Below are 144,179 nucleotides of genomic sequence, written 5' to 3' on the forward strand. Positions count from 1 at the left end.
CAGTGGACCCGGAAAGCAGGCCACACCTACAGAAGAGGTTCCAAAAGTTTTTGAAACCCACCACTGGTCCTTGGATATGATTATTCTACACTATCATGCTCATATTTATAAAACTCAGTGCCTCTGTGAAAGGTAAGGATGATTACTGCGTTTGTGGTGCAATCAGAACATTGCGTGTGTTGAAGTTGTTTTAACGCAAACCAAAGATGCCTTTTAAAAAACAAGTTTACATCATATTCTTATGCATGCCAGTGTTGTGTGTGAGGTAATTTAAGGTGGTTCTGACACGTGTCGTCGGCATCTTCATATCCGGTCACATGGGCGGCAAGCCACTCCGATCCGGTCACATGGGTGGCAAGCCACTCCCACAAAGGAGGCCACACCCACAGAGTAGGTTCAAACAATTTTTGAAACCCACCACTGCCTGAAGGGTGTGCGGATTGGACTATGGGATGGGGTTACCAAAGGGAGGGGGTTGGGTCACATATGGATATCTATGATTACGCGCGCTTTTGCCTCAGATCTTGCTTTGCTTAGCTGCTATCTACTCATAACCAGTAAAAGTACTCTTAATTCTGCAAAATGGAGTTGAGTGGTTTCTTTCTTGGTTACTGAGGGAAGCAGCCCTGACATGAACACTGCCTCTTCTATGGTTTATTTAAGTCGAAGTACCTAGCCCCTGAAGGACCTTTAAAGTGCATGACGCCATGCCCTCCCCTCAGCTGCCCTTGAAGGCCAATACAAGGACCTGTATTGAGGGCCCAGATTGGTGGAGACAATTTGCTGATACTGCAAACCGCTTAGAGGGGGCTGTAAAGCTCTATGAAGCAGTATATAGCAATAGCAGTTAGACTTATATACCGCTTCATAGGGCTTTCAGCCCTCTCTAAGCGGTTTACAGAGTCAGCATATTGCCCCCACAGTCTGGGTCCTCATTACACCCACCTCGGAAGGATGGAAGGCTGAGTCAACCTTGAGCCAGTGAGATTTGAACTGCCGAACTGCAGCTAACAGTCAGCTGAAGTAGCCTGCAGTACTGCACTCTAACCACTGCGCCATCTCGGCTCATATAAGTCCAAATGCTATTGCTACAGTAAAATGTCCTATCCAGAGACAATGTTCCTGTGACTTTGGACACAAAAACAACACAGCATGTACTCCTCTGCTCCCTTTATTACAGAGACATTCATATTAATTAGCATTATTTCAACATTTATGTGTGAGCCCAGAGTACACAGATCTCCCATTCAGGAGTAAACCTGCCTGCTGCTTGCAGATACTAATCCTACTACAACATACTTTTTTTTTTTACATACAGCAGTTTTCAAAATCCATCCGATGATGACCTGTGCCTCAAACTAGTTTTAATGAGCATCTCTAGTTTATTATTTAAGAGAACCGAGCACCGTAATAGATTTGGTTAGCCTTATACCAACTTTTAGGCTCTCCTTATCCATTTAATGCTTTTATCCTTTCCTTTTGGTGGTAGTTTTTTTTTTTAATTTGCGGCTTTTAGCACTTTCGAAGCATAATTTTATGCTTTTTAGCCTCGTGTAACTTTGTTTGGATTTTTTTTTTTTTTAGTTTTTAAAAATTATTGTTTGTATCCCGTCCTCCTTATGATGGACTGTGACCATAATAAAGATTTCGTTTGTTTTGACCACAGTTAGAGCTGGTTTTTAATTTTATTTTATTACCATATACTTCAGAGAGGAATACAACGATTTTCTCCAGCAGCAGAATGAATCTCAAGATTATACAGAGGAAAAGAATGAAAGTAGAATATGGCCATTTCTATTCCAATACTGCATTTTAATCTTTTTTAGGCCCATCTATAGAAATCGGTAACTTGGGAAGTTTATTATTATTATTATTATTATTATTATTATTATTATTATTATTATTATTATTATTATTTATTTGTCTTGTATGCCGCCCACTCCCAGAGGACTCCGGGCGGCTCACAAAAGACAAGGGAAAGGGGGGAACAAGACAAAGACAACATATTAAAAACAAAACCAACATTCACAATTTCTATGGAGGTAGATGCTTCTCAGCTCCCCCCAGCCTGCTGGAGCAGCCAGGACTTGGTGGCTTTGCGGAAGGCCGGGAGGGTAGTAAGGGTCCAGATCTCCATGGGGAGGTCATTCCAGAGGGCTGGAGCTACAACAGAGAAGGCCCTCCCCCGGGGAGTCGCCAGCCGACATTGGCTGGCAGATGGAATCCGGAGGAGACCCAACCTGTGCGATCTAATTGGTCTGAGAGAGGTCATCGGCAGGAGGCGGTCTCCCATAAAACAAGGTGTATATTAATGTGGATGGCTTTCACCTATTAGTAGTTGTAACTCCTATATTTCCATTGTATTCTAGGTCAGTGTTGCTCAAGCCCCTTTAAGATGTGTAGACTTCTCCAGAATTGTGGGAGTTGAAATCCACACATCATAAAAGTGCCCAGGCTGAGAAACACTATTCTGTTTAGTCTTGGGATACATAACTTTGGCAAAATATGCAGCCCTCCAGCAAACCACAGCTCCTGAAGATGCTGGCACTGATTTGCAATTTGGATGCAAAATTACATCAAGAATATTTCTCTTCTATCTAACGTCTATCTGAAAGGGATAAAGCAGAGGTGAGTTCCTACCAGTTCACACCTATTCGGTAGAACCGGTTCGTCAAATCTACCGAACCGGTTAGAAGAGGTTCCACCAGTGGACCCGGAAAGCAGGCCACACCTACAGAAGAGGTTCCAAAAATTTTTGAAACCCACCACTGACACACACACACACACCCCTACACACACAGACAGACTCACACAGAGAGAGAAAGAGAAAGAAAGGAAGAAAGGAAGAAAGGAAGAAAGGAAGAAAGGAAGAAAGGAAGAAAGGAAGAAAGAAAAAAAGAAAAAAAGAAAAAAAGAAAAAAAGAAAAAAAGAAAAAAAGAAAAAAAAAAAGAAAAAAAGAAAAAAAGAAAAAAAGAAAAAAAGAAAAAAAGAAAAAAAGAAAAAAAGAAAAAAAGAAAAAAAGAAAAAAAGAAAAAAAGAAAAAAAGAAAAAAAGAAAAAAAGAAAAAAAGAAAAAAAGAAAAAAAGAAAAAAGAAAAAAGAAAAAAAGAAAAAAAGAAAAAAAGAAAAAAAGAAAAAAAGAAAAAAAGAAAAAAAGAAAAAAGAAAAAAAGAAAAAAAGAAAAAAAAGAAAAAGTGAGAGAGAGATGAAAGAAAAAAAGGAAAAAGGGACAGAAAGACAAAAGGAAGGAGAGAGAGAGAGAGAGAGAGAGAACACATGGCTGGCAAGCCACTCCCACCAGGTCACATGGCCAGCAAGCCACACCCCCAAAGGAGGCCACACCCACAGAGTAGGTTCGAAATTTTTTTGAAACCCACCACTGGGATAAAGAAACTAGAGAAAACCAAGCTGGTTTAGAATTGGCCATAGTTGCACATTCCCTTAATCCAGTTATGGTGTGGTGTGGTGGTGGTGGTGATGGGTGTGTGTGTGTGTGTGTGTATTACTGGGAGGGATGAGCAAGGAATGCCAGGAGTCCAAGTGTTATTTAAGTCCAGGAGGGTCATCCAAGGTGTGAAAGCACTCCCAGCTGCCAGTTAAAACAAGCAGGCATATAATTTGTGCTAAAGAACAGTAGAAAGGAAGAATTGTGAGGTTTTTTGCTAGAGAAATGTGAAGACAGCCTATTCTTGGTTGACTGCATTGCTATATAATAGGGCAGAAATCCACATGTTTGCATGTTAAAGATTCCAGATGTAATTCCTTACATGTCCAGCTAAGACACTTAGGGAAGGCTTTATTGTGTTGGAGGATTTGGGGGCGGGGGGGTGGGGTGGGGTGGGCAGGGAATAATAAAGCAAGTATTGTAAAGCATAATGGCCTGACCACATCCAGTTTGTTTTTGTCAAGTATGAGATCTGGATGTATTTTAAAATTCAAATTCAAATTAAGGTCAATAGGAGTGGTATCTGTGAGCAATGTCACAAAGAAATCGCCTTATAATAATAAGAAAGTGCCATCTGCTGGCAAGAAAATGCAATGTGGAAATGTGAAATGGAATGCGTTTTATATTTATGCAAGAGGCCTTTTGAACTCTTATAATTGCATTGCACAAGGTAGACAGTATGAAAGCAAGAAGTTACAACTCGCTTTGCATGGTGGAAAACCTAAATATTGCTGAACTATAAGACCCTACGTCCTTAACCATTAATTATGTAAACGGAAGGGTCTGAATTGTAATTTAGCAACATTTGGAAGGCCAGAAGTTTACCCAGGGTTATTATAAAATATATCCCATGAACTGGTAGCTTCCCTTATACTCTCATATGGTATCATTTAAACAAATTGTGAGTAATCCAACCAAGTTAAAATGTTTGTTTGGACTTTATTCCTCCCCTGTTTGGCTTTGATTTCCTTGCAAAAGCAAAGCAAAGCAGAGCAAAGATTGCTGTGGCCATGTGTTCATACCGATGTTAATTTCCCAATCTTGCTAAAATCCCAGGGAAGCAGGCTTCCAACTAACATTCCCATCACCATAACCATACTGAGGACAGATTCATATATTTTAATGATGGCTGGATGATGTTATGTTACAATTGAGGAAGATACACACCTACACTTTTGGACCTTCCATATGGCCCTGCATCCAATTTTTTTACTTCTTAGTACTCTAGATAAGGCAAGCTTGGCTAAGTGCTTTCTACTCGATAGCAGGTTTTTTCCCAACCTGGTGCTGTCCAAATGAGTTGGAATTATGATTTTCAGAATTTTCAGTCTCTACATGGGATAGCAATTCTTGGCGTTGCTAACACATTTGTGGGCACCAAGTTGACGGAACTGTAATATAGAACTCAGCTACTGCAAGAATCACTGATGAGAATTGTTCAATTTCAAACTTCCCAATATTTTTTGGGGGGTGAGGTTGTTAATTTTTCTCAGTTATGGGTTTTGACTTATTGGGAATCCGTATGTTATTGTGGTTAGTAGAAATTTTAGGCTTTAAGGAAGATGACTACGGGTTTCCTTTAAGTGTCTTATTTAAATAAAATAGCTCCCCTCTTTTATTTTTCAAACCAATTCTAGTAATTCCCAGAGCGCTCAGAACAAAGTGGCAAGTAAAAAATAGGTCAGCTCTTGATTTGAAATTGTAGATGAACATGTATTTGCAGTGTTCCTAAGATTTGTTTCCTTAGAGTAAAGTTGGCAGGTATGAGAGGAAGTTAAAGATTTATTTTTGGTGCTACTTACCAGATGTCATACTTGTTCTTCTGAGACAGTTGCTTTCATCCTCAACAGTATCAGTTCTAGTAGCAATGAAAACATGATTTCCATTCCATTTTAAGCAGCATAACACACCCTGTTCGCATGCCATTAAAAGTGGGGAGTTGAATTGTTTGAGAGGTTGCAAGCAGAGAATTAGCTGTCATTTGAAAACTAAACATATTTATACCAGCTTTCTTGACTTTGGAAGACTCATTAAGGCATCATTTATTCCCAAGATGAACGCTGTCCTTATCTGTTGTTTCATAGGTTATATTTTCGGTATGACCGACAGGCTAAGTTCTCTGGGTAAATTAATTAAGTAATCTGAATAGAAGAAAGAAAAGAGTAAAAGCTACTATCCCACTGCACTGTAGCCATTAAAACCTTTCAATATGAGGGAAGAATGAAGGCTTGGGTTGGCCTTCCCTCGGAAGGCCATTCCATCGCTTGGGGCCCCAGAATTTAAACGCTTCCGTCCTTAACATTATGTGGTATGGAGCAGTGGTGGGTTTCAAATTTTTTTCGAACCTACTCTGTGGGTGTGGCCTCCTTTTTGGGAGTGGCTTGCTGGCCATGTGACCTGGTGGGAGTGGCTTGCTGGCCATGTGCTCTCTCTTTCTCTTTCTCTCTCTTTCTCTCTTTCTCTTTTTCCTTCCTTTTGTCTCTCTGTCCCTTTTTCCTTTTTTTCTTTCATCTCTCTCACTTTTTCTTTTTTTCTTTTTTATTTATTTCTTCCTTTCTTTCTCTTTCTCTCTCTCTGTGAATCTCTCTCTCTCTCCGTGTGTGTGTGTCCGTGTGTGTGTGTGTGTGTGTGGTGGGTTTCAAAATTTTTTGGAACCTCTTCTGTAGTTGTGGCGTGCTTTCTGGTGGAACCTCTTCTAACCGGTTTGGTAGATTTGACGAACCGGTTCTACCGAACTGGTAGGAACCCACCTCTGGTATGGAGTAACTGGAAAAGGGCCATCAAGAATAAACAGAATACCTGGGCAGGTGAATATGAGATGAGATATTTCTCCATGATGTCCTGGCTCTGAAACATTCAAGGCTTCACATTTCCAAAACTGATGCCTGTGAGGGAGAAAAAAAGCATAAAATTGGCAGCCAGTGTAACTGACAAAGGACTCACACCCCAGGGATCAGAGCATGCCAGTCTCTGTTAATAACCTAGCAGCTTCGCTTTGTACAAAGTTTTTGAGTCACCTTCAAAGCTGGTAGAATGCATTGCTGTAATCCAACCAGAAAGTTACCAGAATATATATAACCGATGCTATATTAACCCTGCCCGGGAAACTTTGCAGTTAGAATATTAGCCTAAGGATATGAAGCCCAAGATATTTAATTGCCTGAGGCAAAGTATAAAAGGCTGCCATTTTGTTCTCCCATTCCATAGCAACAGAACAGTATTCATCTGAAAGCCGTTTCAAGAGTGCGGTAGCATGAAACGTAGCCTGCCAGCACTTGCCAGTTAAAGGACTACCTCAGTCTTTCTAGTGTCAGGGCTAGCCTTCAGAAGAAAGAGGTGAAGAGAGAGAGGTTCTCTTCTCTGGACATCTGAACACAAAGGCTGGGTGGTGATCTGTCCAAAATCCTTTAGCAAATTCTGCATTAATGACAGCTGACCTGACATGTTTTCCAGTTTTTAGAACTTGGAGGGAAGCCCATATGGAAAGTCTAAAGCTATAGGTATGTAACTTCCTCAGTTGTGACCGAGCATCATATAGCATCATCCATACATCATTAAATTAATATAAATCTGTCTCCAGTATGCTCATATTGAAGGAAAGATGGCTAGACAAATGTAGATGGGTTCACCGACAAATGCGCGCTCGACAAAAGCGCGCCGACAAAACCGCGGCGAGAAATCTCACCCACAGAAGCACGCCGATAAATGCGTGCTGACGAAAGCACCCCATCAAGGAACAACGCGAAAACAACATAATAATACTGCCAATTACCTCCACCCGACCAATTAGATCCCATAGATTAGGCCTCCTCCGAGTCCCATCTGCCGGTCATTGCCGGTCAATGTCGACTGGCAACTATGCGGAGGAGAGCCTTCTCGGTGGCAGCTCCGACCCTATGGAACGATCTCCCCGTGGAGATTCGTACCCTCACCACCCTCCAGACCTTCCGCACAGCCCTTAAAATCTGGCTATCCCGTCAGGCCTGGGGCTAAAGACTGTAACCCACCCGAATAGTATGAATGTTGTGCTTTTAATGAAGTACTGTCTTATGTGTTAATTGTTTGTTTCCCCCCCCCCTTCGAGTTGTAAGCCGCCCTGAGTCCCCCCAGGGAAAAGGGCGGCATATAAATAAATTACTCTATACTCTATACTCTATAACCCTAACCCTAACCCTAACCCTTACCTTAACCCTAATCGTGCTTTTGTCGGCGTGCATTTATCGGCGTGCTTCTGTGGGCGCGATTTTGACCTTGCTCTTTTCTTGCCGCGGTTTTGTTGGCGCGGTTTTGTCGGGCGCGCATTTGACGGATCACGATGTAGATGATGCTAGAGGTCACAAGTGATGAAATGATCTTAGGCTCTTGCAATCACCAAGATTGAGGGAACCTAAAAAGCAGGCAAGTGTGGGGGAGAAGCCTATTGATAGCCAAATAAAGTACTGAAAGAATACTAGCTCTTTGTGAACTTCAGGCAGGTGGTATTCCTTCCCATAGACATCCCATTTGTCTCTGAAGAATGAGAAATTTGGATTAAATACGCCTTTAGCTGGATCCCTTATAGGTCTTCTTTTGTTCTTATATAGGTACCAGAAGCATCGAAAAAATGCTTTTCAAGTTATAGGTTGGAGGTTCTCTCAGTTTAAACATTTTTGAGGCCTTTTCACTGAAATAAGATTCTCAGGGATTTTCAAATGCTATTAAGATTTATTCCGAAAACATATTTGTTTACTTCATTGACTATAAAATTCTTATTATCTACCTGATATATTGTCAAGTGTTGGTTTACTCTGAAGCAGGGAATCAGAGAGGAAAGGCTCAGCAGAATAGAGAAACAGAGACCAGGGCTTAGCTAGTTCAGAACTCCGCAATAGCGTATTTCTTCAGTGTCAACCAGAGCGTAATCCAAGAACATCTGAAATAATAATATAAAATAAAGTATATTTACCTTGCCACTGAGGATCATTATGGAGTTAGGCCAGTCGGGAAAAGATGGAGCTTATGTTTAAGTCTGTAATTCTATTCCATCACACATACCTTGACTTCCCTTAGTGTTTTTTCTTCTTCGGGATTTAAGTCTGCCTTTCTTGAAACAGGCTTGAACAGTAGGAGAAAGACCTGATAATTTGTCAATCAAAACAAAACTCCTTACAGCTTGAAGAAAGTAAGGATCTCAAGAGTGATGTTGTAGCTAAGGGATCTACAATATCTTTAGATCGTAGAAATCCTGCTGATCTCAAACTGAAATTCCATGAGGCCTCTGAATAATAGTGATCACAAAATCACCCTAGATTCAGCTGAATAGTAATGAGAAGATCCCCTCTGTCTTGTCAGAAAGTGAACGAGTCCATTAAAAAAAATGCTTTCATTGACATATGCTGTACAATCAGAGGTGGGTTCCTACCAGTTTGCACCTATTCGGTAGAACCGGTTCGTCAAATCTACCGAACCGGTTAGAAGAGGTTCCACCAGTGGACCCGGAAAGCAGGCCACACCTACAGAAGAAGTTCCAAAATTTGTTGAAACCCACCACTGGTCCTTGGATATGATTATTCTACACTATCATGCTCATATTTATAAAACTCAGTGCCTCTGTGAAAGGTAAGGATGACTACTGCGTTTGTGGTGCAATCAGAACATTGCGTGTGTTGAAGTTGTTTTAACGCAAACCAAAGATGCCTTTTAAAAAACAAGTTTGCATCATATTCTTATGCATGCCAGTGCTGTGTGTGAGGTAATTTAAGGTGGTTCTGACAAGTGTCATCGGCATCTTCATATCCGGTCACATGGGCGGCAAGCCACTCCCATCCGGTCACATGGGCGGCAAGCCACTCCCATCCAGTCACATGGGCAGCAAGCCACTCCCACAAAGGAGGCCACACCCACAGAGTAGGTTCGAACAATTTTTGAAACCCACCACTGTGTACAATCTTCTAACTTCCTTTTTCACATTTTAAAATTAAAGATGCATACACAAATGAGAACCTGAAACCAAACTGCCCAGTCTCCTGCACTATCTATTTCTAAAAATTGCATTTTGTGAGATTGCCCACAACATGCTTTTAAAATGCCAGATGCATTCACCAACCTAAACCACTGCCGTAGGTGGCTATTAATCTCTATGTCTTGAAGAATTCTTCACTTTAAGGACCACCTGCAGCTGCTTTTTAGGTTGATGAATGCATTTACCATTTTGGAAGCATAGCGTAATATGGGTAATCTCACAAACTGCAGTTCTTAGAAATATTACAGTCTCTTGGTTTTATTAATGTACAATAAAAGTGGGGAATGAACAGATTTGGTACAAAGTAAGTGGTATAAAAACAGATCAGGGAAATAACAGATAAGGGGCATGCACTTATAAGCAGTGAATGCCATCTGCCACAGGGAGACTCACTATGCAATTATTAGAGCCAGCATGATTTTCCCAAAGAAACAGAATCTCTTGACCTTTTGCACAGTATTAGTATTTTGCCCTGAGACTTATAGATTTAATGTCCTTTTTGGACTAGAAACAAAAAAACAAAAAAAACCCACCACTGTATCAGAAAAAAAGATATTTTTCCAAGGTCTGGGCTAATGGTGTTTTAAATGACAGTGAATATTTATTCATTTTTTATTTATTAAGAAAATGTATATGGCTGTCAAACTCCGTGGCATGACAAAACCGCGCTCGACTAAAGCGCACCCGATTAAACCACGTCGCTGATGTCATCAACAGGGCGACAACAGCAAGCGTGGAGAAAGAAGGGCGCTTTAAATAGCGCTTTGAAAGCAAGCCGATTCAAGTTAAGGGTTAGGGTTAGGTTTAGGGTTAGGTTAAGGGTTAGGGTTAGGTTAAGGGTTAGGATTAGGTTTAGCGTTAGGTTAAGAGTTAGGTTTAGGGTTAGGTTAAGGGTTAGGTTTAGCGTTAGGTTTAGGATTAGGTTTAGGGGGTTAGGTTTAGGGGTTAATTTTAGGTTTAGCGTTTACAGCGTGCTTTTTTCTCCGCGCTGTTGTCGCGCTGTGATGATGTCAGCTACGCGGTTTCGTCGAGCGCCCTTTAGTCGAACACGGTTTTGTGGTGGAACCGTCAAACTCACACTGATTCCAGGCAGCTTACAGAAATAAAACCCCAACACAAAACATAATAAATCCCCACAATATTATTGTGTAGTGTGTGGATCATTGATCACTGTACTGTTTGTATAGGTTTTTATGTTTTTTATTATAATTTATTTCATGGCTAGAAATCACACAAAGTTTATGAAAGGGTAATCTGCAATACTAATTTGTTTATTTCCAATGTTTCTAGCCCACCCAATTCCCAAAGACTTTGAGCAGTAGGCAGGCTAATAATAATACAGTATTCTCAGAGGAAGAGCAGCTTTTGAAACAATTAATAGGAAAAGGCCTAAATTCTAGGTATTTGTCAAAATGAAACTTCATGAATGACTAATACCTAATCAATTTGGCAGCAGTATGTAAAGCAGCTTCGGAATCTTATTCTGATGGCTGATTCGTCCAGGAAGATGTGAGACCATTAGTCTATGAGGATCATCTCCCTCCCTTTCTGAAAATTAATGCTCCTGTTTGAAAGCAGTTCATTAAAGCATAGAAAATTTGAATTTAAGTGTGAAGGACAGTGCAGAAATATTCTCTACACATCCTATGCTTGAGCCTTTCAGATTAGAAAATTAAAATAGTGGAAGATGTCAGTTGTGTGGTAACGTGGATTCTGTGTTTTATCTTATTTTTAAAGTCAGACCTGTCAGGAATTATTTAAACTAATGCAGACAAGGGAGGATTCAGTTTATATGTGTCAGGAACTTGTGAGGGAATACAGTAAAAATAAAAGGCTATTAATATATTAGTCTCTGGTGGAGATAATATTAATGCCATTGGAGCATGTACCTCTTTGGGACATATAGTTATGGGCAAATCTAAATTGGTCTTATTCTTTTTTAATTAGTGCAACAGCTGCTTCTAATTGATAAAGTTTCATTCTAAAGGACTTTAAGGAACCGTAGGTAACGTAATTGCTTACTTCATAAGCTGGTCAAACAACTATCAAATAAACCAAACTCAGGATACCAATTCAGGGGCTTATAGGAAAATTATAATGCTGGAGATTTAGTCCAGAACTTGAGGAACAGAGATATTAATAAGGATATGTTGGACATCAGAATATCCAAATTAAAACACTATTGTTCTAGGTTAAAACTTCCCAACTTTAGTATGTTGGCTGGGGAATTCTGGGAGTTGTAGTGCCAGAGCTGGAAAACCTTGATTTAGGTGCTTCAAGGCATAAGGTATTCACCAATATTAAGGTGACCAGATTTTAACATTGTTAAAGAGGGACACCATTGGGGGGGTTGATTAATTGTTTTTTTTAAAAATGGGACTTTTTAAAAACGCCGTGGGACGCGGGACAAATTGTTCAAAATCGGGACTGTCCCGCCAAAAGTGGGACGTCTGGTCACCTTAACCAATATATGACTCTTGCAGTCTTGACTTTAAGAACTACTTTAAGGACTGGCCAGTGTTGCAGAATTCTGTGATTGCAGAATCCAGAGTTATGGTCTCAAAATTAGTTTCATTAAATTAAACTTCCAGCTCCTGCTTTTGCTCTGAAACAGACATATCTCACTTGAAACCTTCACAATTGTAGTTTCCTTCCCATACATAGGTGATCTTTCTTTCATGCAATTTGATATGGAATATGCAGAACTCCCAATACTCATTCATCCAGGCATGGTCCAAACCAGGGGTGGGTTTCAGGCGGTTCGCGGTGGTCCCCGTGAACCGGTTGGTTGGCGAACCCGGAAGTAAGTAACTTCCAGGAACGCCGAAGGATCCACCCGCCCGCCCGCGTTTCTTACCCAGTTTTGATGAGTTCTGCGCTTCCACGCATGTGCAGAATGCATAGAGCACCTGCGCGATCCTCCAGGAGCAGCTGGAGCATCGCACAGGCGCTAGCACGCATGTGTGCACTGCGCGCGTGCACGAGGACGCCGCCGGCCCCGTTCCAACCGAACTGGTTGGAATGGGGCGAGAAACCCACCCCTGGTCCAAACCCATCCGTGCTTAATGTCAGGAAGTGAAGGAAAAGTTAGAAAGAATGGATAAACCTGGTGAATCCTGAAGTCCACCTTCAGCCCTGGAAACTCACTAACCCCAGGCCAATCATAATCTCTCAGGCTCACACAAGGAGGAAAGGTGGGATATAAATCTAACAAATACATAAATAAAATTTGAAATGGTTGCTGCACATTTAATTAAATTAAACGGTTTCAACAGAAGTGTGTTTATATTAATAGAACATTGGAATATCCTACAATATTCCCTATGTTAATGTGTTTGGGGGCAACTTTAAAATTAAGGTCCTAAAAATGACCAATCAATTCTATATTTTTACATCTAGTACTTCCTATTTCAAGAAACTATGAATACATTTTGATGTATAGAAAGATGCAGCAGCATTGAGGTGATCTATGGAAATCAACAGTGCATTTCTTTGAATGTTTCAAAGCTCCCATAAGAAAGTTCCCATATTTTTATAAAGTCATAGGGACTAGAGCCTTTAGTAGTCATAATAACAAGCATCGACACTTGCAAGATGTTGATACTGTTATGAGGAAGGCTCTACTTTATGCTATAATTTCACCAGAAGTCTTATTCTCTACCTTTTTCCATTGAATCAACATGATCCAAATGTGGAAGTGGTAAAATGGTTTGTCATTTCAAAGAAATTGAATCACTAAATGGGAACATGGAACATTTAAACTGACCACTTCTACATTTAGTTTGGGCTAAAAAAGCAATAGTGGATGAAACATAATTCCAAATGGAATACATACAAAGATTGAAAATTGTTCATGCTTATGGTTATCGTATTTAAATGTTATCATCTACTTTCAGCATGAAATGTTTTTTAAAAAGTATTATCTACATAAAAATGTAGGAACAGAATTTCTAGGGAAACCATGCACATAAGAAACATGGCTGGATTATACCACCATTTACAACAGGGGTGTCAAACTTGATTTCATTGAGGGCTGCATCTGTTGTCTTTGACCTCAGGGGATCAGGGTGGGAGTGGCTGGGTGGGCACGGCTGGGGTGGGCGTGGCTAGCTCAACATCACTCGTGTGGGTGGCACCTGGGGTGGCCAAGTGCTAAGGTAGGATTTCCTTCAGATCCTCCCTCACTCTCATTATAATCTTCCTTCCTCCCCTCCCTCCCTCCCCTTCTTTTTCTTTCCCTCTTCATTCTTTCTTCCCCTTTTTCATTATTTTTCCTTCCTTGCTCTCTTCCCATCTTCCCTTCTTTTTCTTTGTCTTTCCTCTTTCCCTTTCTCCTTTCCTGTCCCTTCTTGCATGTTCAAATGCAAAAGGAGAAACATTTCTCCTTTTGTTTTGCTTTTAGTTTGTTATTATTAGCACTGCCAATAAAAACAGAACTCAGGGGGGAGCAGGTGCAGCCCCCCCCCCGTCCCATTTTTGGCCACAACAGCAGTGGTGGGATTCAGCTAGTTCGCACCTATTAGGAAGAATCGACTGGTAACTTTCTAAGCAGTTTGGAGAACCGATTGTTGGAAGAAATCTTTTGTTTTTTCTCACTTTACAGGGCTAATCCTGTAAGGAAGGCAGGAAGGAAACATTCTGGGGTTGTTTCTAGCCTAATCTTTATTGCCCTGCTTACAAAAACTGCCTCTCCAGTTAACCCTTATTACCATTGTAACAACTAAGGTGAAGTGCCCATCGACCTGAGTGATATTGACTTGGCCACACCCACATGATCACATGACCACCGAGCCCCGTCTACCCAGCTGGTCATTAGGGCAGAGAACTGGTTGGTAAATTATTTGAATCCCACCACTGCACAACAGCCTCCTGTTCTCCCCCCACCCCGCGAGCTGTTTTTGCGGGCTAGTCCTTTGGTGTTTCCAGGGCAGCCTGATGGGCCAGATCTAAGCACCCTATGGGCCAGATCTGGCCTTGTACACCTTGAGTTTGATACCCTCATTTACAACATATTTTCATTTCTATTTATTCAGTTGATTATGCATCGTTTTTTGGGAGTCCACTTTGTTTGAAGAAAGAAAATTCAGAACGAATTCTTTGTAAGTTTTGTTGAGAATTTTAGTTTTACATATCAATTATTGTACATAATGTATTGTGAGATTACAAAATGTTTTAATGAAACATGTTCACATTTACCACACGAGAAAGGTTTAATTTATGCTAGTTGTTGCATGGTATAATGTACACAAAATGGCATAAATATCTGTCGCTTAAATTTTTACTGACTATACTATTTATTTATATGAAGAACCAGACACTAACTTAAATAGACATCAGTAGAAGTCTAATATGTTCGATTCGTAGATAATACATTTTTTTGTATTAGCTCTTTGGATGTTATGGGATGTGATACCATGTGATCTGAAAATTAAATAAGATGTGGATACTTTTACAATAACCAAATGCCATCTTGCATATCTATAAACTACTGTAGAATGAAACAGTATTAGATATCAGTGGCTGGAAAATGTAATGTCCTACTTCCTCATCTGAGAATAAAATTACAAGCAATACATCTTTGATTCTGTGAATGTTATTACCATGAATGGTATCCTGGCAATTGGCACGCTGGAGTGGGAATGTTTTCTGTTGACATCATAGCAAGTGAGTATTCAAAAGACATAGGACTAATTATTGCAACTATATGACTGCAACAGCTTCTGACTTGTGTCTGAATCCAACCAATGATGTTAAATATTACCTTTAATCTCTAAATGCCTTAGAATCTAACACCTAAACATCGCTTTCTCCAATACAAATTATCTTCAACTTATAATTGGTCACTTAGTGTTAGGACCTCCCAAGAAAAAGTTATGACCCAGTTCCAAAGTTCTGACAGTTGCCCTCCCCCCCCCAGGTGGTCAGCAAATGGCCGCATTTACAGTGATGTGAGTTATAGTCCTGCTTTAGACACAAAGCCATCTGATTCACTTTGGGCCAGCCACTCGCTCTGAGCCCTAGAAAGGAGACAATGGCAAGCCACTTTGGAAAAACCTTTTCAAGAAAATGTCTATGGAGATTCTCACTCATCCAAGTCATAGTTGTCCAAAAAATGGTTTTTCAAGAGGCAATTGGACTTTCTGGTTTTTCTTTGAAGACATTTCGTTTCTCATCCAAAAAGCTTCTTCAGCTTGTTGGAAGAAATGACTTTCTGGGTTCAGTTCCAAGTGGGGAAAAAAGACACCGGAAACATGGAGGTTGCTTGCAAAGATGGTTTAATGGTGGACAGGATCACATGGCTTGAGTTCCTGTTAAGAAAAGGGGGATCACATGCTTCCACATGTTGGATAAAGGAGAGAGTGACATGCTGAAAGTTCCTGGTTTTATGCCCTCTCTGGCCTTTGGTCTTGATCTTGTATTCTGTATTCAGACTCCCATGGGCCATGCAGAGGCAACTCTGTAGGCTGACTTGAGTCCAAGTTTGGTTGAGCATTACTTCTTCCCAGGTGCCCTGTGGTGAGATGGGTAAAGGGCCAATACTATCATGTCTTAATCTCATCACCCTGGAGCTGAAGGGGGGAGGTCTTTGTTAGGTAGAATAGACTGGCCCAGGCTTTTTAAATGGCCCATTGACAAGAGGTTGGGGCTGTTAAGAGCGAGTTTGCTTCCTGCCTAAAAACATGTTTCTCCATTTCTGATCCAGGGAAATATAATATTCTGCCTTTTCAATATTTTCCAGGCTATTTCATTTTTCTAGGGGGGGGGGGATTAACTTCCTACAAGCTCTTTCCAAGAAAATCGCAGGGACTTGTTCGGGCAGTTTCCAGGAGTCAAAATTGATTTGGGAGCCGAGGTGGCGCAGTGGTTAAATGCAGCACTGCAGGCTACTTCAGCTGACTGCAGTTTAGCAGTTCGGGTGTTCAAATCTCACCGGCTCAAAGGTTGACTCAGCCTTCCATCCTTCCAAGGTGGGTAAAATGAGGACCCGGATTGTTGTTGGGGGCAATATGCTGACTCTGTAAACCGCTTAGAGAGGGCTGAAAGCCCTATGAAGAGGTATATAAGTCTAACTATTGCTATTGCTAACTATTGCTATTCAAAGGCACCTAAAATATATTCTCAGGCATCACATTGCTTGCACAAGGGACCTAATACATTGAATTTTTTTATAAGAGTAAAAACTCAAAGAGACATTTACTCCACATTGAAATGAAAGACAACAAAGCATCAGGAACCACATTGTTTAATTTGTGATGTGGATGGTGTGTGTGTGTGTGATTTTCTATCCCTTTATTCTTAATATTTGTGTACAAAAAAAATGCACCCACCATTCTACACCATTAATACAGTGTTTTTCAACCACTGTACCACATAGTGTAAGGTGTGCCGTGGGAAAAACACTTTATATATAGTCAATATAGGCACAGAGTTAAATTTTTTTAACATTTTCTAATGATGGTGTGCCTCGTGATTTTTTTCATGAAAAAAGTGTGCCTTTGCACAAAAAAGGTTGAAAAACACTGCATTAATATACCGCCTTCCTAAAACTTTTTAAGGGAAAACCTCATGGAAGATGGGGGCAGATCAGCATTCAGCTAAGTCAACGACCCCAAGCTTAACTATCCAAGAACAGAAGAACCAAGACATGTTCATGGATCCAACTGCCTGGTTCTAACTCAGCCAGTGGAAAGAATAAAGGCGAGCGAGGGGAACTGGGAAGCCTCCCTCCAACCCTTCCAGGGGAAAGGAACATTTTTTTTCCCTGGGAGCTGAGAGGCTCCCGCACATGCGTCCTGCCGGCCAAAGTAGGGCGGAGGATGTGCTTGATGAGGGGGGAATCCAAGGCGAGGCGGCGTGATGTCGTCATGACGCTTCACGCAACTCCCCCCCCATTCCGTCTGACGCACGCCCTGTTCGAGCCCGTGAGTTTTCCGTTATGGTTATTATTATTGTTGTTATTTTCAACGGGGGCGGGGGAGTGGGGTGGGGGGGGGGAAACAGGGAGAGGGGCGTTGGGGAGAGGGGGGGGGGCGAAGGCGGAGGGAGGGAACCTCGCGCGGGGAGCCAGGACCGAGAAGAGGTTGGAATGGAATGCGCGCGCGAAAGGGAGGAGGCAGAGCGGGGAGAAGAGCGAGGGGGGGGGTCTTGACTCCATCCTGTCGCATCAGAGAACATGGCGGCTGCCGCTGGTGCGGCAAAGGGGCTCGACCAGGCCGGGCTTGGGCCGTTGGAGGTAAGTAGCCGAGAGCCGGGCGGTGGGGGGGAGGAAACGGCGCCTTGGCAGGGGTAGCTTGAGAAACTAGGCCGGCCTTTTGAAGACTTCGGGGTGTGGAAAGGCGAGGGAGTCCCCCGGGGCCCCGGTTTGCTTTCCTCCACAAATCTGCTTACGGGTCGGACTGGGCCGGGCACAAAGAGCCGCTGCGCTGAGGAAGGTTTTTTGTTCGGCGGTCACATGAAACGGCGTAGCCAGTGAACGCGGAGTTGGGAGACGCCGCTGGCCCCCCCCCGAAAAGGAGCCTCGGCTGGAGTTCGAGAGGGAAGCCCCGAGCAGGAATTGACTTAGGCGACCCGAAGAAGGCCGCGGAGGGAATGAGGTCACCCTGGCAGCGCCTGGTTTGGGGGGGGGGGGAGAGGAATATCGTTCATGTAAAGCAGGATACTGTAGTGGGGAAGAAGTCCCGGGCCATCGTTGGCCTCCAGCTCCCCTCCCGGGAGATAGCCTGATCTCTTTGATATTATTTCATAATTATTGTTAACATTAAACCTGAGCCGGCGTTACCTGAGTGTTGAAGCTGAAGCATACACTTCACAGCCATGCTTTTTTTTTTTTTTAAAGAAACAAGCAAACTTCATATTGGCATCAGACCTTTCGACCCTCTGTAGGTTTTCTCGGGACACTGTGGCCATTCTTGCTGCCCTAGGGTGCCCACTAGCCAATTTTAAGAAGTTCAGGTGATCCTGAAATGGTCTTAACTTATTGGACGGAAGGTATGGATGGAATGTACTTTGTCCTCCTCCTGTTCCCTTTCCTCTGGTTTCTGAACTTTCTGTTGCACCAGTGTTCTCCACTGAAGACCCAGGCAAGGCGGTGTGTGATTTTGGCTTGCTCTCCAGTTTCCAAAGCAGGGTACTGTAGTACAGTGTTTCTCAACCTTAGCCACTTGAAGTCCTGTGAACTTCAACTCCCAGAATTCCCCAGCCAGCTATGCTGGCTGGGGGATTCTGGGAGTTGAAGTCCACAGGACTTCAAGTTGGCCAAGGTTGAAAAACACTGCTGTAGTACATTTATTTTAATGCATGGAAAAAGTAAATAATACCTATAATCTGATGTAGGAGTAAATAATACAGAGGAGAACTGTACTTTTCAAATCATGGAAGAAGACAATTTACTGGGTACTAATAGACACACACACACACAAACACATATACATACACATGTGCATTGTTGTCCTTCTAAATTTTGGTAATTTATATTTTATGTACTTTTTCTTTACAGTATCATTGATGAGGTAACTTACAGTGTAGGGATCCAGGCAAACATTTAAATTTGGATGGGTACACTAATGTTTGGAATTCTTTACTGTCTATTTTCTCCTTGATAGATGAAAGATTCAAAATGTGAAAATATGGGGCAGAGGAATTCTGCTGCTATAGCATAGGTAAGATTTCAACCGACCATACATTGCCTGATATGAAAACTATTCTCAACAGAGCAAATACTCCTAAATAAAACAATTTGATTTTTAGGACATTGTAACATTTTTTTAGACCAATAGACAGTATTAATGGCTCTAAAGAGATTTGGTTTTAGGAGTTAAGTTTATTCTGGATGTTTTCATGGATCTGAGAGCATTTGGTGTAGCTATCTTCAAATATTTATAAGAATAACTAGAAAGGAGCAACCAAACCTAGGGCAAAGAGATGTAATTGTGGCTCACTTGTGGTTTATACTATTTTGCAAGTAGATAATTTTAGAATATTATCATGATTTTCTTGTAAAAATATTTTAAAAGAAAAGAGAAGAAAATACATAGAATATAGATATTATATGGAACAATCTGCAGAGTAGTATGATAAACTATTCCATTGGGGAAAAACACATTAATTCTTATATATCACCTCAGATTGAAATCAAGATAAAGATAGTTTCACAACATTTTAACATTTTAGCACTTTCAAAACTGTTATATTTAACTGTTATTAAAGTCAAACTTTAGATTAGCTGAGAAATCCATACAATATAAATAAAAATCACAGTTAAAACATCAAGAACTCTTTTTTTAAGACGATTGAAACCTTGGGTGTGATGGCAAGCAATGTACATATTTGTTCTACATTAACAGTTTCCAGGTTAAATTGAAATTAGTAAACTTCTCATGTACAACTATGGAAATTATCACTCATCCAGGTCATGGTTGTCCCAAAGGTGCTTTTTCAAGAGGCAACTGGACTTTCTGGTTTTTCTTTGAAGATGTTTCACTTCTCATCCAAGAAGGTCTCTGCCGAAGAAACTTCTTGGATGAGAAGTGAAATGTCTTCAAAGAAAAACCAGAAAGTCCAGTTGCCTCTTGAAAAAGCAACTTTGAGATTCTCATGTAGGAGTATTTTGGACATTGATGTATATTTCTAGAGATTAAACTGTCATTCTTCTAATCAGAGTATTGCATATCATTTCCAGGAAGATGCATACATTATCTTGGTAGCAGTTACAGTATGCCAGCTCAGTGTGTGTAATGATTTCCTTAGGATGGCTATGAAATGGTTGCCATTCCTCTTTTTTTTTACAATGTTCTTTTACCTGGAGTCTTAAGTTCCTGTAAGACCTGGAATCAGTACACAGAATATTTTCTAAGATTGTAGTGCACAATATACATTATTATATATTTAACAGATTCATTTGAGCTTAACTGGTAAAAGTGATTTGAGTAGGCTTCATGTCTTGATGTCAACTGAAATAAATGGGAGGTGTTCATGAGCAGCATAGGTAGAGTATGTGACACTTAAGATAAAACATAGATGGACTGCAGGGTCATTACTATAAACAGTTAAACCAGTCTGTATAGTTGGAGTTGTCTCCAGTTACATTTGTTTTCATGTAGCTCTCCAAAATATAATAGGAATTTGAAATTTGACCTATCTCACTCAGTTACATAGTTTACTGAATATTCCAAGGCAATCATTCTCTCAGTTGACTCTCTCTTAGAGTTATGTGAGGATAAAATGAGATCAAGCATTTATTTTGCCCTGAACTCTATGGAAGAGCTATACAAATATGATGTCCAACGTTCATGAACAGATATCCCATTACTTGCATTTTCTTTGTATATACTCTGTGTCTTGTCTTAGAGAGTCCCTCAGCTTGAAAAATTTCCTGGGAGAAATACAGAGGAACAATATGCCACTGTTGGCATATTGTTGGCTTCAAATGATGAAGGGAGCTTCTATTAATGTCAGTATTGACGATGTCCCTGAAATGCAACTGAAGTAATTCAAACATTATTAATTATAAGATATTGCTAAATATATATCCTCCTGTGTATAATAGTGCAGTAATCCATATTATAATTTGAAGAATGAAATAGGTTTGCAGTAGAAGGAAGAATTATTTAAGATTCAGCATATTTAAAATATTTTATGTTTTAATATACTTATATCCCTAATATTATATATTCTTTGAAATACAGACACAAGTCTCTGTTTTATTATTCTGTGTGAATCACTTCAGCAAAAGTAAATAAAAGGTTCTGTGGAGGATGAGTGGGTATGTATTCAGCACTTGCTGGCAATTCCATAAACCAACTGCAATTTTTCCTTATGTAATTGTAGAGGACAGGGAAAAGGTGTGGCTATTTTGAAAAGTTTCTGACGGATTCTGTGTGAATGGTCCTGTGTGTTTCAATTCTTTTTTAAAAGCATAGCCCAAATGAAAAAAATTTTTTTTCCTTTACATTTAAGAAATGTGAAACAAAACCTGAACATAAATTTTGCATTCGCACAAAGTTTCTTTAAAACAACAACTAAGTTGTAAGGTTAATTATTTAGTGCAGATCTTCAGATTATTAGGTCTGATCTTGATCATTAGATATTCTGTTTTGAGAATATCTTGCACTTTGCAAATATTTTCTTTATCTGCTGCTTAATGTTATCTGACTTAAGAGGGAGCAAGTTGGATGTGAAAAGGTACATGTTTGAGTTTGAGTTAAGGTTCAAACACCAAAGGCATAAATGTAGAATATAAAACAATGCATTTTCATGCATTAATCTCCAGAGAGACCTCTTTACCTAGCAGAGGGTAGAGAGGAAGACCTATGAACCAGATACTCAATGATGTTTCCTAACTCAGAAAAAAAGTAGTGTTTGAATAGTTGTTACATTCTGTGTTTTTGTGCCTTTACTAATAACTTTTATCATGCTGTATTTTACTTCCTGGAAAAAATGAAAATGGACACCTGTACAAGTCTTCAGAATTGTAGTTTTGTTTAAAAAGAGGGATAGAAGGCCAGTTTGGTGTAGTAGTTAAGTCATCAGGTTATAAACTGGGAGTCAATTCTAGTCTGCCTTGGGCACCAAGCGAGTTGGGCCAATCACATTTCACCTCTAGGAAGGAGGCAGTGGCAAATCATTTATGATACTTGCCAAAAAAGTGCAGGGACTCGTCCAGGTGGTTGCCAGGAGTCAAGCTTGACTCAAACACACATGAAAAAAAAGGATATGCTCTGAAATTTGAATTCAGAACTTTGCTGTTCCTTAAAGTGTGAGAGGCTATTTGTACAGTAACTCAGACTTCTGTCTCTGTACTAATAGTTCTTCAAGGCTAGAAGGAAGAATGAGAGTTCAGTTGATTGTTACAGGAAAGTTGTTGTCTGCAAGGTTGTGATAAGCCGATAGTCGGAATATGTCTACCAAATGTGCATTTGTGTCATCATAGCAGATTTACCGGGGGAAAATGCAGCATTTGAAGTTGTTTGTATACGAATTTCATTTGGTTCAGTAGTTGCCTATACTACCCAAAAAAACACTCTCAGAGACCCTTTTTCACATTGTTCTATGACCTGTTGTGTAAAGAGAAAATAACAATGGTATATGCGCCCGTGGAACTTGCTTAATTGTAGCTAAATGGTGCTAAAGACTTTCACATACATATACATATACATACATACATACATACATACGTGTGTGAATAAACAGTAGAACATACCACTAGTTTAATTTTTAAGTGTTTAGCTGTTTAATGAAAAAATATGCATATTTTCAGGAACCAAGTCCAATTGCAAACTTTTAAATACTTGGGATTTCTTGGGAACAAGTGCAAAATTTAATATTCTTCCCATATAGAAGAAATAAAAGCTAAGGAAGTGGAATCCAAGCTTGGTATCTATATTCCAACAAGTTTCCTATCTGGGAACCATAAGACAGTTCCATCCTTTTTCCATCACCAACTAAAAGATGACATACATTTATATAGACATTTCTGCTTCATGTGTACATATATTTTATTCTTATATAGTTGTGCATGTTTCTACTAGTATTGCAGTTTCTATATGTATTGTAGTTGCCTGCTGTAAACTACTGGAGTAATCAACTGTAGCAATGACTTGTAACAGCTTTCTGAAACTGTAACAGTTTTTTTAACTGTGTATCTGCACTTTAAACCACAAAATGACTTACAAATATCTTCTCTTAGCTTTTGAATATGATAGCATTTTTAAAACAGGCTAAAATGAGAGTTGCATTCTGCTTAAAGAGGCATGTCAGCTCAGATAAAGATATCTGCTATTGATGTTTGTAACTGTTCCTGAATTTACCATTGCTTATTTTTAAATGAGAGCGGTATAATAGTTAAGGGAAGATTTTAGGTTTCCTGGTTCAGTTTTAGTAGATCGAGATATCCCCAAGGTGCTTTTTCAAAAGGCATCTGGACTTCCCTTTTTTTTCTTGAAAAACATTTTGGTTTTCATCCAAGAAGGTTCTTCAATTCTGACTGAAAGATGGAGAATGGAAGGATTTTATTTCATGATTTATATTCTTTGACCTCTCTTTCAAACCAAACAAAGCAAAGTTTACATTTTGGGCAGAGAAGACCACTGGTTTGAAAAAAGAGTCAAAGAGGCCACCTACATTAAGATTGAACAGCCAGTTGCCTTTTGAAAAAGCACCTTTGGGACAACCATGACCTGGATGACTGGGAATCTCCCTAGACAGATAGAGATAAATTTTTGCTTTAGTTTTCCAGAGTGGGTTTGCAGGATGGTCCAGAGATGCTATTATCATAGCTAATTGGCCTCGAGACTGGGTTGAAACTGAAGCCACGCCTCTGGGCTCCTCTCCTCTGACTCCAGTTTCAATCCAGTCTGGCCAAAGAGAGGTTGTAAATTCTTGACTCCTGATCTGATTCAACTTTTTGGGACCATCCTCGACTCACCTTGCTTCCTTCTCACAAGGAGACCCTTCCTTCACTTCCCAGTAAGTCCCTGCTATTAGCTGCGGTTTTTCCAGCTACTCGAGGGTTAAATCTCAGGGCTTGGAGGCTCTGGTGGCTGGGTCGCTGTCCCGGTGGCCATTTTGGCCGGCGACCACGTGGAGCCCTGAGAGGGCAGATCAGCGCCAGTGGGGGCTAAAGGGCTCTGATTTCCAGCCCGACAGTCCAGAAGCCTAAAAGGAGAGCCCGCCTTGCTGCAGCAGCAACAGGAAGCCCCAGGAATGGCAGAGGCAACTGGGAAGCAGCGCGACAGCAGCAGACTCCCTGGAAACCTGCAACAACCCCGAAATGCACCCCAGTAGTGTTTTAAATTTTGGGACACGCGACGAAAGGAGTAAGGACCTTGCCATTCTAGCTGCGGAGGTGGTGGTGAGGAGCGAATCGCAGGAAGCACGAGGAGTAGTCATAAGTAGTTGCATGATGGCAGGTAGATCCCCTTCCCCCCATGTCTCCTGGGGAGGGGACTTCCACCAGGCAGCATCCCACTGCCTTTTCCAGGAGGCTTAAAGCCTCGACTGACACTCGCCCTTCCCGTGCCAGCCAAAGAGACAAAGCTAGGAGGCACAGGGCCTTGGTGAGAACTTTCTCCAGGGCAGAGAGGTTGAGGGCTCTGCAGGGCAGGATCAGTCCCTTCCCCTCCAGGTCCAGGTCATCCCTAGGGAGCCCTTCCAGGCAGGATTCTCCCCCTAAGTCATCAGATTCCTTGAGGGAGTGCATTGGGGGGGGGGGTTGCCCATTCCCCTCTCCTTTCCATGGAGGATTTTGACCAGGTAGATAACCAGCCTGGGTTTCTATCCCTAGAGACTCAGCTGGGAGGTAGAGATCGGTCCAGGCCAACCCTGGCACCTACCCCCAGCCATAGTCAGGTGCCTGAGGAATCCAGCTGGGACTCCTTGGATATGGAGGACCTGCCTGTGGGTCTTCAGAACCTCATTGAAAGAGCCATTGCATCTGGTGTGGCTACAAGCTTGCAGTGCCAGGGGCCTCGCTCTACCTCTCAGGGTGAGGTCACGGTCCCCAGCTCTTTATCAGCCCAGCCACGGGGCTCACACATATGTGCTACTTGATCCCAACTCTAGAGGGTGGTGGTCATGTCCGTTTCAAAGCTGAAGAGTCAGTGTTGTCCGAAGACGTCTCGATGGTCATGTGGCTGGCATGACTAAATGCCAAAGGCACACAGAATGCTGTTACCTTCCCATCAAAGTGGTCTCTATTTTTCTACTTGCATTTTTATATGCTTTTGAATTGCTAGGTTGGCAGAAGCTGGAACAAGTAACAGGAGCTCACTCCTTTATGTGGCAGTAGGGATTTGAACCTCTGAACTGCCGACTTTTCTGATTGACAAGCTCAGCATCTTAGCCACTGAGCCACCGCATAACCACATAACCATTCTAATCAAAACCAAAAATCATTTAATTGTTTTTAGTTTTGAGCAAAAGCTGAACTTCTTTCTCTTAGCTTTTTAATTTTTGTTTCTTTTTGTATTTTTATTTTACAATGAATTGTAATGAAATCTTTTTTAAAAAAATGAAATGTATTTGGAGTGAGATTATTGTATCTTATCAATATTTGAAAATCTAGAATAAGGTGAAGCAAAATTAAGTATGTCAAGATTTGTACTGGACTACAAAAAAGGTTGAATTAGTTTTAAAATAGGAATACATTGGGGTTGTGGGTTTTTTTTTTTTTTTGCAATGATACAGTATGAGATACATACATACTGTATACTTACTGTATAATTGATACATACTGAATAATTGCAAAAAACCCAGTGTATTTATTTTTAAAAATGGATTCAGCCATTTTGTAGTCAGTACAAATATAGATGGAACTTTATTAGACAGAATTCATTTTTAAAATAGGATACAGTATAGGAAAATGGAAATGAGCAGAAGTTTATCATTGCCACCTTCAGGTTTAGAGGGAGAGTGCAGTAAGAAATATAGCCTGGTCAGCGTTTGATAGAATACAGAAATGACCATCCAGCATAATTACTAAACTGGTAGTAATGCTTTTAATTTTATTTATGATCGAAATATGGAATAATTATATTTCTACTTTATTACTTCAAAAAGTATAATTATGTAAAATATTTTAGAATATTTATGATGATAATATGTGTTAAATGCAAAGACTTAATCTACAAGAATTTCTACAATTTACAACTTCTCTACAGGAAGTTGGATAGAAAAGTGTAATTTGTTGTGAAAAATAAGAGATGAATCTTGTTTTATTGGACAACCCTAACATTCGAAATCTACTTGGAACTTTAATATGTTTATCAATGTTTTCAAATTATTGTTAAATGGCAGTGGCAAAAATAAAACTAATGTGAGCCAGTTTGGTCTAGTGATTAAGGCACCAGGCTAGAAACCAGGAGTCTGTGAGTTCTAGTCTTGCCTTAGACATGATAGCCAGCCAGGTGACCTTGAGCCAGTTCACACACAGACAGCCTAACTCAACTCATAGGGTAGTAGTTGTGAAAAGTAGGAGGAGAAAGGTGTGCTGGGTTATTTGTAAAATAATAAAGGCAAGATTTGAATAAATATTGTAAATTTCTATCCATTTCAATATGTATGTATTTGATTATCAATTCTGTTCAAAATTTTAAAACCCAAGAGCATAAAAAAATTAATTAAACTTAGATTAATTGAAAAAATTATTTATATATATATATGTGTGTGTACGTATGTACACGAGGTGCGCAGTGGTTAGGGTGCAGTACTGCAGGCCACTTCAGCTGACTGTTATCTGCAGTTCAGCGGTTCAAATCTCACCGGCTCAAGGTTGACTCAGCCTTCCATCCTTCCGAGGTGGGTGAAATGACCCAGATTGTGGGGGCAATATGCTGACTCCGTAAACCACTTAGAGAGGGCTGAAAGCCCTATGAAGCAGTATATAAGTCTAACTGCTATTGCTATTGCTGTGTTATACGTGTGGGTGTACGTGTACACACACACACATACACACACACACACACAGAAAAAGTCAGTCTCCCATATCAGTTGGGGACATATCCCAGTCACCCATTTCGGCTACGGAGTAGTCTTGATCTTGAATTGCTGTGAGATGAGGCCATGGCAATTCTAAGCAACCGGATTAAATGAAGAGTGGGTATATCTTATAGAAGTGCATGCATGGGCTATTCTCTTTTCCTGTTCTAGCTGTTTGATTATTTGGGAGGGGGCAGGAGGAACTCAGTAGAATGAGCAGCTTTTATTCGGCTCTCAAAGAATGCAAAGCTACAACTAGGATAAATTGGAAGAAGATAGTCTTAGACACTGTGTATCTGCTCAGACACACAATCGGGCACAATCAGGCACAACAAGCTAGTTTGCTTGTTTATATACTTGCTTAGGTTTAAACGCTACTTCAATCCAAAAACTCTAAGCAGGTAACAGTTTACTTTGTTCAATTGTATTTATATACTGCTTCTATCCAGAATCTAAGCAGACAATAATCCCTCACATTATAAGAATTAGATTTAAAATTGCAACTTCAATTTATTCCACATTTAGATCTTACCCTCAGCAAAAGTCAATTTATTACCTTTCATTTAGCACATTCCTGATAGCAACATGCATTTTGGGGAGCCACTTTGTTACCTGGGTATGTTTTAAAAAAAAACACTAATAATTTCCAACTTTAAATCTGATAATCTTTCTTAGTAATGAATTCTGTTTCAAGAAACAAATGTCTCCTGGTGATGTGATCTGATGCCACCTTAAGAAATAGGACCATAATAATGCCTCTTTGTAAATCTCCCAGGTATTCTAGAAGGAACTCTATAATAACAACATAAGGTCATATACATATGACATAATAACATGATACACATATATCACTGTTCCTGTTTTGCCTGTAGAAGTTTCCCTGAACAGACACCTTTCAGATGTGTTAGATATAATTGCAAGGCTCCTCACCCAATATGATCATCATGGTCATGATTGTTGTATATGCTGTAAATTGTAATATGGCACACAAATAGATTCCTACTTGGGGAAGACGATTTATAATTTCAGTCTCTTGCGTAGCTTCAATGCCATATTGTTGTACATGTTATTTCTGAATTATGTTATCAGAAAATTTTCATTCTGGTGCAAAGATATTTGAGCTGCTTGGGTTTTGACTGATTATACTTTATAGTAATAGATATAAATGTGAGGAAAAAATGTTGAAAATCTACCCTGTTTCTCCAAAAATAAGACCTCACTGGATAATAAGCCCAATTGGGTTTTTGAGCATGCGCTAAAATAAGCCCTCCCCGAAAATATTGCAACACAGTAGCAGCCATGAGGTGACCATGCTCGCTTCCTCCTGCACTTCAAAAATAATAAGACCTCCTTGAAAATAAGGCCCAGCACTTATTTCCGGGGTTCAAAAGAAAATAAGAAGACCCTGTCTTATTTTTGGGAAAACATGGTAATTATAAATCAACTTGTAAATACCTTTGGAGGATATGAGACTGGTAGTTCCTTGAAATATATGAAACTGATTTATTAAAATGAATAGAATAGTTAATTGAAATGATCCCCACAAAATACAATTAGACATGAAAAAATTCTCCATAATTGGTGGAGATAGCATCCAGGAATGGGTTAACTCTGTCCAGCATCTAATGCCTCACCCCAACTCCACTGAGCCACCAATTAAGTCAGTGAACTATGGGGGGGGGGGCATTCTCCAGGCAAGGCAGCTGCTGTGTGGCAACCCGCAATGGCGACTTCCATGACAGGGGACTCAGCCTTGGCGACTGAAACCCCTCGCAGCTCCTCCCCTTAGAGCAGACCATCAGCAGGGTCCTCGGGATCAAGGCCTGCTTGCAAGCAGGAGGCCCCAGAACTCGAACCTAAGAGGTGTGCTTCAAAGACCTCCAAAATCACTAAACGGGCTGATGTCGACTCCAAAAGGCCCTGGACAGGGAGTTTGAGAAGGCCCAGAGGGAGGCAGCCAGAAGGCCCTCGGAGTCAGTGTCATTGGAGCAGGGCAGCCCTCATCTTTTGTGGATGCTCAGAAATCTTACCTTAGCCCCGAGCAGGCAGATCTATCCTCCGACAGTGGGGAGAAGCTTCCTTCCCTGGCCCTATCTGATCCTCCAGAGGAACCTGGGGTTTTCTCCGATATTCCGCCAAGTAGGGCTGTATCAATGGGCTACAGAAGCCCCTGTCCAGGAGCCTCCTGCTTGTATGCAACCATAGGTTCCAGGCCTCAGCAACCATCAGGTATCAGTCCACCTCCATACATGGCAGCCATTATTTCCCAGTCTATCAGGTTGGGAAAAGAAGCTGGGCTTCAGCATAGGGCCAGCCCTGGGTCATCTGAGAGATATAGGTCCAGTGATCACAGAGAGCCAAAGCATTCTTGGGAGACCAGACCATCCCAAGATCCCCTTCCCCCAGGCAGCCCTCCCTATTTGGGGAGGAGGAGGAACTCCACAGAGATTCAGACTTGTCTGAGGAAGAGGGTCTGGTTCCTGACCAACTGGCCTTTATAGATCTCTTTAAGCCATCCTTGTTCCGTTCCCTCCTCTTTAAGGCCAGGAAAGCAGCCAATATGGGAACTTCCCAACTTAGACAGGAATCCTTGGCTAGGGAGGGAGAACAAATGGACTCTCTATTTTCCAAATCAGCTGTGGGAAGAAGAGGTGGTTCCCAGTTATTCCTAGACATTGTTCAACAATAGTGGGCTTCCTCGAGATCTGGCCCCTTCCCTAACAATCAGGACAAACATTTTTATAACATTGGTCCTGATTTAGCCAAGGCACTTGAGGTTCCCACTATGGATGCACTTGTTGCAGTCCTGTCATTGACAATGGTGATTACTGGCTCCTCTGAGGAAGCCTTCCGCCCTGAGGACAAGAGGTCCAAGCAGACCCTGGTCAGGTGTCACCAGGCCGCTGCCTGGGCGGTCAGATCCTCCACACCGGCATCCTTCTTTACTAGAGTTTCCTTACTCTGGTTGAAGCAGTTGCAGGGTAGAATTCCCCTCACTGATACCAGAGTCCATCAAGACCTCAATAAATTAAAGGCAGCTATGGAGTTTTCAGCAGACACATCCCTGAACACAGCTTGGTTTGCGTCCAAGTCTATTGCTTTGGCGGTAGCGATCAGGCACCTCCTTTAGCTTATACGGTGGCAGGCGCACTCCAGGCACAAGTGGAGACTAGTGTCTTCCTCCTTTGCTGGGAGTCAGCTTTGCAGGGGCCCTTTAGAACCTCTCCAATCAAGTCTAAGGACAAGCACAAGGTTCTGGCATCACTTTACAGACAATCGGAGACTCACACTTCTCCTTACTACTCCTTACTCATCCTTTTGTAGGATGCCGGATTTAACCTCCCCCTTCCATAACATCAACTCTCCCCCAGACAGGGTCAGCAGTAGGATAAAACCAGCAGAAGCGACTAGAGATTCCCACCCAAGAGATTTTTCAGGGGTGGGGGAGGTCATCCCTTCCAGTAGCAAAAGTGACTGAAGAACCTCTTCCCATTGGGGGCTGATTAGCATTCCTTGCAAACTGATGGGAGGAGATAATCACGGAGGCCTGAATAAGGAAGATGGTGAAATTTGGGCTCTCTCTGGAGTTTCTATCCAATCCCACGAGGTGCTTCTTCAAGTGCCCCATATCTCAGGACCGGGACAAGCGGTTTCTCATAGAATAAGCTATCCAGCATCTTCTGGAGATTCGAGCGATCCAATCTGTTCCTTAGGGGCAACAAGGACAGGGGTTTTACTCCCTCTCGTTCATCGTTCCAAAGACCTCTGGGGGCTGGAGAGCAATTTTCGATCTCAAATGCTTGAACTGTCATATTGTCTACTGGCGGTTCAAGATGCATTCTCTCCAGACATTCTGGAAGATGTCCAGGGGGGATGATTTTCTCATGTCAATAAATCTGATGGAGGCCTATCTCCATGTGCTCATTCACCCCAGCCACAGACAGTTTCTCTGCTTCCCTTACACGGGGAAACATTTCCAGTACATGGTCCTCCCCTTTGGTCTGTCCTCGGCCCCCAGGGTGCTTACTAAGCTGCTAGCAGCATTGCCAGCTCACCTCCTCTCCAGATCAGTTAGAGTCCAGTGCTATCTGGATGACATCCTTCTTCAATCCAGATCAGCAGTCCTAGCAACAAGAGACCTTAATGTCACCATCCAGATCCTGCGAGATCACGGGTTCACTCTGCTGCAGCCTGGCCCCTTAGCAGATCACCGCTGGGAGGGGTGCTGGTCGCCAGGCAGGCCTCCCCCTCCCTCGAAGATCTTGATTGGTGGCCACAAGGAGTTTGGCTTTCTGAGCCATTCCTTGTCTTTATTACAGTGTGGATCTGCAGTGCCCTGAGGACTTTTCCTATTGGCGCCATTTTGTTGCTGCATTCCCTGCCAAGCCGTTGCCTCAGAGACTCATCTCCTATTGGGACTCTACTTACTCCCAGCAACCTTCTGAATACCGAGGTTTGAGCGCTGAGAGTTCACCATGGCCAGCAAGAGTGTGAAGAAGGCCGCAAACCAGCAGCAAGCGCAGCAGACCCAATCCTGTGGCCAAGGGTGCCAGTGCAGCATGCCCCACTAAAGGGAAGCAGCCTAGAACAAAGAGAGGGTCCAAGGCAGGAGAGGCTGGCTGAGAGACACCTAGAAAAGCAGTTTCAAAAGCCTCAAGGCAAACAAGGGCTTCAACAGGATCTCCCTCCACCTGCTGAGATTCCTGCTGCCCCCCCCATTCTAGATCCTCGTCCAGATGAACCCCCATCTGTGGTAGAGGAGGTGATTTTGGGTTCTCCCCCAACCCCTCTAGAGCCTCTCCCAGATCTTTAGCCTCATCCCTAGAGGAGAAGTACTTGGAGGAGGTCGGTTCCCTATTGAAGGAGGAAATCTCTCTTTCTGTGCCTGTCACCAGGGCTTTCCCCCAGGACCAGGATCACACCCCCGAGCTGACCACAGCCACAAAGGAGGGCCATATCTCAAGGGATTGCTGATGGTATCCAGCAATTGGGTCTCTCCCTACCCCTCCCAAGCCGAACCAAAGTCAAGACAAAGGTTCCTGATTCCCCCGCAGCAAACTGGCAGGGTCTCCACTCCTGCCTCTTCAGCCGTTAGTGAAGCATCTGACATAGAGGAGGGTGGTCAAGATGCCCCAGATTTGTCAGAGGATGAGTATCTGACCCACGACGTCCCTGCATTTTGGGGTTTATTCAAGCTCTCCATGTTCCGGGCTATTCTTAACAAGGTTAGGGCCTCTTCTATCTAAATGGGGCTTCCCGCCCAATCAGATAAGAATTCGAACGATCAGGGCAATAAGCCAACAGATGGAATTCAGCATCTAGGTGCAGGACTGTTCAAAGAGACCACTCCCCCACAGGAGCTGGTTCCAGCTCCCCAGTTTTTCCTGGACATTATTCAGCGCAAATGTGCCCAGCTGGGTTCCATGGCAAATCCAAGTGGGGTGGATAAGAAGCTGTATTCTATGGAGACTGCCATGGAGGATATCCTGAAGCTTCCTCAGGTGGACGACCCCGTAGTGTCCCTAACCTCAAATTCATCTCTCCCAGCCGACCTGCTGGAAGGATTTAAGGCTGAGGACAAGAGGGCGGAGAAGACCTGTCACAAAACTCACATGGCCATAATGTGGACCATAAAGGCTTCCTCTTCCTGCTTTGGTAGGGCAGCACTATTTTGGCTGCGCAAATTGCTGTCCACTCTCCCAGCTAGCAACGTTAGGTCACGCCAGGATGTCAACAAAATAATCGTCGTGGTCGAATATTCAGCCAATGCTTCACTTAATGCCACCAAATTCTCAGCCAGGGCCCTTGCCTCCAATGTGACCTTGCGTCGCCTGCTGTGGCTTTGTCACTGGCGGGCGGACATGAAGGCAAAGTGAAAGCTTGCTTTCGCTCCCTTCAAGGGAAGCAAGCTCTTTGGGGAGGCCTTTGACTCCTTTTTAATTGAATCCAAGGATAAGCGCAAGGTCTTGCCGGCCGTTACAAAGAAGCCGGAACAGAAAGGGCAACAGTTCTTTTGTAGCAGCCCTTTCGTAATGCAGATGCCCCTTCTACATTGGGGGGCTACTCTAGACCTTACACCCAGTCACAGGACCACTCCCATGAGAGGTCCTCCTTCATGGACAAGAATAGACAGCAGGGGAATTGCAGGTCATTCCGAGGGGGATATTCCAACCACTCCTTTCGTCGGACTAAGTGACCGGCAATGGTCCCCTCCCATTGTGGGCTGTCTACAATTGTATGTCAACCAATGGGAGGAGACAACGACGGACGCTTGGGTGCTGAACATGGTCCGTTACGAGCTAACCTTAGAGTTCTTTCGATACTTCCACGAAGATTCCTTTGTTGTCCCCTTCCCAAATCACCCCTCAAATGCCAGATGATGCAGGTGGAGATCGGGCATTTGCTAGACATAGCGGCCATAGAGCAGGTACCCTCAGGGCAGGAGGGCAGAGGGTTTTACTCGATCCTCTTCCTGGTTCCCAAGGCATCGGGGGGGGGGGCAATATTGGACCTCAAGAAGCTCGTCATCTATCTAGCGTACAAGCGCTTCAAGATGCAATCGCTACAGACCATCTTGGGTTGCATCAGACAGGGCGATCTCATGACATCGATCGACCTGAAGGAGGCATACCTGCATGTCCCCATTCACCCAGTGCACCGCCAGTTCTTGAGGTTCCAGTACGCAAACCATCATTACCAGTACAAGGCCCTCCCCTTTGACTTCTCATCGGCACCAAGGACATTCACAAAGCTCCTGGCCGTGGTTGCAGCACATCTCCGGTCTTGTCCTGTTCGCCTCGTTTGTTACCTGGACGACATTCTCCTATTGTCATCTGTCCCACAGGCACGTCTGGACCTCAGCCTCACCATTTCCCCCCTTGAACAGCACGGCTTCTCCATGAATCTGGAGAAAAGACACCTGACTCCAACCTCCAGAATTCAGTATCTGGGCACAGTGATTGACTCCACCATTTGCAAGGTTTTCCTCACACAACAGTAAGCGGACAGCATAACCTCCCTTGTGCGATGCATCAGGATGTCCAGGTCAGCTTCCATCGTGTCCGTATCCCAGTTGCTGTGGAAATTAGTCTCATGCATAGGGGTAGTCCCCTGGGCTCGAATGCATGCATGAGAGCTCCAGTGATTCTTATTCCTGGTTCAGCAGCGCAAGGCCAGAAACTCCAAGAGGATGGTCAACGTACCTCCAAGAGTCATCCGATCGCTCAGATAGTGGCAGTTGCTGGCTCTGCATCAAGGTCTCCTCTTCAAGAATCCAGAGCGCCTGGTTGTAACAACAGATGCCAGCCTATATGGCTGGGGCGCCCACTTTCAGACTCAGTTGACGCAGGCAGATGGTAGCCAGCGGAGCTCGCCCACAATATAAATTGGAGCTCAGGGTGGTCAGGCTGGCACTTTGACATTTCCACCAGCAGATATCCGGCGCACATGTCCCAATAATGACAGACAATATTGCCACCAAGGCATACATAAACCATCAGGGCAGCACTCAATCGAAGGCCCTGATGCTGGACGCAGAGGCTATTGGGCATTGGGCCAAATGCCACTTGGGGTTGCTGAAGGCAGATCACATCTCGGGGGAGGAGAACACAACGGCAGACTGGCTGAGCAGAACGACGATCAGCAACTCAGAATGGTGGCTCCATCCATTTCTCTTTCACCAACTGTCCGAGCGATTCGGTCTTCCGAGGATAGACCTGTTTACCAGTCCATTGAACACACAACTCCCCCGGTTTCTCTTGCGCTACCAGTGCCTCGGAGTGGAGGGGACGGATGCCCTGCAATAGCAATAGCAGTTAGACTTATATACCGCTTCATAGGGCTTTCAGCCCTCTCTAAGCGGTTTACAGAGTCAGCATATTGCCCCCAACAACAATCCGGGTCCTCATTTTACCCACCTTGGAAGGATGGAAGGCTGAGTCAACCCTGAGCTGGTAAGATTTGAACAGCCGAACTGCAGAACTGCAGTCAGCTGAAGTAGCCTGCAGTGCTGCATTTAACCACTGTGCCACCTCGGCTCCTTGTCGCTGGTCTCCAGGTCTCCTTTACGCCTTCCCCTCTCTCAACCTCATTCCTCAGGTGATCAAAAAGATTTTGCTGGAGGGGGCCAAGGTGCTGCTGGTCGCGCCCCATTGTCCGAGAAGATCCTGGTTCGCCGACCTCGTCGAGCTTTCCGTGACCAAATGGTAGCGCATTCCTCAGGAGCAGATCTCCCTCAGCCAGGGGGCCATTCAACACCGGGATCCTCAATGGCTACAGTTGGCCATCTGTCACTTGAGGGGGAACTCCTGAGGTGTGACAGTTTCTCGGACATGGTCATCCACACCATTCATGCGTCCAGACGTCCCTCCACGGTGCGCATCTATGGTGCTACTTGGACTGCTTTTTCAGCCTGGTGTCTACCGCGTCAAATTGTCGCAATGACTGCAACTATACCACAAATCCTTGACTTCCCTCAGGACGGATTGGACAAAGGTCTTGCCCCTAACACCCTTCGGAGGCAGACTGCCGCCTTGGCCACCATCTTATCCAGAGACGACTCTACACCGCTCAGCAGACACCCCATGGTTCTCTGCTTCCTGAAGGGAGCTGCCAACGTACGTCCCCCGACAGTCCACTGATACCTGACTTGGGACCTGGCAGTTGTTCTGCAGACATTGACTTCTGCTTCATTCAAACCATTTTGTTCTATCTCTTTACGCCACTTATCGTTTAAGACTGCATTTCTCATTGCAATCACTTTGGCTCGCAGAATCTCTGAATTGGAGGCCCTGTCAATCAAGGAGGACCTTTGTGTTGTGCATCCGGAGAGGGTCATTCTTCGGCTTGACCCCTCTGTCATCCCTTAAAGTCAACACCTTGTTCCACCAGTCACAGGAGGTGATTCTCCCTGATTTCTGCCCACATTCCAGACATCCCAGAGACCGGGTCTGGCACAAACTCGATGTACGACGGGCAATACGCATATATAAGGACAGCCTCTTTTTGCAAGACCGAATCCTTCTTTATTTCTTTCCAGCCCGCCTCAATGGGCAGGAAGGTTTATTCGACTATTGGGCGTTGGCTGCGTGCCTGCATTAAGCTCGCCTACGAACATCAGGCCCGGCTAGTTCTTCCTCGCATCACCGCTCATTCCACAAGGAGTGCCGCGACCTCGGCCACATGGGCAACCCAGGCACCCATCGAAGAGATATGCAGGGCAGTGACTTGGACCTCGCCATCCCCATTTGTTCGTAACTATAAATTGGGCTCTTTTGCAGCAGCGGAGGCCTCCTTTGGAAGGAGGGTCCTACAGCGAGTCTTAGCGGCTCCGGAACAATGGAATGTTTCTGTTTCCCACCCTGGGACTATATAGCTTGGGTATGTCCCATGCTTGGACACTCCAAGCAGCGCCTAGGAGAATGACCATCGGCTTACCTGAATGGTCATTCTCTAGGCACTGCGGGAGTGTCCAACCCCGGCCTGGGGTAATCTGGCGTAGCCAAATCACCTCCCTTGAAGACATCGTTCACCTTCTTCAACATCCTTCTGGACTTCACCTCCTCGTTTTTCAAACTGACCTCCAAAGGGAGCAGGAGGCGTGGCTACACTAAAGATTTAAACTCAGTCCTTGGGCAGCAAGCTGAAGTTAACCCATGCTTGGACACTCCCGTAGCGCCTAGAGAACAACCATTCAGGTAAGCCAACGGTCATTCCCTGGGTAATTGTATCAGCCTGCATTGCAAAATCCTACGATGTGCAGTTGTTATCTCCACCAAGACACACCACATTCCACCAGGAGTGTGGCCACGACCACAGCCTTAATTGAGTTGTCTGTCAGACCGCCACTTGGACCTCTCTGTCTCCATTTATTCGTCATTACAAATTAGACAAATATGTATTGGTGGAGGACACTTTCGGAAGAAGAGTTCTTCAACATATGCACACAGATCAGGGGGTCTTGGCCCAGACAATGGCCCACCCGTAAGGACAAGCCAGGCTTTGGTATGTCCCATTCCTGGATGCTATCTCCACCAATTATGGAGAATGGGCATTGGCCTTTCCTGAGACACCCTTATCTTGGCAGTGGAGATAGCATCTAGCACCACCCTTATTGGTGTCCGGCTCTGGACTAATGAGGAGAGGCTTGGTCAATTAACATATCTGTCCACAGTGCTGCCTTTGTCAAAAGCTGGGAGCAGCTACCAGAGAAGGCGTATCATCACAGATTGTAGACTCAGTCCAATTGGATACTGGGTGGAGTTAATCCATTCCTGGATACTATCTCCACTTCCAAGAGAATGGTGGACGTAGCATCCAGATAAGACCAACGCCCATTCTGTATGCTGCCCAGCTTTCCTACTTGTTAGACTTGTGTGCACACATACATGCACATACACAGAAAATTGTGTGCATACGAAATGTTTACATATTTTTGTACAGATACATCTGTGTGTGTATTGGTCATAAGCTGTATCCAGTTAAAGGCCAAAAAAAATTTAATCTTAAATTAAATTAATAACTACTGATTAAAATTGCTTATAGCAAAGAATGACCCATCTGCACAATTTATGTTCCAATCTGTTGACAAAAAGCCTGTGGACCTGTGGCTGAGCAAATATAAACTTGTACAGTATGCGTTTACTCTGTAGGACCATTCCCTAGGCTTTTACTGTTATCAGGGAGAGACCTTTTCTGTCCAGGTTACAGAATAGAATAAGAATAGTATATTTTATTGGCCAAGTTTGATTGGACATTAGGAATTTGTCTCCGGTTCATAAGTTCTTAATGTACGAATAAACAACAAGGTAATATAATCCAGGTGTCACCAACCTTTTGGACCCCAAGGACCACTACATTCATAATTTTAAATCCCACGGACCACTAATATGAATCCAGTATACCGCTCACTGAAGTGATGGGATGGGGTCCTTCAGGCACTTAGCTTGGCTGCCTGTTTCTGCAATCTTAATCAATTTGGACCAGTTTCCCACAGAAAACAAAACACCAGGATCTCTTTTCTCGCTCTTCTCTGTATTTCTGTATCTCTCTCCTCTCTCTTCCTCTATCTCTTTGACTCTCTCTCTCTGTGTCTCATCTTTCTATATCTCTCTCTCATCTTTCTCTCTTTCTGTCTCTCATTTCTCTCCCCCCTTTTTCTTTGTGTGTCTCTCCTCTCTCATTTCTCTCCTCTCTTTCTCCTTGTCTGTCGCTTTGTGTGTCTCATCTCATTCTGATTCTCCGGTGCTCTCTGGGTCTCGCGGGTGCTTCTTCAGCCTTTATTGGTGCTGGATGCACCTCAGTTGCTCGGGGAGATGCACAACCTGCTCTCTGCCCTGAGACACTGGCCTGACCTGGCTGCAGCCGATGCTCTGCATTGTAATGGGCTCCAGGAGGAGGAGGGGATGTTGTTTCATCCATTGTGAAGTGCGCTAAATTTAACTGCTACATAAGCAGCAGGCAGGCCATGGAGGTACCAACAGCAGCGGCAAAGAGAAATGGCTGTGTCGGGCCAGTGTCTCGGGGCTGAGAGGAAGTCATGTGTCTCCCCGTGCAACTGAAGTGCGTGGAACACCAACAAGGGTTGGAAGAAACAGCCGCAAGAACCAGCAAGAGATGAAGCTTTGCTTCCGCTCTGGAATATGGAGCGAATCTCCATCCCCTGCCCTTCTCTTCTCAGACCAAGGTGAGGAGTGACTGGAAGGGGAAGGTGAGGGGTGGAGTCAGCTGACAGGAAGCCACAGCAGGGGGAACAAAAGAACTGTGGGTTGCCAGCACCCGGTGCTTTAGTACGCCTGCGCCGCTACCCCCTCCTTGCCGTAACAGTACCGTTACCTCTTTCTCGGTGGCAAGGGCTGCACTACTGCTTGCACGTTCACCACCTGCAATGTTGCAAGTTGCATATACCTTCCTCTATGATGGAGATTTCCAGCCCCATCTCAAGCTGCCTGACTGGTCCCATATTTCAGACCTCTAGTCACATGACTGGCCCATTGGTTACCCCGGAATAGTCGTCCACCCGGGTGCGCTGCGGACCACTAATTGGTGAACTGTGATATAATCAGTATACATACGTACAAGCATATAAGCAATATATAGATACAAACAACAAATTAACATACAAACAAGGTAATATATGGGGTATCAATAGGAAAAGGTAGTATAAAAGATGAGAAAGATATTAATACAGTCATCATATGTGGGTAAATATGCTTAGACATAAGAGTATACAATGGTAATTAGGTGTCAGCAGGGTTATGGCACCAGGGGAAAAATTGCAATTGTGTCTAATTGTTTGGACAACTAGATGATGCAATGCTCTATAGCAGTGTCCTGGGGAGATGGATTGAAACAATTTATGTCCAGGATGCAAGGGATCTTTAGATACTTTCTCAGCCCTTTTCTGACCTATGCAATATATAGGCCCTCAGTGGAAAGCAGGTTGGTTGCAATTGTTTTTTCTGCAGTCCTAACCATTGAAGCCTGAACCTGTCCTGTTTAGTTGCTGTACCAAACCACACAGTTGTAGAAGTATAAATGACAGACTCAATAATTCCTCAGTAGAACTATAACAGCAGCTCCTGGGGCAGTCTGAACTTTCTACTGTGACACAAGGAAGGACATTCTTGGTTGTGCCTTTTTAACGATGGTTCTAATGTTAGGCGTCTATTTCAAATCCTGGAAGATTAGAGAATGCAGAAACCTGAAGGTCTCTATTGTTGATACTGTGTGGCCTAATATTGAAAGAGGTGGTGGAATAGGAGGAGGACTCCTAAAATCCAGTTTCATCTCTACAGTTTTACATTGTTCAGCTCCAGATTGTTCTGGCTGCACCACTGGGCCAGTTCAAGCTCCAGTCTGGTGCAGACTCATCACTGTCTTGAATGAGACGGTTGTATCATTTAAAAACTTCAGTATTTTAACCAAGTGATCATTGGAGATGCAGTCATTGGTATAGAGAGAAAAGAGTCCAGGTAGTCCTCAACTTAATAACAGTTCATTTAGTGTTCAAAATTACAACGGCACTGAAAAAAGTGACTTAGGATAGTTTTTCACAGTTACAAGCTTTGCGACATCCCTATAATCATGTGATCAAAATTCAAATGCTTGGCAACTGGTTGCTGTGTCCCAAGATCATGTGATCACCTTTTGCTACCTTATGAGAAGCAAAGTTAATGGAGAAGCCAGAGTCACGTAACAACTGGGTTACTAATTTATCTACTGAGATTCACTTAACAACTGTGGCAAGACAGGTTGTAGAATGGGACAAAACTCACCAAATGTCTTATTTAACAACAAAAATGTTAGGATCGATTGTCGTTAAGTCGAGGACTACCTGTAATGAAGAGAGCACACAGCCCTGGGGGGCACCTGTGCTATTTGAATGGGTGTTTGAGGTGATTTTACCTAGCTTCTGTAAGCCAGAATGGTGGCTAAGACAATGCTAACTTTACTCTCCTTCTTCATGTATACAGCAAGGGCGTCTAAGGTAAATAAAGTAACAGTCGCATTTCTTTTTAAAACTTAAAGAAGGAACACATCAGAAAACTTGAAAGTAAATTGAATCATTAATAGTTTCAATAAAAATTTAGGGACAAGTATTAGCATGACATACTGTATATTTGTTATAAGAAGAAATTAGTAATTAACTGCTTATATAGTTTGGCTCTCAATAATGAATATGGTATAATGGCTTTGAAAAAATATTATAGATAACATTAATTTACTATTATAGGCTTGTCTGAGTTTTGAATCCAGACTTGAAGCTTAAAAACGGACAAAACAAGCATTGGTGAGTAATGAAAAGTTCACTAAATATCTAATATTTAAATATCTATTTTAATTTGAGTGTTAAGGAGTTATTGATTTTGTGGAACTCTAATGGCTCTCCTTCCAAATGAATATGGGAAATAAAAGTGTTTTATTCTCATACCAGCCTGTCTGGGTCTATTTTCCAGTAAGAAAACTTATTACAGAAAGGCCATTGGGCATGTAATTTGGGGAGGAGGTAAAATTAAGAAAGATAGATAGGATCTGCAACACAGTGCACGTCTCTGTCTCTTATACATGCATTTATGTCACATTCCTCTTTTTTAGAAATGGTATTTGGCTTTGAAGTGCTATTTATTGCATGTTTATGACTAGCTTTGATTTCATTTAAATAAAAAAATGTGTTCTACTTTCTACAGTGTGGCTTTATTTCTTCAAATATAACTTTATCTCCTATTATGCTTAAGGGTAAATGAAAAACAGTTTCCTATCCTGCACTTTCCCTGTGCGTTATTATCACTTCAACTATGGTTTATTTAAGTCACACGGCAAAGAAAAAATAGATTTCTCTATGCGAGAATGAATTTGAGTATCTTAATCCTAGAGCATGGGTAATTTATTTATTAATCAAATTTATATAGTTACCCATCTCATGAAAATGACTCTGGACAGTGTACAATAATTAATAATTAAATGTAGTTTAAAAATAAAAATCAACATTAAAAATAGAGATTAATTAAAACTAAAATATATACAAATCCCAAGTAGAGATAGAATGAATACATCCACTTCAGTAGTGGAGCCATCTAAACAAGTCACTGGCATAACCAGCTTTTGAGAGTGATAATGTTTTGTAAAGGAGGGCATTGCTGCTAAACATGGCCTTATTTCTGTGTGAGAATAGATTGCTGAGTGATTCAAATGCTGAAAAACTGTGCTGTGACTAAAGAGTAGCTCCAATTACCATATAATACAATTTTGAGGGGTGGTAATTCTTTTTTCAGTGCCTTCGGTGTTGACGCCTAGCAATTGCCTCAACAAGTCCCTGTGATGTTCATGGCAAGATTTTGGAAGTGGTCTGCCATTGCCTCCTTCCTAAGGTTTAGAGAGAGTGACCCAGCTGGCTTTGTGCTTAAGGTGGGACTCAATATAGTTTGTAACTTGGTATCTTAACCACTGCACAAACTCGCTCTCACAAGACTGTTATTTTACTATTACTGCTTACAGTAATAGTAAGCAGTATACTAGTATTTTAAGACTATTTGAATCCAGAGATGAAAAGATGCTTCAAAGGGGATATGAACATGATCATTGTATCTGTCAAGCCTCTTTAATGAAGCTTCAGTTTTACCCGGATGCACAGCAGTTGCTATATGCAAGAAAAACAGTTGTTTGTGTTAAGAAACCATCAAGATGCTGCAAACAAATTGTGCCATGTCATCACCACAAAGTCATTGTGGTAGCTTTTTAATAAAAATGTATATTTTTCTGGCATCTTTATTGTCAACCGTTAAAGCAAGCATATTCCATTCAATGCAACCTACAACATTTTTTTGCTTCAAATCCATTTTCAATGTAAATTCCTAGATCATTTATTTCAGCATGATAAATAGTGGTAAGTAAAATAATAGCCACAGTGGTTTAAATTAAAAATGTTAAAATTAATATTGAATTAAAAATGATTTTTGTAATGTCTGAATCTTATCCACCTACTTTTAAGTATTTGCATTCCTAATAATTCCATTTATTTCATGATTGATAGTGAACACTTTCAGTCTGCAGAAGTGAGTTTTGATTTTAGTGGTATTGTCTGTTGAACGCAGATTATGACTACCACTTGGTGGCACTACCTGGTTTCAAGTAAAGCAAGGAGTATTTTGGCTCTGGAAACTGAACAGTAATGTATACAAGAAGAATCACTGGAGCTGATGCAAAATAAAAATATGTGTAATTATCTGAATTAAAAGGTGAAGTTTAATTTTTCATTACATTCTTTCTTGGATGTGCATCCATCGATTTTACATAATAACTTGAGGTGCAAACTTTTGGAGTCTGCTGCTTTGGTCATTTATCTCTTCCAGGCAGCTCAGTATAACTTCTGAATTATTTGAGGTGTCCCAGTTCCTTCTTAGGTGAAGTTGTCATGGGAATCAGTAGGTTCCTATTCCCAGAACACTTGACAATCTTACCTTGGTTTTAATAGGGGAGAGTAGAGAATAGATTCCATATCTATACAGCTTTTGACTATCTGTATCTATACAGGTTTTTGTTAAACTTCAGTTTCTTGGAATAAAGGGAATATTTAAGTATCCCTGAGAAATTGAATTTAAAACATAATTTCCCCAAATGATAATCCTTTATTCTTATACTCATCTTCCTTTAAAAAAAATCTCGAGATTGAATTACTTATAGGTTGTTTTAACTGAAATTCTATACTTCAAATTTACTGTATATTTCTTTTTTTGAGATAAATATTGTGCATTTGATAGACTTTTAGAAAGAAACATCAAGAATTGGAAATGGTAGGATTATTTTAAAAGGACTATTTTTACTGTTTTAATGGGAGAAAATTCCTTTTATTTTGAAATCCTTCATGTTTGTCTAATGGGGAAGATAAACTTCAGATATTGTTTGATAGTTACAATATTAGATGATGATTTGAAAATGTGTTACCATATTTTTCAGAGTATAAGACGCAACAAGATTTTGAAGAGGCAAATTAAAAAAAAAGTTTTTGCACTCTGCAGACCTCCCCAAAATGGCCTGTTTTCACAAAAACAGGCCTGTTTTTGTTTTTTTTTCAAAAAAGGGCATGAATAGCCTTTAGGAGGCTTGTAGAGTGCTTCTGGGGAGGGGGGGGAAAAAACAGGCATGCATAGCTTTTAGGAAGCTTATAGAGTGGTCCTGGGAACTGGAGATCAGCCAAGAGGAAAAGGCGTGGCCAAAGCTTTTCACTTCTCTGTGTCTGGCTAAATAGACAGAAGATAACCCATGCTTGGACTCTCCCACAGCGCACATAGAATGAGTGTTCAGGTAAGACAATGGTCTTTCTCCTGTGCGCTGCTTGGAGAGTCCAAGCATGGGACATACCCAAGCAAAATGTCTCAAGGGAGGGGAACTTTCTCTTAGCCTTAGGAAGAAAACAAAGACAAATCATTTCTGAAAAACCTTGCCAACAAAACTGCAGGGACTTGTCCAGGCAGTCTCTGGGAGTCAATGCTGTCTCAAAAATACAAAAAAAATAATACAAAAAAACAAAAACAAAATCTTACTAGAGAAAATATTGATCAAGATATTTCAACAAAATACTGGATTATATAAAGAAGGATCTCCATTAAAAAAAACCCATGTGATTGTGATTTATAAGTAAGTTTTATTTTCCTTCAACATAAGATTACATCAAATCCGATTAAAGTATATGGTATGAATGGTGTATAAATCTTCTGTATTAATGTAATACCGATTTAAAAAAATGTAGTTTCTGTTCTAGATGTTTTTCTGATTAACATAAATAATGGTTGTTAGAGCAACATCTATGGGTATCATCTTAAATTATTGAAATTTATACTAAACGGATCTCTCAGCAATCACAAGTGAAACAAAAATTGCGTATGTAATAAGCAAAAACTTGTTAGCAGCTTTAATGAGTGTTGAATCGCAGCTAGAGAAAACTGCTAGTTATTTACCACTGAAAAGATACTCATTTTAAAGATAGTCATGTGACAAAGGTGCATGCTATGCAAATTCTTAGTACACAAAACAGTAACATTTCACTATTCTAAACTGAGAAGACTATGGGATTAATTTATTTCAGGTAATTGTTTTTCCTTTTTCAGATAGGTAAGGTTTCTTAATAGAACATAATGTGTGTTGTTAATGTTCAAAGAGAATAACCCACTTTGAATAGATTAAAGGTTTGGGTTATTTATTGGGATGTAGATATGGCAACGTCTAGTTTAGTTTAGTTAAGGTTAGGACTATATTTGGATTGGAGACTAGTACATTTTAGAACGTATCAGATTTGGAGTGTGAAAAAAACTTGGACAAAAGAAGAAAGAAGTGGCATATTACTTCTGTATTGTTGCAATGTTGTGTCCATAAAGGCACCAGATGTTAAGCTCAGTTCAAGAGGTGATACCTAAATGTAGCCAATTTTACTGCTCATGAAAAATGAAGCAATAATCCTTTGCTTGGTGCAATTTAACAGATTTCCATTCCTTTCCATCCATAATACTTATGAAGACACTGCCTAAATAATAGCCACAGCGCTTAGACTTACATTCACAGCCATCTCTGAGTGGTTTACAGAGTCAGCATATCGCCCCCAACAATTTGGGTCCTCGTTTTACCAACCTCAGAAGGAAAGAAGGCTGTGTCAACCTTGAACTGCTCAGGATCGAACTATTTTAGTCGGCAGAGTTAGATTGCAATATTGCATTCTAGTCACTGCGCCATTACAGCTCCTAAATTAATAGGGCTGAATTGTGACTCAATGCTGAAATTGGGAGTATTATTTAAATTATTCACACAATTCAGAGAAAGTAGAAATTAATAATAAAGTACCTGGTGATTTAGAGGAGGGAAAGATAAGAATTCAGGGAAAGAAGGTAACCATCTCCATCCAAAAGATTCAGATTTATCATTGTAATAGAGAAATGGTATTGCAATGACAGTGTGTGTATATCAGATATTCTTCTGTACTCTTGTTATTTAATCAGAAGTTAAAAATGGTTGCAATGATCCCAGTTATTTGATGATGGATCTGTTCTTCCTTAAATTCCTTTAACCTTCAGCATGCAGGCTTCTACACGTGAATGGATAGAAGAGCTGTTTATTTTTTTAATAGAATGAAACTGCTGGTAATCTTATTTTATTCTGTCTGCTTCCTTACGTAAACATTCTTCTCTGTGAACGAAGTTTCATGAAGCTCTCCCAAGTATAATGGAAATAAGGGAGAGAGGCTTGTGAGAGAAGAGTGAGATGTGTGAGCCTAGAGAATTCAGCAGTCAGTCTTACTATTTTGTCTAGAGGATTTTTGCAGTTACGAGAATCAGAGAGGATATCTATCTCTATTGATTGAATTGCTGGGGAACTCTCTGGAAAGGTGTGAATGATTTCAGATAAAAAGAAGGAAATTGACCATCGTGTTTTCAAAAGATGTACCATTTCCCTATTTTTTCTTTCTTTCTTTAGAACTAAATCTTAATCTGGCATGTGATAGAGGCTACAGCAGGAGCTTGATGATTCTTGTTAATGTTTTTTAAGCCAACCTTCCATCTGAAATGAGGAAAAATTGTTTCAGAAAAGGGGAGTTATATAGCCTTAGCCAAGCTCTCTTTTACATTCTTAAACTTGAGGTTACTCTGCCAATCATTAGTTTACCCATTAGAAACCCTCACATTAACTATATGTGACTACACCATCTGCCTACCTGCTTTTTATATGGTTCATATTGAAATTTCTTTTTGATTGAAGTTTATTGTCTAGTATTGGTTCCTCATATCATGACTTCTGCTTCCGCGTGGACTTAGATCCACTTAGTCATAACCATCTTGTTCTCTCCATTATCATCCCTAATGAACAACTGCTATATCTTCTTATGTATAATACATATATTAAAGTTATAAAGCATAAGGTAGAATCTTTATATCCTTTCAACATGAAGTTAACCCCCCCCCCCAAAAAAAAGTATTGTGTAAGAAAATGGAGAGAAAGCAATGATCTATTTAGGGTTCTTTTGTTTTATTTGGAAAGAAAAGAAGTAGGTAATTTGCATGACTGTGAGTATGTATACATGTACTTTCATTGCTAATCAGTTATTTTATACCACACAATGCTAGAATCTATTTTTCCTCTGCTCATGACTCCTGAAATCCAATTTATGATAATTTCTAATTGAATCTGACAAATCTTTAACTTTACCTGTATTAGTGGGCATCAGCATAGCATTTAATTTGGTTATATGGTTAAACGAGCTAGCATTTGAATGAGGACACCGTTATAGCGTGTGTAATAATAATACCTTAGAAAAGGTTGTCACTTACGCAGTAAGTATTCAGTGAATATTAACCTACTTGTAATAAATACAATTAATAATGTACATAGAAGAAAAATGATGTGCATTTTATTTTTAAAAATTCTTCATCAAAAGAAAGTGGGCAGCATGGATATGACAGGAAGGTTGAATCTAACCTGAATTATAGAATGACCTAGGAAGTTTGCTCAGAGGGGATTACCGAATAATTATGTTAATATGCAATTATCACCTCATTTCTTTTGTAGTAACTTCAAGATGTAGTGTAGTAAGGGTGTTATAGCAAGTGCTGATAGTTTGCAAAAATAGTGATGTTTGTGATTTCCTAGACAATAAGACTAGCCTAGGGCATTTAAGTGATAATCTGTCATCCTGAAGATGGATCTGACCTTTGTGCTTCATTTCTTAAAGCTTCCATGAAATGGCTATAGGCAGCTCTAACTGCAGAACTCATTAATATTTTCTATAAAAATAAAATCATTTTTAAAAGAACCACTTAAAAAGTTTATTTTCAGTTTTGAAGGGAAAAGGAAAGAATATCTCAAGACGATTCTTTGTAGAGCTGTCTATTTGAACTCATTTGAGCTGCAGTTCAATAGCTATCAGTAAATGAAGATTTAATATATCACTTGGGAAAAGAAGATGTCCCTTCAACCCAAATGGCTGTTAAATCTGATTTTACGTTATTTGTTGTATTATGTGGTTCTTAAAAATAAGATTATTTGCAGAAAAATCTTAATGGGAAAACTCACAATTTAAAAAGTTTGAATGAAATATTTGTCCGTTACATATCAAGAATTTTATGTAAAGATGTAACACTGACGGGCCTTGTGTGGACTTAAAACTTAAGGAGAGCCATATATGAATGGGAGATCACTAGGGACTACTAGACATATAAGCTAAACTGAAAAAAGGCAATGTCAACCCATTGCAATTTCTATATTGTTGCCAAGAAAACTATATTGATTTATCAACACAGTCACCGGTTCCACCACAAAACCGCAGAGGACAAAATCGCGCTCGACGAAAGCGCGCATTTGACATCATCACAGCGCGACGAAAACATCGCACTGTGATCGAAAAATGTAAAAATAAAGCGAAAACCTTACCCTAACCCCCCCAAACCTAACCCTAAATCTAACTCTAAACCTAATCCTTAACCTAACGCTAAACCTAACGCTAACCCTTAACGCTAAACGTAACCCTAACGCTCTAAACCTAACCCTAACCCTTAACCTAACCCTAAACCTAAACCTAACCCTTACCTTTATGTGAATCGGCTTGGTTTAATTTAATTTTTATTTCAATTTTTAATTTTTTTCGTCACGCTGTGATGACGTCAAATGCGCGCTTTCGTTGATCGCTCTTTTGTGGACCGCGGTTTTGACGGGTCACGCAGTCACCAGGAGTTGAGCTTGACTCAGTGCAATTTCATCTATAGTAGACTTTCCCAAAAGTAGAGGTATACCTTCCTAGAGTAGGTGCAGAGCTCAGAGGAGGCATGCATAACCCTTTAATTATCTTGTTGCAATAAATCCACATTTCCCAAAGTTTTACGGTATTATTTTCATTGTTCATTTATGTTCATTTTGGTATTTGGATTTTTAGGACAGGTCTGTATATTAAAATTGTACAAAAAAGTGATATGATGGCAAAATGTTTTAAGAACTGGCCCCTTACCTTGGAGCAAGCTATATTGAAAAAAATGTGACTTACTTCTAAGTAGATACAAAACTAATTTCAAAAAGTAACCTTAATAAGCCAGCTGTATGTCAGTGTTCCATATTTATGTTGTAAGAAATGTCCATCTGGGTTCATTTCCAAGTGGGAAGAAAAGACACTGGGAACATGGAAGCTGTTTGAAAGATGGTTTAATGGTGGACAGGACCCCATGGTTTGAGATCCTGGGCAAAAGAAAAAAGGCACATGGGTGGGCGAAAGAGAGAGAGAGAGAGAGATTTATACCTACTCTTGGGCCCCGCCTTGGAGCTCCTGTGTAAGAAATGTATTCTGATTGGTTGTCAGACTCTCATGGGGCTATGCAGGGGTAACTTTGTAGTGTCTTGAGTCCCAAGCTTGGTTGAATCTTGCTGGGTGATGTAGCCTCCCCAGGTGCCATGTGGTGAGTTCTGTTGCTAGATGGGTAGAGGACTAATCCTACCTTAGTTGGATCTTGGGTGAAGACATTTGCTTATGAATAGATCTAACTCTCTCTTTATCTCTTTAAGGGCTGACATCTGCTGTGGGCTATTAAGAGTGAGTCTGCTTCTTGCCTAAAATAACATATTTTTCCATTTCTCATCCAGGGAAATATAATATTTTGCTTTTTTAACATTTCCTAGAATATTTCATTTTTCTAGGAGTGGGATGGGTGTAACTTCCTACATTTAGAATGTGAAGGAAGTATGATATCATTATGCATATATGATGTCATAACTGGATTTGAATGTATAATTTATAATTCAGTGACTAAAAAAGAGACCATAATTAAATGAATTTTAATACTTATGTCATCTTATTTTAGAAGTATATAAAGAGAAATGCATTTCAAAGTGCTTTAATGGAAGGGAAATAAATTATTTGTTTTAATGTACTTATTTGTCATGTAATGCTTTATCCATTTGTCATCAGTGTTTTGCATTTTTTTTTAAACAGGAAGGAAAAATACTTTCAATGATGGTATAGATGGATGGGTCTTTTACAGTTAATAAAACTTTAAGGAGATATTGTAGCTTGTTTTATATCTCACCTGCACAACTTGATTTTCTTAATGCTACACCTGTATAAAAGGATTATTCAAAGATTAAATTTGAAGATTCAACTCAAGGTTTCTACATTTACTTACCCTTTACCCAATCACATTTGAATCAAAGCATCCGATTAATTTTCTAAATCAGTAATTCAAATTAGGATGGAACTAATTTAAATGCTTTCACTATGTAATTAAATCTTATGGCATTTATTAAATTTCTTAAATATAGCGCTTTTTGTATCCAGATTTTCTAAAGTGTAATCTAAACTATCATGTTGAAAACATGCTAGTTTTACACATAAACTCTGTCTATGTAATTCATTGCTTTGTATTTGTTAGCATTGAACTGAAAAGTACACAAATGCATTGTAGTCTCTTCTATAGTTAATCTTAGAAACTTAAATCTACATTTACTATGGAATAAACAAAGTCAGAATTTTTAATTGTGAGAATGTGCATCTCAATTTTCCAGGGTATTTCAAAGCACTATCAGAAGTGTTGAAATGTCCTGTAAAAGGGATTAAAATGCTGAAATCAACAATTTGAAATGGATGATGTTACATTGTCTCTGTATAAATTAACAATAATTTTGATAAGACTACAGCTTAAAATAGTTTGATATATGGACAGTGAATTTGATACATTAATTAACTGAATATTGAAAAAGTGATGCATAGCTATATTCTTAACTGGTGTTTTTTCTGACCTTTTTATCCAATTGTTTGATCTTCAGAACACTTTATCCAGTTAAATGTCAATTGAACAAGCTTTGTTGTATGTAAGCAAAATTTTACATAGTATTTACAGAATATAATTGAATAATTATCCAATTTAATAATTTTGTCCATTGTATTTTTTCAATTTTGAACTCAAAACAAGTTAATAGTGCAGCTTGATGTCTTCATGTAGAGTTAGGAAATTTTTTCTTGAAGTCATTCTGAAAATGATCATTGTATTTTTGAAGCAAATATAATATTCTTAGTTTATCACCCTGCTGTTCAGGGGGCACCAATAAAATTGTTTTAAATGGGAAGCGTCTGTTCTTTTTTTGAACCCCTAACACCAGAACAGATGGGTGGAACATGGAACATGAAAGGTTTTACCTCAGAGGTGGCAACAGTGAAGCCACTCATTAACACTGAATTTACCACTTCGTTAACAACGTTGCTTCCTGTTGAGAAAAGCTAATATAGTTTCTCAAATTGACTGAGCATATATTTGTCTAGGTCTGTGAATGTCATGAGGCTGGAGAAAATAAAAATATTTTTACAGCATAAGTATCTTAGAAACTGAAATAATTTCTCTACTTGCATTTTGAAGAATAGAAATGTGATGCTTCAGATTTCATTTTTTATTTTACTTGCAATATTTTACTGCTGCCTGAGCTTGTTCTTATTTTTAAATTTCTATGCATATGATTTACTAATTAGAATTCTGATTTGTCATTTTTGTACTGATTACACAATACATAATTTGTTAGGAATTGATGTTTATTCTTTTGTAGACTTAGAAAATTGCAGGGAATTCTAAAAGTGAAAATATTAAGCAATTTTATCTAATGGAGCCGTATCCATTCATCTAATGGATATTTCATACTTGCATATGTATTGCTTTATTTTATATGGAAATTGGATAAGTGTTAGACTAGATTTAAAGCATAGTTCTGGCATTGCTTATGTACTGTTAATATATTGGATTTAAAATCTATTTACAACCTCTCCTAAATTTGGGCACGCACACTGTCATCTCAGCCCAGCTCCATCGCGTTTCTCACCGTTGTTTGCATGGAAACAAACGTTTGTGGGACTAAAAAAAAATTCACTCAATTCCAACTTCTCGTGAAAGAAAAAGATCTTGTGAAGTTTGTTTTGCTTCCCTGCATCCGATAGCAAGAAATGCGACAGAGAAACTCGATGAAGCTGGAAATCAGCTAGGCAAAGAAATGATTGGGGGAAGCGAGGGTCTGGGTGGTAGTGGGTGGGGCAAGCTGTATGACGTGGCGCTTCAATGGCGAAACAAGGAATGGAACGACCTCTCTGCTGCTCCTCCTGCTTGGGGGAAGTGAAGGCATCTGGGCGGTGGTGGTGGGTGGAGAAAGGTCCATGGTGTGGCGCTGCAATAGTGAAAAGGGCAACTGAGTGGCTGCTATGAAGTAAGGAAGAGACCGCTTTCCCTGTCTTCTCCCTGTTCCTCCTCCTCCCCTTGTGCTAGTCCCTCCATTTCCTGTTTCTACATTGCAGCGCAGTGCCCAGGATCCACTTCGATAGCGTGGGTGGATAATTTGCTTGGCCAAACTAACCCCATAGTCTCCCCTACGTTGGGCTCAGCTTCAATAGGCTAGTGGCTCCATTGGCGATGAACAAAACAGTCACGTTATGCCTCTCCTACCACCAAGTGCACTCAGCCGTGTGTGGCCTTTCCTCTACGTTTCTTTCCCTCACGGATTGTGGTGGACAAAAAATCTGGTCTCCATACCGTGGATTCAAAGCATCCCTAACCTTGTCTTTTCCTGCAAGATACAGGCCATGTACCAATAGCTTTGACCTCCCCCATTTCTTGTTTTGATTTTCCTGTCCAAAGGTAATTTTTTTTTTTTTGGCTTGTAACCAAAGATATCTAGGCTTAGATTGTCCTGGACAGGAAATTTTATAGTGATACAGTTTTCTTCCAGATAAATAATTGATGGGTATTTAGTTATGAGGGAGGTAATGTCTCTTTCAATAACAGAAATTAAAACTATTTTATTTTAACAAGAAAAGAAGTAAAGAGTTGAGGTGGTGCAGTGGTTAGAGTGCAGTACTCTAGGCTACTTCAGCTGACTGTTAGGTGCAGTTCAGCAGTTCAAAACTCAACGGCTCAAGGTTGACTCAGCCTTCCATCCTTCCGAGGTGGGTAAAATGAGGACCCAGATTGTTGGGGGCAATATGCTGACTCTGTAAATCGGCTATGAAGCGGTATATAAGTCTAAGTGCTATTGCTATTGTTAAAAATATACAGAGAAAATTGGGATAAGAAAATGAAAAGAAAAACTAAGAAATTTTCCGGAGCGAGGGACAGGAGGTTCCAGTATTGACATGTCCATTGGCCACAAGACTGGGATGAAGCTGAAGACACTCCTCTATGCTCCACCCATTCTTCTTCAGTTCATCTCAGTCCGGCCAAATAGCAAGTCATATTTTAAACCTCTCCTGCAATTTCTATCTCTACTGGAACCTCCTTGCCTCTGCAACCTCTGAATCTAGCTCTCTGCACTATCCTCTAAGTAGCTCTACGTGGTTTTCCTTCCTAACCACCAGGGACTGTTACTTTGCATCCCAGGGATCGGAGAGAGCGCCAATGGTCGCGGCGGCCATTCCGGCTTAGCCAAACACGTGGCCCCAATCCCTGAGGCTTTCCTGTGATCGGAATGCTAGAGGCTAGGGATTCCCAGCCCAGAGTCCCCCCCCCCATCACTCTAATCAACCTTTAACGGCTTTGGTGGCTGGATTTGAGCCGCGGTGAGTGCAGAGCACTGAGAAGAGCGTGAAGAAGCTTTTTTCAAACTGAGTGTGCCGCAGAATGGAGGAGAGCATGCAAAGCTACCCGAGCCGAGGCAACCCTCGGCGGCAGCCCCCAAGCACACCACTCTTGATGTTGAGGCATGGGGTTCCCAGAAGGGGAGAAACCAGCCCTTTAACTGTTTGCAGCGGAAGAGGAAGAGCCAGGAGGCTGCGCAAGGAGAGTGAGTAGTTGTTTCCTTATTTTTTTTATTCCCCCACGTGGCCAAGATGGCGGAGGAAGCGGGGAGGTCTCCTTCACTCCCGTGCTCCCCTTGGGAGGGACCATCAACCAGGCAGATTTCTCCCAAGCATTACAGTTACCCACTGTGGACCCACCTGTGGTGGCCCTGGTGTCTCCTGCATCTCTGGTGGCCAAGGACGTAGCAGACAACCTTAAGGCAGATGACAGGAAGGTGGAGATGACCCTGAGGAAGACATTCCAGTCTGCGGCCTGGGCCATCAAAGCAGCAGCATCGGCCTCTTTCTTCAATCGCACGGCTATCCTGTGGATGGAGAAGATCCAGGAACGCATTCCCCCAGAAGATGTGCGACTGCATCAGGATTTAAACAAGTTAGTGGCAGTGGTGCAGTTTTGGGTTGATGCCACACTAAACGTGATAAAGTTTGCTTCAGGGCTATGGCATCATCCGTGACCTTCCGTTGCCTCCTCTGGCTCGGGGTGGCAGGTGGACAGCAAGTCCAAATGGCAGCTGGCGTTGGCCGACTACATGGGGGCTCCCTCTTCAGGGCAGCCCTGGAACCGCTCCTCATGGAGGATAAAAATAAGAGAAAAGTCTTATCCACCTCGGTGAAGAAGGCGGAGCAAGGCTCAACCCCCGTTTTACCGCAAGCCTTCGTACCATCCCCCGGAACAGGAGGCTCAGCAGAGCAGCTACTTTTTCCCAGGTCAGAGAGGTCATCTGACCGCAACTTCAATAGGGACAGATCCAGCTTCCAGTCTCAGAGTAAGCGGCCCTTTTGACGAGGAGGTGGGCGCCCCTACCACCGGGGCAAATAGGTCGAACCTGACCCCACCCATTGGCGGTCACCTGGCTCTTTTCTCCAAGGCCTGGGCGAGGATTTCCTCTTGACGCCTGGGTAATTAGCACGGTCTCACATGAGCTTTGGCTAGAGTTCCTCTCCATTCCCATTCCCCCAAACCACTTTCTCATATTTCCCCCAGCGCAAAATCTAGACAAGCGCAGGCAGATGCGTCAGGCTATTAAGCATCTGCTTGACATTGCCACGGTAGAACCGGTCCCCTTGGACCAGGAGGGCTGGGGGTTCTATTCAAACCTGTTCCTCATGCCGAAAGCCTTGGGGGTGGAGAGCTATTCTCGACTTGAAGCTCTTGAACCAACATCTTGTTTACCACAAGTTCAAGATGGCCTCGTTAAATCCATTCTAGCAGGCATACGGAAGGGGGACTACATGGCATCTATAGAACTTACGGACACTTTCCTCCAGGGAGGACTTGTGCATGTTCCACAACAACAGGATTGTGTTGAGGTTAGACACAGCCTTCCTTCCTAAAGTGAATTCCATCTTCCACCGTTCCCAGGAACTTGTTCTCCCAGATTTCTGCCCAAATCCGGCTAGGGAATGGGAACAGCAGTGGCACCAGTTGGACGTACGACGGGCCCTCCTTTTTTACTTGAAGTGGACAGCCTCCTTCCAGAGGTCAGAAACACTCCTCCTATCCTTCCAACCTTCATCTCTGGGTAAGAGGGTAACGCATTCCACCATGAGCCGGTGGATCTGCTTAGCCATCTCTCTAGCATACGAATCCTAGAGGTTGCCGATGCTGGCCAGCATCACGGCACACTCGACGAGGATCGCTGCCACCTCGGCGGCTTGGGCCTCCCAGACCCCGATAAACGACATTTGCAGAGCAGCTACATGGGCATCTCCATCGCCGTTTATCCAAAATTATAGATTGGATGCGTTCGCATCGGCTGATGCGGCGTTTGGGTGCAAGGTGTTACAGCAGGTTATTGCAGAGCATGAGTTTCCCGCCCATGGGATTTAGCTTTGGTAGGTCCCATCCACTGGAACGTCCTGTCCCTCGCTCCGGAAAACGGCAGTTGGTTACCTGAACTGCTATTTTTGGGGCTCGGACAGAAGGCTCTAGTTCCCGCCCTGGGTAGTAGGATAGCTGGGGTGGTGGGAGTTCTCTTTTGTGCCTTGTTTTCAGGTCTGGGAGGAGCTCACTTCAATGAACTGGAGATGAAAGGGTGGAGCACAGAGGTGTGTCTTCAGCTTCATCCCAGTCTCGTGGCCAAATGGGCATGTTAATAGCATCCACTAGAGCCTCCTGTCCGAGCCCCGAAAATAGTAGTTCAGGTAAGACCAACTGCCATGATATTACAAAGTTTTTCTTTTTTATTGTTGCTAAACATAATATTTCAAAAGCAGAAAAAAATGAAGGGGCATAAAAGTGCATTTATCACATTTTTCTTAGAACAATTAGTTGAACTCTGCCTTGTTTATCATTATTTTAGGTACTAAAACCTCAGTATTCAGGTTAAATTGTTGTGTTGGCACTTTGCGATAAATAAATGGGTTTTGGGTTGCAGTTTGGGCACTCCGTCTCTAAAAGGTTCGCCATCACTGGACTAGAACCTCCTGATTTTACAAGCTTTTTGCCATAGTTGTTGAGCAAACTTGGCTTTCCCCATTGATTTTACTTTTCAAAAGCCCTCTAAGACAGACATGTCAAGCCCATGGGCCGCATTTGACCCGCAATAGCAATAGCAGTTAGACTTATATACCACTTCATAGGGCTTTCAGCCCTCTCTAAGCGGTTTGCAGAGTCAGCATATTGCCCCCACAGTCTGGGTCCTCATTTCACCCACTTCGGAAGGATGGAAGGTGATATTTGAACCGCTGAACTGTAGATAACAGTCAACTGAAGTGGCCTGCAGTACTGCACCCTAACCACTGCGCCACCTCGGCTCTAGGCTGCAGGGTTAGCCTGCGGAGCCATCCCGGAGACAGCGAGAGACAGGCCCCTGCTGCCCTGGGACCAGCCATGCCCCCAATCAACCACGATGACCAATCCATGCCCCCCAAGAGCAAACAAACGTCTGAGGCAGCCTGTGATGGGCTCAAGTTTGACACCCCTGCTCTAAGAGGACCTCATAAGTGGCAATCATGTGACCCTAGAATGCTGCAACTGTGGTAAAAATACCCTGGTTGCCAAGTGCCTGAACTTAGATCAGTTGCCCACTGGGACATTGTAAGGGTGAGGACCAGTCATAAATCATTTTACTCACGACTGTCATAACTTTGAACAGTTTTTTAACGAATGACTGTAAATCAAGGATTCTCTGTATGTTCTCCAAATATAATTTTAAATTGATATTGAGAATTGAGAATACTCTAGACCAGTGGTTCTCAACCTTCCCAATGCCGCGACCCTTTAATACAGTTCCTCATGTTGTGGTGACCCCCAACCATAAAATTGGTGTCTCGGTTCCTAAGACCATCGAAAATATGTGTTTTCCGATGGTTTTAGGTGACCCCTGTGAAAGGGTCGTTCGATCCCCAAAGGGGTTGCGACCCACAGGTTGATAACCACTGCTCTAGACATTATTTTTTCTCAATAACCTTGTGAACAGTTGTCCTTGGTACATTAGTAATGGAGCAATAACTGGAAGGTTGCAGGTTTTTCACTCTGCATTAGTAATTATTTTTTTTACATGTGTACGGTAGCTCTGAATGGGAAAAATAAATCCATAATCTAACATTGATAGAACATACAGTGTAAATCCTTTATATTCCTTTTAATTTTCTTATCTCCTGATTTTTCCAGTGTGTTCATTGTGCCTACAATATTAAATTGGACAACATTTCTTCACTTACTGCATATGCAGTGACATTTATAATTTAAGAGACTACAACTTAGCATTTAAAATCTCAACTCTTTTTATTACATGCATTTCTCATATACTGTTGCTTGGGGAAAACTTTTATAAGTGGTAAGCACTTTAGCTGATTTTATAGTTTTTTTAAAAAAAATCTAATCTTTCATGTTACATAATGGGTATACAAATATGATTACATACTTGAGTACTGAGATGAATGTAAGGTAGACTGTTGACTAGAAATGATCATCTTACTTTTGTAGAAGTGTTTGTTGAATTTCATCTTTATTTGTAAACTTTATTTTCCCCCCCCACATGTTGTTAAAAGTATTGTTTTGATGAAAATGTGTGGTGTATTCATTATATAAAATGATGCTTTGCTTTTCAACTATGTATATTATAATATGGTGTTTTATTCTGTTAAACATAAAATCTTCCTTGATTTTAATTTGTGGAATGTTTGTAAGAAGACTGAAATTCACTTGAAGAAATACTTCCATACAAAGTGCATACGTAGTACATGAAGCTTTGTTTACATCTCAATGCATTTCTCTTGAACGATTTGTGCATGTCTGCTCTATAATTCTACATTGAATTTGAATTTTGGAACTAGGTACACTTCTGAAATTATTAATCTCTTTGTTAATATGGTAGTATGTTTTTGTATGTGTGATTTTCAGTGACAAGAATATTTTTGAACTATCATGTTTAATCTTAAAACTATTGTTATGCTAATTTGCATTCTAATATGGATCTTTTTAATTTTTTTTACTTTAGATTAAAAGTGCTTAATGGACAGAGAATGTCAGCAGTATGGATGAGGCAGAAATCAACACTGAGATCATTGGTGCTAAAGGACTGCTAGATGACAGTAATTTCATCTCTGAGAAGTGTGGCATTCCCAAATTAGAAGAGAGTGAAACATCATTTCAGAATAATACATTGACTTTGCCTGAAGATCTATCAACAGACAAGTCTGAAAACGCCTTAAGTGGGGGCCAAACATCTATATTTATACATACTGGGGCTCCTGCTGTTTCTAGTGAAAATTTTGTTCTGCCTACAGAAACTTCTGTTAATGGACCACACTCCAGTTTAACTAAGATTTCCATTATGAAACAAAGCAGCATTTCATTAACTAATGCACAAGCTTTGGGCCATCAAACAGATTCTTCATCATCTGTCACAGTGGTACCTGATCTTCAACTTCCTACAAAACCATCGACCCAAAATTCAAGTCCGGTTTTGTTCTTGTTACCTGAAGCAGCACATGCTAAGAACCTATCACATTCCATGAAAAATCTACCTCCCTCTGCTTCAGTTGCTTGTGACGTAGAGCCATCAATAGGAAAAAGCATAAAATCAGATAGCACTTTAGTAAGCCAAGTAGATGTGAGTGAGGATAGCAAAAATTTACTAGGAAAAGATGATGGTAGCAAATCACTAACAGGGATTTCCTCAGCTGCAGGTGACTTCAGATCAGAAAGTGATGTAAGCTGGGATCCACAGAAAGAATACATAGAATTCCTTATGACAAATGAAGAAGCTGTAGAAGAGCCACCAATTCAACCTAAAGTTGGCATACAGAAAAGGAGAAAAAGAAAGATGGACGTTAGCAAAATAACTCGCTATACTGAGGACTGTTTTAACGAATCCAATTATATTCCTGACAATTCTGAATCAGTAGATATTGAGTTTTTGGAGCAGAGTGAGAATGTACAAATAATAGAATCACAAAAATATTCATTAGCCAGAGTAAAGCCTGAATCTACAGATGAGGAATTGGAAGTTGTGGATGCCATCCAGCAACTGATTTATAATCCAAGTAATAAGTGTGCAGATGATATTTCCCCTGTTCACAGTAGCACTTTCCTTTCTAATACTTTATTGAACAAATGTGAACAAGATGACTTGGAATCACCATCTAACTTCATTTCTGATGAGCCATCTTTTTATCCCTGTACAAAGTGCAATGTGAATTTTAGGGAAAAGAAACATCTGCACAGGCACATGATGTATCACTTGGATGGCAACAGACACTTTCGTCATTTAAATGTTTCGAGGCCTTATGCATGTAGGGAATGTGGCCGGACTTTTAGAGATCGCAATTCCCTTCTTAAACATATGATAATTCATCAGGAAAGAAGGCAGAAATTGATGGAGGAAATTCGTGAATTGAAAGAACTTCAGGATGAGGGTAGGAGTGCACGGTTACAGTGTCCACAATGTGTGTTTGGTACCAATTGTCCCAAAACCTTTGTGCAGCATGCTAAAACCCATGAAAAAGATAAAAGATACTACTGTTGTGAAGAATGTAACTTTATGGCTGTGACAGAGAATGAACTTGAATGCCATCGAGGGCTTGCTCATGGGGCAGTAGTGAAATGTGCAATGATCACTACAGACATTACCCAGAGAAAAACACACAAAAAGGCATTAGTGAAAGATTCCTATATGGAGTCCTCAAAAAAGACAGTTGACTATATGTGTAAAATGTGTCCTTTTACTACGTCAGCCCGGAGCATTTTAAAAAAACATGTGGAATATTTGCACCCATCAGCTTGCATGGATCCCTTTGGTAGTCGCCTTAGACTAGATAAAAGAAAAAGGCTCGGTATAGAAGAAGCTCTACATTTTGGTAGCAGGACTAAACATTTAATCAAGCAAGCATCTGCCTTTCCAAAGACTTCGGTTTTAAAACAAGATCTGAAACGACCATTTGGCTCTGCATTCCAGATGAGTCACTTTGCAAAACTCCACAAGAGACCCTCCAGGATACAGAAGGCTCGGAAAAGCGTTGCACAGTCAGCTGTAAGTGTATATAGTCAAAGCTCTGCAGACAGGTTTATTTTGAATAGAAATAGCACTGACCCAAATCCTAAAGATTTACATCATACAGGAAATCTAAAAATGATGCATGTATGTGTCTGTGTTTATATACATACACACACATAGGCATATCTAGGATTGTGAAATATAGTGGTCCCTTTTTTTTTTTTACACTTAAAAGGGGATACTGCAAGATCTGTCAGGTTATTACCTTTATTGTCTTCAAATAATTCTCTTAAGGTTTATTGTGGATTCTCTTAACTGTGATGAAAAAAGACCAAGAGTCTATAAAAATAAGCATGTAACTGTAAAAAAAAAAAATTTTTTTTAATTAAAAGACCCAAAAGGGGAGGATCTGTAGCAGGAGATGATTTGGACAGTTTTCCAGACATTCTACATAAAATGACTGTTGTTGTTTTGCAGAAACTTGCTGGGAAAAAAGACAGCTATGAAACGGACGATGAAAGTTCATGGGATAATGTTGAACTGTGTGATTACACTACACGGTCTGTGGAGGATGGCTCTTACAGTGATATTAATCAGGACCATGTAAACCTGTTCCCTTTATTTAAAGGTAAAATGGAAGAAGAAGGTGGTGGTAAATCGTCTCTTAGATATGAACAAAATGATGGATTTTATTTTGAATATTATGAAGATGGCGAAAGTAACAGTTATCTGCATGATTTCCAAGATCATCATCATTTGGAAAACATAGGTACAACATTGCCAAAGCATAATTCCGTTTTTCACTGGACTGATTTATCACTTGAGAAAAAAAACTGTCCATACTGTCCAGCAACTTTTGAAACTGGTGTTGGATTATCTAATCATGTCCGTGGGCATCTTCACAGAGCTGGGTTAAGTTATGAGGCACGCCATGTTGTCTCACCTGAGCAAATAGCTACAAGTGACAAAATGCAGCATTTCAAAAGAACTGTGACGGGAACTCCAGTGAAGCGAGTTAGAAAAGGTAAGCTTTTTCTTCAGGTTTTCAGCATACAAGAAATATAGACTAACATAAATATTACCTCATGTTATAGTATCCTGACTAGTTTTTTATTTGTTCTCTTATTTGAATGTTTTAATGTGTATGTTTTAAATAAACTACATCCTAATGTCTTGCAAATGGATAAATCACTCATTTTTCTTTGTAGCAATTGAGAAATCTGAAAGTTCTACAGAACACACATGCCAGCTCTGCGGAGGTTGGTTTGACACTAAAATTGGATTATCTAATCATGTGCGAGGACACCTAAAAAGGCTTGGTAAAACCAAATGGGATGCGCATAAATCTCCAATCTGTGTTCTAAATGAAATGATGCAAAATGAAGAAAAATATGAAAAAATCCTTAAGGCATTGAACAGTCGTCGTGTTATTCCCAGACCATTTGTTGCTCAGAAAATTTCATCAGATGATGACTTTTTGTCTCAAAATGTTTTACCTCTTGAAGCATACCGCAATGGCCTAAAGACTGAAGATATATCGGTGTCTGCATCAGAGGAAGAAAGGCTGAATTGCCTCAATGAATGTGATGAAGCAAAATCATTATTGCATGATGAAAAAAAAAACCAGTCACTTACACTGATAGAACTCTTGAAAAATAAACGAATGGGAGAAGAAAGAAATTTTGATATCTCTCCTCAAAAGATTCATAATCAAACCGCAAGAAAGAGGTTTGTTCAAAAATGTGTTCTTCCATTAGATGAAGATGGTCCTTTGATGTATCACCCACAAAAAATGGATTTGACTATGCAGTCAGGTAAGAGATTGTTTTTGTGACTGCTGTTCTATTTGATTATAATTGGAATCACGTCGATACGTATGTTTGTATGTTTGTATTTCTTTATTCCAAAATCAATTCTTATTTAAACTTTTTGTTTGACAAGTTCTTCTCAGGAAAAAAAATACTTTCTTATCCAAAATTACCTATATTTTGAACGTGCAGGCCAAGTTCTGAATAGAAAACAATTTTGCTTTGTAATTGCTGAGGGGTAATTGAAATAGATACATGTGAACATCTTCTTAATTCTTTGTTTTATGTTTAATGTTATGTTTGATATAAAAAGAATGCATGATAATTAATAACATACTTGATAAAATGTATTGGTAGTCAAATAACCCAAAAAAGCTGAGATATTGTTGTTTCTTTATCTGTAGTAAAAAATGTCAGCGTTTCCCATGTTGATATATGCCTGATTGGTTAAATGGATGATGTGTGGTTATATGTGAGCTATTGTTAGATTATATTTGGCATCTTTGGTAGCCATAGCTCTGTTTACCATCAGGGTTCTGATACAGAATCTCTTTTGAATGAAGGTTCTCTAGAAATTCAGTCAGTAATTTCAGTCTTTATTTCAGGGTCCTTAGTATAGTTTTAGAATGCTCTTCTTAAATATGTCTTTCAATCATAATTCTCAGAAATTATGCTGGAGTTCTTTCCCAAGATCTCTGCATAATGTATATTCCAGCTACTATAATATCTTGCTCTATTTTGAGTAATTATTTTGTAATTGCGGCGAAAATGCAGGGTGTTGTTTTATGGGTCTTTCAATAACAGTATGATGCAACAATCAGACTGTCACTGGAAGACATTACACGATCAGTAGATTCATGTGATTTGCTTGTTGTACCACTACAGATTGCAGGTAGTGAAAACAAATGTGTATTAGGCCTGTGCAGATCTTTCAGTGAACAAACTGCCTCTCTGGATTTGTGGCATGAAATTACAAAAAGCTACATTGCTCAAAGGCTGAAGTCAGCAGCTTGACACTCTTGGGGTTTTACGAGCTTGTGGGTACTGTCATATTCTGGTCCAATAGAGTATGTTGGAAGAGTGACGTGAAGAGTCCTGTTGAAGGATCTGCTTATGTCTAATGTTTATATGAATTAAATGCCTCCTCATATAAAACTTGTTGCAATTAAAATGATGTGTCTTAAATGGAAGCATTAAAGTGTTTGATTCTCTACTTGCAGTCTGAAATTATATAGTAAGTCACCAGGTACAGTACATGAGACTGCTGATTATGTTTTTACTTTCACCTAAGTAAGATAACCTAGCTTTACAGGAAAACCTCTATTAACTAACTACAATGGACTGAAAAGATGAGTTAATATGAAATACATGCATAATGGCAATGAATTGCTTTAAAATAGGAGGTAGGAGTTCAATAAAGCCTGTCAATTAGACAATAGTAAGCTAAAAATGAAGTATTTGATATTTGTGTTATGCTGCCTAATACTGATTAGCGCTATTCTCTAGACTTCAATCAAAAATAATAAAAGAAATTGCATTATAACAACTTTTAATTCTAATTAATATAGGATTTGATTGTTACTTTATACTGTTACTTAGTTATTAAAACTTTTGTAACCCTACTTCTGAGCAGTAATGTTTAAAATACATGAGAATTAGTTTTTGTGTTGTGTACATCTAAAAATAAAATCTTAATAGCACCAAAAAATTTTCTAACATACTGAAATGTGAATAATGTGAAAAGAATTATTGACAGTGTTGTCCAAGACTATTTTTTTATATGTGCATGGAAATACAGTTAAACCATTGGTAGTATTTTTTCTGATGTAGTTTGGTATTGCTTCACTGTGTGTTCTTTTCTGTGATAACTGATGTTTGTTGATCATTTATTTAGCACAGATTTTAGCAAAAACTACAAATCATTAACTTTCATTATTGATTGCGCATTCAGAGTAATGAAGATAAAATGCACGGAACAAAATGTTTTGTCTAACAGCTGTGCAATGGTGTGTTTTACCACCTTTTTCTCCAAGCCCTCATCAGCAACCTAATTTAGTATTGAGCCTTTTACAGTCTTGTGGGTAAAACACTTTAATTACCACTTTGTCAACTAGACTTTCTAATTCTCTTTATTGGGAACATTGCAAGCTTTCAAACTTCTTAACAGAACTGTGCCTATTCAAATTGCAGAATTGTATTTTGGAGTTAGGAAAGGAATCTGTGTAATGCAAAAATCAGCAGCAAAGTGATAATAGTTGTTAAATTCAGCAAAGCTTAGGGATTCAAATCATGCATTTCATTTTTCTTACCCAAAAGGATATTTTGTGCCAGATAAGAAAATAATAACCATGAGCTAGATCCTTCCTTGTGAAACAATTGCACTGATGCACTGAACATACTCAAAACAACTTTTAATTCAGGGTTTTTCAAAACGAGTTGAGAGTTTCATTTTTAAAGAGAGAACTGGATTATAGTTTTCTTTTGAATGATAGGTATGCCTATGAAGCTTAGAACGTGTGTGCATTGCAATGCGGCGTTTACAAGTGCTGTTAGCCTGTCCAACCACTTGCGCGCTTATGCACGAAAGAAGAGTGCTGGACTTTTGACTGGGACAGGTATGTTTGTTACAGATGTAAATTCAAGTCTGTCTATCTACATTTTCCTCATCAGACTTGAAAGAATTCATATAATTCAGTTGACATTTAAAATTCTCTGAAGAAATTGAATTTAAAATTATAGCAACGTATAAAAGTATGTTGCTATCCCATTTTTTCATGAATTATTTTATTTTTATTTTTTTATCAAACATTTTCATGTATATGAACAGTTCAAGAGTGAATGCTCTGTTTTCTGGCTAAATGCAAAAGGAGCTGAATTTTTAATTAAAGGAATTTGCCAAGTTTTGATCAAGAAACTTTACCAATTATCACATTTCATTCTTTAAATAAATTAATATCAGAGTAAACACAGGCATTTATGTGGTTTCCACAATTGTCAATACAACATGTTCAATCAAAACTCCATTGCTTTCTCATATTTATTATATATGTATTTATTTAAATGTTGGACAGGCAGGTAAGAGTAACAACACAGTTATATCTGGTGTGTGGATTTGTTTACTTTATACTATGCATTGGATTTTAAATGATGTGGGATTTCCTGTGAACCCAACTATTAGACTGTTACAATGAAAGTAAAAAAAAAATGACAAAGTACAGATAGTCCTCAACTTACAACCACAAGTGGGACCAGAATTTTGATTGCTAAGCAATACAGACATAATACTGGTTGTCATGTGACTCCATCTCTTAGTGACCAAAATCCCAGTAATTTTACCAGTCATTAGTTGAGGACTCATCCCAATTCAAGACATTATGCATTATAAGCTTGGTCCATCCCAGCCCCAAGCCTCAGGTTTAGGTTTAGGTTTGGTTTATTTGTATGCCGCCCTTCTCCAGGAGGGACTCAGGGCGGCGAACAACTCAAAGGGGAAAGGGAACATAAACAACAGTACACATAATTAAAATACATGAAAATCACACAGCCATACCAGTCGAGAGGGGAGGGGAACTCATCAACCCCAGGCCTGCCAGCACAGCCAGGTTTTGACGGCTTTCCGGAAGGCCTGGAGAGAGGTGAGGGTCCAAATCTCCGCGGGGAGTTCATTCCAAAGGGCCGGAGCTGCGACAGAGAAGGCCCTCCCCTCGGGTAGTAGCCAGATGGCATTGGCTGGTGGACGGAACCTGGAGGAGGCCGACCCTGTGTGATCTGATGGGTCTTTGGGAGGTAATTGGCAGCAGGCGGTCTCTCAAGTACCCAGGTCCAATACCATGAAGGGCTTTATAAGTGACGACTAGCACTTTGAAGCGTATCCGGAGACCGATCGGTAGCCAGTGCAGCTCGCGGAGGATAGGTGTAACGTGGGTGTACCGAGGTGTACCCACAATCGCTCGCGCGGCTGCATTCTGGACGAGTTGAAGTCTCCGAATACTCTTCAAAGGCTGCCCCATGTAGAGCGCTCAGTAAGGTAAGGGATTGGTTCCAACTCCCCATCCACCCATCTGTCTCCACCCCATCTCCCTGCCCTTCGTCTTGCAAGGTAGTAAGCAACCCCAGAAACATGGCTGCACAATTGCTTGCCACAGCCTGGAAACTGCCGTTGCCCCAGCTCAGTCCCTGTCATCTTTGCCACTCTGCATTCTGAGATGCCTGCCATCTTGTGTTTTACCACCTCACCTCACTTTCCCCATTTTCTTGCTCCTGATGATGATGATGAGGTGTCTGGGTCTGGCTTCACGCTATAAAAAGGAGTGAGGAGAGGTTGCTTTTTGGCTTTTCTTTCCTTTTTCTCAGCACCTGGCCAACCCCAAGCCTACCCAGTACCCTTTTACATGTGGCAGTTTCTTTGCCAACAACTCCTGGATGGACTGGGATTGGCCCCCCATTGTGAAAAAGAAAAGAAAAGGCTGTTTTCAGCTCCCTGTCCCCCTTTGGAGCCCTAACTTATCCAGGAGTTGTTTGCAAAGAAACGTCCCTTTCAGAGATTCCTGGGTGGGGCAGTTGCTTTTCCCTAAATAAAGAGCCCAATGCAGCCTTTTTAGCCCCTTTTTCAGAGTGAAGCCGGACCCAGACCTACCCTCGAACTCTTTGCAAAGGGATGTTATGACTCAAGGACTGCTTTAGTCTCTTCCCCCTCTAGCCAGCCTCAGACTGGATGCACCTCATTAGCAGTAGGAGCAAGAAGATGGCAAAGGTGAGCTGGGACAACAGGTGGCCAAAAGAGCATAGATGGGGCAGATAAGTAGATGGCTTATCCCATACAGTTGTAAGTGCAGATGGGCTTGCAAGTGGCTATGTTTTGACCACATGATTACAGAGGCAGAGTGTAGGTCATAAGTGCCTTCATTCAGTACCATCATAATTTCAAACAGTCTCTGAACAATTGGTTGTAAGTCAAGGACTATCTGTATTGGAATAAGCAGATGTGTAGTATATGAACACTTTTTTCCATAAGAAAGAGGACCAGCAGTGCCATGTAGAAATTAATAGGGTTGTTCACTGGAAGTTGCTTGGCAAGGAACATAGTTTAAAAACTGCTACTAGTTCCTATCTGTATCCTTGGTCGTAAGAGGATTAGCTGATTGTTGGGAAGTCATAGATACTACTTTGGGAGTAAGATGAAGTTCTTGAAATTCATTATCTCAGCTCTTTTAATTTGGAACATAGTTAACCTTAATTTCATCAATGGATTATCTTCTCTGGGAAAGTCTTAGAGTGCTTTAGACCAGTAGTCCCCAACCCCCGGTCCGCGGACCGGTGCCGGGCCGTGGAGTACCTGGCACCGGGCCGCGGAAGCCGGGTGTTTGCTGTCCCAGGCGGCCCCGCTGCGGGGAAACGGAAGCCCCGAGAACAAAACAGGCGTCAACGCAGAGAACGGGAGCCTCGCAGAAACAGCCCTTCGGGCGCTTCCTCTGCAGCCGGAAGCTTCAGCGGCCAAGGCAGCTCCGCTTGAAGAGGCTCTTCGAAGCTTTTTCCGGCGCCAAGAGGAGGGCTAACCCGCCCTCCCTAGCCAGGGCTCCGGCTTCGCCACATGTGATGCTCGGCGCATCCCCCGCTGCTGCATGGCCTGCGAACCCCGGCAGCTCCGCTTTCCGGCTGCAGCGAAAGCGACAAGGCACCTGCTGAGCGGCCCCAGCCCAGTTGGCAGCGGGCATACGGTCCCAGCCCAGCCAGCCTCATCGCAGCGAGGGGCTCTTGGGGAAGCCGCCTTGCTCGCCCCCCCGACCGGCTAATTTGCAGGGCGAGGCTTCCCCGATGCAGTCCCGGCGACTTCCCTTCGGCTCGTCGGAGCTGCCCCGCGGCCAAGAAGTAGCCGGGAGGGCGGCCGCGGCTCCCCTGGGCGAGGCCTGACCGTGTCTCGGTAGGCGCCCACACGAGCACGGCTCAGCCGGCAGCTGGGCGGGCCTCCGGAAGCGCCGGCGTTCCTCTTCAGTGGGATCGCCAAGAGGCCGAGGGCAGAGCCGCTCCCTTCCTCCCCATGGAGCCCACCGTGGGGAGGGGGCGAGGAGGGAACCGCCGCCCGTCCCGGCAGGTGGGGGCGGCGGTTCACCGGGGAGACGATCCGGAGGTAAGCACGGCTGACGACCACGCCCGCCCACCCACCTCCTTGCGGGCCACTTTGGCCTCGGCGTGCCAGAACTTGGACACCCTGAACAGGCTCATGCACCTTTCCCCCGCACCTCTGAAGGACGGCGACCAATGACCGCCCTCTGGGCTAGTGCCCAGAACCGCTTCGCGGGAGCCCTGTGGGCGGAGGGGGTGGGCAGGCAGGGGCGCAGGGTCGCGAACAACGCCCCCCCACCCCTGCGCGCGCTCAGCGGGCCACGGTAAAATTATCAAAGGCTGACTGGTCCGCGGCGATAAAAAGGTTGGGGACCACTGCTTTAGACGCTTTTGATTTTGTTGATAACAGTATTCTAAATTATTTCCTAAATTGGAAGATGAAGTCACTAATATAATTTCTGCTTGCATCATACTGGCAGTTTTGGAGTAGATACTTGTGCTTTGTTACTATTAGAGTTTAATATTTAATTGAAGTTCTTGAGGGCAAATGACAATTTGAGAGGGGGAAAGATGTTTTTAATATACTGGTGACATTCAGCTCTGTAATGTCAGAGTCGGGAGAAGCAATGCATATTCTGAACTAACAATTAGTTCTGTAAACTAAATTATGGGGTGTAAAACTAATATATAAGTAATATTTACATATATATTATATAAGTAATTTTATATTTATGTATATATTATATATGCAGATTTATATAAGTAATAAAGCTCAGCTAATAAATTGGAGAAGAACCGTAACAAGGTGGAAATACACATAGGTGATTGTGAAAACTAGTAGGGATTCTTTGTTTAAAATGGGATATAACTTTAGCAGGAATATGTGGATCATTTTAGAGAGCTTGTAGAGTTAACTTTCTCAATGGAAACTCAGGATTGTATCAGTGATAAATACTCTATCTGGCTGAATAGGATTGCTTTTTTCTTTTTTTTCTTTTCCCATCTTTTAATGAATGTAGCTCATGTAAAGTATTTAAGTGTGTTACTTGTTTATGTGAGATGACACAGAAATATATTAAATTAATGGATACATTAATAATTGGCAGATTTTGAACAATGATGGTAGTAGCATTGAAGAGTAGGGTTTAAAGACTAATGATAATGCACGTCTTGAGGGGGACTTCATTTCACTGCAATACTTGAGCAAAAAACCCTTTCTAGAGCAGGGTAAAACAGCTGTTAACTGGTTTCCCTCAAAGTTAAAATACTTTTCTCAATTCTCCATTAGTGGATCTCTTCTTTAATTATAATCTTTAGTTTTTTCTGGTTGCCTCTAGTGTCCAACCTTCAAAGTCCTTTTGTAGCGTTTTTCTCTAATCAATTTCTTATACTTAGATTCAAAATCTTCATATATTTTTAATAGGATTTTAAACAACCCTGGAAGGATTCTTATAATTAATTTCAGAATCTTATTTCCCATCCACCTGGCTCCTTAGTACATTTTTAACTTTCCAAAATCAATATTCCAAGAATACTTTTTGCTGTTTTATTTCAAAATGATTTTTTTAGTCCTTGAACTTCACTCAGGATTGAAGGAGAAACCAAGAAAACTTGTCATTCTGAAAGTTCATAATATCCAAAAAGTAGTTAACAAGCAATTTCCAAAAGCGATTAAGAAATAAATGAACCTGATATTGTTTGAAAACTCTGAACTGAGGCTTGGGCAAAGTTAGCCCCCCCTCTGCTCCCAGAACTGTAAAACCTACCAAAGACCCCTGTTTTATGGTCTCCCCAAGGGAAACCTTGTATGGACTCTGTGTGGTGGTCCCAACTCCTTCCCTTTATTTAGAGAACAATTATGAGGCACCAATCTGTTTGCCAGCTCCTCTTTTGCTGTTGTCATCAGTTCCGCTGATAGCAGAGCTATCCTTCCTACAGCATCAATATATTTTGAGACTATTTTATACTTTCAATGTTATCTGCAAATTCAGTTGCAATTTAAGAAAAAAAATTAAATTGATTGTGATGAAAATATAATGCTTTTGGCATCAAAGGTCATAACTGAGTTTTCTGCCTTTTATAATTTCTTCAATTTGTACTACTTTTTGATTTCTTTGCGCATTTTTAACGAAAATACCATGGCCATAAGTCCCTTTGAGCATTTTGTTACTTTGTGCCCCAGTTAAATATTTGTATGCATAAATGACCTTTATTTTATGTTTGACAGTTGCTATAGGAGCTTTTTATATTTTGTGTTTCAGCAGAAGAAGAGCTATCAACTATCAAAGTCATTGATGCTGAATGGAATGTCTTCCCAGGGCTACAATTGCTTCTGGCAAGACACTGACTTTTTTTTTTCTGTCTCTCTGTTTATTTTGTGGCTTGTAAAGAATATCAGTATACCCCTTTTTTTCTTAATGGGTAGTACACCAGTAGCAGATAGAGATGCTACAATTGGATGAGCTTTTAAAATAAGGATTGTCAGTGTCAGTACGAACATTGCACTGTCCCTGGCCAGCTGCTTAGAGAATTGGCCTCTCCAGTCACGATGGCATCACTTTTGCTAGCTTGATGTTGAGAGACTGAAAGTTCTTGCTCTTTTGCTTATAATTTCAGTCTGGGATGGAATGACTGCATACTTCAATTTTCTTAATTCATGCTGACTAAAACTCAATATTAGAACTGTCTTTTTAAGGGGGAAAAGTAGTTCTTATAGATTTCAAGTAAGCTACTTTTTAAAACATGAAATCTGAATGTAATATAAATAAAAAAGATTAAAAGTGGAACTCATGGCCCATTGAAGAATTTGATCAAGCTTACATTTCTTTTTTTTTTTTAAAGGGAGCGGATGATTTTTAAAACAAAATACAGTGCAGTTCTACTTATAATTTCCTACTACAGACAAATAGCTTATAATTAATCACAAATGCTAAATATGAAATGATACCATGTTATATTTCATCACAACTGTTCATAAAATTAAAATATCTACTTCCATGTTATATTTGAGTATACTCAGCAGGATATTGAATTCCAAAATAACTATGATTCTACAAAAGTTTCATTTGGTGGATTTTGGAGCACTTGGTATCCGATATAATTTCTATTTTATCATAGTTGTATTTCTAACACTAACATGCCATAATCTATCTCCAAATTTCTTCTGCTTTGGAAAGTGGTATAACATTAATGATGCTTTGTACTTTTCCTAGGTTCATTTTATCATCATTAGTATAGGATGATTACACCTATATTACATATCCCCAATATTACATAAGAGTATGATATTCATTGTTTATTTAGTGAATCATTAATATTCTGTTGAAGACTATACATGAAAAAGTTTGATAATTCTGAAGCATTTTAAACTAGAATAGAAATGTAGGTACAGAGGGATATTTGTCATTGATATCAATTAATGTCCTTTAGAGTGGGTGCAATGGCCTAGAGGTGGAGCTCTAGTCTCACAATCAGGAAACTGTGAGTTCGATCCTAGGTAGAGGCAGATATTTCTCTGGGCACACTGAGAAGATACCTGCTGAACAAAACTGCATTGGCGACAGGAAGGGCATCCGGCCATTAAAGCACTCTGTTAGTTCCATTCAATTGTGCAGACTCCACCCCGCAAGGGATTATGGATTTGTTAAAAGAAGAAGATGATGATATCAATGTCATTTGTGCTTTAGGACATAGTTCTTGGCACTATGATTCTAGGACTCATAGGATAGATTGAATTTTACATATCATTGCTGGGGAAGTCTCTGATCTTTGATTGACAAATAACTTTGATTTTTTTCTTTCTTTCTAGCATTTCATAAACTTCCAGAATGGTCGGATTTCCAAGATCTGAAATCTCTGACCACAAACAGCTCTAAAACAAGATGTGACGGACTGTGGCCCAGGCAAAAGTGAGGATCTTTTGGATCCCAAGGCTTCCCATTTCTTAAATGCGTACAGCATTTCTGCTAGCTCTCTGATTTCTGCCCTCAAAATCCCTAGAGATTTAGGGATTGTTAGTTTTCTGTAGGAGCTTAACATGCTTTGTCTATTAAATGTCCAAATGTTCTGTCTTTTGGACTATTCTGACACTGAAATAGTCTGTTCTGGGGAATCCAGAAATGTCTGGACCTGAATGATCCGCTTCAGTGTCAGGATACTTTCAGAATAATCCTATTCAGAAATATTTTGTCTAAAATGTTCCATGATGAGCATAACTACTACCTATATCAGTGATGGGCAACCTTTTTGGCGTGGTGTGTCAAAAATCAGCAAAAAATCGAGCATAACTCGCATTGTGTGTCACTTCGACAAAAACATAATTTTGCGCAATTTATAGTTTAAACTACAAAAATATATAATTGCAATATAATTGTATTTAATAAACCAAAAACAAATTATTTAACATAGCTGCTTAGTAACTTCTTTGTTCATCAGTCGATTTCGTATGTTGCCCTTGATATTATTATCAGTATCACTTACCAACGGTCCTGCTTAGCAACCAAAATGTTGGCTCAGAAACTCTGGCATTGAAGCGTGCAAGTCTTAAAGCTGTCAAGTTACAAGAACCTTGCACCCCTAACCCTTTAGGAAAAAAACCCCAGGGGTCTTCAAACCTGACAGCTTTAAGCCTTGTGGACTTCAACTCTTCAACTAAAAGAGAGACTGATAAATATTAAAAAAAATAAAACCAAAAAGCAGCTACTGCAGTGGCTTAGAATTTTACTCAATTACTGTTGAGCCCATGGAAAGTTCTGCAGCCCCAGGAGCAAAGGAAGGGGGACGGAGAGAGAGAGATTGGCTGTTTGGGGTGCTTGAAACCACATGGCCCTCCCCAAAGGAAACCCTCATTTGCAGGATGAGCCTCGACTGGCTCTGCCCAGCGGGGTTACCCCAAGCGCCATTGGGCAGCGACGGATGCTTATCCTTTTTCCTTCGGCTGCTTCAGCTGGGACTTCAGACACCCCAAGGGAGGGACTTTATCGGGCCTCCCCCTCCCCACCCTTTGAATGAAGGTGTGATATGGCTCCTCCATCCCTGCTCTTTAACCCAGCCAGAATTACAGGAGGGCTGCCCCCGTTCTGCTTTCCGGGGTGGATCTTAGCCGAGGGACACCAAGACCCCAGAATGGGTGGGGGGTGGGGGAAGAGCTTCTTGACGGAGGCCACGATCGACTTTTGGAAGTTGTGTTTTCGTAAAATAAGATTAACCTTTGGATGTGTTTGTTCCGCTCGGCCAGCGGCGTTTTCTCCCACTTAATCCCGGTGGATCCTGATATCTGAGCTGGAAAACTGCAACCCCCCGGAAATGATGACGCCCCGCTGAGTAGCTGGGACTTGCAGAAAAAGGCTGCAGAGAGAGAAGTGTTCGATCCGTAATCCGTCTGTGGGGGGCACTGGGGACAGGCCGGGCCCCTTCTTCCCACCTCTATCCCCCCCCCACTCTTGAGGGACAAGCCCTTTCCCCTGTCCCAACGGTGGAATTTGAGGCTACCTCTGCTTTCCCTCTCCCTCCCTCAGTTGTGCAGCAGCGGCAGCGGCAGCTCTCAGCCTGGGCGGCAGCGTCACGCAGGCTGTGGAAGGAGGGGGAGGAGGAGGGAACCAAAGAGAGCTTTTACCGAGTCTGCGCCCCACAGCCAGGACCGTCCTGGCGCCTCAAGCCGCGTTTCTTCCTGCAAAGCCCTTCTGGCGTCAAGCGGAACTCTCGGGTTGCCCGAAGGGCTTTGCAGGAAGAAACGCGGCTTGAGGCGCAAGGACGATCCTGGCTGTGGGGCGCAGACCCGGTAAAAGCCTCTCTTTGGTTGGTTCCCTCCTCCTCCTCCTCCTCCTCCTCCTTCCACAGCCTGCGTGACGCTGCCGCCCAGGCTGAGAGCTGCCGCTGAAACAAGTTTGGGGAGCATGTGCGTGTCACCCGAAATGGCTACGCGTGTCAGCACTGACACGCGTGTCATAGGTTCGCCATCACTGACCTATATTAAAAATTTATCCAGGAAATATTTGCCAAATCCGAAAGCTTTACATATTTCTAGAGTTCCTATAGCTTACTTTGCATGTCTCTTGCAACTGTTTCATTATATCATCACTGAAATGAATTTTTGTCCAAGATGAAAGCAAATGCATTTTACACTTAATTAACACAGTTTCTAATAGAAGATGCATGCACTTTGACAATAATAGTGGCAAGAATTACCTATCGATTACTTCATGAAATTCTGGAGTTTTTAAAGACTTCTGAAAATACATCTGTTCTTGGACTGAACTTGCTGAGATGGTTTCCCCTGGCAGCTGTCTGAAATCTTTTCTACTTGTAGATGATCTTCCAGACAGCGGAATGATTGATGTCCAATTGTTTGAGAATCTTTAAATCCCTTCCTGGATTCATAGGTATCTATAACCTCCTTTCGGAAAACCTCAAAAGAGCTCTTTTGATCTATGCATGGGAATACCACACACTTCTACAACAAAGAGCAAATCAAACTAAATGTCTGTGGTTTAAATAAGACAGTTCTTTCTAGATCCCATCTAGCCATGTTCTATTCATGTACACCTAATCTAATTCTAATTTTAGGTATTTGTAGTAGTGAAAACTGTAAGGATGCACTTATTTTCTTGCAGATGTTTCGTTACCCAAACTAGGTAACATTATTAATTTGGGTAATGAAACATCTGCGCAAAAAACAACCAAGTTCAGATAACACCAAGGACCCCTCATTTGAATCCTGAGCTGCAAATATTGGTACCCTAAGCCATATCTAGTGTTTACCAGGCAAAAGTGCTAGTTTGGGAGATTCCTGTTAAATCAACATAGAACAATAAAATATTACTTTGACCTCTACAAGTGCTCCAATGACAAAATAGGTTTTACTTAAGTTTTTGTTGATTTTATACATTTGTACAAGTCCAAAAGTAGAAAATCAAACCTTTATTTCAGAATAAGGAGAGATTCAAATCAGGAAGTTGTCAAAATATCATTGCAAGTAATCAAATTAATACTTCTAATTAAAAAATAACATGTTAGTAAGATGTAAGCTTATTCTGCTTCATCCTCTTTATAAGGTATTGTGCTGAATAGTAGATATTCATTTCAACACCTATATTTGTTGGTAGAATTTTTTTTCATAATCATTTTAATGCAGTGTTCCCCAATTTTTCCAGGTTTGTGAGTTGGCAGGGGATGGTGGGGAGGGGATGGTTCTTTGTGAGTGGTGGGCAAGCACACATGCAGGCAGCTCCTTTGCACCCGCCGTTCGCGCAAATGGAACGCGCACAAGCTCTGGCCCACCACTTTGGGCGGCTCAGTTCTCAACAGCAGTGGACCATGGACCATCGGTTTGGGACCTCTGTTCTAGTGTTTTATTCTCATAGCATGTAAATCTTTTGCATTTTTCATAGAATAATTCTTAAAATTTATTTACAGCATTTTTAAAGAAATGATGTTTACCTTCATTTGATCTCACTGAACCTTGTGGCTAAAATTCTCAGTTACCCAAGATAATCTTAATATGGATTATTTTAAAATATATTTATGCATTCTTACTGCTTAACAAAATATTTCTTATTCTGGTATAGAAGAAAAAAAATAATTTGCAATAATAATTTTTCCCAAATAAAAATATATTAATAATTCATTGTAGCTACTAATTGTCTACAGCAGATGGCAGCGCCTATCTGTCCTTAGTTGATTTTAAAAGTTAAAGAGGATCAGATTTGGATTGGGGCTACTAAATTGGAAAGTCAAGAATAACATCCCACAAGAAAGCATTGAGAAACCCCTCTAGTACAGATACTGAAAATTCTCCTTCTGGAAATATCTGTGTGATCAGTATGGGTTGAAGTTGACTCAAGGAGTCATTATCTCTAGCAAGTAGTTATAGGAAAGGAAAATATTTTTAATTGTAGCTAGTCCAGAATGCGGCAGAATGGACAGTTACAGACATGCCTTGGTTTGCCCATGTAATACCTCTGTTCCGGGAGCTACAACTACTAGTAGAGTTTCAGATACAACTCAAGGTGCTCATTATCACCTACAAGACCTTTGGTTGCACAGGACTTGAGTATATGAGGGACCTCCTGTCTCTGCTGTAGTGTCTGCCTGTTCTGTTAGATATTACATAATTAGAATGCTTTGGGGTCAGTCAATTAAACTGTGTTATCTGATGGGACCCAGGAAATGGGCCTTTTTTGATTGTAGTGCCTATCCTCTGGAACAATGTCTCACCAGAGATTCATATTGCCCGTAATTGACTCATTTAAAACCAGTTTTTGCCTTGGGCTCATTTGATTGTGAGAATGCTATTATGCTTGAAAAAGTACTTGTTTTGTTCTTTTATGGATGTTCACCATTTTTATTTGTTGTGTGCTTGTTTCCATTTGTTTTTTATACTGTACACTGTCTAGAATCATGGGGTTGAGTGGTCTTGCAGATTTGATAATGATGTTTAATAAATGTTTGACTTCGTTCATGTTTAAAAGAAGTTAATATAACTTTTCAACTAGAATTGCCTTGGGGAAGTCTACAGATGGAAGTATCTTTATTCATTGGCAGAGATGTTGCCCTTTTTTTACTGCAAAAAAGGTATACATATTTTCACGTACAGGTAGTCCTCGACTTACAACCAGTTGCTTAGTGACCACTCAGAGTTATGATGGACCCTGAAAAAGATACTTGTGATCCAGCTTTGAAAATCTCCTAGCCATCGCCCTCTTACCTCAGTTTTTTTTGTTGGAAACCAGCATTTACCTACAGTTTCCAGTAAAACATGCCCTTTATGGATAATGGGTTCAGTTAATGACTGCAGATTCACTTAACAACCATGATGATTGCTCAATGAGTGCTGCAAAAAAATATAAAATCAAGTTGTAAAATTGACCTGCTCAATGATTGGCATTTAAAACCATAATTCTGGTCTTAATTACAGTCATAAGTGAAAGAGTACTAAATATATAAAGCAAAGAGGTTGTGTGGGGCTTAAGAAAACCCTAAAATCCACAAAGGAAATACTTTATTAAGTCAACTGAAAGATTATCAAAGCTTCATGGTTTCCAATTTCTTAAATTTCACCATTAGGTAGAAACATTTAAACTCAGATTTAAATACAATGAGGACTCTTTGAATCTATACAAAATATCTTCTTAAATGCATTGAGAGACAGGTTTCAGATACTGAATCTCCCCACAGCTTGCTCTTTCAGCCCAGTGACAAATACATCAATTTTTTTGGCAAGCAAGAAACAGAATAGAATTCAATATAGAATTTTTTATAGTAACAGACCTGGAGATAATTTAAGATATTTCATGAATTAACAATTAAGTCAAAACTATATAGAATATGCTTATTTAAAGGTGGAAAAGAATCCACCTCCAATAGAGGAATCCCAGAAAAGATCATGTCAAGTCTTGGTTACTGCAACATGGCTCTATTCAGTTCCCATTATGTTGGCTTTTCTAAACTAAATTTCAAAATTGTGTAATGATGTTTCAGCCCATTTGTCAAATACTTACATTTATTCTTCAAGGAATATCTAATGCATTGTTTTATTCTAATTTATCCTGCATAATTTATGTTAGTAAAGTTTGAATAGAATATCACCAATCATTAATGTCTCACCAAGTGAAAATAATATCTCAACAACTCTGCAAGCATAATGAAGTGACAGGGTCTCACTCTCCCTCACTGAAGGTCTGGCTGAAGACTTTCGTGAGACTTCTAAACATCAGCAGAATGGAGTCCATCTGGATTTTGTGGGGGGGACCTCATTCCAGAGGGCAGGCATTGCTACAGAAAATATGAAAGGTAGATATATGGCAGTCAGCATTAATCTTTATTTTGTAAACACAATGTATTAGATTCATATTTATAAGCTTTGCTGATCAAATGCAGATGCGAATTTGTTATCATATTTCCTGATCAGGTGGCAATACCACTTGATAATATGAATTTGAAATCAGATTCTAGTGTTTTGTGTTTGAGCCCTGCATAGACCAAGTGTTGGGAATCATTCCGATTCAGGGCTCGCTTTCTTGTAAGGCCTATAGAAACCTACGTTTTTGCCTTCAGGAGAATGTTTCACATCAGAGTCCCAAAACTATTTTAGCTCTCAGTAATCTGTGTAAAAGAAGCTAGCATTAGAACAGATAACTAGTGTAATCTTAAATCCCTAGAGTATTTGCTTTGGCAGAAATCTAATCATTTGGTGAGAGTTGGGAAGCAGGGTGGAAAATTTGCTTTGGAAGTTGGCTATCTTGGGAAATCAAGTTTAAGAAAAGGTAAGGAATAAATCAGTGCACAGTAGTGGGACTTGCCTCTGTGTTTTTCAAATAGCATTTTAAATGATACCTTAGCCTAGTTTTAATGTATTACCATTGTCATCCCTGAGACAAAATATACATATAGTTATGCTTCTTTACTTTTTTGTCAATGTCTGTCTTTTTAGCAATGTCCAAAAATACTATTTGTATACATAGTATGTTGTCCCTAGGAATCAATATAGTTCATATTTCATTTTGAGAAGAAATTCTGGATGTTCATATATCTGTATACAGATACAGGCCAATACATTTCTGCTTTTTTATATTGTATTTTTTTCCAATAACCTAGAAGGTGGTAGAAAAGACTTAATACTATCAGTCAGCATTCACTTTCCTTTTTCTGTTTCCTTAAGACATCCTTAAGATTTTCAGGTATTTTTGACACACTTGATTCTATCTTATCTACTAATCTGACAAAGTGCCTGAAAGTTAGTATGTAATAGTAAGTACAGATTTTAGTTTGAAATTACAAATGGTTCTGCTCATAGGTGTTTTGGCAGAAAAATCATGGTGTCCTGTGTTAAGACCAGTTTTTGTACCTATTGACCTTTTTTCCTGAAGGTTTGCACATATATGTAGGAATTAGCAAGTAGTATTCTTGATTTGTTTACTGCATTTTAGATGTTGACACCTGGGGTGGAGTTGGAGATGAGGAAAAAAGAGAGAAGAGAATAGGCAAGTTATTTGGAGAGAAAGGAACTTAGATATATTATGCATCTGAATTTAAATACAGTAAATAGCTAAGAGTTTATTTTTCCAAACCAAAAATTTCCTTCCTCCTCTTCCTTTTCTTTTCCATGTGAGGCAATATTCTGCATTATTCTGGTACATTTAATTGAAGAAATATTGAGCAATGACTATAGATGATGGCTGAAGTCTTCGACAACTTCCAAGCTTTTAAACTATAGCCAATATACGAGACTCCTTTTAGCATGAAGAACAGAAAACACTTCAAACTAATATATACAAAAATTCTAGTTATGAATTTTCTCAAAACATACTTTGCATTTAATCATTGATCCTTTTGCATTATGACTGCATGCTGAGAACAAATTATAACATTTCCAATACAGTAAATAACATTTCAAAATTGCCCTGTTCACAAGCAAAGCATGATGTTTGTGTGATCGGTTATAATAGCTTAAAAGTATTAAGTGTTTTTTAGAATTATGTATGTTGAGAAATGAAAGTTTAATAGCAAGTTCAAACATATAATTAGTTGTGCATGAAGCTAGAAAACATACCGCAGCATTATGAAGAACTGTAACATGCATATTTTCTACAGCTTTGTAAAATTATAGAAAGTACAAAAAAATCTTAAATGCATTTTCAGGGGCAATAGTTTTGTCAAGAACAATACATATATACTTATATCTATATATGGACTTTTTTTCTCTCAATAGCCATAGATTGTAAGCAAAAAAAATCAAGATCAAGATCTGGAAGCAAGAAAAAAATTCTACCATTACCTCATGGTGCTGATGAAGTTTACATACTCCGGTGCAGGTATATATATAGACATATAATAAGTTAATTGTTAATAATAGTTTATTGGAGTTTTTATTTAAGTAGATCTATGTTCCGAGTACGTACTTGAGATGAATAACAGTATTAACTAAATGACTTTCACTATTTAATAATACAGATAAAATCTTAACAAAAGACGACTGGAATATGTTTTGAGTCTGTGGCATATTGCCACATGGTTTAAGATACAGACATGTCATTGAAAAACTTATAAAACCAGCAAACCTGAAGTTTTGCAATTTTAAGTTAAAACATTGATGAGAGCCAAAGAGGATATAAAGAATTAATAATGCTGTGAGCAAGTACAGTAGCTAAGTACCACCATATCTGCCAGTATCTTCCAAAATTTTAGTAACTTTGCATCAGTTTTCCGCACCATTATTTAAATTTATTGGGTGGAGCAGTACTTTTCTTATATTGGGTGAAAGCAGAATGTTTTGATCCCTCTGCTATTGTAGATTGCTACAGTGTATCAGGTTCATGTCAAAACAAAACTTTCCAACAAATCAACTAAATCAGTGTTTCTCAACCTTGGCAACTTGAAGATGTCTGGACTTCAAGTCCCAGAAGTTCCCAGCCAGCGAATGCTGGCTGGGGAATTCTGGGAGTTGAAGTCCAGACATCTTCAAGTTGCCAAGGTTGAGAAACACTGAACTAAATCATTGATTTTTAATTCCAATTCAAATGCTAGTTATTAATTCTATAAAGTCCTGTTTCTGAATCTGGCATACTTCAGGAAACTACAACTTTATAATATTTCAGGTTATTGCTTTCTATTGCTCACTTTCTCTTCCATCAACAGTGAATGTTTATCCAACATAGGATAAACCTTTTAGTTTCTCTCAAAAGATGCACTTTTAAAAGCTTTTTATTTCTTACACTGTCAGTGACAACAGGTATGTTGGACTTTCTCATTGGGAGAACAGAAATTTCTGACACGGGCTTTTACTGTCACAATGTCTGTCCTTTGAAAACCTCAAGTTTAGATTTGAGGTTTTGACCCTGGTATCTTTTAGGAAAGCTTTAATGACCTGAATGTTTTCCCAGGCAAGAGGTATGGGAGATTATTTGAACAGATGAGATGCTATCCTTGTTTTTGTTCTTCGTTGCTATTAAATTTTTTTGTATTGCTTATTCTGTTTTTGGAATTTTTATGTTTATGTGATGGCCACTTAGAATTGCTTTTATTAAGATGGGCAGCCATATAAATCAAATGAACAAATGAGTGAAGTGTGTAGTATTATCTTAGGAAAGATAATACTAAGTGATTTATCATTGGAGACAAAGAATAGATGGTGAAGAACACTATATTGCACTACATGTGGTTTAACTTTGTACACTGGTTATTTTCTAGCTAGTTAGTAGAAATACCAAATATTCTGCTAAGTGTGATATTTTTTGATGATCTTAAGGAAAAGAATTGATTTATGGGTACAGCTGCACCTTGGACATTTTAATGTACAGTACCCATACTCCAGTATGCCAGAACCTTCATTTATGAATATTTTATCTTGTTTCAAAGTTTACCTAGATCTATCATGTTTTTGATGTATCCAAAAATGAAATTCTTAGGGAAAAAAGCTTATCACTGCTAATGAGCCATTAACTATGGATTATGTACAGAGATAAAGTTTGGGTATAAAATTATAGCAATTTGTATATCAAGAACAATTTAAATCCAGAATAAAAAATCACTGTATTAATATACATAAAATCCATATTTGGACAATCTGAGCTAAAGCAAACTTTCCTTACGTTACTTTGTGCAATCGCTATACTGGATACAGAGTTGCTTAAAAACATTAATGTACTTTGTTTGGATCATTTAAAAACTATATAGGTTTTGTGGTCTAGTATTTCGAGGACCCTTATCTGTTCAAGAAGATTGGATAAAGCACCTTCAACGCCACATTGTCAACGCAAATCTTCCTCGGACTGGGGCTGGCATGGTGGAAGTGACATCACTGCTTAAAAAACCTGCCTCAATCACTGAAACTTCATTTTCTTTCCTGATGGCTGAAGCAGCTTCATAGAATACGGAAACACTTCATATTGCATTGGATGTACATTTGAAATCCTTTTGTTAATTTTTTTAAAGTTAAATTATCTGTTTATAAAATTTGAAGCAAGAAAATGGGAGTGGGAGGAGAATGACAGTTAACATCCAAACAATTGAGTACTTAACACAGTTACCGTAAGTAGTCTTTATATTTTATATAGGGTGGAAGATGTATTTTTAAAGTTTACTATGTTTTTGGGTCAATTACTGTGTTCACTATTGATACAAACCCATCACATGTAAGAAGATGTTTTTAAATTGTTGCACATGGGATCTTAAGATACGTTTTATGAAATGAAAGCATTCTTTACAGTGTTACCAGAATCAATGCTTTGTTTAAAAAAAAAACTTGCTTAGTAAAATATTTTATTTTGTTTGTATGTATGTAGTGTTTTGTACAATACCAAGAAATGCTAATGCAATTTATTAAATTTAGGGCATTAAAAATCATGTACTTCATAGATCAGGAGACTGTTCCATTCAAATAGGGCAATTAGTACTATTTAGCTGTGTATGTGTTTTTTAATCACACGAGACTTTTTTACTAAAAGTGGAGGGAAACTTGTTAAACAAATTTCTAAAACCTATGTACATAATACTGGAAATTATTTGTGGTAAGGAAAGATTCTTTACTTCACTTGCATTTCTCACTGACAATAAAATGGTGCATCCATGCTACCTCCAACTTTGTCAGCAGTAATGGTATTTACCCTTTCCATTTGTAGCATCACATACTTACTCATGGTTTTTTTTATTGTAGAACATGCTAATGACATTGTTCCTTTATGCTTTGCTTAAAAGTATGTTGCTTATACAAGTCCTTTTGTTGCCTTTTATTTAATACTATAGAAATGTATTAAAAGCATTGCTCACTACATGGCTTAGGTTAAACTAGCCTTTTTGCAGTTGTTTTTAAATAAATCATAATATCATTGGACATAAATAGAAAAGTTTCCACATATGAAGAGAATGTTTACAATTTGAATTTTAGAATTTGTTTTGGGTGTAATTATATGTATGAAAACTGTAACACTATGCTCATGCTAAGGACCTATTTACAGAATTATTAAAATAAATGTGCTGTGAGGATAGAAAAATATGGTGGAAGTGTCTTGATCAAAATTAATATTGGCTGTTGACAAAAATGTCACTTTTCAGCAGATAAGCAAATTCCTCTTTGAAAACTGGTTCTGTAATGCAAGTAATGTTTCCTTTTATTCATGTAGGGTGATTAATACTGTAGTTAAGCCAAGGAAATGCATTGATATTGTTTTGCGTGTAAATAAAATTATAAAACAGTTGAGATGTGAGGAGTATTTTGGTGGAGAATATACATACCTCACAGCCAGTGAAATTGCGTTCCTCATGGTATATCTCCAAACCAAGACTATATCTCTCTAAATAAAAGGTTAAAAGAAAATGTGATATTTGTCTGTAATATGAAGTAATTCTTGTTCTGCATTACGTACATGTTCTGAAGTTGATTAATCTCTTCTAAATACATGCTATAGAAAGTTTTAACGTGAAATATGTTCAAAATATATCATTCGCAGGGGAACTAATATCTGGACAGAATCCACTGTTGTATAAATTGCTTTTTCCCCATATTTTTCTATAGAATTGTATGTCACCAAAAATTCCAGTTTGCCAGAGGAATTTTGAAACCACTGGAATAAAACTCAACCAATGCAGTGCTGTTAAGATGGCAGGAGGAATAAATACTGTTCCATTTAATTTCTTGCAGTGATTAGAATAAATCAACCCTTTCAGCCTGGACAATTTTCAGTCAGGTGACATCAGCTCCCAGAATCCTCAGCAACAGCCAATGTTGAAGTTCACTTCTAGAAGGAATCCAGGTTGGGGAATAACTGTAACAGATCTATCAAAGTGAATATCATGTATTTTAATCAAATTGTGTTTTTTTTTAAAATTTGATAATGGTTTTTAAGACCAGGCAATGAAGATAAGAAGGAAAGTATTTCACATGACTGAGGCATGAAAAATCGCAGTATAGACAAATCGTATATATGGATTAGAGAGAAGTGGGTGGGACAACTACAAAGTTCTTCGTTGTCCATTGTATAAACTACAAAGCAGAAAATTGCTAGTTATGGGTGCTTTAGCAAATTAAATTTTAAATGGAAGAAAATTGTTTTCTCTCTCTCATATTTCAGAAATACCGAATACATTTAAAAGCAACATATGTGCTTCTCTGTATTATCAATCACTATATGCTATATAGTCTATTCAGAGCAACAATTCATATATTTTGTTATGTTACTACAGCAAGGGTGTCAAACTCACCACGTCACATTGCCATCACATGTTGCGATGGGCCGCCATTTTGACACCCCTGTACTACAGATTTGAACTGGTCAGTTCAGTCTGCTTTCCACTTCTGATCAAAAGCTAGAACTGAGAAGAATTAATCAACTGGTTCCCTTGTATCACTATATCAGTTTCTAAAAATGTCAGTATGAATGGTGGCATGGGCTTGTTTTATTTTTGGCTGGACCTACCGTATTTCCCCCAAAATACAACCTGTCCTGAAATTAAAGCCTTGCCACATTTTTCACGTGGGCAAAAATATAAGCCCACCCCCAAAAATGAACCCCCTGGACAACCCCCCGCCTCCGGCCAGGCAGAGCACTGCTTACCGACATAACGGTATAATGAAGGCGCCAAGCCGCAGGAGCCGGGGGGGGGGGGAAGAAAGGCGCTCACATTGCTTGATGCCTTTGGGATACCGCTAGGTTGGGGAGTGGTGTTCTGCCTGGCCGGAGGGGGGAATTGCCCAGCTCTCCCTGCAGCAGCAGCAGCTGCTGCCACGCTCCAAGCATAATCTGTTCTCTGGTTCCAAACTCCCAAACTCGGCTGCTGAGTCTTCCAGCAGCGGCCACTCTAGGAGTGCGCTCTATGGTTGTGGGCTGGCTGCTGGAAGAGAGTCTTCCGGACAGAGAATCTTCCAGCAGCCAGCCCACAACCATAGAGCGCACTCCTAGAGCGGACGCTGCTGGAAGACTTGGCAGCTGAATTTGGGAGTTTGGAACCGGAGAAGACGTTATGCTTGGAGTGCGGCGGCAGCTGCTGCAGGGAGAGCTGGGCCCGGACATGTTGAGGCTAGGAGGCATGCCTGCTGGGGTCGGAACAGGCGCTCGCGCAACCTCCTTCTCCAGCCCGGCAGAGCTCCATGCACTGACCTAGGGGGTATCCCTAATGTGCCAAGCCATGGAAGCAGGGGAGCGGGCAGAACATCACGTGGCTTGGTGCCTTAGGGATACCCCCTAGGTCAGTGAATGGCGCTCTGCCCGGCTGGAGAGGGGGTTTGCCGGGTGGTTGCTTGTGAGCTTGGTCACCTCATGGCTGCTTCGCCCCTGAGGCTGTGCCCGGCTCTTTGGGAGCCAGTTCGCAAGGGAGCCGGCAACCCCAAAACAATAAGACCCTCCTCCCCATAATAAGCCCAAGTCCATATTTTGTAAGTAAAAAAAAAATAAGACCCTGTCGTATTTGGGGGGAAACACGGTAGGTAACTTTTACTCTGGTCCAGTTCTGCCTTTATTTCACTCTAACATTATTGTTGACCACACTATTCTGAGCCAGCTCCAGAATCTCCATTTTATGACGGTTCTCTTCCTTTCTCCAATTCCAGTCAGTGGTGGTTGTGGGGGAGAGATCACTCCCTAAGCCCTCCTGTGTGAGATCGTGCCACAGGGTTCTACACACACAGCCCTCCTTTCCAACATCTACATGAAATCACTTGAGTGACATTATGCATCATTTTGGTGTTTGGTATCATCAGTATGCTGATGGTGTCCTATTCTCTCTCATCACGGGCCCGATAGGTCTGCCCCGGTGCATGTAAGTTGGATAGGGAAGAACCATCTCTGATGTAATCCTAACAGACTGAGTGAATGTAGCAATAGCAATAGCAGTTAGACTTATATACCGCTTCATGGGGCTTTCAGCCCTCTCTAAGCGGTTTACAGAGTCAGCCTATTGCCCCCAACAATCCGGGACCTCATTTTACCCACCTCGAAAGGATGGAAGGCTGAGTCAACCCTGAGCCGGTGAGATTTGAACAGCCAACCTGCTGAACTGCAGTCAGCTGAAGTAGCCTGCAGTGCTGCATTTAACCACTGCGCCACCTTGGCTCTTAATGTAAGTGTCTGAACTGCCCAAATCTGGAGATACACCATCTTTTACTTTGGATGGGGTTGCATTTCTCCTTTCAAGGCCGGTATGAAACTTGGGGGGTCTTCCTGAACTTGCAGCTTCTGCTTGAAGAGCAGATGTTAGCTGTGGCTACGAAGGCCTTTGTACAACTCTGATGTGTACATCTGTACATCTGATGTGGCAGTTATGCCCTTTCCTAGATCAGAGGGCTCTTTGGCTCATCAACTAATCAACTTGTGGCTTGACAACTACAATGCTCTCTGCATGGGGCTGCTCTTGAAAATCACCTAGAAGTTTCAACTACAGGTAGTCTCGACTTATAACAGTTCATTTGGTGACCAAAGTTATAATGGCACTGGAAAAAAGTGACATGACCATTTTTTGCTGTTGCAACCTTTGCAGTATCTCTACGATCATGAGATCAAAATTCACACGCTTGGCAACTGGTTCATACTTACAACCATTGCTATGTCCTGGGGTCATTGTTATCCCCTTTTGCGATCTTCTGAGAAGCAAAGTCAATGGGAAATCCTGATTCTGTTAACCGAGTTAATTAACTTATCGACTGCAGGGATTCATTTAACAGCTGTGGCAAGAAAGGTCGTAAAATGGGACAAAACTCACTTAACAAATGTATCACTTAACAACATAAAGTTTTGGCTCAATTGTGGTTGTAAATCGAGGACTATCTATAGTCCAAACTGGCAGCATAGGAGAGAGACTCTATACTTAATTTTGCTTGTCATCTTTTTTTCCTTCCTTCTTTAATGTTTCTAATTTATCCATTTCTTGTGAGCCGAACAGTTACTTAGAGTTGGGCAGCATACAAGTTTAATTGATGATGGTGATTAGATTTCACTTCATAATTATTCAATGCATTCAATATTTTATATACTGTGGATATTAGAGCTTTTCTTGTCCTAATATGGGTGTGTGTGTGTGTGTGTGTGTGTGTGTGTGTGTGTGTGTGAATACACTAGTATTTCAGGGGAATTTAGTAACATTTTTCAAATGGTTGATTTTTACATTATAGTTTAACTCTCCCAAAGGGGCATAGGTAGTATTTTATCTTTTATCTTCGCAACATAATCACAATCCCATTTTGTCTGTAGGGATTCATTCTTTCCAGCTTATTAGGCCATTCAAAGTAATGACAAATTTGTAGTTCCTAACTTCTAACCTCCTTCATCTGCATCTTTAAAGTGCTCTCAGCATATTGAAAGGTGGAGAATTCATTCCTGTAGACATGCTTGGTAATGCAAAATAATTAGTTATACAGCTAAGTATTTATTTGTACTCTAAAAATAACCTTTGTAAGTGGTAGGTTTTGAGAAAAGAGAATTTCTCTCTGCATTCTCTAGGTAACAATATCTAACAGGTTAATTAATGGAAAATTGATTTACTTCAGTCAAATGACTGGTATTGCTGAGTTTATAAAATGTAGAATTCTGGCCACATTTTAATTCCTGACCTGTGTTCTTGATTAATGTTAAGTGTGCAATTAATTAAATGGCTTTGGTGATGTGCGGTAGGAATGAATCTTGTCCTCCAGATATTATAGAAATATAATTGTCAATAGCCTCAAAGGGTATGGTCATTGATGAGAGATGCTAGGAAATATAATTGTGCATCATCTCGAGACTCAAGACTTTCGTTCTTCTAGTGCCTAAGGATTGCACTGTGTAGAAAGTTCCCATGTGACTAAGTCTTTAATGAACTGATAATATCCATAAATGAATAGATGCTTAATTATAAATGCCCTCATACTAGTGCATGCCTTATTCTAGGCTCATTAAAAACACCTATTTTCTTTCTGGTTCAATTTCATAAACTGAAAGGAATTTATGTTTCTTTTTAAATAAGTCAGTTTATTGTAATATTATTGCTAAAGACTAACTGTAACTTACATTGTATTTGGAAATTCTGAAACTCTTAAGAGACTACAAAGATTCTATTGGCGGTAAATGCATTGTGTGTGCATGTGCACATTTTTATGTTTTAATTTTTACCGTTGGCATTTCTATGGGTGGCCCATTTTTCTTGGTATTTTGGCTAAAAACGTAAGGGTCTGTTTATCTACAGATAGGCCTATGTGCCAATATGTAGGGAATAAGCAGGATTTTAACAAAACCAAGGGAAAAGACGGTTGTTTATACTTTTGGAAAATTCCATCTGCAGATAATTTGAACCCAATTGGGGGTGAGGGTGGAATTTGGCACCTAAAATTCTCAGCTTAGCTACAAGTAGACACTAGTTCCAGTGTAAAGGGAGGTTAAATTTTCCATCAACGCTGTACTGGTAGTCCTTGACTTATGACCATTCGCTTAGCAACTTTTCAAGATTATGAAGAATTTAGAATTGGTACATATGAGCCTTTTTTGATGTTCACACACATCCCCCCCGTGGTCACATGACTACATTTCAGACGCTTATTACATATGGCCTGCATTATAGCCATTTCCTTGCAACTTATAGCAAAACTAGTCCATAGCTAATAATTGGTTTGCTTAACGATCACAGGGTTTGCTTAATGACCTTCACAAGAAAAGTTCATAAAATTGCGACAGGCATGTGGGTGACACAGTTTATGACAATCTGTCATTTTTTTATTCTGGAAAGTGCTCTTGGGTCAATAAGGATAGATGATGCCCAAGGTGAAGCCTCAACAGAAGAAAAAAAATCGAACTGATGCCGGAAATCATGAGAGACAAGACACTTTTAGTAATTTTTGGGGGCCATCCCAAGAATGGTCTTAAAATGTGTTGCAACTTCGATGGTGTTGGCAACTGAGCAATAAATCGACATGAGACACGAACCTTAATCAAGCATTTGCCTCCATGAAATATTCCTTTGGATACATGATGTACTGTAGTTATAAAGCCCACATTGCACCTTTGTTCTGCTTTAATTTGTTTTAATATAGCTTCATTCTTGGCTCCCTCTTCAGGAACTGAGAACAACAGTTAATGTGAGGCAGTGATGGGATTCAAATAATTTAACAACCGGTTCTCTGCCCTAATGACCAGCAGGGTAGGAGGGGGGGCTCAGTGGTCATGTGACTGAGTGGGCGTGGCCAACTCAATGTCATTCACATCGATGGGCGCTTTGCCTTAGCTGTTGCAATGGAATAAGGGTTAACCAGTGAGGCAGTTTCTGTAAGCAGGGCAATAAAGATGAGGCTAGAATCAACACCAGAATGTTTCCTTCCTGCCTTCCTTACAGGATTAGCCCTGTAAAGTGGGAAAAAACGATATTTCTTCCAACAATCGGTTCTCCGAACTGCTTAGAAAATTAACAACCGGTTCTCCCGAATAGGTGCGAACTGGCTGAATCCCACCACTGATGTGAGGTGTGATCTTGGTTACCAGAATATGGACCCAGTGTAAAAGCTTGCTTAGAGCATGCAGAATTGTCTTCGGTTTGCAATATAAATGTGTGATTTTTATAACTCATTTTCTTCATTGCAGTTCAGTGTTACTGGCTAATATATAATTTTGTGTGTTTGTGTGTGTGTATTTTACACACACACACACACACACACACACACACACACACACACACACACACACACACACACACACACACACACACACACACACACACACACATATATATATATATATATATATATATATATATATATAATGTTATTTTTATAGATGAAGTTAATAGGCCACTGAATTGGGTGGGGCTATTTCCACAGGATATGGAAATTTAAGCCCTGCCTTCTGATTAGAATTAGCTTTTTGCTGTCTGATGCATTTTCTAGAGAACAACAGCTTCTATAAGGTAAGCCAAGTGCTCTTTTATAATTAAATGCCAGTTTATTCTTAACTTACATGAAGCTTATTTTTTAGAGAAATTTTGTAATTGAAAGTAAGGCATTATGAAATTAGACATTAAAAATGTCTAATTGATGTTAAGATGTGTGTTTGTTGGGGTGGGTGCATGTGTGAACGTGCCTTCAATCAAGTCAGTATTGATTCCTGGGGACTGCTTGACTATATCATTGCAGTTTTCCGACAAGATTTCAGAAGGGGCTTCTCATTGTCTGCTTCTCAGGGCTGAGAGAGAATGGCTGGCCCAAGGACTAGAACTCACCATCTCCTAGTTTCTATCCTGATGCCTTAACCATTATACCAGACTGGCTCTCTTAAAACAGGAGTCCTTCGGGAGTGGGTGGCATACAAAACTAATAAACAACAACAACATAAGTAGCCATATAAATATACCATGTTTATCAGTTTTATTTTAGAAAACAAATCTATCTTCTGATATAGTGCTGTAGGATATAAACTAAATATAGTTCTTGGATCTGGTTGAAATCCAATTGCCAGTGCAGAATGTCAATTAATTTAAGCAATCACACATGTTTGCAGTTATTGTCACCTTTTATGGATTTGGTGTCAGGAAACTCACATTCAGATGGAGAGACATTTACTTCCTCTTTATACATGTGTAGCAGCCAAGGGAAGTAACAAGACATAGTACTGATTAGCTGTTCAGATGGAAAAAGGACGGAATTAATGGTTTTTTTAAAAAAATGAAATGGTAATGAATGCAATGGCTAGTTGTTTGCATACATATGCATCTAGAAGTATATTATTTAATTACCAATAGGGATTGGAGCTGACATCATATAATGATGACTGACGATCGTCACCTGGAAGGATTTCAATTTCTAACTCCTTTCAAGAGCTAGAGATTTGTTCCTAGGCTTCACCTTTCTTACAAGCCTTATTTCTCAGTTGTCCATATTGTTCACATTTTCTTATATGTTCTGTAGATTGTGGTTAGAGCTGTACTTTTCCCTTGTGGTTCTTGCCTGAAATCTTGCTCTCTTCAATCTACTGCACTTCTGTCCTGCTTTTTTTGGGGGGGTGGGGGAGCAAGGATTTGGCATTTGCTTATTCACTAGAAAAAGAATTTACTTGAACTTTTAGCTTATAAAATGTAGCAAGTGACTCGAGTTTGTATAGTATAACCAGGGGTGGGTTTCTCGCCCCGTTCCAACTGGTTCAGTTGGAACGGGGCCGGCGGCGTCCTCGTGCACACGCGCAGTGCACGCATGCGTACTAGCGTCTGCGTGATGCTCCAGCTGCTCCTGGAGGATCGCGCAGGCGCTGTATGCGTCCTGCGCATGCGTAGAAGCGCAGAACTCATCAAAACCGGGTAAGGACCGCGGGCGGGCGGGCACGCCCTTCGCCGTTCCCGGAAGTTACTTACTTCCTGGTTCGCCGACCAACCGGTTCGCAGGGACCGCCACGAACCGGTTGAAACCCACCCCTGAGTATAACCCAATATTAATCATCACCATTGATATGTGGCACAGTTCAGTTAAATTGTATGATGTGTGGATGGCTTGAAGAGTAGACAGCTAATGCCCATTTTGCAGCATCCACATTCTAATTTCTACAGCTTTTTCTCTTGGTGAGCTAAGTTGACAAAATGGAGCAATTAACTGGGTTTTGGGGTTTCCATTATTGGCTGGTGAGGTTGAGATAGCTTAACTCTATGCAAGGCTGATTGCCTTTTGGGCTCTGGAGGAAGATTGGAAAGTTGACTGGATCAATGAATGCTCCTTTTCTTTTCTTTTTTCTTTTTTAAAACTTTTTAGTTTGTTTATGCAAACTTCACATCTTTGCAACACGTTACACTTCTTTTACATATTTCTTGTGATTCTTTTGTCTGTATATATAAGTCTTGTATAGCTATAACGTTATACATATGTGCATTTATATTATTTCATCCATCTTTTTTCTTCATTCTATATATAACATTTCTATATATTCTATATATAACAACCTGTATTACATTTGAATCGTTTTGCCCCTTTTCAATGATACACTAGCTATCCTTCTCCTAGGCGCTGCTTGGAGTGTCCAAGCATGGGTTAACTTCAGCTTGCTGCCCAAGGACTGAGTTCAAATTTTGTGTAGCCACGCCTCCTGCTCCCCCACAGAGGCTCAGTTTTAAAAACTCAGTTGCCCTAAAAGGATGCAGTTGGGAAGCTCCAGTCCTTGAACAGCAAGTTGGACTCTCCAAGCAGTTAGTGTAGCCTTTTTTCTTATTTTTGTCTTTAGCGCATAGGTTAGGAAGTGTTAGGATTTTTTATTTTCCCTCTGGATGAAAGTTCCCTCCTAATTGAAGCGTGGAACAGGTGCTTTGAGCGCGGCTGTCTTCCGCGACCACCGCAGTTGAGACACCACCGGGAGGCTTGTCAGCGGCTGCTGGCAAGCTCTGGGGGCAGGTAGGTAGGTTAGGGACCCCCTGAGATCGCTGTCAGTGTTTTAAAAATTAGAACGGAGGCTCTACTGAGTTCTCTGAACTGCCGACAACTCCCCGGTGCGCTCAGAAGCTTACGGCGGCCATTTTGGACAGGAAAAAAGCGGCACGCTTTATTCTCAAGCCGTTTGCTTTGTCGCAACCTGTTTTCTACAGCAGATCGCCGCTGGGAGGGCTTCTTAATTTGGGATCTCGCCCTGGGACTCCAGGCAGGTCCCCCCCCTCCCCAGGAAGACTATTGAGAGCGGCTGCAAGGAGTTTGGCTTTCTCGGGCCATTCCTTGCTTTATCACAGCGCCGATCTGCAGCGCCTTGGGACTTCCAATTTTGGCGCCAAAAAATATTACTGACTGTTACTGATCCCTGCAAAGCCCGTTTCCTCAGAACTTGGACTGAATTAAAGGGGCATACTTCCAGAACTATTTCATATACTGGGAATATTACAACTAAGCTGTGACTGTGATAGAAGTGTGTCATGGCCAGCAGGATTGTTTCTGGAGCCAGGGATCAAGCTGGCCCTCGCGCTAACAAGCGCAGCAGGCCCAACCCTGCGGCTAAGGGGGGACAGTGCAGGCTGCCCTGCAAAAGGGAAACAGCCCCAAGCCAAGAAAGTCTCAAAAGCTGCAGAAAGGTTGGCTGAAAGGAGACAGAAGGCCCTGGAGAGACAGTTTCAAAAGGCAGTTAGTGCCCAGGCACAAACTATGAAAGCCAGGGACCACCTCCACCACCAGTTTCTACAGACATTCCCTTGGTGGAGACTCTACGGGAGGGCTCTCCCATCTCTGGCAAACGAAGGGGATTTTGGATTTTCTCCCAACCCTTCCAGGGCATCCCCCAGGTCTCCTATTTCCTCTGGAGGAGGTAGACATGACTCAGCCTTCCATCCTTCCAAGGTGGGTAAAATGAGGACCCGGATTGTTGTTGGGGGCAATATGCTGACTCTGTAAACCGCTTAGAGAGAGCTGAAAGCCCTATGAAGCGGTATATAAGTCTAACTGCTATTGCTATTGCTATTGCTTGTCCTCTAATGGGGAAGGAGGCTCCTCCCACTGGCCCTAATTCTGGGGAGGCTCCTGAGTTATCCCAAGCGATGCAGGAGGTTGTTCAACTTCCTGAAGGGGGCTACCAACTTACGCCCTCCGATGGTGCACCGTTACCCTACTTGGGACTCGTCAATTGTCTTGCAGACCTTAACATCACCGCCATTCGAACCTATTCGCTCGGCTAGTCTACGTCATTTGTCACTCAAAACTGCCTTCCTCGTAGTCATTCCCTCGGTGTGCAGAATCTCGGAGCTGGCTGCACTATCCGTTAGGGGGGACCTTTGTATTATACATTCGGACAGGGTCATTCTGAGATTAGATCCAGTCTTTTTACCAAAAAATTATCAGCTTATTCCACAGGACGCAGAAGGTGATCCTACCCGACTTTTGCCCGCACCCTAGCCATCCCGGAGAGCGTGTCTGGCACAAACTGGATGTGTGCCACGTTGTGCGGGTGTACAAAAAGAGGACAGCCTCCTTTCACAAGTCGGAATCGTTCTTCATTTCATTCCAGCCCACTTCAATGGGCAGGAAAGGGTCATCTTCCACCATAGGTCGTTGGCTGCACGCGTGCATCAAGTTGGCCTACGAACAACAAGCTAAGCCTGTTCCTCCTCATATAATAGCACACTCCACGAGGAGCGCCGCGACGATGGCCGCCTGGGCCACTCAAGCACCTATTGAGGAGATCTGTCGGGCGGCTACTTGGTCCTCACCGTCTCCGTTCATTCAAAATTACAAACTGGACTCCTTTGCCTCGACTGAGTCTTCATTTGGAAGGAGGGTCTTACAGCGGGTCCTTGCGGCCCCTGCTAACTAGGACATTTTACCCACCTTGGAAGGATGGAAGGCTAACCTTGAGCCTGGTGATATTTGAACTGCCAAACTGCTGGTAGCTGACAGTCAGCACTCGTAGCCTGCAGTCCTGCCCTCTTAACTACTGTGCCACCGTGGCTCAAAATAAAAGAAAGCTAGCAGCTATCTAGTTATAGTTTTTATTGCTGATTCAAGATAAGTATAATCTTTATTGTCATTGTACAAAATAAATACAACGAAATTGGTTTTAACCTCACTGGTGCAAAATTATAGCAGAAACGAAAAAAGAAAGAAAAAGAAAAAAACTAGCGTGTGCATGGAGTGATTGTGGTTGCATTTAAAAGTCTGACAGCCCAAGGATAGAAATTATCTTTAAACCTGTTTGTTCGGCTGGCTATACTTTTGATGTCTTCTGGTAGAAGTGCAAAGAGACACTGACCAGGCTGTGAATCATCTCTGAGTATCTTCCTTACTCTGCTAAAGCAGCGAGATCTGGTGATGTCATCCAGTGGTGTCAGAGGGCAACCAATGATTTCTTGTGCCGAATTGATCACTCTCTATAGTGCCTTCCTGTCCGCAGCTGTTAAACCAGCATACCATACTGTAATGCAATATGTGAGGACACTTTCTATGGTGGACCGATAGAAAGAGATCATCAGCCGTTGTTCCACCTGATTTTTTCACAGGACTCTAAGGAAATGAAGTCTCTGTTGGGCCTTTCCAATCACCATATTTTATTGGAGAAACTGGATGCAAAAAATACATTTTGAGAGAATTGTTTTTCTAGAGTTTTGTTACAAGCACAATTTTGAGACATTTAAAGTAACCGCCGTTGTTAACTATCTCTTAATTATCTATTACTGTATCTATTGTTGCTGTGTCTCTTAATTAACAAAAACAAATTATTATGTTCTCTGAAATACAGCCCAATATAGCTTGTTTAGCCTATTTATTCTAGGGTGGGAAACACTACAATTTTCATTTTTTCTCATTCTGACTGGAATGTGAAAAGGAAAGACTGATAAAGCAACTGATAGGATTAAACTGATTGTGTCAACATACTGTAGTGTAGCTCCACTTACTCGAACTCCCTTTGTTATGCCTTTTTCCATGAAGAAACCAGTAATATGTAAAATTAGAACTAACTACTTGATTGTAGAAGCTGTAAGAAACACAATTAAAACTCAAGTAGCAACAACTGGACAACAACAACACAAAATCAAGTTCACTGTCCACCTTGTTACTGTCTTAATTTGCTGTTCATCCCTCAGTTAAGCAGCTATATCCGGGTTGGCAAACCTATGGCACGCATGTGCTGGCAAACTGAGTTCAGCCTTTTTAAAAGCCATTTTTCACACTCCCCAGGCTCCAGAGGCTTTATAGGAACCAGGGGAGGACGAAAACAGTGTCCCCTGGCCCCTCCGGAGACTTCAGGAGCTTCCCTGAAGCCTCTGGAGCGCAAAAAACTGGCCTTACGGGCAAACCAGAAGTTTGGGAACTGACTTCCGGTTTGCTCGTAGGGCCTGTTTAAGGCCTCCGGAGCCTGCAGGGGCCTTCCGGAGGCTTCCCTGAAGGCTCCGGAGGACAAAAACACCCCTACGAGCAAACTGGAAGTTACTTCCGGTTTGCTCATAGGACCGTTTTTAGTCCTCGGGAGCCTTCAGGGAAGTCTCCTGAAGGTCCCTCAAGGCTCCTGAGGGCTCCGGAGGACTAAAAACGCCCCTACGAGCAAACCGGAAGCTCCTGAAGCCTCCGCGGGGGGCGAGGAGGCTGTTTTCGCCCTCCCCAGGCTCCTATAAAGCCTCTGGAACCTGGGGAGGGCGAAAAAAAGCATGCAAAAAATGGGAGGGAGTGCCTGTCCTGCACGCATGCGCGCTGGGGGAGATGTCACACATTGCATTATGGGTGCGGCACACCCGCACACAACCCCCCTGCGCTCCCCCCACTTATGGCACGCGAGCCAAAAAAGGTTTGCCATATAGATCATAACCTTCACAATTATATCCTTGAAATTTAATACAGCTGAAAGTTATTAGAAAATATTGGCTGGAAACCCTATTGCAATTTTTAAAAAGCTGCAGTGCAACTTTAATATGGAATGGCCAGCATTTCTTGCATACTGATATATATTTATATGTGCTTTCATGCAAGACTACTCTTTATGAAGACTCGTGTCGTTCTTTGCTGGCATAGCCTAATTAATAACATGGTTAATCAAGGAAGAACCAAGGAAGTGAAGTACTACTTCCCACTACCTTGTCATGGAAAGGTTTTGATTCCTACTAAGCTAGCTAGATGTCCTCTAATCCTGCCCTTACTGGGAAACCTTAAATAAAAACACTTCAGTATAAAGGCCCAAACAGTGAGGTTCTACTTAATAATGAATGTTTAAGACGTCACTAAAATATTAAAAATTCAAGGCAATTTCTGACTTTTTTTCCCTGGAAATATGCCAAATAAGCTCATACTATCAACCACCAGAAGCAAACAAATTAAGATACCTACAGGCTAACATAATTTCTTTGCAATATGGAGCAGATGGCAAATGATTTAATTAGGGGTGGAAAAAAATTGCTGGCTTTACAATTCCGCTTGCTCAAGGTGTTGCTTTATAAAGTAGAGTATGAACACTGTGGTGTCAATCTAATACACTTTGAGATCTTGGCAGTTACTAAAACGAAATTACAGCCATATTAAAAAAAAAGAAAGAAACAAGAAACAAGAAAACAAATCCCAAAAGATGGGTTAAATTTAAGCCTGGTCTATCTGTCCCCTGAATAACCCTTCTGCTACTACATGTGTATTGCCTGAAGCTTCACAAGTAGCTGTTACCACAACTTTTCAGCCTTGACTTTTTTAAATTCTAAAGCAGTGGTTCCCAAACTTGGCAACTTTAAGACTTGTGGACTTCAACTCCCAGAATTCTCCAGCCAGAGCTGGCTGGAGAATTCTGGGAGTTGAAGTCCACAAGTCTTAAAGTTGCCAGGTTTGGGAACCACTGTTCTAAAGCGATGCACTTTTGAGGATCAAATCTTTTGCATTTCCACTTTTCACTATGATGTGTTTATGAAAAGTCATATGTAGGAGCAACCCATTCATCGTTTTGCTCATTATGGAGTTAATAGTAGTGTACTAGCACTACTATTACTGTAAATAGCATCCTGGAAGACTGAAATTCATCCCCCCTGCTATAAGCAGTCAGCACTGTTCAGGATTGAATTCATAGACGATCTTTTAGGACACAAATAAACATATATTTTTTTCTCCAGACAGGAGCTAGTCCTTGTTGCTAACCTGTTTTAGGCCTCTGAGTTGCAGAAGGCATGGCAGTAACATCACCGGAAGCTGTGTCGTTATGTTTTTTTTTTAATGCTTTTAATAGAGGTTGTTTTAAAGCAAAAAACATGGGATTAAGCCTACCAGAGGCTTAACTTTTTCTTTTCATAACCTGAAAAATCATCCTGCTGAAAATCAAATGATTTGCTGCCAAATTTCACAAGCGTCATTTCTGGAGGCTCCGATGATCAAAAAGAGGGTTTGGGGCCATGGATGAGCTTCAGGCTACAAGTTACTCGCCCTCTGTTTCAGTTGGCATGCTTCAGAACCAACAACAATGGCTTTGCGCCAGATGTGAGGAGATAACTCTTTGCCTAGTTCCATTTGCACTATGTGAATCCAGCAAGGAAACGCCTCCTTCAGTTAAGGCTGTGAAGGCCTCATAGTGGTTTGTAATGCTAAAGAGTGTTCCCGCACAGCTTCATCCTGGAATTCCTATCCGAGTGGCATGAGGTCACAAAGACAGCCTCTTGGAAGTTCGGGGTCTTGGGGAAAAGAGTTACAGGCTGCTGTTTCAGAGAAATATTTTCTGCTTTTAAAGGGAAAGCTACAGGTAATGATGGGGGCTTATGCCTTGTGTTCAATTTCTTAGTGTGGGGGGAGTATATTGGAGAAACTGAAAGTTGCAATTGAAGATAGGTAGCCTGCCCAGAATGCTCAGGATTTGAAGGTTTGTCACAGTGGTGGGATTCAGCCAGTTCGCACCTATTCGGGAGAACCGGTTGGTAACTTTCTAAGTAGTTCAGAGAACGGATTGCTAGAAGAAATCTCCTTTTGTTTTTTCCCCATTTTACAGGGCTAATCCTATAAGGAAGGCAGGAAGGAAACATTCTGGTGTGGTTTCTAGCTTAATCTTTATTGCCCTGCTTACAGAAACTGCCTTTCTGGTTAACCCTTATTACATTGTAAGAGCTAAGGTGAAGCGCCCATCAACGTGAGTGATGTTCAGTTGGCCACGCCCACCCAGTCACATGACCACCGAGCCCCACCTACCCTGCTGGTCATTAGGGCAGAGAACCGGTTGTTAAATTATTTGAATCCCACCACTGGTTTGTCAGATGTGGTATTTTTATTTCTTCAACCATATTATGTTTATTTTAGAGGTTTACGGTTTTGTGGACAGAAGAAGAATTTGCCCTCTTTCGTCTGTATTTTTTTTTTCCTAATTTCCCCTTTGCGACTAAATGTTATCAGAGCTTACTCACTCTGAGGGAGTCCTAGTTTCACATAAAGGGGATCTGAAGGAGTAAATGAGACCACATTTGGTAGCTTATTTCCTTTATTTTATATGAGCCCTCATGGCGCAGTGGTCAGAGTGCAGTATTACGGGCTAACTCTGCCCACAGCCAGGAATTTCATCTTGACAGACTCGAGGTTGGCTTCACCTTCCATCCTTCCAAGTTTGGTAAAATGAGGACCCAGATAGCTGGGGGCAATAGGCTGACGTTGTAATCTGTCCAGAGAATGCTGTAAAGCACTGTAAGGCAGTGGCCTCCAACCTTGGCAGCTTTAAGACTTGTGGACTTCAACTCCCAGAGTTCCTCAGCCAGCTTTGCTGGCTGAGGAACTCTGGGAGTTGAAGTCCACAAGTCTTAAAGCTGCCAAGGTTGGAGGCCACTGCTGTAGGGCATTTCAGATGTCTTAATTGTTATTCCTATTGTTATTTTCTAAACCAATTATCAACTTACAACCTGCCATTGTGATTCCTCTATGGCTATTTGGAGAATACAAGTCACCCAGGTCCATCTAATGGAAGTTCACTGGCACAGTTATTTTGGTTCTTAATGAGATCTAAGCGCCACAAAGGTCCAAAACATGATTATTATAGTTCACAGAGATAAGAAGAACATCTGATATTCCCTACTGTGAAAAACTGCTAATGTTATCCTGAAAAAATCAGGAGAAAGATAGTAGTGTTGTCTATAGACAATGCACGTTATTAAGAGGCAACGGAGTTGACACTAACAATTTCCATATCCTTTTACTACAGCATACATAGCTGTTCACCTAAATAGTTACTTTAAAATAGCAAAAAAACAATTATGGCAACAACCTTCATTTGAAAAGTTTGTTTCTGTTTATAGCAATAGCAATAGCAGTTAGACTTATATACCGCTTCATAGGACTTTCAGCCCTCTCTAAGCGGTTTACAGAGTCAGCATATCGCCCCCACAGTCTGGGTCCCCATTTCACCCACCTCAGAAGGATGGAAGGCTGAGTTAATCTTGAGCCGTTGAGATTAGAACTGCTGAACTGTAGATAACAGTCAGCTGTAGTGGCCTTCAGTACTGCACCCTAACCACTGCGCTACCTCGGCTCTTTAAGAATGATTTGTGAATAAAGTCATTTATTTATTGGATGTTTATCCTACTTTTATTATTTTGTAAGTAATGCAAGACAGGGAACGTACATAAGACTCCTTCCTCCTCCTATTTTCCCCACAACAACCCTAATCTGGGGTAGGATCAAACCTATTGTTATGTCCAATGAATATAAAGCAAGGTTCAGCGCTGGCCCATTTGTTATGGTTAAAAGGAACTTCCTGGGCTGTCAATTTGGTCTTACCAAGTGTTCCTGTTGAAATGAATCCAGTTTTACCCCTTCTAGTCAATTTCAGTACCTTGTCTATGCTAGATTGATTGTTCCAAACAGTCGTTTTACGCATGTTCTGACAAATATTCACGTTTCGCCTAAGGTAACGCAGGAGAAAACTTCCATTTCATTGCTTACCCTTTGCAAAAAGTAATGTGTTCCTTTATCGCTCAACTGAGAACTTTATTGTTGCTAGTTAATTTCTGAGGCGAAGCTGATAAAAGTCCAGTTTGTGTTTTTCACCAGCAAAAACTGTCAAGCCAAGAAGAAGATCTTTGATCCACCGTCTATCAGACTCCAAGGCAATTGATGGCATTACATGGGACCACACATTCCGGATCTGCCGAGCCCCATAAAAATCAATACTTTTCCATTATCGGGTCTGGCTGGGTCACTAGCCTGTCAATGAGCTGTTACAATTACCGTCCAAGGGTGAACCTAACCAGTCAATTGCTGCTGACAAGAAGAAAACATGCTGACAGGCCAACATCAACAGAGCAAGTCAGAAGGCAGGTTTGCACTTCATCAAAAGAGGCTGCGGGAGTAAGGCCATTGACGAGATGTAGGGCATGTACCAGGGCAGCTCTGGAATTAAACCTCAATCTGATACACGCTCCACACACCTGAAGGCTGTTCTCTGGGTATTTCCTCCCCTGAACCAGGTTCATTGTGACATCCCAGAGATGTGATCCTTTTGAAAATCCTGACTTAAAATGGGCCCTGAGGGAACTTCCTTTAAAGATCAAACATTGGCTGAAGAGCCGAGAGGTTTGCCGTCTAATTTGGCCTGACTCCTTTGTCTAATAATGGCTTCCAGGTTAATCAGCTGCAATAAAAGGAAGGGAATGATCCTAATCTGATATTTAAACTTTTAATAAACTTCTTAAAATGTGACATCCATATTTTCACATTTTATGACTCCGGCTCTGTGTCTTTCAACATTCAGGTTTCATTGGCTCGTGACCCGACAAATGCTCGCACGACAAAACCGCGGCGAGAAAACCGTGACGTCGAAATCGCGCCGACAACAGCGCGCCGACAAAACCGCGATTAGGGTTAAGGTTAGGGTTAGTGTTAGGGTTATTAACTTGTTTTCGCGTTGTTTGTTGATGGCGCGCTGTTGTGGGCGCGATTTCGATGACACGGTTTTCTCGCCGCGGTTTTGTCGGCATGCTTTTGTCGTGCACGCATTTGTCGGTGAACCCATTGGCTTTCTCTCGGCGATTAACAGTAGAAGAGAGGGAAGGAAGGGGGGAAAAGAAAAAAATGGAGGGAGAAGGTGGTAAAAATGAAATTTCTAAGTCGAAGAGACGAAAGAAATGGAAAAAAAAAAGAAAATTGGGGAAGGGAGAAAGAAATAAAAAGGGAAGTCTAGAGCTGTAAAGCACTTTGCTCATAAGTTAAATGAGAAGTAGTCCTGTGACTTTCTTCCGTGGTTCACACCTCATATCAGGTTTCTTAATAGTATTAATTAAAAAGAACTTTTTAAAATAAAATGATACATAGTTTATCCCCCCCCCCCACTCCCGTGTGAGTCTGAGCTTAAGGGAATTCAGGTTAATATGTTGACACGCGTAACAACGCGGGGTCATGTTGCACCGTATGCTCGGCTGCTTTGCTTGAGCACTGCCTCTGACAGGTTCCTAATCAGCCACTGCCCTTAAGGCAGAGGCAAAAGAGAGGGATTTTAATTACTGCTGCAGTGGCAGGATTTGCCAGCATTAAATAGAGACATAATTAGGCCTCTGAATTTTAATAATTGTCCTAGCTAATTGGGCAGACAAGTGCGTTTCAGCAGCATGGCGTGATTAGATAATTAGTACTTCCAAATGACAAAATTGGGCTCTTGATTACAGAGTTGAGAAAAAATGAGTTGGGGGGGGTAGGATCACTCTGGGGGGAGTGGTTGGCAGGAGGAGCAAGCAGTGTCTCTTGATAAGTCCATTAGAGGAACATTTAGGAAAGTGGGCAATTTGGTGCGAGCATTGAAAGAGGCCGGATGGTTGAGCCCGCTTTGCAGGAATGCCTTCCGAATGCCCAGGTCAACTGCTTGAAGAACACCCATACCTACTACAAACAATGCTATCGTTTCAGAGCCTCTCCGTGTCCCTTCAGCATCCATGAATACGTTAATTGATACTCCTTTAAGAGGTCCTTTCCCAGAGCTCTTGATGATACCTCTACATGCTTTGAGACATTATGAGGAAGGTGGTGTTTGCCCTGCCCTACACCATCACCACCACCCTGGCCACTTTCTCTTTTTCACACTAAGCTTTCTATGACTGGCAGGCCTCAAAACGTTCAGGCAGCAGAGGAAGGATATAGGGTAAAAAATGAAATGATAAGATACTTAGGTGGACCAAGAAATGGAAATGTGGGCAAGTGGATATTGCAACTCACCTAACTAATCCTTCACAAGGGCGATGTTGCATCATCTACAGTCTACTTGGCCCTTATATGGTCCACGAGCATGCTCAGTTTTCACTGAATTGGCTTTGACTTCCTCTTCTATTCAGAAGTTATTAAAATACACTTGTGAGCCACAAGCATCCCAAAATTTGTTGGACCCCCCCCCCATCTCATGCATGGAAGGACTCTAGAAGATTGATGCCAACATCAGGAGGAGGGAGATTCAACTTCTAGCCTATCTACTGTCACTGAAGTTCTCGGCATGACTTTAGGCCAATCATCCCGGTTTACCTGGGTACCTGAGAGACCGCCTCCTGCTGATTACCTCTCTCAGACCAATTAGATCTCACAGGTTAGGTCTCCTCCGGATTCCATCTGCCAGCCAATGTCGGCTGGCGACTCCCCGGGGGAGAGCCTTCTCTGTTGCAGCTCCGGCCCTCTGGAACGAGCTCCCTGTCGAGATCCGGACCCTTACTACCCTCCCAGCCTTCCGCAAAGCCACCAAGTCCTGGCTGTTCCAGCAGGCTGGGGGGGTCTGAGAAACATCCATGGAAATTGTGAATGTTGGTTTAATTTTTAATATGTTGTCTTTGTCTCGTTTCCCCCTTTCCCTTGTCTTTTGTGAGCCGCCCGGAGTCCTCCGGGAGTGGGCGGCATACAAGACAAATAAATAAATAATAAATTACCTTGTCAGCTGGTGGTTCTGGGGAGAAGTGGGGAAAGGCCATATCCATTGTTCCCTGAGCTGCTGATGGATAGACTGGATACAAGTTTCTAACTAATTAATGAAAAATAACCAGAGCTCCTGTAAACCAAAGCACGTCTTTCTCTTCTGCCCATTCATCAAATGACAGTGATGATATACTGAAGATATAATATAAAAAGTTAATGATTTAACAACAGTTTGGTGGCATATGATGTCCACATTTTATGTAAAGTTGGGTATGTCTACCTGCCATATGGAAGTATTAAGCAATTGGAAGTGGAAGAACTACTCTACCTGGGTTTTCCATCAGGTTGATCAGGGAGCACAACTAAAGCTTTGCTTATTGTTTCAAAAAGAAAACATATGAACTGGAATTGGTGCTAATTAAGGAAACACATCTCAAATTCAAAGTGGTGACCTCACTGGAAAATAACATCAGGGGCAACTTGGTTGGGATTACTTCAATAAAACCAATCTTCTGATGATTGTGTGCGCAATCTAATTGATTTGGGAATTAGTTTAGGTTCCCCTAAATAGATTTTTAGGTTCCAGCTCCAAAAATAGTTAACACAGAGCTGGAAAGATTAGACAGAAAGGCAACCAAAACAAGCTTGAGAAAAAGCGAAGATGTTGAAGACTTCTTTACTTTATGAAGAAAAGAGTGGATGAGATAGTATTTGATAAAAACAGAATATATATATATATATATATATATATATATATATATATATATATATATATATATATATATATATATATATATATATATATATATATATATATATATATATATATATATATATATATATATATATATATTAGATTTTTACAACCCCTGGTAAGCCCCAATTATGGGAGGAAGCTAACTGCTTCCATCATCTGTCAATCGGATAATGGATAAGAGCCTGTGGCCTAAAGGCTAAGATGTCTGCCTAGTATGTAATATAGCCCAGGTTCAAATCCCAGTAAGGGTATGGCTAGCTGATGAGAGCTAAATAGCTTGAAATAGATCTATACTAGTCTCCCTTTATTTATTTATCAGCACAAATAAAAAACATATATATATATGTGTGTGTGTGTGTGTATGTGTATATGTATATGTATATATATATGTGTGTGTGTGTGTGTGTGTGTGTATGTATGTATGTGTATATATATATATATATATATATATATATATATATATATATATATATATATATATATATATATATATATATATATATATATATATATATATATATTAGTGTCACAACCCCTGGTAAGCCCCAATTATGGGAGGAAGCTAACTGCTTCCAACATCTGTCAATCGGCTCGTCACAAGAGTCCATCACGACAGAAACCCAACATTTTTACTGTTGCCTTTGTTATATTTGTGTTTTTTTTTAATTTGTGCTGATAAATAAATAAAGGGAGACTAGTATAGATCTATTTCAAGCTATTTAGCTCTCATCAAATGCATATATGTATACATCATATATTATAACTTGGGATCTTCTAGAGAAATTAGTTGGCAATATATAATAGACAGATACAAAATACAATTAATTTGGAGTTAACTATCAAAAGATACGGTGGTAGCTATTAATTTAGTTCACCAAGGGCAGTTCTACCATTAAATAGCTATATGGAACTTACATATTTTGAGGCAGTTCACCCTAAATATTAGTGATGCAAAGAATAAGAAGGAGAAGATGATGATGAATGAATGAATGAAAGTGTCTACAGAAGCTTCATCAGGAAAAATGTTCAGTTGCCTTTTGAAAAGAAAGCACCTTTGAGAAAACTATGACCTGGATGACAGTGAATCTTCACAGAAGTTCTCATATATCTATTCCATGAATTCCTTGTTCATCTCTCCTAAGACACTTTTGATATGCATGTTATTACTTCTATAGGTAAATACCGGTATTAGTTGTCTTGGTTGCATGTATAAGGCCAGCTGTGAAAAAACTGTTGGAAAGATACAGGAACTCCATATATGTAGATTGCATGTATTAAACCGAGGTGGCGCAGTGGTTAGGGTGCAGTACTGCAGGCCACTTCAGCTGACTGTTATCTGCAGTTCAGCGGTTCAAATCTCACCGGCTCAAGGTTGACTCAGCCTTCCATCCTTCCCAGGTGGGTGAAATGAGGACCCAGACTGTGGGGGCGATATGCTGACTCTGTAAACCGCTTAGAGAGGGCTGGAAGCCCTATGAAGCGGTATATAAGTCTAACTGCTATTGCTATGTATATGCAACCTACAATTTTCAATAATTCACCCGCATGTGTAAATGATATAATATTGTTGCCAGGTGATTAAGAAGTATATAAGTTAATCCTCCAGAAACTTAGTTTACTGTACAATAGATCTACATGTTAAGGCTCATAAAATTGAGATATCATTTAATGCATTTTCCCCTAGCTTGGTGACTTCTAGCTATGTTAGAGCTACACCAGTGGTGGGTTTCAAAAATTGTTCGAACCTACTCTGTGGGTGTGGCCTCCTTTGTGGGAGTGGCTTGCCACCCATGTGACTGGATGGGAGTGGCTTGCCGCCCATGTGACCAGATATGAAGATGCCAACGACACTTGTCAGAACCACCTTAAATCACCTCACACACAGCACTGGCATGCATAAGAATAGGATGTAAACTTGTTTTTTGAAAGGCACCTTTGGTTTGCGTTAAAACAACTTCAACACACGCAATGTTCCGATTGCACCACAAACGCAGTAGTCATCCTTACCTTTCACAGAGGCACTGAGGTTTATAAATAGGAGCATGATAGTGTAGGATAATCATATCCAAGGACCTCTGGTGGGTTTCAAAAAACTTTGGAACGTCTTCTGTAGGTGTGGCCTGCTTTCCGGGTCCACTGGTGGAACCTCTTCTAACCGGTTCGGTAGATTTGACGAACCGGTTTTACCGAATAGGCGCGAACTGGTAGGAACCCACCTCTGAGCTACACTACCAAAATGGCCAGCGAACATGATCAATAACTGTTGCGGTATGCATTCAATGCTTCCAAGCAGAGGGCACTACTAGCTCCCTAGGTTTTTATTTTAAAAAAAAAACAGCTGTAGAAACATGAAGACCTCACAAGTGGGAGATAAATGTCTCTCCTCCCCCATGCCAATAAACATCTGTTAATAAAGTATCGTATTGATTTTTTAAAAAACATCTTGAAATACCCATTATGTGTAAAGGGAATGGAAGCTAGAAGGAGCTGCAAATAGATAGAAATTAATTTTCTTCTGCAAGATCAAAAGCATACAAATGGGGCACCAGGACACACAAGCAAAGCACTTGAATGGTTGGGGGAAAGCCTCTGAAGAAAATCATGGCAAAACATATAGGTGACTGTTGTGGCCCGGCAGGAGCTGTTGGAGCTGCCACCAGACTCTGATAGCGAGAGGCCTTATGAGTCGGCCCTGGAGGATGTGGAGGACCCTGGACAGGGTTCCGACTCGGAGCAGGGCACAGAGAGACTGGTTGGCCATCAGGTGGCGCCTGAGCCTTGGATCAGTGGGGAGGAGACAAGAGAGAGTGATCCAGAAACCACCCGTGAGTTCTTCCGGGATGCACACCGTCGAAGGGCTACTCGGCGTCAAGAACAACTACGTAATTACAGGAGGTAATTACACTCAGCTGATACTCAGTAAGCTCCTCTCCCGATTATAAAAGGGACTGCTTGTGCCATGCCCTTCTTGCAGAAGTCAACGTTAGGGACTAACGAGAAACAAACTTGGCAGGCTGGATTGCTGCCAGAGTTTGTTTGCATTGCTGCCAAGGTTTGTAGGACTTGCTGCCAAAGTGCTTATCTCTTTGTTGATTTGGCTTTCAGCCAACGAGAGTCTGGACTTATTAAAAAACATTCTCATTTACGTTTGTCTCAGCTTTTGTTCCTGGACGGAGGAGGGGGGGTCAGAACAGGTGACTGATGCTGGCATCAATGTATAAAATGCCACCTTAATCACTGGTAGCAGTATAAAACATCAAATACTCTCCCCCCCCCCAAGTACAGAAAATATATGATTGCTTTTATGGTCACCGAAGATTTAGGATTACCCCTACGGCAGGTGTAGCATGGTAGAATAAACAGCAAAGCCACCTATCTGAATAATTGCTAGATCTTGTTCCCTAAGTCAGGTAGGTAGGTAGAAGAGAGAGAAAGCGAGAGAGAGGTGATAGGTAGGACAGAGAGAGAGAGAGAGAGAGACCGATAGGCAGGCAGGCAGGCAGGCAGATGATAGGTAGATACATGAGAGAGAGAGATAGGTATAGAAGATAGGATGATAGGTAGGTAGGTAGGTAGGTAGGTAGGTAGGTAGATTAGATGGATGGATGGATGGATAGATGGATGGATGGACGGACGGACGGATGGACAGACGGATAGACAGATAGATAGAGATAGAGATAGATAGATAGATAGATAGATAGATAGATAGATAGATAGAGATAGCTAGATAGCTAGATAGCTAGCTAGCTAGCTAGCTAGCTAGCTAGCTAGATAGATAGATAGATAGATAGATAGATAGATAGATAGATAGATAGATAGATAGATAGATAGATAGATAGATAGACGGACAGACGGATGGATAGATAGATAGATAGATAGATAGATAGATAGATAGATAGAGATAGATAGATAGATAGATAGAGATAGATAGATAGATAGATAGATATAGCTAGATAGATAGCTAGATAGCTAGATAGCTAGATAGCTAGATAGCTAGATAGCTAGCTAGCTAGATAGATAGATAGATAGATAGATAGATAGATAGATAGATAGATAGAGATAGATAGATAGATAGATAGAGATAGATAGATAGATAGATAGATAGATAGAGATAGATAGATAGATAGAGATAGATAGATAGATAGATAGATAGATAGATAGATAGATAGATAGATAGATAGACGGACAGACGGACGGACAGATAGATAGATAGATAGATAGATAGATAGATAGATAGAGATAGCTAGATAGATAGCTAGATAGCTAGATAGATAGATAGATAGATAGATAGATAGATAGATAGATAGAGATAGATAGATAGATAGAGATAGATAGATAGATAGATAGATAGATAGATAGATAGATAGATAGATAGATAGATAGATAGATAGATAGATAGATAGATAGAATATGACTAGTATTGATGATGTTACATAGTTTGGGTAATGAAACCGCTTCAAGAATACATCCAAGCTCACCACCAGAGCTAGATATAATCAGAAAAGTGTTGGCTTGTGCGGAAGCAGATAGGCTCACTCTTGAACGTAAAAATAAAGGGGAATCAGAATATTTTGAAGTCTGGAATAGATTTTATGACTGGTATAAGACAAGGTGACAAGACTGGAACAAACTATATATACTGTGATTGGACAGAAGGAATGATAATGTATTAAGTAGGCTAATTGTCAATAGTTGTGACTAGTTGTATATAATGTGAATGTATAGTCACTCCGACTGCGCAATACTGCATTGTTTTAAATGTAAAAATAATAAAAAATATATTGGGAAAAAAAGAATGCAACCAAGCTCAGAGAGCACCCAGGGCCCTTCATACCTAGATATAGATAGATATTTGATAGATAGCTAGATTAAAAAAACAGCTACTTATAATATGTTTCTTTTTGAGAGAATCTCTAGAATTGCTTTGCTTTCCACATGAAGCAAAAACATACCTTGTTTTAAGGGAGATGCTTCAGAGTTTTCATTTAGGTCTTATTTTTTGGGCCATGAATGGATTTGACCATTTGGCCAAACTAGTAGCCGTGTTTGGATTCCTTCCAAAGACCACATACATTTATGCACCATGAATTTAAATAGACTAATTAGCACAGAGGTGGGGAACTTGTGTCTCTTGACAACCAGCTGAGCAATAACCAAGCATCCTTCATCCGATTGCTACTTGTTAAAGTTGTGGAAGTACAATGCGCCAACATCTGGAAGGACACAGGTTCCCTAATTTGGATGTAGTGAAATTTGCAAATGTTTTAGCTGAATACCAGACCACATACCTCTATTTAAATACAACTGGTTTGACAAATGCTTCTATTTCAAACATTGGTTTCCAGGCTGCAAATTAGACACACTGCTGCTAAAGCCACCAGAGCCCCTTTAGATACACAGAACTGGAAATATGAGTCTCTGAATTCCAGGCCATGGAAGTTGCCCATTAAACACAACTTGAAGCAAGAATCAAACTTAAAATCAAATAACAATTGTGGAGTCAACAATTCTGGGGGGGGGGGGAAATCATGGACACCTGAGAGGAATGAGGGTAAGGGATCTAAATTTGTAGCTGTTTTTATGGAGAGGGAGGGGGCTTGTATAATTTTTTCCTACTGTGCTGGGATTCTTTTAGAAGGAATTGAACTACAGAACCGTTCAGAAAATTGTTGCTATTCTAATCAGCATTAGTATTGCTCTGCATTGTTCAAATAAAGGTGTGCTTTCCAATTTGACCAACACTTGACTGGTTTAACTGACTTGTAGATGTCCATGTATTATAAACTGGGAAAAAAAGCTAACATTAAAAAAAATGCAGTAATTTCCAAGATCTCCATACTGATACCGGTATCTTTCAGATATGTTGGATTACAAAGCCCATCATCTGTAACCAACACAAGTTTGTAAAGATTAGATGGAACACCACAATTTTTTTTTCTAGAGGTATGTACTGTCTCAAACAAAAATCAGATTTCTTCACCAAGAATTTCACCTGATGAAATACCTTTAAATTTCTACTTGGCAAGAAGTTAGGCTGCCATTTTAACTTCTCTTTTGAATCCTAAATGTAAAATGTAGCATCTATAGAAAGAAGGGGCAACATCAGACTGTCATAAACATTTCATCTTCCTCTACAAGGCCAGGATTCTCCCATCCACCCCCCCCTCCTCTCCTTTCCCCAAGAACTGCTTTTATCACTCAACACCTTGTTGGCTCTGATTGCAGAAAATGCACCTTATAAATATATGATAACCATCCTGTAATAGGGAGTGTGACAATTTACTTCACAGTGCATTTCAGGCTGCTAATTGATCGTTTCAGTCCGGGGACTATGCAGAATAAATTACAGCCATCAAAAGGATATCACAGTTCATTCTTGTTGTAGAATGCCGGCTGTGTCTTTCCTTGCTCGTCTTTTGTTATAAAATCAACCACGTTGCTGTTAACTGGATGGACCGTTGAGCAAACTATCAGCTACCTATGATGGCCACAGGAGGGCGCTCTATTTGCATTCTTTTGGAAACACAGGATTGAGTTTTGCCAGTTAACTGCATGGCTGAAACTGATTTAGTAATATTCTGGATTAATATATAAACAGCCAGGATTGTACGAGGTAGTGACTATCGCAAATTAGTAAGAGAAAAATTCTAATGAGATTACTCCCACTATCACCACTCTTCAATTTTTAAGTCCTCCTTTTAGAATAGAATTGAATAGAATATAGAATATAGAATTCTTTATTGGCCAAGTGTGACTGGACACACAAGGAATTTGTCTTTGGTGCATATGCTCTCAGTGCACATAAAGAAAAATAAAATAGAATACATACATCAAGAATCACAAGATACAACACTTAGTGATAGTCATAGGTTACTAATAAGCAATCAACTCATACTAGGAAACAAAACAATAAAAATTGTAAAGATACAAGCAACATGGTTAGAGTCATAAGTGGGAAAAGATAGACACTAGGAAGGATGAGAAGAATAATAGTAATACAGTCTTAGTAAATAATTTGACAATGTTATGGGAATTAGTTGTTTAGCAGAGTGATGGAAAAAACTGTCCTTGTGTCTTGTTGTTCTGGTGTGCAGTGCCCTATTGTGTCATTTTGAGGGTGGACAATTTCTGTCCAGGATGTGAAGGGTCTGTACATCAATTTTTTATAGATCATTTTTTGAATGATCAAAGGGGAAACAAACAAGCAGAGCTAATTGTGGGTTAGTAAGCCCCTTAAACACTTAGAAAGAAATTGTTTTGATTTCTTTCCAGATCTTATTGCTTTATAAGTAATATTTTTTAAAAGTACACCTAAGGATGCTAGTTAATATCAACGACAATTTAATAAAACCCATGCATGTAATCTAATAGTAAAATAAAAAGCCAAGAGAGGTAATTAATTCTTCCATTATGTAAAGTAAAAAATATTTTGACTGTAGGTAAACTAGTATATTTAGGGGTATGCTATTAATACAGAAGAATTAAGATATTTATTTAATTAAATGCATCCATTTTTTTAACTCCAAAGACTTGATGAGAAATCAACGATTTTCTGAAATAAAAAGGTACAACGCATAGTATATTGCTTCACGTTATACACAAATTCACAGATAAATATACCTGTCTATAATATATATATAACTATATACTTGTGTATATGTTATACACAGATTTTCAGGTAAACATAGTTCACCATGTTTATAGTAGGGCAATATGGCAGATGTGTTGGGCTTTAGAAAGTTTTGTCTGATGAAGAATGGCCTAAAGTATTTGAAAATTCGAGGTGAATAAATAAATCTTTCAGGCATTTCTTTGGGCAGTCTTCAAAAGAGCTGAAAGGATTATAGTCTTGTATTATGGGAAAAAATATGTATGCAAGAACTTTCTGTAGAAATTATCACTGTTGAAACACACAACAGCTTTTCTTAATTAGCACTTCCTTTTTATTCAGGCTTGTACCACTTTTTTCCACAACACACCTGATCAAATCTAACAGATTAACAGTAACAGAGATGGAAAGGACCTTGAAGGTCATCTAGTCCAAACCCCCTGCTCACGCAGGAGACCTGTACTAGGGATTCGAACCGCTAAACTTCCGACTTTTCTGACAGACAAGCTCAGTCCCTTAGCCACTGAGCCACCTAGTCAGAATCTGTTGTGAAGGTCACTTATGAGAGAATGGTAGGCTTACAGAGTTTACTAATCCAAAATCAAACAAACTGAATCATGGTTCAGAAGGCATGAGCCAAACCATTGTGGATTATAAACCTGGTTTATGGATGGATTCAATCAGTTGTGGCTTATTCAACAAATCATAGTTTGCCATTGTATCAATCTAGCCTTGGGTTATGTGTTATCACCAAGGTGATACAAAGAAAGACTTCATATCATGTGATAGGCTGCTCTGACTATAATTGGAATAACAAGATATTCATAATTAGCTTAAATCCACACTGTTTTCAGTGGAGCAATTCTAAACATGACTGTCCCAAAGATGCTTTTTCAAAAAGCAACTGGACTTTGCTTTTCCTTGAAGATATTTTGCTTCTCATCCAAGAAGCGTCAAGTTTTTTCAAGGAAAAATAGAGGCTAGTTTGAAAAAGTATTTTGGAGCTATCATGACCCAAATGACTGTGAATCTCCATAGACCTATAAACACGACTGAATCAGAATTTACCCCATTAAAATACTGTAGTACCTAAATGTAAGAATGCCTGAACTGGTAAAGATAATTCATAGCATAACATCAGCACTTATCTTCATTTTTTATTCAGGCAAACTCTTGTTGAGTTAGTGTTAACATTTACTTCAGTCAAAAGACTGCTGTTATGAGTATGAATTGCCAAAACACATAATTCCACTTCTGATTATTCATGCTGTGCTAATGAGAAATTATCCTTCTCTAAAATGCAAGAACTCCAGGGCATTGATTTCAGGATTTTTTTTTTCTTCTACCTAGAATTCTGCACTCATAAAATCTGCCACAGTGAAATGCAAACCTTGTTGCACAATTTTTGTACAGGCATAACGAAATGTATTTGAAGAAAGGAAAACCAGGACATCTGAGTGAAGTTTCTGAAGTTCCTTCTGCCGGAAGAAGAGAAAAAAAAAACCACACTGTTGTAGTAAACACAGATGTATACTTTAAAGGTTTGTTGCACGACATGCACATCACACGAAATATATCTTGTCTCAATTTCATCTTCAAACTAATTCCCTGACATTTTTTATCGGCATAGTTTTATATTACCTGCTTGCATCTAGGTGATAATACAGATAAAGTGTTTGCAAACTTAGCATAAATGTATAGGTGAGCAAATCTGAATAAATGAAGGAGAAGGGAGGGCACACTTATTTTCTCTTATTACATGAATTAATTAGTGGAAATATACATTTAGTGAGTAAAATTAGCAAAACTGTGGATATTATTTCTTAAATACTGTTGCGTATACAGAAAAAGAAATTTGTCAACATTGTTTTCCTTCCTTCCTTCCTTCCTTCCTTCCTTCCTTCCTTCCTTCCTCCCTCCCTCCTTTCCTCCCTTAATAATGTTAAGAGCTAGGCTAACATTCTGTATATCCCATAAAAATCAAATGTAGCCCTACTCTTACAAAAGGAAAATATCAGCTAACCTGCACATCAAGGGCCTGTTTTCCAGGAAAGGGGCAAAAGGGAGATGTTTTTAAAATTTTCCTTAGAAAAATCTCTTGAGAAAATATGTAATTCATGTGGCCTTGGACTTATCAACAATTATAGGATCCTGTTTATCCAGTTATGACAATCCTAGGAATATAGGTAACCTTATACCAAATACAATGTTGTCTGGGAATGATAGGCTTTGCAATCTTACTGTATTGGGAGGTGGTCAAATAGGGGAAGGCAGCCATATGCCCAAATTTACCCCTTAAAAGTGAATATTATTTTCCCCTTTTGTTCTGAATCTTCTTTCTTCTATACTTTTGTTGCATGACTGAATATAGATGTGGTTAAAAGATCTTCCCCATGTTTAATACAAAACCCATCTACTGGAATTTTAAAGCACAGCTTTTGGATCTTACCTTTTTTTTCTGCTTCTCAAGAAAAAGAAATGGAATTAAATAGAATTTCATTTAATTTGGGAGGCTATAAAGTTCCCTACGTCTCTTCTGTCTTACTTTTGTTTAAAAAACATATTACAGGGAACTCTGTAGAGGGTTTTGGGTACATCTGAAAAAAAAATAACCATCTGAAATTCAGATAATTTGGATATGCCATAATTATAAGATGTCACACTGACATGATATGTAAAGGAGATGCTATTATATATCATCCTGGGAAACAAGGTCTGTACATCTGCTAAGGGTTTTAACAAATAATTCTCAGCCTTCTCAAAAAAACTGCAACTCCTTGTTTCCTCCAAGGAAACCTGTGACAATGAAAACTATCATTTAAATTGCTAGTGCAGATGTACTTAACATTACATTCCTCCAAGGACTTGCTAGAACCAAACTTAACATTTTTTTAAAGATCATTAAAAAAACAATACCCTGGTCTTCTGTTTAGTAGCTGGCAGTGCATTATTAACATTCTAAAATATATTTCAAGATGAATAAAAAATGTATGGTGGGGTTTTTTTTTCTCTGTACGGTTGGAACTGTAATTACACTTAGCACCCAAATTATCTGGGCTTTTTAAAATAGATGAATAAAGATCTAACAATGAAAAACCAAAAGGCGATACCTGTTAATATTACTAGCCTGTTTTGCTAGAGCTTTAGTGCTGATGATAGCCTCTCATTGCTCTTTACCAGCAGCAGAAATGAAACATTTTATTCAAAAAGGTTTGCTAATGTACAGTTTTTAGAATTTGGCTTATTGTTCCGGTACTCGGGAAGCAAAGCGTAGGATAAAAAGGATGCTTTCTGCGTTGCAGTATCGGCTGTACATGGAAAGGAAAATAGCTTCCCCCTGCATTTTTGTCTTCCTTTCCATCTCATTCACAAGGGGGTGGCTGGCTGGTGTTATCCAATGTCCATGGAAAGCTGTTTAAAACTTCTTTCGGAAAGTTGCTTAAGAAGCCAGAATGTAAGAAAACTCGGGTTGATGGGAGTTAATTGATTTAATTGGATGCTGCTGTATAAAAATTCCTTTCTGTAATTACTCTTTTTTTTTCTTTTTTTTAAAAAGTGCTTTTTACATTGTGAGTGAGCAATTTCATTTCTCCTCCCTTTGGAGTGAAGATGGAGAGATGATTCAGGCTCTTGTAAATAAATAATTCAGCCTTTCTCCTCACTCCACTCTCTGATCTCTTGCATATGTAAATTCCCCTCCGGCTTCCATATTCAAGGATCATCCGGATTCTTCTTCTCCACACTCTCCCTCCCACCCATCCACCCCCTCGCTGCTGAGGATGGTCTCCAGAAGAGGAGGAATTTGGCTGCAGATGACAAGATAAAGATTCCCATGCTGACACACCATGGAGTCAGTCTCCGGATGGGAACCTTGGTCTGGCCCAGAATTCTTCCTGCACTTCCAGTTTTCCTAACAAAGAGCTCCCACCTCTCTTTTTAATAGCAATAGCAATAGCAGTTAGACTTATATACCGCTTCATAGGGCTTTCAGCCCTCTCTAAGCGGTTTACAGAGTCAGAATATCGCCCGCACAGTCAGGGTCCTCATTTCACCCACCTCGGAAGGATGGAAGGCTGAGTCAACCTTGAGCCGGTGAGATTAGAACCGCTGAACTGCAGATAGCAGTCAGCTGAAGTGGCCTGCAGTACTGCACCCTAACCACTGTCTTGGTTATGCACTACATCAGGGGTATCCAACCATGGCAACTTTCAGATCTATGGACTTCAATCCCCAGAATTCCCCATGGCTGGCTGAGGAATTCTGGGAGTTGAAGTCCACAAGTCTTAAAGTTGCCAAGGTTGGACACTTCTGCACTAAACGTAGTTGCATAACTCTGGACGTTCTTCCCCTCTCACATGGTTGTTGGTTGCAACCCAGACCAATAGGGATTTTCCCAGATCAGGAAGTGGATGTGGCTCACCAGGGTAAGGGAGAATCAGGATTCATCCAACCAGTGAAGTGCAAAATAAACCATAATATTGAACCTGAAATGTTCCTGTGCTAAAATAAGTCATGGAAATGCCAGCAGAAGCTTTGCAAATTAAGAACTGATGGAATATGGAAAATCAACACAAGGGTCAAATAATCTCCCCTACCATCTTTTGAAGCAATGGATGGTACTCTTCTATCAAAAATTGTATGTTGCACTTCGGTCCATTTAGGCTGGAATTTGGTAGCAAGCCATTTAAAAAAATGTTCCTCTCTTATGTCCAGTTCTAGAGAGATTAACTGAGTTTACTGTATATCTCTTTCTATTTGCCAGTTGTTTTTCATGTTGTATACTCTGGTTAAAAATAGTGATACCCAAGACTGCTGATGAATCCTGCTGCCTTTCCCCCCATCTGTGGGCACTTCTATGCTCCCCCCCCCTTCGGCTTGTGTTGCTTTTGAAAAGAAAAAAATATTTACGAAGAAAGAAAAGACTCCCAGGAAGTTGAATGACGGTTTTTATTTGCAAAGGGTAAGAAACGGAAGACGTAAAAATGAAGTATAACTGCGTGGCAGAAGAAGACCATAGCAAAGGGAGGCTGAAAAGCCACTGAATATCAAAGGGGGCGTTTGAATTCTCCTTTAAGCTCATCCACCCCTTCAGCTGCCCCTCTGAATGGAATGCAAGGCTGGCATCTTGCTAACAACGCCCAAATGTGTATATTTAATTGTGACCTGCTTGCGCATTCCCGTTGAGGGAGGATGCAGATGACAAGACAGATACACACACACATCTACACACATCAAGAAGGGAATAATAACTGAATACAGCCAGTTCTGAGTTCACAGGCAAACATATCAGTACAAAGTCACCAGCTTTTCTGCGGAGTTTGTTTTTCTTTTGCAGCTCCCGTGTTTTATTGACTGTTTGTGTGATGCGGCACAGGAGAGAGAGAAAAGGAAGAAGAGCTTAAAGTGGCCCAGTTTACGATACAAACATACAGATGAGATCAGAGATCTGACACCGTGTTTCGCTCAGGACTTTAAAGGGGAGAATAAGACAGGGCCTCTCCTGCTGTGTGGGGGGAAAAAAAAGAAAACAAAAAGGAGAAAAGATGATGTCATTTCCCCCCCCTCTTTTTTTTTTTAAAAAAAGAGAGAGAGTGCAGCGTGATCTTTTCAATCACTCAAGCGTTTGCTAGTAGGATCAGCACCGTCCCCAAATAAGAAGGACGGATCCTTGAGCATCTTTTGCAGATTTGATGATCAACCCACCCACGTCTCATTTAAAAAAATATTAGATGCAAATCCTGCACAACCTCATTGGTCATACAACGCACACATGCATAGTTAGGAAGCCTGGCTTTGATTTTTGGCTGCTAATAAAATCGGAAGTGGAAGATTGTTGCCAGAAAGCTCGGCCAAGTGATACGAGGCTGGTGGTTAGTTTAAAGAGAGCCTTTGCTCTTCTCCCACTAAGTAAAATTCTATCCTTGGGAAGGTCTGCACGGTCCCCTTCTGTGTGGTTTTTCCAGCATAGGATAAAGTGCTTTATTTTAATTTCTAAGTGCCTTTTAGCTTTCCAGATTCTTTATTTTTATTTTTTTATTATTTAGCTTTTAAAATTTCTGATGGCTCATATATATATATACCATCAGCCTCGTATCACTTGGCCGAGCTTTCTGGCAACAATCTTCCACTTCCAATTTTATTAGTAGCCAAAAATCAAAGCCAGGCTATCTATCTATCTATCTATCTATCTATCTATCTATCTATCTATCTATCTATCTATCTATCTATCTATCTATCTATCTATCTATCTATCTATATGTTATATTTGTGCTGATAAATAAATAAAGGGAGACTAGTATAGATCTATTTCAAGCTATTTAGCTCTCATCAGCTAGCCATATATATATATATATGTTGTTTGATTTGTAGTTTGTGTTTGCATTTTTTTTTTTTTTTGGTAAATACAAGGTGCCTTGGGAATTTCTGCGGAAGAGCAGTATAGATATTTCTGTAATAAATAATAAATAATAGCTAAAGTTAGTAGAGTTATAGCATTGCACTGATTTTATTATGCACTCCATCTTGAAGGCATGAGGCAGTTAAGAGTAATTAAAAGTGTAAAATATAGCATTAAAATACAGTAAACCCTTTCCCTAAGCAAAAAATAAAATACAATATTCCACTCCCAATTACAGCCTTAATTAATGACTCCTAAAAGCTACTCCAGAAAGGAAAATATTCCGATGCTTCCAAAATATCTTCATTCCCAAAATGCATTCCCCAGCAACAGCTCTATTTGGTCTCTGTATCTTCTCTTTGTAATGCGAAATATACATACCTCTGTAGTAAAGAAATCTACTATTCGCCATTCTTGTGTATCGCAAAGAGAGCTCTACAACTGTATGGTGTGTTTGTGTGTGTGTGTGTGTGTGTGTGTGTGTGTGTGACAAAATGTGCAATCTATAAGCATAAACTATGTCATTTCTCTTACTCAGGATTTATTCAGGATTTGAAATGCTATTTTAATGAAAATGACATCACTCCTGCTAAGATGGAAACTGTTGTTGGCTTGAGGGGACCTCAACTTTTGAAGAGGATTGAAATGTTTACTGAGCAGGGTTGGGGGTAAATTAAAGGGTGAATCCCAAAACAATTTGTCTCTGTGAAATGGCTATAAGATGGGAGATCCAAAAGGAATGTTTGAAGCAGGAACATTCCATATTTCAATCTTTCTCTATAGAATCCACCTACCACTATCAAAAGAAGGAAGTCAGAATCCTAAGTCAGAATTTGTCCATTTACTTACACTCAGCATCAAGGATGCAGCTGTAGAGGTGGTCAACAGTATTAAGTATCTGGGGGTGCAGATAACTAACAATCTGAACTGGTCTCTCCACACGTCATCCTTAGTGAAGTGTGCAAACCAGCATTTGCATTTCTTGCATTGGATGAGGAGAGCACATTTTTCTCCTTCGGTCCTGGCCAGTTTTTACAGAGGCACAATTGAGAGCGTTTTAACAAACTGCATCACTGTTTGGTTTGGTGGCAGCAGTGCCTCAGATAGAAAGTCCATACAGAGAGAGGTAAGGACAGCCGAGAAGATTACAAGAAGCTCGCTTCCTGTTATTCAGGATACTGCTTATAAGTGTTATGTGCTTAGAGCTCAAAACATTGTTAGAGTCCCCCATACACTCACTTCATTGTCTCTTTCTGTCACTCCCCTCTGGGAGGACGTTTCGAGGTATTTCTAGCAAGACTACCAGATTCGGTAACACCTTCGTTCCCTATGCCATCCGCCTGGTAAACTCGCAAGATTCGTTTTTCTCACTATGTAAATGTATGTGGATGTATACATCCAAAACTAGACTGTGTGGTTTCTCTGTGTCCAGTGGTGGGTTTCAAAAATTGTTCGAACCTACTCTGTGGGTGTGGCCTCCTTTGTGGGAGTGGCTTGCTGCCCATGTGACCGGATGGGAGTGGCTTGCCACCCATGTGACCAGATATGAAGATGCTGATGACACTTGTCAGAACCACCTTAAATTACCTCACACGCAGCACTGGCATGCATAAGAATATGATGTAAACTTGTTTTTTAAAAGGCATCTTTGGTTTGCGTTAAAACAACTTCAACACACGCAATGTTCTGATTGCACCACAGACGCAGTAGTCATCCTTACCTTTCACAGAGGCACTGAGTTTTATAAATATGAGCATGATAGTGTAGAATAATCATATCCAAGGCCCAGAAAAATTTTTGGAACCTCTTCTGTAGGTGTGGCCTGCTTTCCAGGTCCACTGGTGGAACCTCTTCTAACCGGTTCGGTAGATTTGACGAACCGGTTCTACCGAATAGGTCCGAACTGGTAGGAACCCACCTCTGTCTGTGTCATATAATATATGTGGGCATATGAATATTTTTTATTTATTAGTCATGTTTATGTAGCGTATATTGGAGGTGGTGATCCTTTGAGAGCTGTATGCATCAAAATTTCATTTTAACTTATGCCGATCAGTGTACGTTCAAAGTGACAATGAAATTATTCTAAGTCTAATGCTGTAACGTCTGTCTGAAGCTGGAAAGAGCTCACCTGTTTCGGGAGGAGCCTGATTCTTTCTCCATCAGTCTCTCGGGCAACTTTTGAACGCAGATGAGATTTCAACAGGGGAGGAGGCCCTTTCAGTTGAGGTGAGCCTTTACCCCGGAACCTGTCCCCTCTGCCCCTCCATCAGTCTCTTTCCTTCTTCACAAGACCATGAGCAGAATTAGGAGGCGTTTAACTTTTTGCCAGACGCTTTCACCGTGGCTTTGCATTTTGTCCCTGGGACTTTTAAAGGAACTAATAACATTCTCAGTGAGGGGCAAATCCTGTTAATGAACAAATTAAAGTTCAACCTGTTATTCAAGTTCACAGCTATGGGCCTCCCTACAAGCTGCTCTTTTAATAAAGAGTTATACATGTTACTTTCTTTCTGCCCCTTTGATTAACTTTCCTCAAGGCTTTCAGATCCATGCCTCTGTTTAAAAGCAATGCCTTCCCCAAAGCCTGGATGAAGGGAGCCTTAATCCCACCTTAATTTAGCAACTTTTGTAAAACACATAAAAGCTCCGGCACAACTTTTGTGCGCTCAGATGACTCCATCACAGCCCAGAAGACCCACAAGATGGAACTCCACCTCCCACAATTTCTTGCTGCTCTCTTTCCCCAGCTCTTTTTCTTTGGGTGTGGGATTTCATTTATTTTCTAGAGATTTCCATGAGCAGCAGAGGTATGGGTGGAATCTCTATGAACAGATTGGACCAGTGGTGCGATTCAAATTTTTTTACTACCAGTTCTGTGGGCATGGCTTTGTGGGAGTGGCTTTGTGGGCGTGGCAGGGAAAGGAGACTGTAGAATCTCCATTCCCTCCCCACTCCAGGGGAAGGTTAGTGCAAAATCCCCATTTCCTCCCTGATCAGCTGGGACTCGGGAGGCAGAGAATACATGGGGGCGGGGCCAGCCAGAGGTGGTATTTACCGGTTCTCCGAACTACTCAAAATTTCCACTACCGGTTCTCCAGAATACTGTAAGATCTCCATTCCCTCCCCACTCCAGGGGGAAGGATACTGCAAAATCCCCATTTCCACTCTGATCAGCTGGGACTCGGGAGGCAGAGAATACATGGGGGCGGGGCCAGCCAGAGGTGGTATTTACCGGTTCTCCGAACTACTCAAAATTTCCACTACCGGCTCTCCAGAATACTGTAAGATCTCCATTCCCTCCCCACTCCAGGGGGAAGGATACTGCAAAATCCCCATTTCCACTCTGATCAGCTGGGACTCAGGAGACAGAGAATACATAGGGGCGGGGCCAGCCAGAGGTGGTATTTACTGGTTCTCCGAACTACTCAAAATTTCTGCTATTGGTTTTCTAGAACTGGTCAGAACCTGCTGAATACCACCTCTGACCAGACCCCAAAGGAATCCTAGACTGCCCTCAGCAAACCAGAGGGGGAAACATCCCTCCCAATACATTGCCCAGGTTTTGACTTCATTTTAGTCTAGGTTCCCCCGGACTATCCACATCACAAGAGCACCAATTCTAGAATGACCCAGCCATTCTCAGAGTTTTAATCTAAGATAACTCTGGATTACAATTCTAGTGTCAGGGTACAAAGTTAGGGAAGATGTGGCATCTGAAAGTTGATCAAATGTGACATCAGTAAAAGAACAGCCTTTCTTCAGTGATGCTAATGTCCCTCCTGTAGAGCTAAGTCTTCTTGCACCGTCTTTCCTTCTGTTTCTCTCAAGGAAATAGCTGACGATTGTGTATTCAGCCTGGCTGGTTTTCTGGCCCCCTTCCCTTAAATCTGGTTTTAAAGCATGCAAAAAAAATCACATTTTCCATTTAAAATGTTGTAAGGCAGACAGGTTAGATTAAAGTTGATGGTGGATTATATCCCAACATGACAGTTGGTGGATCAATGATAGAGTTAAAAAGATGGTGCCTATTAAGCTGAAAAAACATTGGTGGAGTTTCGAAGTCTTATTTGCAGGCTTAGAAGCCCGTCTACTTGGCTTTTCTGGAGTGGGTTCATAAACAGTTTTAATTTCGTGTGAAAGTTAACTTTAGGAGCTTTCCAGTGGTGGGATTCAAATAATTTAACAACCGGTTCTCTGCCCTAATGACCAGCAGGGGAGGGGAGGGGGCTCAGTGGTCATGTGACTGGGTGGGCATGGCCAACTCAACGTCACTCAGGTCAATGGGCGCTTCACCTTAGCTGTTACAATGTAATAAGGGTTAACCAGAGAGGCAGTTTCTGTAAGCAGGGCAATAAAGATTAGGCTAGAAAAAACACCAGAATGTTTCCTTCCTGCCTTTCTTACAGGATTAGCCCTGTAAAGTGGGAAAAAAAACAAAAGGAGATTTCTTCCAACAATCAGTTCTCCGGACTGCTTAGAAAGTTAAGAACCGGTTCTCCCCGAATAGGTGCAAACTGGCTGAATCCCACTACTGGAGCTTTCTCATTCAAACTTCCACCCTCGCCCTTGAGCTGCACTTCGCTTTGCTGCACCCATTTCTTCCAGTGATATTTAGACAATCTTTGTCCTCAGATGGAGTGGGCCCAGAGATGCCAATCTTGAGAAAACCACTTATCGGAAATGCCCGTGACAGGGGCAGGAGTGGGATGCTGCCAACATTACTGCAGGTTTGGCGCGCATGCAATTTTTGCATGCGTGCGCAGTTGCCCATAAATAGGTATGTGCATGCGCAGAACATTAAAAATGGTGGGGAGGATATGCCGCGCCAACCAGGAAACTGGTTTGGAGGCATGACAGGCCTGGGTTGCTGTTGGTTCTGGCAACCCATTACTGGTTCGGCCGAACCAGTCCGAACTGGTAGGAACCCACCTCTGGACTGGGGGACTGCATGATATTTTTGCACCTAGGACCTGCTTTGACCATAAGGGCAAAAGGCAAAGAGTTCAAAGAGATCCCTGTGTCTTGGCTTATTGTTGGTTTATACAATAGCTATAGCACTTAGACTTATATAATGCATCTCAGTGCTTTACAGCCTTCTCTAATTGGTTTATAGAGTCAGCATATTGCCCCAACGGTTCACCGACAAATGCATGCTCGACAAAAGCGCGACCGACAAAACCACGGTGAGAAAACCGCGAGGTCAAAATCGCGCCCACAGAAGGGCGCCGAAAAATGCCAACAAATGCGCGCTGACAAAAGCGTGACATCAAGAAACAACGTGAAAACAAAGTAATAACCCTAACCCTAACCCTTACCCTAATCGCGCTTTTGTCGGCGTGCATTTGTCTGCGCCATTTTGTGGGCGCTATTTCAAACTCGTGGTTTTCTCGTCGTGGTGTTGTCAGCGCGCTTTTGTCGAGCGCGCATTTGACGGGTCACGGTCCCCAACAATCTGGGACTTCATTTTATTGACCGCGGAAGGATGGAAGGCCTGAGTCAACCCTGACCCACTCATATTCAAACTCCTGGAGTGAGCAGTGAGAAATTATCCCTCATTTTTCTTGGACTTCCCTCTCTTCAACATGTAGCTGAGGTAAAAATTGAGGGTTTCCTATCTGACATATTTCTTAACGAATCTAAGTTCAAATATAATGAAAGTCTGCTAGAATTAATTGACAGCTAAGTGCCCACTCTGCACCCGAAACAACAGCGAACTTATGAGTATTTTTATTCTTTTTAGATGGGACTTGCTTCGTTATTTAGTGTTCTTTTAACACTCTTCACATGCCTAGGGATACCTTCGCTAACAAGATCTTATGCTGCATTCCAATCTCTAATCGGTGACACATTAAGTAGATGAACAAGCTGGGCCGATCAGTCGTTTTCAGCCGAATCCACCTCACAGTTGTGAGGAAAAATAGGAGGAAGAAGGAGTATTAGGTATGATTGTTGCCTTGAGTTATTCATTAAAATAAAACCAGGATTTAAAAAAAAACCTTTAACAATTGACTCAGTGAAGAATCCTTTCCTTTGTTATTCAGTCCAAATGAAAATATATGAAAATAACTTATGTTTTCATCACTGATTCTTGAGTGTGGGATGAGCTGTTGGTTTAACACTTTCACTATTAAAAGGTCGCCCAGGATTTCTTGTTGCCCAAATATGGAGCACCAACCTATTTCCCCTTACCCCAGTCAAGCAGAGGTGGGTTCCTACCAGTTCGCACCTATTCAGGAGAACCAGTTCATCAAATCTACCCAACCAGTTAGAAGAGGTTCCACCAGTGGACCAGGAAAGCAGGCCAAACCTACAGAAGAGGTTCCAAAATTTTTTGAAACCCACCACTGGTCCTTGGATATGATTATTCTACACTATCATGCTCATATTTATAAAACTCAGTGCCTCTGTGAAAGGCAAGGATGACTACTGCGTTTGTGGTGCAATCAGAACATTGCATGTGTTGAAGTTGTTTTAACGCAAACCAAAGATGCCTTTTAAAAAACAAGTTTACATCCTATTCTTATGCATGCCAGTGCTGTGTGAGGTAATTTAAGGTGGTTCTGACAAGTGTCGTCGGCATCTTTCTATCCAGTCACATGGACAGCAAGCCACTCCCACAAAGGAGGCCACACCCACAGAGTAGGTTCAAACAATTTTTGAAACCCACCACTGCTATCAAGGTACACTTTACCTAAATCCAGCTGAATTATTTTAGCACCCAAGGCATCAGATTTCACAAGGACATTTTCCCCCTCGGTGACAGTAAAAAAAAAAAGGATACAATGATCATTAAGCAACAAAGGAACAGCAGGCTTTGAGTCAGCTGCCTTGCTACGTCTAATGGGAAAGCTGGATATGAACCTTTGAACAGTGGAGCACTGTCTCCTGACCTGCCCATCATTAGAAATAGGGGTTCAAGAGGAAGCAGGCAGTATAGCCATCACTTACCAAACAACAGAGAGCCGAGGTGGCGCAGTGGTTAAATGCAGCACTGCAGGCTACTTCAGCTGACTGCAGTTCTGCAATTCGGCTGTTCAAATCTCACCAGCTCAAGGTTGACTCAGCCTTCCATCCTTCCGAGGTGGGTGAAATGAGGACCCAGACTGTGGGGGCGATATGCTGACTCTGTAAACCGCTTAGAGAGGGCTGAAAGCCCTATGAAGCGGTATATAAGTCTAACTGCTATTGCTATTGCTAGTTACCATCTGCCGTGTTTCCTTGAAAATAAGACAGGGTCTTGTTTTCTTTTGTCCCCTGAAATAAGCGCTTGGCCTTATTTTCGGGGAGGTCTTATTATTTTTGAGGCGCAGGAGGCGGCGAGTGGGGTCAACCCATGGCTGCTGCTGTGTTGCAATATTTTCAGGGAAGGGCTTATTTTAGCGCATGCGTCCAAAAGCCCGTTTGGGCTTATTATCCGGGGAGGTCTTATTTTCAGGGAAACAGGATACATATTCACACATTACATATTTTCCCATGGCCCTCAATCTTAGGTTAGCTATCCAAGATCTTTTGTCAGCCACAAGGAACCAGATCCACATGTAAAGGGTTCAAGCTAACTACTTTAATGCAATGGTCTCCAACCTTGGTAACTTTAAGACCTGTGGACTTCAACTCCCAGAGTTCCTCAGCCAGCAAAGCTGGCCGAGGAACTCTGGGAGTTGAAGTCCACAAGTCTTAAAGTTGCCAAGGTTGGAGACCTCTGCTTTAGTGTGTTCTGTCTATAGTACAAGAATCTCCCAAGACTGCTTGACTTCTCTTGGGAACAAACAGAGAAGGTCCTATGGAACTTGAGAGAGGTCAGCTCTAAGTCTTGCGTGGCTTTTCAAAGACTCAACGCAAGCTACCCGCTTGATCCCTTCCCTTTGCTTGGCTGGGTGTTGGCTTCCCAACACCTTTAAGTCAAAGGACGAGACCAGCCCTTGGAATACTTAGAAGCCAGCTGCCTCCTGAGTCAGGATTTACTATACTCTGTCATATAAAGGTAAAGGTTTCCCTCGCACATATGTGTTAGCCGTTGCTGACTCCAGGGGACGGTGCTTATCTCCGTTTCAAAGCCAAAGAGCCAGCGCTGTCCGAAGACGTCTCCATGGTCTTGTGGCCAGCATGACTAAATGCCGAAGGTGCACAGAGCGCGGTTACCTTCCCACCAAAGGTGGTTCCTATTTTTCTACTTGCATTTTTATGTGCTTTCGAATGGCTAGGTTGGCAGAAGCTGGGACAAGTAACGGGAGCTCACTCCATTACACGGCGGTAGGGATTGGAACTACTGACCTTTCTGATCGACAAGCTCAATGTCTTAGCCACTGAGCCACTGTGTACCCTACTGTGTACCCTAGGAACTGAGGTGGCGCAGTGGTTAGAGTGCAGTACTGCAGGCCACTTCAGCTGACTGCTAAGCTGCAGTTCGGCGGTTCAAATCTCACCGGCTCAAGGTTGACTCAGCCTTCCATCCTTCCGAGGTGGGTGAAATGAGGACCCAGACTGTGGGGGCAATATGCTGACTCTGTAAACCGCTTAGAGAGGGCTGAAAGCCCTATGAAGCGGTATATAAGTCTAACTGCTATTGCTATTGCTACTCTGTCATATAGGGAGAATGAAGAAGAGAATGAAGAAGTAGGATCTCTGTGGGATGGTTCCTTCTGGCACACTGCCCTCCCACTGCCCTCCTTGAGGCAGCATGGGGAACAAGAGGGGACTTAGGAATGCAGTGCTTCTCCACCACCTCCAATCCCCCCAACCCCAACCTCACAGTACACACCCCACAGCTGATCTTGAGAGACTAGCCAGATGGGATGCTCTTGTTCCCTCCTGTGCTTCAGTTGCCTTTTTTTAAAGGCCCCCGAGCTGCAGAGTACCTTGATATAATCACCATGACAACTTGCCATCTATGAGCATACAAATCATGGAGATGAAATAGACAAAAGATTAGGCTGCCCTGAAAAGTACAATAAGTTTCTTATTTAGCATTTAGATAACTGCCTTGCCTTTCGGAGCAGGCTTCAAAGTTGAACCCAGTTTAGACCAAGAGGATTAATTCTTTCTCCCGCATGCTTCATTGAATCTCTCATTACCAAACTTTGTCTGTATTGATGTAAGATTTGATTGAAGATTAGAGCATTTAGCAAATCTTGCTTTTCTGCATGTATCAGGCCTTTTCAAGCACAGCCCGGCATTGCACCGCTGGTCAATACCCTTTACTTTTATCCAGTGTCTGCTTCATTTAAACTTAATCAACTCCATCAATGAACTGGAACAGGGAAACCATCCCTCTGGTAAGAATGCAGTGCTCTCCTTAGATCATTCCTTGCTCTCGTTCCCCAATCTGTCCGCGTTAAACTCAAAACTGCACTCGGATGAACTTCATCAATATGATAATGGCAATTGGGGTGTTAGAGCTGTCCTCCCGCTCTGTATCCGTGCATATCTAGAAAGGCAGCAGGGAAGAGAAAAGGAGGGCTGAAATGAAACAGGTAGAGGGGCTGGAATGTATTGTTCCTACTAAGAACCCCTTTGTTTTTATTTCATGCAAAGGGAGAGAGAGAGATTCTGGCCCAGGGCCCAGCCTTCCTCAGTCATTTTTGGATCTTCCTCAACACAGAAAGTGTGTTTTTGATTGGTCTTGTTGAGGCTTGGAAGATACAATGAATCAAATCAAATCAAATCAAATCAAATCAAATCAAATCAAACCAAACCAAACCAAACCAAACCAAACCAAACCAAACCAAACCAAACCAAACCAAACCAAACCAAACCAAACCAAACCAATCTCTCCAGCTTTTCATGTTTAATCAAATAGCACTTATGGAAAATATATGCCTGCATGGATGGGATATGATGCCTGGAACCAAGTTCTGAAGACTAGCACCAAAATTTGATAATGCACAACATGTTCTGTGCCTACAGGATCCTAAGCCTCAATTCAGGAAGCATCAAATAGTCTGCACCCAATCCAAAGCATGTGGAGTTTTGGGGGGCTGAGATCCAGGGTTAATCTATGCGTGGATTTGGAGTCCTGGAGATGTGTTTTGGGTTGGAAAACAGAGGGGAAGACAGAAAGCCAGATGTGTGTAGCAGTACTAAAACAGAGGTGCTTCAAGGGATGAATGGTGGAAAGGCAGGACAGGGAGGTCAAACAGATGCATGGATTGAGTGAGGGTTGCAAGGAAGGAAGGGACAATGGGGCAAAAGAAGTGTAATGGGTTGGTGGGTAAGTGGGTGGGTGGATAGATGGATAGATAGAGAACAGTGGTAATGGCAAAGTATCACTGAACACACAATCAGAAGGATCCAGCCAAATGTCCAAGCCATCCCTGGTTTTCTCTATGCCCTAAGCAAAAATACATTGTGTGCGTGTCCCTAAACTGGATCACCTGATTTGGACTGCAAATATCTAGAAGCCTGGTAGATGGTAGAAAGCAAATTCCTAAACTTCTAGCTGCTAGAGGCCATCGAGATTTTGTGTTAACCGTACTAAACTGACTATGTTTTTCTTGCTCCCAGAATCCTTTTCCTCAAGACTCAGGTCCATTCAGCCAAAGTCAAACCTGCCCAGGAATTCTAGGAATGGCAAGGTCATCAGATTTTTCTAGGCTGACCTCGGCCTACGATTTGATTTGCTTGTTTTAAAGCCGACTAACTCCTTCAGGAAAGGGGGAAGGAGGTTCTGAGAGTGATTACAGTAGATCAGGGGTCAGCAACCTGCAGCTCTGGAGCCGCATGTGGCTCTTTCATCCCTCTGCTGTGGCTCCCTCTCGCTGGTCGGCTCCACAATTGATAGGGTTTTCGGTTAGGACAGGTAGAGGAAAAATGACGCTGCGCTAGGCAGAGACTCTGTGGTGGGGGAATCGGACTTCCGGTTGGCTCCAAAATTGAACAGTGGTGGTGGTGGGGGGCTTCCAGTTAGGACCTTTGTAGCTCTTTGAGTGTTTAAGGTTGCCGACCCCTGCAGTAGATCATGAGAGCCTCTGAGGGACTTACGGGTTAGAAAGAGCTGGAAGTACCCTTTGATCTGTTCTGCATCCAACAAGCTAGCATAAAGTAGTAGATGATGCTGGCTTGTATTGAAACGGATCACTACCTGAAGTCCAGAAGTCCCCTGTGTCTGATAGGCGTGTCTTCACTAGGTCGCCAAATATCTTGGGACTGCTCAGAGCACCTGAGTTTCAACTTCCATCACTAACAACCCCACTTACTATTCAGAGAGCACCACTTCCATCTTTTTGCTTTCGAACGTGAACCCTGACCTTCTTGTCAGAGAAAAATTAGCCGTTGCCTTTCGTAAGGAAGGATTTGTAGCCAGGAGCCCCGATCTGGTGAGGCATGCAAAGCTTCTCCCTTTGAATTATTTGCCAGCTTTCTCCCCCACCTCAACAAGTTTCTCTGTTATAGAGGACAGATCAATCAAAGCTGACAGGGTGCCTGGGAAGGTTTTACTGTGTAAATCTGGACCTCTTGTCCCGTCCCGTGGCTGCTGCATCTGTATATCATTTTTATATGGCTACCAGTAGAGCAATTTCCAAAGTATTTGCAAGGAAAATGGATGTTCCCATCTGTTCCCGGCATCATAAATGTGCCACTTTTGGAGGCTTTTCTCGGGTAATCATATCTTTAATGATGAACAAACTTGTGATATATACCTTTCCATAAAATGGGGTTTCTCTCTCTCACTTTATTGTGATTGGCTGGAATAAATAGCTTTTCCATATGTTAGGGAAATAAAATATAAGGATTAGCAAGGCTTGTTTGCCAGATCATAAACAAAAGGGACGGTTCATTCCGAAGACTCCGTAAACAGCTACAACTACAGAATCAGATTGAGAGGCATTAGCAAGTGAGATTTCAGGTCCCCAGCAGCAAAGCCAAAAAAAAAGGCATCTGAAGAAGGACCTCTGTAAAGAATAACTCCAAAAAGCCGGCATTGTTTGGTACTTTCTGATGAAAGCATAATTCTAAAGACAGAATCGTCATATCAAAATATGTTTAGTGTAGCTATTATAGTCCTTAACCTCGATTCCTATCATAGGTCTTTTCTCTGCAGCTCTAAATTGTAGTTTGTACACATGTGATGTTTTTTGGGGGGGCCTGGTTTCTTAATTACAACATACCTTTCGATGTTTACACACACGCTAACAGCAGAGTTTGTGGTGCGATAACTCAATGGTAATTGACTGGATTCATTCAGCATCCTTAGGCATAAGCCATCATTTGAAAACATAAACCTTGGGAGGACCAAGGCAAAATATGTTAACCAGCTCAAATAAATTACATTCCCATTTAATACGACATCAGTGTTGCTTTCTGATAATGCACTGAAAATTAAAGTGGGAGATTTAGCTGAAAATCATAGATTATACCAAAAAGCCCAAACACTTAGTATTGGTAGGGGTAGGATGAAGAGACTGCAACGTGTTTAATAAATACAGTAAGAAGCTAATGGCTTCTGAAGTTCCGGTGAATTAATTTTGGTGATGGTGTTATGCAGTTGTTTATTTTATTTATTTATTTTAATCAGTTTGTGCGATCTTGGGTGAACGAAGCATACGGCCTCCTGCTTCTGCTTCTGCTTCTGCTTCTTTGTGCAATCTGCATTTGATGATTTGTATTTCTGTTATTAATTTATTATTAATATTAACAAATATTAAATCAATTAATATTAAAAATGGTTCCACCACAAATCCGCAAAGCCCTTATCCGCGGAGACATAAGCGTGAAGACTAATTCGCACTGTTCAAAGCGCTAAGGAAAAACGCGACCCTACCGCGATGACATAATCGCGGAGGGCAAATCCACGCATTCCCAAGCACTCAGTACCCTAAGCCTAACCCTAAACCTAACCCTAAACCTAACCCTAACCCTAACCCTAAACCTAACCCTAAAACAAACCCCTAAACCTAATCCTAACCCTTACCTTAATTGAAATCGGCTTTCTGCCAAGGCGCCGTTTTAAAGCGCCCTTCTGTTGCCGCGCTGTTGTTGCGGCGGTGATGACACGCGGTAATGACGTCGCGGCTTTAGCGATGCGATTTTATCACCGCTATTTTGACGGGCGCGGTTTTGACGTGCCACGATTAAAAATAACTAATTAAAAGTAATAGCATATTAGTACCGTTAATGGATTAATAATGTTAAAGTTTGATATTAATTTATTATTATTATGGATATTTGTTTTTTCATCGCGGTTTTTCCCACAAGTGCGGGATCTGTTTTTTGGGGCAGGGGTGAGATCAACTGAGTGCCGATTCTTTGGTTGCAACAGAAATTGACTGATCGGCTTGTCACTCAGATTTGATATCATGGATCAGGGAAAATGACACCCCCAATGTCACCCAGCTGGCTTTGATGTCTGAGACTAAACTAGAACTCATGGCCTTGTAGTTACTAGCTGAATATATCGCACAAATTTACAGTCTAACGTTTATTACAGGCATCAGATTTTCATCAAATGTGAACTGATAAAAGAAAAAAAATGATGACCACTCAGGTGCTCTCAAGATGCTGCTTTATGATGCTTCTGGCCCATAATGTGAACCTAGACTTTTAATATTTCAAATAAACTATCAAAGATCAGGATTCTCACAAAAGCGGAAGACTTATTCCTTTTTCCTATTCTTGACCGAAGAATAGCCATGTCGGATAATTGGTTTTGAATAATTCAAGCTAATTGTGAAATACTTCTAATTAATTGCCGCAGCTATGATAACCAGCCTCAAGAGTTGCCAGAGACAATAACAACAACACATATATTACGATTTTAATTTTCTCCCCCGATTCTGTATGATATAATGGTGAAGAACATGATAGGTTTATTTTTCTACCAAAATGTGACAAGATTTCCATGCAGGAAGACAGCCTTAAACCTGTGATATTTCAGGGCAACGTTTTATGAGATCCTTTCTGAGATGGTAAGTCCAAATGAAATCAGTGGACTTTACTTCTAACTGGAGGTATATAAAATGTAAAGACTCCCTTGAGTTGAACTCAGTTCCCGGTTACGATATGATGGTGTAGTTTTCTTTACAGCAATACACCACTACTTTTTCCTGGGATTTAAAAAAACAGAAAAACAACTTCCCAGGGTAGCCTCTCTCTCTGGATTTTCTGTTAACCTCCAATTAAAAGAGGCCAAATTCTGCTTAGCTTCTTTGAGATCCACCAAGAATGTGGAGGTGCTGATTGTATTATTAATAGCCTTACTTTGCTGCTATTCATAATCTATGGATCATGTTGCTGGTGTTGTGGTCCGCCAGCGGCCTGCAAAGCTGACAGCATAGTCAGACGGTGAGGAGGTTGGGGAGGAACATGGGCCAGGCTTGGAGTCTGGGGAAGGCTCGGACAAGGGCTCTGCATCAGAGGCAGAGAGAGGGGGCCAGGGCCCGTGGCACGACATAACCGCGGTAGACTAAAGCGTGCCGACAACACCGCGGTGCTAAAACCGCGATGTCAAAAGCGCGCCCATAACAGCGCGCCCACAACAGCGCGCTGACAGAAGCGCGATTTAACTTAAGGTAAGGTTTAGGGTTAGGTTTTGGGTTAGGTTTAGGGTTAGGTTTAGAGTAGGTTTAGGGTAGGTTTAGCGTTAGGTTTAGGGTTATTTTTAGGGTTATGTTACAGCGCGCTTCTGTCAGCGCGCTGTTGTCGCGCGGTTTTGACGGTGCGGTTTTGTCACCACGCTTTAGTCACACGCGCTTTAGTCTACCGCGGTTTTGTGGTGGAACCGCCAGGGCCATCTGGTAATTATGTGCTGCCTCCGGAATCTCCAGAGTCTGACATCAGCGAGGCAGAAGAACAGTGGGAGCCTGTTCCCAGTGTGTGCATGCACAGAGCTGCCAGAAGGCAAGAACAATTAAGAAAAAAGTGGGACTCAGGAGTAAGGCTTGGAGATGATTGGCCCCTCCCATATGACATAAAAGAGGAGCAAACGGACACGAGCCTTTGCAGGAAGCAATTCGTTCAAATAGTCGGTTCAAGCTCTGAGAAGTCCTGTTTGACTCTGTGCTAACTTTGGTTTTGCAAAACTAATTGGCAATTAGGTTTCTGGCAGCGTTTCAAGGGAGAAAAAGGTGGGTGCTTATCAGTGGTGGGTTTCAAAAATTTTGGAACCTCTTCTGTAGGTGTGGCCTGCTTTCCGGGTCCACTGGTGGAACCTCTTCTAACCGGTTCGGTAGATTTGACGAACCGGTTCTACCGAATAGGTGCGAACTGGTAGGAACCCACCTCTGGTGCTTATCAACATTACCCTGAAAGACTGTGTCAACTCGAGCAGACATCTGTCAGAATCTTCACAGAATGTTTGTGAATAATTATGGGCTGTGAATGACTGTAATTCAAGCCATCTAAATAAAAGAGAGTTTTTGGGACAAAGTTTGTGATTTATGCTTTCTCAGGAAGCCTAGGTCAGAACAGCTGGAGAGGGTATAATAGTAGGCTTTCATCATATTGCTGCAAAGTCCATAACTGTAGTCTCTGTGTTTTCGTATCAGTCATAAATATAGGAAACTGCTTTACAACCTGTAGTCTAATATTGTCTATTTTAGAGGGCAGAAGCTCTCTAGAATCTCAAACAGATAAGAGATCCATTCTCAAACGGAATACCTTAAGGTATTCAAATCAAAAATTTTATTGCCTACAGATAGACCTCAACATACAACCGTAATTGAATTACAGTCATAAGTCATGTCTGTTGTTAAGTGGTTCATTGTTGACCATGCCAGATGTTGCAACCATCTTTGCAGCAGATATTAAGTGAATCACTGCACTCATTAAGCAAACGCCATGGTTGTTAAGCAAATCCATATTCTGGCAATTTTTTTTGTGTGCCAGAAATGGGAAGTAAACATCAGCTCTCCTCTCTCCCCAAATGTCGTAAATTGTGGTCACATGACTGTGGGACACTGCAAATGGCCATACATGTAGAATACTTGCTTGAGTGCCCAAAATGCAATCACCTGACCATGGAGGTGGGGGTGGCCATTGGAATTTCAAATCTGGGTGTTAAGTAGCATTTGGGGAGATTTTTCATAAGTCAAGGACCACCACCACCTGTATGAAACAAGTGTTCCACAACTGAACTTCGGGACTTTTTCCAAAATAAGTGAATGTTCTTACTCCAAACTTAGGGACAGATTTTGAGAGAGAATAAGAATGCTTCAAGAAGTCTGGGCTGAAATGTCAACTCACTTATTGTTGCAGTACACAGTTTGAAGTTTGTGGAATAGAGTACTGTTCAAACGGTTCCACCACAAAACCGCGTTCGACTAAAGCGCGCTCGACGAAACCGCATAGCTGACGTCATCACAGGGCGACAACAGCGTGGAGACAGAAGCACGCTGTAAATGCTAAACCTAAAATTAACCCCTAAACCTAAACCTAACCTCCCTAAACCTAATTCTAAACCTAACCCTAAACCTAACCCTAACCCTAACCCTTAACCTAACCCTAACCCTAACCCTAAAGCTAACCCTAAAGCTAACCCTAAAGCTAACCCTTACCTTAACTTGAATCGGCTTGCTTTCAAAGCGCTATTTAAAGCGCCCTTCTTTCTCCGCGCTTGCTGTTGTCGCCCTGTTGATGATGTCAGCGACGTGGTTTAATCGGGCGCGCTTTAGTCGAGCGCGGTTTTGTCGTGCCACGGTTCAAACAACTCCCTCAACTCTAATAGAAGATTTGAGTAGAAGTCAACATCGTATACCTTACCTCCACTAGAATGATCTTCAAAAGCGGCCATTTTCTCCATAGATTGAATAGCCTTATGTTTAGATGGGGGAAAGTTCAAGATGGTAGACAAGAAAACAAATTAGCTAGGGACTACCTTGGCCAGAAACTCTTGGTGACCCCTTTCGAGATGAAGAGGGAAGGGAATAATACAGGCCATTTTTGTAATACCTTGGCCGATCAGATTTAATGAGAAGCATTAAAAATGTAGCTCCCTCAGGTAAGTTGAAATCTATGCAGAATGCACGGCATCTAAAATATAATAATATTCAAGAATACAATGCAATAATAACATGGTACAAATGCGCCAAGGGATACCTGTCTATAAATGCACATGTTTTCAGATACTGTATTACAGCCCTTCTCTTTCTTTCTTGATGTAGCTTGTGGGTTATCCCAGCAAATACAAGACTACTGAAGCAACAATTTCAGTGTGTGATATAGAAAATAACAGATGTTAAATAAAATACCTCTGTCCCTATTACAGTATCTACATACCGTGACAATCGTTTAATTAATAGTCAAATGGGAATGCCACCTTTTACGTGAACGATTAATTGCAATCTTAATGCTTGGGAATACGTTGCAATGAATTGGTGTGAATTTCTCTTGATTAGTAGTTGCCAAGCCGCCAAGAACAGCCCCACAGCAAGATAAGCGGCAAACAAATTTAACAAACAAATAAAGCAGGCTTTGTTAAACTTTCAGAAATCTAGGACCCAGTCCTAGAATTATTTCCCATATAGGTAGTAAGACTCAGCTTAAAATGAACGAGTTGAAATTTGCGTACTAAATAGGAAATTCAAATTGTTCTGCACAGACAACCCTGCCTGATATAGATATTTATTGCTTAACAATGCAATGTCAAAGGCTAATTTGCACGTGTCATTAATAAGACTATTAGAACAGATTATATGAAACCTTTTTTTTAAAATGTGGACTCAGATCATATAACTACCAGGTGGCAAAGGAATATATAAAAGAGCACTTAATGTACGCCTATGTGTAAACAAGAGCGAACAGAGAATTCTCTACTTCTGAATGGATTCGGACAGTTGGATTCAACATAATTGAGAGCAATTCTTCCTGCTAAAAGAAAAAAATTCCGAAACAACGTCTTTGATCTATTGTTTCTTTTTCTCTCCTAGTGCTGGATCAGGCCTTAAATCTATGCCAGGAATGACATGATATAAATAAAACTGTTCTAGCTCTCTGGATGCAAAGAAATAATCAGCAAATGTGTGAAAGTGTGAAAATTGTTTCTCCCCCCCACTTTCCTGGCCCAATCCAATCACTGCTTAACTTCCACTCAATTCATTATGAAATCTATATTAAGAGGCTTCACAAAGAAACCTACTTCTCCTTTTTTTAAAGAGAGAGAGAGAGAGAGAGAGAGAGAGAGAGAGAGGGAGGGAGGGAGGGAGGGAGGGAGAGAGAGAGAGAGAGAGAAAGAGAGAGAGAGAAGATATTTATTTTTGTCCATGCTGGCAACTATAAAAGAACACCTTTCGGCTGAGAAGTTGCCTGAGAAATATTAGCCCACAGAGCTTTTTCTCCCTTCTAAGAAGCTGCTGTAATTAAGCTTTCCTAATGAAAGCTTGTCGCCTATTTATCACCCGTAACTTAAAACCTTGTCCACAATCAACACACAATATTGGCTTTATTAAGAGTTTGGTTTACAGAAATCTAGAGGGAGAAGAGGCGAGGAATTGCTAATTGTAGGCAAGTCTTAAATTTCTGGGTGTTAAATGGAGTAAAAGGGGTAAACAGGGTGATAAATTATATATATATATATATATATATATATATATATATATATATATATATATATATGTGTGTGTGTGTGTGTGTGTGTGTGTGTGTGTGTGTGTGTGTGTGTGTGTGTGTGTGTGTAATGTATATATATACACACACACACAATGCTTTGTTTGTAAATTGAATATAAATGCACTGCAAGTGTATGATCAATCTACATTTGATTAAATATAGATTGACCATAATGTAAACATTTGTGAAATTGTTTTCTATTATTTGTACCTCGCCCTTTCAAAATAATAAAGTAATAAAAATAGTAGCAGCAGTGTAGATAACCGTAATAGAGAGCAGGGATCCCCAACCTTTGGGTCACGGCCCACTAGTGGGCCATGAGGGGTTTGCAAATGGGCTGTGGAAATGGGCGGCAGGTGCATGTGTGCATGTATCACTTGTGTGAGCAGCAGGCGAGTGCATGCGTGCTGCGTGCACCAGAGGTGGGATCCTACTAGTTCGCACCTATTCGGTAGAACCGGTTCGTCAAATCTACCGAACCGGTTAGAAGAGGTTCCAAATTTTTTTGAAACCCTCCACTGGTCCTTGGATATGATTATTCTACACTATCATGCTCATATTTATAAAACTCAGGGCCTCTGTGAAAGGTAAGGATGACTACTGCGTTTGTGGTGCAATCAGAACATTGCATGTGTTGAAGTTGTTTTAGCGCAAACCAAAGATGCCTTTTAAAAAACAAGTTTACATCATATTCTTATGCATGCCAGTGCTGTGTGGGAGGTAATTTAAGGTGGTTCTGACAAGTGTCGTTGGCATCTTCATATCCGGTCACATGGGCGGCAAGCCACTCCCATCCGGTCACATGGGCGGCAAGCCACTCCCACAAAGGAGGCCACACCCACAGAGTAGGTTCGAACAGTTTTTGAAACCCACCACTGGCGTGCACGCTCCATTTGTGTGAGTGGGATGCTGCTGAGCGGGACGCTGAGCGGGATCCTGAGCAGGACGTTCACGCTGCTTGCGCAAATGAAGCTGCACGCACTTGCTATCTGCTCATGTGAAACCAACCCCTCCCCCCCTCTCCCAGTCCGCAATGCCTGAAACATTGGGGAACTCTGATATAGAGCAATCAACTTTTTTTTGCAATTATTATAAATTTTACAGCTTCCATTACTGCAGCAGTACACATTTTTGTGAAAGAAGCAATTACTTGTTTAAAGAGCCGAGGTGGCGCAGTGGGTAGAGTGCAGTACTGCAGGCCACTTCAGCTGACTGTTAGTTCAGCAGTTCAGCGGTTCAAATCTCACCGGCTCAGGGTTGACTCAGCCTTCCATCCTTCCGAGGTGGGTAAAATGAGGACCCAGATTGTTGTTGGAGGCAATATGCTGACTCTGTAAACCGCTTAGAGAGGGCTGAAAGCCCTATGAAGCGGTATATAAGTCTAACTGCTATTGCTAAATGAACAAATATATGCTATCTCTAAAACTGCTATCAGGGAAAGTGGGAGGAAACCCACTCTCCACTTTTTACAATGGGCACCAAAAATCACTAGTGGGATGACTTGTTTGTATTCTCTTTGCCAAATATCAGTAGAATTGACACTTGTAACTTTACCTGGCGGGTGACATTCTACATTTGAAAGCTGCCTACAGCTATGGTTGCATCACACATCGCCATATATATCTATATATCTACCCACACTCACGGTAAGACATGAAAATACTCCCTTGTGCCTCAGATGATAAAAACAAAGGCAGGCTTAGATATAGGGATATAAACTAGTCTAAACGTGTTTAGTGTTTTATAAGTCACCATCAGTACTGAATTGATCCTGGAAATGAACAGAGACCGTTTTTTTCAGGATCAAAATTATATTGGTTACTCCTGGCTACATCCTTGCAGTTCACATTTTGTATTGACTATAATGTATGAATTACAAGGTCAGCTTTAAGTAAAGTGCATTGCCCTGTAACAAAGCAAAAAACTACCCTATATAACTAATTTAATCATGCCCGCAGAATTGCATTTCAATTTTTAATAACCATACATCCTGGTCAAAAGGCTGTATCCGAATCATATCTAATGAATGTGGCAGATACCTCTGGAGTTGTACAGCTTCTTCTGAGGTTATTGGGATGCAACTGAACTCAGCTAACGATGAATCAAGGCAATCATCTTTCATGCTGACTGCAATAATCTTTAATGCTAAATAGAAGCAAACACAGAATAAATAAATATTGCATACAGGGCAGATCTTCCTGTATCAAAGACTCAGTCCTCACATCTGATATTTCTGGAACAATTGCTGAAGAAATTCTCACGAATGTTTCATTCAAGTAGATCACCTATCATATATATTGGTAACATAATTACATCGCTAAACCATGGGCTCGTTAGCAACCTAACAACCTATGTTCAATTTGGAAAAACCTTTAAGTCCACACACATCACTCACAGGCCAAAAAAAAAAAAAGCTATGGAATATATTGTGCATGGTTTAGAAAATTGCTATTGTGCATACTTATATTTTAAGCTGAAAACTATTTGATAATTTTTAAGCCAGCATTTTCAAGGAATTACAGCTATGTGTTATATTTGTTAGGGAAGTACACATTCTATTGATAAAAGGAAAATGTATTTCTTAAATATAGCGATAGATAGCAAAATTGACAAAGATACTTCATGCAACTTAAGCTGGTCATTTGTCCTGGTGTAGAGACATACTCAATTTGATGTGGAAATCCAGTTTAATTAAAAAAAAAAAAGGGAGCATGAGAGAGGAGATCCAGAGCTTTTAAAGTCCTTTACTAAAATATAATAGCATCTCGAAGCAGACACTGTAGATAGATATTATCTGGCCATAATTTTCTCCATTATCATGAAACACATTTTTATTGCTTTGGCAATACATAGCAGCTCTTGAAATTCCCTTTAATTGTATGTGTCTCTAGTACATTATTATGGTATTTTACTATTTTTAATGCTCTAGTGTTTTCTAATCCATTGAAACTTTCAAGTTTGATGGCTAACCTGTACCTCTGATGGAGGTCTCATAGACAGCTGGGTCTGTAGCTGGATATGATAGCAGTATAAAGGTTCTCTAGCATTTTTACTGCTTTCTCCCTTACTCAGTATGCCAGAAGGCTGAGAAATCACAAAATGCATAGAAATGATGTTGCTTTTTTCTTTGGACTCGAACTGTAGCTTGCTTTTCAAAAGAGTTAGCATCCTTTGCTCTATACTTCCAAAATGACTCAATAGCCTAATCATTTTCTCTACTACTTTTTAGTAGTATTCATACTGCAGTAGACTACTTGGAGTATAGATATATAGACACACATGCAAATAAGGAGGAATCTTTAATATTATTTGGCACTATCCAGGTGTTTTCATTTTGAACATGCCCCATATACACTATATTGCCAAAAGTATTTGCTCACCCATCCAAATAATCAGAATCAGGTGTTCCAATCACTTCCATGGCCACAGGTGTATAAAATCAAGTACCTAGGCACACAGACAGTTTTTACAAACATTTGTGAAAGAAGGGGTCGCTCTCAGGAGCTCAGTTAATTCCAGCGTAGAACTGTGATAGGATGCCACCTGTGCAACAAATCCAGTCGTGAAATTTCCTCGCTCCTAAATATTCCACAGTCAACGGTCAGCTGTATTATAAGAACGTGGATGTGTTTGGGAACGACAGCAACTCAGCCACGAAGTGGTAGGCCACGTAAACTCGTCCAACATCAGTGTGTGACCTCACAAATGCGCTTCTGGAAGAATAGTCAATACACAGACTCCTAAACCTTATGGTCAGCCTTCCCAGAAGAGTCGAAGCTGTTGCAGCTGCAAAGGGTGGACCGACGTCATATTGAACCCTATGGATTAGGAATGGGATGTCACTTACAGTAAGTTCATATGCGAGTAAAGGCAGGTGAACGAATACTTTTGGCAATGTAGTGTATATTGTTTAATTCTCTCTTCTCTGCCATTTCTGAGCTGTCTTTATTACCTTGCATTTGTTTTGTATTATTTGGATCTATTTTATCATTCTGATGTTTGGGCAGGAAAACATCCTATTTTCACTAAATTGTGTTTCTCTGAGTTCAGTGAATCTGGGGTTTATTATAATGTTTATAATTTTTTTTATTATAAATGTTTATAATTTTTTATTATAATGTTTATTATAATAGAGCCGAGGTGGCGCAGTGGTTAGGGTGCTGTACTGCAGGCCACTTCAGCTGACTGCTATCTGCAGTTCGGCGGTTCAAATCTCACCGGCTCAAGGTTGACTCAGCCTTCCATCCTTCCGAGGTGGGTGAAATGAGGACCCAGATTGTTGTTGGGGGCAATATGCTGACTCTGTAAACTGCTTAGAGTGGGCTGAAAGCCCTATGAAGCGGTATATAAGTCTAACTGCTATTGCTATTGCTATTGTTTCTTCCCCATGTTTCAGCAATACTAAGCTTGAGCTAGATGAGAGTCTTTGGGGAGATATCATAAATAACAATGATTATAATCCCTTAGTAGCAGTACAAGGCTTTGTTTAGCCTGAACTTCATTACGTGACCCGACAAATGCGCGCCGACGAAACCGCGCCGATGAAACCGCGCCCACAAAGAGCGTGCCATCAGCAAACAACACAGTGGGACGTGAAAACAGCGTTTTAGGGTTAGGGCTAGGAATGTTGTTTTCGCGTCCCACTATGTTGTTTGTGGATGGTGCGTTTTTTGTGGGCGCGGTTTCATTGGCATGGTTTTGTCCGCGCGCATTTGTCGGGCACCCATTTGTCAGTGAACCACTTCACTAGGAATTGGGAGCACTTTAGGCCCTCTGAGATAGCCACTCTGCACCAAATGCAAAGAAATTTTCCTTCCATTGCTGTTTTTACTTTTCAGCGTATCTTAGAGCTGAATTCCCACAGGTGAGAAATATCTCCCACTGGTTTGGTTTTCTTTGAGAATGCAGATCAAGCACCTTGATTGTTTAATTGAGCGCCATCAAGACAATATTGACTCTTAGTGACAACATACATACAGCCTATCTGGGATGATCTGTCTCCAGTCTGTCCTTCTAGGCCAAGGGTGTCAAACTCGCACCCAATGGGCCAGATGCGTCACGCACTGGCCACGCTCAGACCCGGTTTAGCGAAGGGGGGAAAAGTCACGCTATGTCTCGTGACGACTCCGTGATAATGTGGGTTTTTCTACAGCTTCCAGTAGTGCATCTATCTCTGCTGTAATCAAGTCCTTCCACCTTGCTACTTTCCATCCCTTTCACTATTTGCAGCATCACGGACTTCTCGAGTCTTTGTATAACATGCCTAAAATATGATACTTTGAGTCTAGTCATTTTCTGCCTCAAGTGAGAACTCTAGTTTATTTAATCTGTGATCCATTTGTTGATTCTGTTGGATATCCATGATACTCTCAAGAGCCTTTCCAATGCCAAAGTTAAAAAATGCCAACATTGTACTGTTTTTATCATTTTTTTTAAAAAAAAGAACACCTAACTTTTGCTTCCATAAGGAAAACCGTTGCGTGAATGGTTGTGATCTTTGTAGGCGTTGGCACATCAAGGCCTTCCTTCTTAGTCTACCAGACGTTACCTGCAGTGCATTTCCTAATTACTTATTCCTTTACTATTGATATTCAATCCTAAAAAGGAGCAGTTACCCATCGTTTCAACATCTTCATTGTCAGTTGAAAGGTGGTTCTTGCAGCTGTTCTCATTAGTTTGGTCTTCCTTATATTTAATCTTGGTCCCATCTTGTTACCAAGTTCCTTCACTTTCCTTATGACGGCTTGCAGTTCATTTACATAATATCGGAATATAGACATCTTAAGCTTTGCATTTAATTATTGCTGTTTTGTCATTTTTCAGAAATCATGTCCTAATTGGTTACGTGGCACAGTTCTCTCCCCTGCCTGAAGAATCTAATTTTAAATACATGTATATTAAAATCAATTCTCTTGAAATCCTTAGGGCTTACTCCCAAGAAAATTATAAGCGTGGTTACTCAGTATTACCATTTAAAAAATGAGCTTTATTTATCAACCCCAACTGGTTGATAAATAAAGTTGACAATGACAACTTAAAATAAGATTCAATTCTGTATTATTATTATTTTTTTAAATATTCTGGCATGGAGATGCAATAACAAAGGGCATTTGGAACAAAGAGGTCTATTTGTGGGAAACCTATGCTGGCTTTCTACCCGTTTTTTTAAAAGGACATATCTTTTGGAAGGAAAAAGTTGACAAACTATTTTCTTACTGGGGTTCTTCTTAACAGATCATAATAATGAACTGTCCTGATTCCTTTTGCTCTTCTCTCTGTTTTGTGGCTGGTTGGATGATGAAGGATGAGGGTGTTATGATTTGAAGATAGAGCACTGTTCTGATTCCCCTCGTCCCACACCAACACACACTCCGAGCCAAAGATAAGTTACGGCATTTAATTAATAGACAGACAGGCCCTTGGCAGCAAACCGGCACAGACAAGCTTGGGCAGCAATCCAGCACAGATAAGGTTTGGCAGCAATCCAACCTGCCAAACTCACAATAATGTTCATCAAACATTAGTTCCTGCATTGACTTCTGCAAGAGGGGCGTGTGCACAAGCAGTCCTTATTATAGTCTGGAGAGGAGCCTAATGACCACCAGCTGAGTGCAATTACCTCATGTATTTGCACAACTGTTTCTGACGCCTGTTAGCTCTTTGGTGCCGGGCATCCAGGAACAACTCACTGCTGGCGTTTGGATCACTCTCCCTTGTCTCCTCCCCACTGGTCCAAGGCTCAGGCGCCTCCTGGTGGCCAACCAGCCTCCCTGGCCCTGCTCGGAGTTGGAACCCTGTCCAGAGTCCTTCACATCTTCCAGAGCCGACTCATAGGGCCCCTCACTGTCGGAGTCTGGTGGCAGCTCCAACGGCTCCTGCTGGGCCACAACAGAGCACCAAGATAAGAATAAGAAGTAAATTGGGATGGGCAGCACCAAATTAATAGTGTAAGAAATTATTACTTGTAAAACCTTTTCAGACTACTGTAACTTGATTGTCTCAAGTCCATGTCTTTTACTTAATGCAGCTGTCCCACAATCCATGGATTGTGATTTATCTTTTCCACTTGAGCAAGACCTACAATACCCAGAAAGGAGGGACATCTTATGATACAAACAAGATTTAATAGTTACATGGCTCTCTGTTTTCTTCATATTTGCTAATGGAGCATTTCTTCCTACATTTTTAACAAAGGATGAAAGGAATGAGACTCATTAACTCATTCTTTTAAAGGAAAAAATATTGGACTGCAACATAGAATGGATAAAATACTTTACCAAGGAGCTATTTTGTTAATACATTTTATTCTGGCTTTGTTTAAATAACGTTATAATCCACCCAGAGAACCATGGTAATTGGGTGGATCAGAAACATGAAACCAGTTAAATTTTATTTTGTAATAGTTAAAGTAGGAGTGAAAGTCCATAATATGCTCAGATATCACCAAGGAAGGAAAGTGGGTGGTACTCCCTTTGAGTGATAAAATAAAGGAGCTGCATAATTCTAGAGATGGTAAGAATCTAAAAATAGACCAATTAATTAAAAAGACAAAAGATGGCAATGGGAAAAGTTGTTTTTATCACCCATAGACGTCCATAACAAGCAACTGTATGTACAGCATGACAATGCTGCATAGCACTTATCATCAGAGGCAATACTCACACATCACCAACCCAACCCTGGTTTCTTCCAGGCAATTCATTCTCATGAGCAATACATGGATTTGGAAGGATCTACAGACAACAGTCATTTCCCAGTTTCTTAGCTAGAGCAACTAGATCTGGCCTCATTTTATCTCTTACTGCCATCTAGTGGTTGCCTGGATTTTTGCAGCCTAGATATTATTGACCTACGCTTAGTAGACGTTGAAAACGTTAGAATTGTTCTGAGATCTTATCTCAGAACAAACATATAGCCCAAATTCAACAGCTGTATAGAGCTTTTTCTATCATATCATCTATGCCTTATAAATATGACAGCCAGGTACTTCTAAAAGGCTCAGGAGCCAACCCAGAATCTTTGAGTGTGATGGTCAGTTTTATTTATTTACTAGTTGATAACCCGGCGTTGGCAGGGTATTTATTTATAGGGGAGAAATATCCCCACCAAATGTAATTTCTAATGTTGGATTTTCCCCCT

The 144,179-nt window shown here is 40.9% G+C and overlaps 1 protein-coding gene across 4 annotated transcripts; it reads left to right on the forward strand.

Annotated features, from left to right (window-relative positions):
• Positions 1 to 38,377: 38,377 nt before the first annotated feature.
• Positions 38,378 to 82,836, forward strand: ZNF644 (zinc finger protein 644). 4 transcript variants are annotated; one of them, XM_087719322.1, is made up of 8 exons: positions 38,378 to 38,601; positions 40,651 to 40,707; positions 57,654 to 59,687; positions 60,129 to 60,675; positions 60,860 to 61,465; positions 63,952 to 64,074; positions 79,230 to 79,332; positions 81,194 to 82,836. In XM_087719322.1, exons 3-8 carry the CDS (start codon positions 57,690 to 57,692, stop codon positions 81,384 to 81,386), a joined length of 3,570 nt encoding a protein of 1,189 aa, XP_087575448.1. In that variant the 5' UTR covers positions 38,378 to 38,601; positions 40,651 to 40,707; positions 57,654 to 57,689; the 3' UTR covers positions 81,387 to 82,836. The 4 variants fall into 4 exon arrangements, with proteins under 4 accessions (XP_087575448.1, XP_087575449.1, XP_013912073.2 ...); XM_087719323.1 differs by lacking the exon at positions 63,952 to 64,074 and having other exon boundaries at positions 38,379 to 38,601; XM_014056598.2 differs by lacking the exons at positions 38,378 to 38,601; positions 40,651 to 40,707; positions 57,654 to 59,687; positions 63,952 to 64,074 and adding an exon at positions 77,198 to 77,311 and having other exon boundaries at positions 60,113 to 60,675.
• Positions 82,837 to 144,179: the final 61,343 nt, after the last annotated feature.

The sequence above is a fragment of the Thamnophis sirtalis genome, unplaced genomic scaffold (genome assembly GCF_051295495.1).
Source record: "Thamnophis sirtalis isolate CommonGarterSnake01/CBP01778 unplaced genomic scaffold, rThaSir2_p1.2 scaffold_7, whole genome shotgun sequence".
In the NCBI taxonomy this organism is placed as follows: domain Eukaryota; kingdom Metazoa; phylum Chordata; class Lepidosauria; order Squamata; family Natricidae; genus Thamnophis; species Thamnophis sirtalis.

Coding starts and splice junctions, on each gene's coding strand:
- ZNF644 (XM_087719322.1), top strand. CDS start 57,690: ATGGATGAGGCAGAAATCAACACTGAGATCATTGGTGCTAAAGGACTG. Junction 61,466..63,951: donor GGATTTGACTATGCAGTCAG/GTAAGAGATTGT, acceptor TTTGAATGATAG/GTATGCCTATGAAGCTTAGA. Junction 79,333..81,193: donor GTTTACATACTCCGGTGCAG/GTATATATATAG, acceptor AAAACTATATAG/GTTTTGTGGTCTAGTATTTC.